The sequence below is a fragment of the Capricornis sumatraensis genome, chromosome 13 (assembly GCF_032405125.1).
Source record: "Capricornis sumatraensis isolate serow.1 chromosome 13, serow.2, whole genome shotgun sequence".
NCBI lineage: Eukaryota > Metazoa > Chordata > Mammalia > Artiodactyla > Bovidae > Capricornis > Capricornis sumatraensis.
The window spans coordinates 20,970,397-21,090,373 of record NC_091081.1 but is presented as its reverse complement, the minus strand read 5'-3'; the positions used below and the strand labels follow the sequence as shown (position 1 = coordinate 21,090,373).

General features: G+C 41.8%; 1 protein-coding gene across 1 annotated transcript; it reads left to right on the top strand.

Moving 5' to 3' along the window:
* Positions 1 to 28,306: 28,306 nt before the first annotated feature.
* Positions 28,307 to 103,781, top strand: DCBLD1 (discoidin, CUB and LCCL domain containing 1). The gene is made up of 15 exons (XM_068985161.1): positions 28,307 to 28,418; positions 55,117 to 55,329; positions 73,103 to 73,237; positions 74,581 to 74,632; positions 78,835 to 78,907; positions 89,761 to 89,894; positions 94,671 to 94,711; positions 95,656 to 95,871; positions 96,286 to 96,410; positions 96,697 to 96,856; positions 96,945 to 97,052; positions 98,535 to 98,619; positions 98,851 to 98,900; positions 99,626 to 99,745; positions 101,844 to 103,781. The coding sequence occupies exons 1-15, from the start codon at positions 28,307 to 28,309 to the stop codon at positions 102,350 to 102,352; spliced, it is 2,133 nt and encodes a 710-aa protein (XP_068841262.1). The 3' UTR covers positions 102,353 to 103,781.
* Positions 103,782 to 119,977: the final 16,196 nt, after the last annotated feature.

Here is a 119,977-nt window from a genome sequence, read left to right as displayed (position 1 = left end):
CGGACTTGGGTTTGTGTTTTGGGTTTTGAGTCATTAATGAGCTCAAATTTTCTTTCTATCTCTAGTTTTGACTTTAAAATTCATACAAATTTAGCAGTTTATTGAATTAACACTGGGCCCACCTACTTTCAGACGTTGTTTAAGATATTTTCAATTTGTTACTGTGATTCTTAGTCAAGAGTTTCTAAAGTGATACACTGTGCTGCTGCTAAGTCACTGCCGTCGTGTCCAACTCTGTGCAACCCCATAGACAGCAGCCCACCAGGCTCCCCCATCCTTGGTATTCTCCAGGCAAGAGCACTGGAGCGGGTTGCCATTTCCTTCAATGCATGAAAGTGAAAAGTGAAAGTAAAGTCACTCAGTCATATCTGACTCTTAGCAACCCCATGGACTGCAGCCTACCAGGCTCCTCCATCCACAGGATTTTCCAGGCAAGAGTACTGGGATGGGTTGCCATTACCTTCTCTGAAAGTGATACACTATAAGAAAAACAAAAAGAATATGAAATGATAACAGATAAAAATGAAGCCTAACATCTTGCAGGTCATACAAAAATGTTTGTGGGTGATAATATTGGTATCAAACATGAAAAGATTTACTGTTAAAAATTCACAATAACTCTATTTTTCTTTTTCTGGTAGCTTATCCTAATTACATGGAAAGAATGGATCCTAATTAAGCTTCAGGAGCACAGAGCTGTTATTTACTAGTAAGGTTTGTTCCAGGTATTAAACAGTCTTATAGCCATGAAATTAAAAGATGCTTGCTCCTTGGAAGAAAAGCTATGACAAACCCAGACATCATAGTAAAAAGCAGAGACATTACTTTGCTGACAAAGGTCCCTATAGTCAAAGCTGTTTTTTCAGCATACAGTTTTTTTTTTTTAATATTTCATGTACAGATATGAGACTTGGACCATAAAGATGACTGAGCACCGAAGAATTGATCTTCTGAACTGTGGTGCTGCAAAAGATTCGAGAGTCCCTTGGACTGCAAGGAGATTAAACGAGTCCATCCTAATGGAAATCAATCCTGAATATTCATTGGAAGGACTGATGCTGAAGCTGAAACTCCAATACTTTGGCCACCTGATGCGAAGAGTTGACTCATTGGAAAACACTCTGATACTGGGAAAGATTGAAGGCAGGAGGAGAAGAGGGTGACAGAGGATGAGATGATTGGATGGCATCACTGATTCAATGGACGTGAGTTTGAGCAAACTCTGAAAGACAGTGAAGGACAAGGAAGCTTGACATGCTACAGCCAATGGGGTTACAAAGAGCCGGACATGACTTAGTGACTGAAAAAGAACAACCAACTCGGTGCACTACCTACAGACAACATGGCTGTGTGTTTCAATATTATGTGTAGTGTGATTGTATAAAGCAGATCAACTTCTGTAACCAATGTTGCATTCTTTCAGTTGCTTTTATACCTACCTTGAATTTTCACCGAAATAGCCACTTTAAAACCCTGGCTCAATTGTTCTGAAGGGACTTCTCAGCAGCTAATCCACCCCAAGCCATTTATTTCAAGTGTAAAAGAGAAGTATGATGTCTTCCATATGCCACCTCCTTTCTGAATCTCAACTTCCATCTGTTCTGCTGGAAAGGAATAGTCACAGTTTCTCAGAGGAACAAGAGAGCCTGTAAATGAATCTCAAGGGACCCGGCTGTGAGGGCTGTGGTGTGATCACTGCCTCCCTACCTGCCAGGATAAGCACTGCCCTCATCACGAATGGACACTCCTTCTAGAGGCACAGATGCACAGCCTGCACCCCTCAGACTGGGCAGCAATTCAGACTTGGGATGCTTCATTCTGTTCAGACTTGGAAATGACAACTAGACAGTCTCTGAGACTAATTCGATACCAATACACAATGCATTAATAAAAATCAACTGCTCCCCTACCTAAAGCACTTTGTGGCTTCCCATTTCCCTTTAGACTGTTTAATTAATTAAACAGGGAGGCCATTAGTCTGAGTTGGTTCTAATGTTCTGGTGGTTGAGGTAAGCAAATCAAAACTTAAGCCTACCTGTAAATGCCTCGAGGTTGAGAAATTAAAACCTGAAAATAATCCATTGCGAACAGCCAACTGGGATTTTCCCAAATGAGGCAACTGCTTAATCAAATAATTTCCTTGGGACTTCCCTGGCTGCCAATGCACGGGGCCCGGGTCGGGGTTCCATTCCTGGTCGGGGAAATAAGATCACACACGTCAAGCGGCACGTCCAAATAAAATAGATAAATAATTTCCTTGCTTTGCCTCTTCACTTAGCTGTGTGAGTCTCTCCCCTAGCTCCTGTCCACAGAGCTCTTCTACCCACTTCCCTCCTAACGAATTCTGATTTGGCGCTGCCCCATTAGAATCCATATTTGCTCACATAAACTCTAAAATTATTAATGTGCCGCAGTTTACCCTTTTAACAGTTCAACATCTAGAAGTCCCTAAAATGAATATGGTTTACGAGGGCCTCCTCAGCCTACCTGCTCGGCTTCTCTCCCTCTGATCTCCTCCTTACATCAGCCTCCAGCTGGCCAGAGCGCTTTCTGGGTCTTTTCTTCCCCAGTGGGCCTTCCCTGGTCATTCTCCAGCACCTAGAAGACCCGCCCCCTTCTGCCTCTGACTCCTCTCGCCCATCCCTCCCACCATGTTCCCAGGTGCCCTCCCAAGACTAGGTTGGTTCCCTCAGTCCATGGTCCCCTGGACCCCTCTTTCTGCTCATAGCTGGCACACCTGTAATTATTTGCCAACTAATTACTCTTCAGTTATTTGTATTAAGGCTGTATTCCTTCCTAGATTATCCATCAGTGGAGAGTAGCAGTGTTCTCACTGCTGACTCCTTGAACTAAAATTTAGCCAATAGGCTCAAGCATGTGAAATGGGCTGATATCCGAACATCAGTTTCACATGATTCAACCTAACACCTGTTCGACAAATACTTATTAAACAAACACATTAAAAAACAGTCACCATGGTTTTAGGATTTCTGAGGGTGTGTGTGTTCAGCAATTGTTAGCTGTTATTAAAAGAGTTTCAAATTATGCTAATTTTAACTTTTATTAAAAGAGTTAAATGTTATTTTAAAAATCTCAAATTATGCTAATTTTAAAAATTTAATTGGGTTTCACACAAATTTTTTTCAAAGTTATACATAACGTACAACTTTTTTCAGTTATACATAATGTATAACTTCTTTCAAAGTTATACAAAATACAAAATAATGAATTCTGAAGAACGGGTCCTACCTGAAATACATCAGTAGTTTCCCTCTACTGCTTTGATCTTAGGCCAGTTTTCTGTTCACGTGAGTTTTCTTCATTCTTCTGTAGATTTAGCCGAAATAATCATACCTGGAGCTCCCGGGAGCCCCTGCTGGTGAATTCCGCAGGATTTCCCTCCTACCTGTGGAAGGAGGAACCAGGACCAGGTCTAGATTTTGCACTGCCACACACCTGCTTCAGACGCCCTTCTTCACTTTCCCTTCCTAAACTGAATTTAATTGTTTAAAACCATGACTGGTTCTCTTAGTCAGGAGCTCCTCTCCAGGGATGCCTTGCCAAAACTCCCCTAACTTTTACACTGAGTATACGGAATAGTTTACCCAGAATGACAGTTCACCCAACCCAGCACTTGGTCAGTTTCTGGGCTAACAACGACAACAAGAAAATAAAACATGCATGAACAATGGTCACGACAATTGTGCCTCAGAAGGCCAACCAGATTGCCCAAGACCCACCTGCCTTCAGGCCTTACAGCAACTCAACTCAGTGAACACGTTATCAAACCCATTTTACAGGTGAGGAAACTGAGGCCTGAGCAGTGAGGAGTCAAACCCAGATACATATATCTCTGAATCTCTCAGACAAAGTTGCATCTGAAATTGATGGCTTCCTTACTCTCTCAAGTCATTTGCAAGTTAATTGATTCCATAGCTTATAGATCTGAAAGGGGTTAATCATGGAAACTTTTACACATACGTTAATTTTTCATGTTTTTCCATATTACTCATCATTCTGTTTCCTGACAGTCTGCTACAGTGGAAGAATGACACTGAGGATCTATTCTCTTTTGTAAACAACTTTATTGAAATATAATTCACATACCAGACAATTTGCCCATTTAAAGTGTGATATTCCATGGCTTTTAGTCTATTTACAGAGTTGTGAAATCATTACCACTATCTAATCTAAGAACATTTCATCATCCAGAAAAGAAATCCGCACCCATTCTTCATTCCCCTCCCTCCACCCCCTGGCAACCACTAATTTACCTTCTGTCTCTATGGATTTGCCTACTCTGGACATTTCATATAAATGGAATCGCAATTGTGGCCTTTTAGGTCCACTGCTTTTACTCAGCATGGTGTCTTCAAGAGTTATCTGGGGTTGTAGCATGTATCAGTATTTAATTTATTTTTATTGCTCAATAATATTCCATTGTATGAATATACCACATTTTATTTGTCCGTTCAACAGATGACAAACTTTTGGACTGCTTCCATTTGGGGATGATTATGAAAAATGCTGTTCATGACGCTAGTTCCACTTGCTTTCAGCCCACCATACTCCCCTTTTACTCTATGCTGATTACAATGAGCTCCCCTATGTCTGTGACAAATTACTAGAAAGAAAGAAGGCTAAAATCCCTGGGCAAGATAGCAATATGCGGGTCACACTCTGGGTGATCAAGTCTTTCTGGTTTGTCCAGAAAGTGAAGTGAAAGCGTTAGTCAATCAGTCGTGCCCAACTCTTTGCAACTCCATGGTCTACCCTGGAATTCTCCAGGCAAGAATACTAAAGTGGTTGCCATTCCCTTCTCCAGGGGATCTTCCCGACCCAGGGATCGAACCCAGGTCTCCTGCATTGCAGGCAGATTCTTTACTGTCTGTGTTACCAGGGAAGTCTGGTTTGCCCAGAACTTCTCCAGTTTTAACATGGAAATTCCTGCATCCTAGGAAAACTTTTTGTTCCGGACAAACCAGAATAGTTGGCCAATCTCAACTGGCACTTAGCTCAGAAAAGAAACCCACTTTCCCAGAATGAGTTTTGTGGTTTCTGGTGGTGGTATTGTTAATTTTTTTAAACTGGCTTTTGCGGTACCTATCATTTTACATATTTCTGGTGATGTTATAGTTGTATTTTTTTAACTGGCTTATGGAGTAATTATTGTTTTACATAATTTCATTGGAGTAGAAAACCATTATTCTTTTAATTTCTGCATGGTGAACAATGCCCCAAATTTTCACAATTTCACATATACTATTTTAAAGTTATACATATTTATCTACTTATCTATTTATCTGGTGGGTAGATAGATACTATTTGCCCTGCATTTTTATTTTTCTTGTTTGATATTTTTTAAGACTTTATCTTTGGGAGCAGGTTCACAGTAAAATAAAGTGTAAGGTATAGAGATTTCCTATATACCCCCCGGCTCCTACACATACATTGCCTCCTCCATAATCAAAGTCTCCCAGTAAAGTGGTATGTTTGTTACAATTGCTTGCCCTGAATATTTTTAGGCTGGGTACTAGTTGGTAATTAAAAGACCTCCGTAAAAGCTGAAACAGGCTTCCCAGGAGACACAGTGGTAAAGAATCCGCCGCCTGCCAATGCATGAGATGCAAGAGACATGAGTTCAATCCCTAAGTGGGGAAGACCCCCTGGAGTAGGAAATGGCAACCTGTTCCAGTATTCTTGCCTGGAAAATGCCACAGACAGAGGAGCCTGGCCAGTTACAGTCCAAAGTGTCACTGAGAGTCAGACATGACGGAGCACCACTACCCCAAAAGCTGAAAAGCCTCGTGTCCACAGGGTGGCAGTGTAACACTCCATGAACCCAAACAGAATTTAAGCAGCACCTGTGTTAACAAAACCTAATCTTTATCTACAGGGAAATGGCAAAGGCCAATCAACGCCTTCTGAGATCAGTGGCTTTTTCGTGTGTGTGGCTGGTAAATGGACCTAGATGGTTAAGGATTGATGTTTCCAAACCACCCTGGAGCCCTAACAAGAAATACAAACTTTTTTAAAAATTGATTTTAATTGGAGGCTAATTACTTTACAATATTGTGGTGGGTTTTGCCATACATTGACATGAATCAGCCACGGTGTACATGTGTTCCCCATCCTGAACCCCCCTCCCACCTTCCTCCCCCATCCTATCCCTCAGGGTCATCCCCGTGCACCAGCCCTGAGCACCCTGTCTCATGCATTGAACCTGGACTGGCGATCTATTTCACATATGATAATATACATGTTTCAATGCTGTTTTCTCAAATCATCCTACCCTCATCTTCTCCCACAGAGTCCAAAAGCCTGTTCTTTACATCTGTGTCTCTTTTGCTGTCTTGCATATAGGGTCATCGTTACCATCTTTCTAAATTCAATATATATGCGTTAATATACTGTACTGATGTTTTTCTTTCTGACTTACTTCACTCTGTATAATAGGCCCTAGTTTCATCCACCTCATTAGAACTGATTCAAATGCATTCTTTTTAACAGCTGAGTAATACTCCATTGTGTATATGTACCACCGCTTTCTTATCCATTGGTCTGCGGATGGACATCTAGGTTGCTTCCATGTCCTGGCTATTATAAACAGTGCTGCGATGAACACTGGGGTACACGTGTCTCTTTCAATTCTGGTTTCCGTGGTGTGTATGCCCAGCAGTGGGATTGCTGGGTCATATGGCAGAAGAAATACAAACTTCAACAGTTCAAAGGCTAACGTTGCATGCCTTTGTTAAAGCTTTTTTAAAAATTTCTTTTGACAAAATCTTAGAATCTTAGGGACTTAAAAATCAAAAAACTCAGTGTTTTCTACCCTTTTTCCACAAAAAAATACAAAACACATTTTCAGACACTACACATGCCCCTGACATTTCATGAATTATAACTTCACTCCTTTCCCTCAATTTAAGGAAGAATTTTGAAATTCAGGTAAATGACAGGGATATAAGGATAATCTTGAATCTTGTCTGGTTTTTAATTTACTCATTCACTAGCTTCAATACTTGCTTCTTAGAAATAAATTACTTTTACGTGCTTAACACCAAATCTCGACACATGGGTGTGTTAAAATCCTTAAACTGAGAAAACATAATTCTAGTCCAACCTTTCTTGAACATTCTTGAAACCCTTTCTTGAACATTCTCAAAGTTATCTGGGAAATGAGCACAAAAACAATTACCTTTAGTTTGAATTGGCTCTATTAGCATAAATCCAATGGTGCAGACATGATATTCACAAATTTTTGTATTTACTTTTAAAAAAGGAGTCCAGAAGGAAATGTATACATTTTACTGCAAATGACAGCAGTCTTGGAGTTTGGAAACTTTGTTCACATCATTAAAGGTAGGGGTAAAGGAAGGTATGGGCTCTGTTTTACAAGATGAAAAGACAACACTGAAATTACTGAGAAATGCCATTTCCCTGTTACAGTTTCTAAGTCACGCACCAGGCCAGCGTTCACCTCTTGTTAATAAAGCAGCATTAATAGATTCAACAACTGAGTAAAACTAAAGGAGGAAAAAAAAAACACCACAGACTAAACATGAATCTAGAGACATATACTCTCTCTCACTTTTTAATGTCAGGTCCCAATGTTCATGGCATAAAAAGCTATCTGATCTCTAAGGGCGCCCCGTGATGCAATCTGTTTTCTTCTAGGAGTCTTCAGTCCTAATTTTACTTGTCTCTTGTTTGCCCATGTTTGACTCAGATATCTATCACGACATTGCTGAAATCTGAACAGGTAGACAGTGACTGTCTAATTTTCTCTAATTCTATCAAATTCTCTAAGAGAGAAGGTAGCAAATGTTTAAATGCTTGTCCTACTCTGTCCATGAACTTCTGTTTGGAAATTCTCAATGCCCACTTTAACAGCTCATGTAAAAATGGACACTGAATAGCTATAATTAGATTGAATAGAGTCATTTTTTGTTTTCAATCTTGTTTTTATTATTAAGAAGTGCCCTCCAGGATGGCAATTCTCTGTGGCAGAGGATCTTTGCGGCCTAAAGTACATATCTAGGCCGTGAGAGCTACTTTCCTCAAAAATGGATTGTATTGCTGAACCCAGGTCTCCCGCATTGTAGGCAGACGCTTTACCATCTGAGCCACCAGGGAAGTCCTGAGTTAATAATACTTTCTCTAAATCACATTGCCTGATCCGTGTAGGGGGCTCAGCCACTAATTAGTTAATTCCATCACTCTCTTCCACAGGAAGCCAGGCCCTTCCCACTTACAGTTTCTCAATAGATCCTGAAGTTTACATAACAACTTCCTGTTTGATAAAATAGGCAGTATAAGCACTGGTTTGCTATGAATGATGCTTTTGAGAGCTGTGTCTTTGATGTTTCTTTTAGGGATGGTTGCTCACCTTTATAACAGATTTCAAAGACCCATTCAGATAACTTGCCTATTGTTGGTTGCTCTGGAAAGCAATGCCCCCCTTCCGAGCTCATTAAGGTTTGTGCCCAAGAGCTTCCCCTGGAATTGCCTGCTTGGATCACTGAGAATGTGATTTGCTGACAGAGGGACCCTGAAAATCAAACTAGAACAGCCTAGGGGTAGCAATCAAAATAGCTACAATGCTTTGCTAACAAGTTGTTGTTGTTTAGTCCCTAAGTCCTGTCCAACTTTTGCAAGCCCACAGACTGTAGCCCACCAGGCTCCTCTGTTCATGGGATTTCCCAGATGAGAATAGTGGCGTGGGTTGCCATTTCTTCCTCCAGGGGTATCTTCTAGACCCAGGGATCGAACCCTCATCTCCTGCACTGGCAGGCAGGCTCTTTTCCACCGAGCCACTTGGGAAGGCTCAAGGTCTAATCCTCACAACAGAGCAAAGTAAATATTATCCACAGGTACAGACCAGGAAATTGAGGCTAAGAGATGCAGAGATGTACTCAGTTGCAGAGTACTCTAAAGCTGGGGCTGATTCTCCAGCAGCACTCTGCTGTCCAGGGGCTCCTTCCCCACGGATGACGGGGCTTCCCTGGGAAACATCTGTATCTCTAGCCTAAGAGACAACATAGCAGAGGGACACAGGTTCCATCTCACAAATTAGAAAGCTGGAGAACTCTAGCTCCAGCCCCAGAACTACTCAGACAGAACATTTGCCCTCCATCAAAATAGAATCACTGGGGTTTGTTTGAGGAACATGTGGGTTCTATTTTTTTATTGTGCTTTGAAAAAAAACAACACGTAACATAAAATTTACCATCTTAACCATTTCTTAGTGCTAACTATATGCAAAAGCAGAGACATTACTTTGCCGACTAAGGTCCGTCTAGTCAAGGCTATGGTTTTTCCAGTGGTCATGTATGGATGTGAGAGTTGGACTGTGAAGAAGGCTGAGCACCGAAGAATTGATGCTTTTGAACTGTGGTGTTGGAGAAGACTCTTGAGAGTCCCTTGGACTGCAAGGAGATCCAACCAGTCCATTCTGAAGGAGATCAACCCTGGGATTTCTTTGGAAGGAATGATGCTAAAGCTGAAACTCCAGTACTTTGGCCACCTCATGCGAAGAGTTGACTCATTGGAAAAGACTCTGATGCTGGGAGGGATTGGGGGCAGGAGGAGAAGGGGACGACCGAGGATGAGATGGCTGAATGGCATCACAGACTCGATGGACGTGAGTCTGAGGGAACTCCGGGAGTTGGTGATGGACAGGGAGGCCTGGCGTGCTGTGATTCATGGGGTCGCAAAGAGTCAGATACGACTGAGCGACTGAACTGAACTGAACTGAACTATATGCACATTGCTGTGCAACAGGGCTCACAATTTTTTCATCTTACAAAACTCAAACACCACAAAACAACAACTCTCCTTTTTTGCTTCCCCCGATCCCTTCAACAAGCCTTCTACATTGTGTGTCTCAGAGTCTGACTATTTTAGATCCCTCATGTAAGCGAAATCATGCCGTATTTGTCTTTTTGTGACTGGCTTCCTCTACTAAGCACAATGTACTCAAGTTTCATCCACTTTTGTAGCATATGACAGAATCCCCTCCTTTTTAAGGGCTAAATAATGCTTTGTTATATGTATAGACCACATTTCCCCTTTTTTTAAAAAGAGATATAATTGACAAAAACCAGTGTGTGAGCTTAAGGTATACAACGTGTTGGTTTGACTGACACATTTATATGTTGCATATGGCTTTCGCTGTAGCATTAATACCTGCATCATGCCACAGTTTATTTATCTGTGGGTGGACACAGGTTGCTTCCGTCTCTCAGCTAGTGTAAGTAACGCTGTAATGAACTTGGATGTTCAAATATCTCTTCAAGATCCTATTTTCAGCAGTTTTGGATATATACCCAGAAGTGGGATTGCCAGAACATATGGTAATTCTGGGTTTTCTTTTATTTTTTGAAGAAACTCTGTACTGCTTTTCGTAGCAGCTGCACCATTTTGCATTCCTACTAACAATGCAAAAGGGTCCCAATTTTTCCACATCCTCACCAAAACTTGTTATTTGCTGTTTTTTTTAATAGTGGCAACATTATTTTTTATTATGTATGTCTCTGACTTTTATCTTTCCCTAACCTTGCCCCATTTCAAGGTTCTTTCCACTTTATTTATGTTTGTCTGAATTTTTTATACATCTGTTACTTCTATAATCTTTAAGGCAGTGAAGATACATTTTTAAGTTGCAGAAAGGTTGGCCAAAACCAACATTATTTAGGCATTTGATAACTTTGAGTATAGCATATGTGTTACTGAGTACTGAGAGAAATGATAAAATTGAATCGTAGATTTTTCTGAACAGTGTGGAACTGAGGCTGGGAGATCATACTATGATCCAAATACCTCTCCATCATCCCTTGTCTTCTCTGTACCCACTCAAGTAAGATTAGCATTGTTAGAAAAACTATCATCAGCTAAGGCATGTCCTAGACTGTCAAGTGAAAAGCCATTTCCTTTGTTATGCAGACAAATATATTTATTAATTTAAAATAAATAAAAATAAACATTGTGCTCTCCTGCCAACTTACACTTCTGCATAAATCTATAATCAAGTTGCTTAGAGAGGTAGAATTCAAATGTACTAGAACTTTATCTCATAAAATTAAAGACCATTTGCTGAGACAAAATGATAAAATGATAAAATTCCATGAAGAAAGTGGTATGCACTGAGGACCTATTATTTATGACAGACTATTTCCCATACTTTTTTCTCCTTCAGTACTCACTATAGCCCTCTATGTAAATATTACACAACTGAGCGACTTCACTTTCACTTTTCACTTTCACGCATTGGAGAAGGCAATGGCACCCCACTCCAGTACTCTTGCCTGGAAAAATCCCATGGAAGGAGGAGCCTGGTGGGCTGCAGTCCATGGGGTCGCTAGGAGTCGGACATGACTGAGTGACTTCACTTTCACTTTTCACTTTCATGCCTTGGAGAAGGAAATGGCAACCCACTCCAGTGTTCTTGCCTGGAGAATCCCAGGGATGGGGGTGGGCTGCCGTCTATCGGGTTGCACAGAGTCGGACACGAATGAAGTGACTTAGCAGCAGCAGCAGCACCCTCACGACCTGATTACCTCCTAAAGGTTCCACCTTTTAATACCATCACACTGGGGATTAGAGCTTCAACAAATGAATTCTGGGGAAGACACAGCAATTCAGTCTATAGCATAGGAGCCACTGAAAACAACGGTATTAAATTCAACTTCCTGGGCCAATGTTTTCTGGCCCTGCTTGAAGGTGAAGCCAGTTGGCTTTATTCCTAAGGCATCTCTTGAGGACTAGGACACACTCAACAGTGGGACTTGATATTATGTACTATTTATCAAATTTAGGGACGGGTGACCGATCACATCTTTACACCCATATTCTTAAGTTTTCTCTTCTATTGAATGTATTTGAGATTCATTGCACCAGCTTGCAGTCACCAAATTTTCCATGGGAAGTGAGGTTGCTTTTACTTTTCATTGGAAGGGAGCAAATAGACCTGATTTCCAGCTGGAGACATGACAGGGAAGTATCAAAGACAAAAGACAGCAATGTTAGAATCACTGAGACCAAGTAAAAAGTCAAGACTAAAGCCAGAAGTACTATCAGGATGAGGGTCTCAGAGCCAAGTCAACAAACCAACCAGATTTGAGGACAAGGTCTACTTATGAAGGACAGCAAGTTCTCATCATGCTGTTCATGCCCATCTGATTGAGGTGTGAAAAACAGCTTTGATGCTCAAAGAATAGAAGTACAACAGTAGAAATGACAAGCTGAGGAACTGAAGATTTTGTTGAGGTCTCAGCTGCTTGCTTCTGCACAGTATACTGGGTCAGTGGCTCACTTCTATTAGTGTACAAGCTTCATCAGATTATTACCCTGGAGAAGACTGTCTCTTTTTCACCTGCCTGGCTTTGATGACAGTAAGGCTTATTTCTTCCTGTTCTTTTGCATGTTCAGATATTATAGAAACTCTGTAAGCCTCTTAATTTACTCTGCAGAAAATCTGCTCTAGAATGTACTGTGTGCTGTGTTACCAAAATGTGTTATTTAAAAAGAAGCAGGTTCAATCCCTGGTCTGGGAATATTCCACATGCCGTGGGACAGCTGGGCCCAGGACCTGCAACTACTGAAGCCCAGGCACCCTGGAGCCCATGCTCCAACACAATAGAGATCACTGCAATGAGACGCTCCCGTTCACCGCAGCTAGGGAGTAGCCCCCACTCTCCACAACTGTAGAAAGCCCGTGCACAGCAATGAAGACCCAGAGCAGCCATAAAATAAATAAATAAATCTTTAAAAACAAAACAACAAAAAAAAGGATTCAAGAAGGTGAATGGATCTCAAACACTATAAATCCAAAGACATCTACAGAATGGCATGTCACAATTAAACTTCTAAAAACTAAAGACAAATTAAAAAATTTAGAAAATAGAGAAAATAATACTTTACTATGATGGGGGAAAATATCAGAATGACAGCAGATTTCTCATCAGAAATCATGGCGACTGGAAGGAAGTTGAACACTATTTTCAAGTACTGAAAGAAGTCAACCAGGATCTTGCACCCAGAGAAAACGTCTTTTAAGAATGAAAATGAAAGCAACACATTCTCCAAGGAAGGAAAAACAAGAACTTATCTCCAGTAGATGTACTTAAAGAATGGCTGAAGAATCCCTTAAACAGAAAGGGAACTTTAATGGGACAAACCCTGGAATATAAGGAGGGAAGGAAGAACACAGAAATCAAAAATACAGGTAAATACAAACTGAACCCATAGCAAGAAGAAGCAAGGAAATAATAAAGGTGAAAACAGGAATCAATGATAGCAAAAAATTTTTTTAATTACAGAAAATCAATAAAATAGAGAGTTGGATCTTTGGGAAAAAAAAACAAAATTTGACAAATCTCTGGCAAAACTGATAAAACAGAGAGAAGATACAAATTACCAATATTAGGAATGAAAATAAATATAGAAGCACAGATTCTGCAGACATCAAAAGAATCACAAGGGAACATTTACAGTACAAAAAAGTCTACACACATATATTTGACAACTTAGATGAAATAAACCTCTTTTTTTGAAAGATGTGGACTACTGTCTATTTCACTCCATATGAAATACTTTGTAGATCCCTGTAACTATTAAGGAAATTCATTTCATAAGTAAAAATCCTCCAAAAAACAAATCTGCAGGCCCAGATGCTTTCACTGGAGATATCTACCAAATATTTAAAAAATTAATATCAATTATATACAAACTTCCCAGAAAACAGAAAAGGAGAGAATAATTTCAATTTATTTTATAAAGCTAATTTTACCCTGACTCCAAAATGGACAGCATACAAAGAAAAAACATCCCAGAAACATACAGACCAATATTCCTCAATAGTACATATTCTAAATCCCTGACAATATAGAATTAGCAATGTATAAAAAGAATTATATTCCATAGCCAAGTGAGGCTTATGCCAGATTTACAAGGCTGATTTAATATTTGAAAATAAATCACTGTCATCACCATATTAGAAAGCGAAAAAAGAAAACGTACATGCTCATATCAATTGAAGCTGGGAAAATATTTGTTAATTCAGTATTCACTCACTCACCAAAAAACTCAGAAAAATAGAAATAGAAAGGAAATCCCTCAACTTCATAAAGAAAATCTATCAGAACCCCTACAGCTAACATCATATTTAATGTGAAAGTCTTATGCCTTCCCACGAAGATTGGGAACAAGGTAAGGATATCTGTTCTCACCATTAGAAGCTCTAGTCAGTTCAGTAAGACCAAAAAAAAAAGAAAAGAAAGGGCATAAGATCAGAAAAAATAAATAAATAAAACTTCTCTTTTAAAATTAGTTAATTTATTTTAATTGGAGCCTAATTACTTTATGATATTATAGTGGTTTGCTGAAAACATGATTGTCCACATAGGGAAGACTCCAGGAATCTACCAAAACTTCCTAGAACACAAAGGTGAGTTTAGCTAGGAATGGCTTGATTTGTAAGTTTTTGGGCAGGTCCAGACAGTCCTCTCTCTCTCTTCCCACTTATTAATCTACTGGCGGGAGTAATTAGGTTTGTATTCACTGTAGGATTCGGGGGATATTTCATTCAACTCATATTCTGTATTTATCAAGTCTGTCTGCCCACACTACCCCAATACTAAAACAAAACAGCTTTTTTATTGAAAGCAAAAAGCTACTATTTTTATATAGCTAAAACAGGTCATATAAATCTTTTCACCTTGATTGTGTAAAGAACAGCACATATAGGCAGCCTAGACTAAACTGTCATAAGAACAAATATGGACTCATCAGAAAGGACTAAAGCACAGTCATAAAGCAAAAATGATTTAGGAGTTTGAAGCAAAAATAGGATGTCTGTTTTGCAAAGGACATACTGGACAAAATCTGGTAGATGGACATACTGGACATACTGGTAGATGAGACTGGGGGAAGATATTTGTGACTCCCACACAGACAAGGAACCAACATTTGGAATACATTCATATATATATATATCACCCTGAAAAATCTAGGAGTTGTTTCAGAAAACAGGCAAATTGTATGACATATCATTTACAGAAACCTAAATGCCTACCATGTGTATCGACAGCTGTCCAAACTTAATAATGAATTTTTTAAAAGTTTTTATTGCAAGATGTTTGTTTTACAATATTGTACTGGTTCCGGCCAAACATCAACATGAATCAGTGATAGGCATACATATGTTCCCTGCCTCTGAAGCCTTCCTCCCACCTCCCACCCCGTTCCACCCCTCTAGGTTGTCACAGAGCCCCGGCTGGAGTTCCTTGAGTCATACAAAAAATTCCCACTGGCTATCTATTTTGCATATATTAGTGTATATGTTTCCATGCTACTCTCTCCAGTAGTCTCACCCTCTCCTATCTATCCCATCTCCCTGTGTCCATAAGTCTGTTCTCTATGTCTGCCTCAGTAATGAATTTTAAATGCTGAGAAACACCAGCTTATACTCTGTGAGAATGGCAAAAAATAGAAAGTTAGATAATATAAAATTTGGTGGGGACATTGGATAACAGGGACCCTCGTGCACCGCTGAAAGGAGTGTAGACAGGCGCAGCCATTCTGGACAGTAATTTGGCAGTGCTCAATCAGATCAGGTACCTACAGCTCTGTGACCCAGCTGGGAACAAAACAGGACAGGCATGAGGATGTAGAGGAATCAGGACGTCCATCACTCGAGGGATTGAGCAAAGTGAAATGTGGTGTTTGTACACCTTGGAGCACCATGCAACATTTAGAATAAATAAACTGGATATGCATAAAACAACATAGACAGATATTAAAAACAGAAGAGACCCAGAATAGGACTTTGTGTGTGCAAATTTGTATAAAGTTTTAAAACACACACTCAAGCAACAATGCTTTTTATAAAGTTACATGTGAATTCAAGAAAACATATAAACTACATTAGTTTTGTTGCCTGTAGTGGGGAAGAAAACAGGGGCGGTGTATAAATAACTAAGCATAAAGGGGCTTTGTATAGACTCTTGATGACACTGTGACTTGCAATGAGTATCTTAGCTCAATCCTCTGAATCTAAGGTAATTAACGAAGAAAAGATGAAGGAGTAACGGAAGGCTGGTTGTATAGAAGAGTGAAAGCTGAGATGATTTCATGTAACATCATCTAAGTGGAGCTGATAAATCAGAAAGTCACATTAGGCATTCACAGCTCAGCTGCTTCCTGTTTTCTTGAGAGGGAGGCCTCCATCATGTAAGCCTGCTTCCGTCCTGGGCTGTCTAGGATTGGGTGGGAAATTTTTCCTAATTTTGTAGTTTAGTCAGCAGGCCTAGTTGGATCTCACATTTGCAACCAAGGTCTATTGGTAATGGCTTCCATTTTTACTTTATTACTTAAATTGTTTAAAATGGGACAGGGGCTGCTGCTGCTGCTACTGCTAAGTCATTTCAGTCGTGTCCGACTCTCCGTGACCCCAGAGACAGCAGCCCACCAGGCTCCACCGCCCCTGCAATTCTCCAGGCAAGAACACTGGAGTGAGTTGCCATTTCCTTCTCCAATGCATAAAAGTGAAAAGTGAAAGTGAAGTCGTTCAGTCGTGTCCGACTCTGTGCGACCCCTTGGACTGCAGCCTACCAGGCTCCTCTGTCTATGGGATTCTCCAGGCAAGAGTACTGCAGTGGGTTGCCATTGCCTTCTCCAAAATTGTTTAAAATGGGACAGGGAAGAGGGCTACTATTTATTGGGAGCTGACCCAGAGACTGACTGTCACAGGCACTCACTAACCTGCACTACATTGCTTTTATTATTTGGCAACTAATTTTTTCTACCATCTTACCAACCTGGATCAAGATACAGCATGGACTTGGCAAAAAGCTGTGGAGTACTGAGTTGAGTTGTAAAGGTCACGATCTCACCACTGGAGAGGAATGAAGCCGTTAACAGAGCTTGACATTGATTCCAGTGGTGAAGCACCGAAAGACGGACCTCAGTTCTTGTCTTCTTTGAAGAAAGAATTCGGCCAAGACTGTGAAAAAGACGAAAGCATGTATTAGAAGCAAAGTATGTCTGGAAGAAGCAAAGTGCGTGGAAGAGCATGCAGATGAGCTCAGAGTGAGTTGCCCACAATAAGGGCGGCTTAGGTTGCTAATATAGGAGCAGTTTTCTGGGTTGTGTCTGGCCAGTCACCTCTATAATTTGGTCCTGGTGTGAGCATGGAGGGGCTTCCCAGATGGCGCTAGTGGTAAAGAGCCCGCCTGCCAATTCAGGAAACATGAGACGTGGGTCCGATCCCTGGGTCGGGAAGATCCCCTGGAGAAGGGCATGGCCACCGACTCCAGCCTGGAGAATCTCCATGGACAGAGGAGCCTGGCGGGCTACAGTCCATGCGCCTGCACAACTGAAGTGACTGAGCAGGCAGGCAGGTGGGCATGGATCTCTCAGTCCAGATGGATTCCAGCCTCTCCCTCCTTTTGTCCTTCCCCTGGACTGAGGGCCTTCTCTGTGCGTGTGTCAGGGAAATGCACAGGAATGCACCCAGTCAGGGTCCACTGCTGGTAAGCCATCTCAAAGCGTTGGCAGGGGACCAGGTGCAGCTGCTCATACTGGGACCTGGATATCTCCCACCTCAATATCAGAGCTTGTTGACTCAGGTTTGTGAGTGAAATTACATGAGCTTGCTTATCAGTCTTTTCGCTGGCTACTTCCAATTATTACTGTGTTCTTAGGGTGTGGCATACGAGGAGGAAACCTGAGATGGGGGCTGTGGCATGCTGGGAAAAACAGGCAGCGAAGGAGGCAACAAGGGAGCCCGACAGCGTGTAAAACCCTTAGTCATCGCGGCGTGCCTCCCGCAGCACGGCCCCTGATGTCCCTGAACCTTAGCACAAAGGTGAAGTGTTTCTCCATATATTCTGTTCAGTTAGGCGAGAAAATGTCTGCTACAGCTTTAACAGATTGCCATTAAAACTAAGAGGCTATTTAATACAGCTGACTTCAGCTATCTTAAAAATTGCTCATGTACCACACCTAATTTCCCAAACTTGTTTGATAAAGACTTATGACTTGATAGTACTATTTTAAAATAGTTATTATATTTACAGAGTCTACTCTTGGTACTTTTCTAAAAATGTATGTCTTATTCTTCTCCACAGTTGTCAAAGTAATAAATCCAAGTTCATTATTATGAGTTCCAAGTCCTTTCCTAAAGCCAATGAAACGTGTAAGAGTTTTAAACAAAAGAGGTATCTGTAGTTTGTCATTATTTATTTCAAGTTTTCTATTGCTTTAGGGAATGTTGTGAATTTGCAACATATATAGTTTGCGTTATGTAGTTGTACACTTTGATCAGAAACACACAGTTAAATGGTAACCTGTAATAAATTTATATTACATATGTAGCTAGGTTTGCAAATTTTCTGTCCAACTTAGAATGATAATAACTTTTAATTTCTTTAGTTCAAGTTTGAGGAAACTGTGTTTGAAAACCTGGGCCAGCAGTAATGTTTCTAGTAGGACTGTGTGTACGTGTCAGGTCACTTAGTCATGTCCAATTCTTTGCAAACCCATGGACTGTAGTCCAACTGGCTTCTCTGTCCATGATTCCACGGAATACTGGAGTGGGTTGTCATTTGTTACTCCAGGGGATCTCCCTGACCAGGAATCAAACTAATGTCTCCTGCCTCAGTAGGTGGATTCTTCACCACTGTGCCACGGGAAGCCCCTCTAATAGGACTAAAAACACACATTTTGCAGTGACTGTACTTTGATTTTTGCAGCCCTCGAATTCACTCAGTTGCTTAAATCTCTGTGTGCACTGAATTAGAAGAAATCAATATGAATGAGAAAACATCTTTATAATGCAGAGTAGAAATTTGTGGGAATTATTTATTGATCATGCAAACTCCAGAAGCTGAACATAATGTTTTAAATTATTTTTCTGCTTAAAATATAGTATGTGATTGTTGTGAAAAGGTAAAACATTCCAGAAGTATAGGACAGAATTAGGATTTATTTCTTCTTCATTCCTTTTCCTCACCCACACCAGAAAAACACTGTTGGGTTTTTGTGTGAATTCCTCAAGAATTTGCAAAATTGAGTTTTGATTTTGCCTCAAGAACATCACTATTTACGTGTAACTAATATTTTGTGATTATATTGCCCATCACATAGATAAAATTTTTTAAAGCAGATGAAATTTGGTTCTTTATCTGTAAAGTTATCATAGGGACTTTAAGGAATCACTTCCCAGTGTTAGACGTGACTCATTTTAGATTCCATTCTTTGGAACAAGAAGAGCTGGTTAGGCCTGTTTCTCTTGGTTCCCACAGTCTTTTTGTGACCCAATCCAACTTTACCTCAAATCGTTACACACCCAGTAAAACTTGCTTTCATGTTATTGATATATTTTTACTTTTAATAGTTCTTGGATAAATTGCTTTTTTTGCTTCTTTTCTTTGTATGAAAAAAGTCAGCTGGTGTAAGTACCAGCAGCTTAAACTTTGATGAAAGCCTCTGCCAAAGCAAGAAAAGCTTCTGGGACAATACCAAGTTCTTTGTATCCTGTGCCGTGCTGTGCTTAGTCGCTCAGTCGTGTCTGACTCTTTGCAATCCTATGGACTCCAGCCCACCAAGTCCTCTGTCCATGGGATTCTCCAGGCAAGAATACTGGAGTGGGTTGCCATGCCCTCCTCCAGGGGGGTCTTCCCAACCCAGGGACTGGACCCAGGTCTCCCGCATTGCAGGTGGATTCTTTACTGTCTGAGTCTCCAGGGAAGCCCTCTTTGTATTCTAGATAGATGAAAAAGCTTAGCAATTTGTCATTTTACACTTTCCAGTCCATTAAAGAGGTAGATAATTGATCTCTGTTGATTTGCAACGGAAATTCTTGGCACATTAAGTGGATGAATAAAAGTAGGAGAGTAATTCTCAATCTTATGTTTCCAATTAATAATGCTTAATTAAAGTGACAAATGCTTACTAAATAAGTGGATAGATGTGCTTTTAAATTAATGGTTAAATACATGGCTTCAACAAAGATGTGGTAATATTTTCTCATTAATAATTGAAAAGCTAAATAGTCTGAGACCATTCGTTAATTCAGTCACTCATTTGTTGTTTGGTTAATATATCCAGCCATCTATGCATCTATCTTTCTTTTTATCCATCTATCTTCTCAAAAAGTACTTTGTGGAACACCTTATCTGGAAGTGGCACTGGGAGAATAAAAAAGCAAACAAAAACATCCCATAAAACATCAAAGTTATCCCCAGAGGCTAAACAACAATGCTCTGGATATAATTCTTGAAGTGGATTTTTTTGGGGGTAGTGTTTCTCTTTTAAAAATCATAATATTGATTTATATGTATCTGAAGGGAATTTTCTAAGAAACTAAAATTAGAGGTAAAAATGTATACTTTCAAAGCCCCACCCTAGAAGATCTTGATTTAGGAGGTGTGGATCCGTCATTTACTAACTGTGAGCTCTTGTTCAAATAGTTTTATTTTTCTTTGCTGGATTCCTCATCTGTAACAGATAGATAATAAAACCTACCTTTCAAGCTCATCAGGAATATGATACTATACATAAGAACCTTTGCAACTCCAAAGTGTTATACAGTTCTAAGGTAAGTCATATATAAGGTGCCTCAATGAAGCACAAACACATTTTCGGGGCATAGAGCCCTTTTCTTGGTTTTGACAAACACTGTTAGTAATCAGTCAATGTTTGTGAGTTAAGAAAAATACATATCTAAAACTTTTTTCTGATTGATTCCAGTGTGGGGTGTGGGGAGGACTGGGAGAGAGGAAGGATGGGCAGAGGAGAGAGGAGGTGTGGAACGTGGGGTGAGAAGATGGAAGTGGGCAGGAAGAGCTGGTGTGTGGGATGGTGGCTCTGCAGACCACGTGCTGGTGATCCTTCTGGGGATCTCAGTCATCCTGAGAGCCCTTGGAAATTTTGAAAGTACACTTTGAAACCCTAGAGAGTTAGCTCTAGAAACGAATGCGTGATTATCCATTCCAATGTTCCCAGTTTTGAAAGAGGAACTAGTACCAGAGAGGTTAAGTGACTTAGTCAAAGTCACACAGCTAGTTAGCGGCAGGGACCCATGATAATCAGCATGAGTTGATTTGACACTGGGCCATTTCAGAATTCTAAAACATAAAGTGGTTTAGTTGCTAAGTCATGTCCAACTCTTGTGAACCCAAGACTGCCAGGCTCCTCTTGTATGAGGGATTTCCCAGGCAAGAATATTGGTGTGGGTTACCATTTCCTGCTCCAGGGGATTTTCCTGACCCAGGGATTGAACCCAGGTCTCGTGTATTTCAGGCAGTCTCCCACATTGCAGGCAGATTCTTTACTGAGCCACCAGGGAAGCTCTATAACATAACTGCCCATATCACACTGGTGTCAGGGTTAGTGAGGGGCTGGGATGGGTGTGGCTCAGATGCAGGCTACTAGAGCATATGTTACTAGCACTAGTCTGCTGACCACACTAACTCTTCCCAGATTTTGGCCCCCATTCTATGAGAACACTCTTATCTCTCCATTGGGTTACATCTTACCTTCTATGATTTCACTTTTGAAATTACAATATTTTTTATTTTTTATATTTAAATGTGTGCTTTTTTATTGGTGATACAAAAAACCAAAATATTGATACTTGCGACCCCATGGACTGCAGCCTACAAGGCTCCTCTGTCCATGGGGTTTTCCAGGCAAGAGTACTGGAGTGGGTTGCCATTACCTTCTCCGGTCATGAGGGTAGAGCCCTAATGATCTTAGCACCATAAGCTAAGCCTGACATTCAGCGCCCAGGACAAATTTCAACACTCAAGTTAAGGGTTTGTGGCTGTTATGAGTGGGGTGTCTGCATGACAGCTGTTAAAGACATGTGGTTCCAGGAGAAGTAAGAGGACCCTGGCTCAACCTGTTTGCGGAAATGATCCAGCCTCAAAACTCCCCTCCCTGCCTCTCAGCCAGGCAAACAGCTCAGGTCTTTGGACTGCAGGTGGCAACTGTGATGACAGCAGAACCTAGAACTCTCCTCCAGAAATCCACACTGATCTTCCCCTCCATCTCAATCTCCCCCAAGAGAGTGGAAACAGGCCGCTGCTTAGTCATGGCCTCTTTTAAGCCTGGAGGGGGAAGCTGCCCCCTCTGTGCCTCTTCTGAAGGTGTTTGGAAAAAAAAAAATAGAAACTGTGAAGTTACCCTAAATCTCTCCCAACACACTGCAGGAAACGGAAATGAGATTTCAAATCCATTTGGGAAACAATAGTTTCAATAAATCATTTTCTTGGCTTCACAACTTTTCCAGCCTCAAGGGCTCTCTGAGAGTAGGTAAACTAAGAACCCATTCAGATCAAGTATATGAATGTTCTTCCAGAACTATTTTTTTAAACTACACAAATGTATTGCAGGCAGCTAGAACTTGAAAGCAGGGATATTCCTTGAAAGTTAACACTGTAAATCAACAGATAATGAAGGGAACATGGGAAAAAGTCTCAGCAGGAGAAAGCCCGACTCTCTCATTAACATCCAAAGAAGAAATAGAAATTAGAGAAAGGCCAGCTTAGGAGGCAAGCTAGACAGTGCTCTGTCAAGCTCTGTGCTGGGAGAGGATTTGGTCAGCTTATTCTAGCTGTGTGGCACTGGTGGCTGCCCTTGTGGCTCAGCTGATAAAGAATCTGCCTGCAATGTGGGAGACCTGGGTTCAATCCCTGGGTTGGGAAGATCCCCTGGAGGAGGAACAGGCTACCCACTTCAGTATTCTGGCCTGGAGAATTCTGTGGACTGTATAGTCCATGGGGTCGCAAAGAGTGAGATACAACTGAGTGACTTTACTCACTCACTGACTCAGCGCTGGTGGCAGAACTGCACAGACGGTGATGACAAAGACTCTCTCCTTGATCAAACTAACGTCAGACTCCGCCAAGCCCCCTTCCTGATTAAGCCTCATCCTTGAGTCCTCTCTCGCCTGCTTAGTCCAGTTTTAGGAAGATTTCTGCTAAGTCAGTTTAGAGAGAATCCCCCATCCTTAATATCTGATTACCCCTGAAATCTGATCAAGTTCCTCATTCTCCACCTTTGATGTATAAATCCTTGACCTGCCTTCAGCAGGAATCCTGTTAAGTGGGTTCAACAAGAATCCCCCTTGCATTAATGTCTCCTCCTAGTACTGTCCCATCGACTCCTTGTCATTCTGCTCCTTGCCTGGAAATCCCCGGCTGTCTTTGCCATATTCAGAGGTGAACCTTGATCTCTTTCCACTGTTGCCATAGTCTTGACCCCTATTGCAATAGTCCTGAACAAAGTCTTCCTTACAGTTTTAATAAGAGACAGAACAAGATTGTACTTTAATAGAATTGAGAGGTGGGAAGGACAAGCATCTTTACTTTGTTGCTTCTAACATCAGAATCCCTCAGTCAACTTTGCTTTTCTTTATGTTTATCTAACAACCTCTGATGGAGTTTGGCTCCCAAAGTTGTTTTCTGCTGAAGAGACTGTACCTCACCATCTTATAGTTCTCACTGATATTTAATATACTGGCATTGGTGCTGGTTTGTATACTTCTGTGACTAACTTAATCATGGAGCAGTATACCCATGGCAAGCACACTGACAGAAGACAAGTTTCTGGGCCCACAAAAGAGAGGCCCAGAAGGTGAGACCTGGCCACGGTGAGCTACAGCATTAAGAATTACTGCTGGAGCTACCAGTGAACACCAGCAACCAGTTTTTGAAAAGTCAATAGGCCGCTAGAGATGAGGAAATAATGTGGATAATACAAATTATTTTGGCCATTGCATGCAAAATTTAATTTTTTTTTCCACACTGTTTACATTCTAAGACTCAATATACATTTTGTATTGTCACCCTTTATCGCTCAGATTTGCCCATGGCTCTATCCTGACTTGGAAATATAATTATAATGCAGAATCTGGTTCAGAGGTCCTGGTGGGGGTGGAGACAGGAGTCTGTGTTTCTGCAAAGCTCCCAAGTGTTGCAAATGCTGTTGGTTTGGGGCACTTAGAGTATCAGAGGGGAGGTGTCATCATCTCTGGTCTAGAGTATTGGTATAAACTCCTAACTGGTCTCCCTGCCTCTTTTTCCAATCCATTTCCCATGCCGCAGCCAGTGTGGTCTTTCAAAAATGCAAATCTAAACGAGTTCTGCCAGTTTTTCCGCTTCCCATAACCCTCAGAGCCTCAGAGCCTGCTGCTGTCTCCTTCCTGGCCTTCAGGCACCCACTCCTGTCTCAGGCTCACTCTTCCAGCCCCCATGAATCAGACTCCATTCCTGTAAGCACCTGTCAAGTAGACTTTTCTGCTTTCTCACAAGTTCTTCTCATCTGACACACATTATTTCTCCTGTTTCCCATCTTCACCCCTCTCGTGTCCTCCCAAGTTATGAACCTTTCTCTCCTCTCTGATCTCTTCCTTTCATTGTACTTATCAACCTATATAATTACTTGTCTCAAATTTCTATCAATAGATCATGAATGAGGGAGAGAGGTACCTGTATTTGTTTTAATTGAATCTCTGTCACATTGTTTCACATATAGAAAATATTCAAAATATATTTATTTATTGAGTTGAATCAGAAAAGGAAGAGTGTGAAGGAAGCAGTAGCCTGTAAAGGTTTCAAACTAACACCTCATTTGGTCTACTCCAGAGAGTCACAATCAGGGTGACTAAATATTAAGGACAAAACTGATTAGGTCGTCAAACTGACAATCTGAAGAACTGTAACTACTTTAGAATAAAACTAGGCTTGCAGTTCTGTTTAAATTCTGTCTTATCTAAGCAATACAGAATACATTTTTTATACATAAAACAAAGGAGCCCTGACCAGCTGTTCTCAATTTTCACAGAAGGGCTAGCAAATATAAGCATAAATTATAGTTAGATATGCAAAATAGAGAAAGATTAGATAGTACGTAGGAGTAGGGGTTAGATAGCCTGTGAGAGACCCTTTTGAAAAATGTTTCACATGACAAGTAATTTTTAGATCTTAGTTTGTGAGATGTTGTAGATGGATTCTAACAATGATAATCTTCAATAGCATCTTGGAACTTTACATGAACTTCAGGGATGCATTATAAAAGAAAAATCAAAATGATATGAACTCAAGAATAAAACAGGCCCACATGCCTAACATAAAAGTCTGTGTGGCTGAAGTGTATCAGTTTCAAGGAGGCTTATTTATTGTATTATATACAAAAGTATGATCAATAATCTGTTGCACTTTCATGTTTTCCTTTCACTATGCTTTTTTTTTTTGGCTAGAGACTTTTTTAAGGAAAGAATGGCATGTGAAAGCCCTAGGATCCACCTGGCCTTTTAGTTTTCTCATTACCTGATCAACAAATTCCTGATCTGGCTCAGGATTCCAGTGTAAAATAAACTACTGGATTCCCATCAAGGTACTGTCTTAGACAGAAAAGATCCCCAAGGGAGCCCACCTGCCCCACCCTATGAGTTCCTCAGGGTGAACAACGCTCCCATTGTTTATCTTCATTCATTACTCTCAGAGCCACACCTGGTAGAGGCCAGAAGTTGCCCATACCCACCTTCTTAGAAAGAAGGAAAGAAAAAAAAAAAAAAAGGAAAAAATGGAGTTAGAAAATGATTCAGTGTATCAAAGTATCTTTTTGTGTTTTGTGTGCAAGAATATATAATATTTTCATGGGTGTGAATTTGCTTTCAATACAAATATGCTAAACCTATTATTTACTGATTACTTACATGCTAGAACTTAAAAAAAAAAAAAGACCTCCCTTTTCACTTCTTTATTTGTGGCTGCCCAAGGGCTTCTGTGGGGCTTCCCTGGTAGCTCAGCTGGTAAAGAACCTGCCTGAAATGCAGGAGACCCTAGTTTGATTCCTGGGTCCCGCAAGATCTCCTGGAGAAGGGGTAGGCTACCCACTCAAGTATTCCTGGGCTTCCCTGGTGGCTCAGATGGTAAAGAATCAGCCTTCATTGCGGAAGACCTGGGTTTGATCCCTGAGTTGGGAAGATCCCTTGGAGGAGAGCATGGCAACCCACTCCAGTATTCTTGCCTGGAGAATCCCATGGACAGAGGAGCCTGGCGGGCCACAGTCCACCAGGTCTCAAAGGGCTGGACACGACTGAGCGACTAAGCACAGCACATCACAAGGGCTTCTGTAGTTGTGGCCCCCGGGCTTAGTTGCCCCATGGCATGTGGAATCTTCCCGGACCAGGGAGTCAACTCATGTCCCCTGCATTGGCAGGTGGATTCTTAACCACTGGACCACCAGGGAAGTATGCTGCTGCTGCTGCTAAGTCGCTTCAGTCGTGTCCGACTCTGTGCGACCCCATAGAGGCAGCCCACCAGGCTCCCCCGTCCCTGGGCTTCTCCAGGCAAGAACACTGGAGTGGGTTGCCATTTCCTTCTCCAATGCATGAAAGTGAAAAGTGAAAGTGAAGTCGCTCAGTTGTGTCTGACTCTTAGCGACCCCATGGACTGCAGCCTACCAGGCTCCTCCTTCCATGGGATTTTCCAGGCAAGAATACTGGAGTGGGTTGCCATTGCCTTCTCCGGGGAAGTATGCTAGAACTTCTTATACATATTTTATCTTGTCTTTGTGACAACCAGGAAAGTTAGGTGTTATACTTCCCAGTGAAGAGAAGCCCAGAGAGAATCAGTCCCAGTCAGTGGCTGATCCAAGATCCAGACTTGGATCAACCTCATTTCTAAGCCTAAATTCTTTTCTCTTAAGTTCTGCTGCCTTCCAGAAAGCAAAGCCCCAAAGATAATCTCATTGGAAGTTTCGACAAATGGCAACCCACTCCAGTATTCTTGCCTGGAGAATCCCATGGATAGAGGAGCCTGGTGGGCTACAGTCCACGGGTCGCAAAGAGTCGGACACGACTGAGCGACTTCACTTCACTTCACTTCACTTAGTCACAAAACAACGGAAAAAAGGAATGCATGTGTGAACAGACTCTATCGAGGGTATCCAAAAAGCGCTTCACGGACCCGCTACTGGACCTTAGAGAGGCTATTGGCACCCCCACCCCCGCCCCAATATTTCCGCCTCTCGGCTTCCGCAGGTGTTAACTGTTACCCAGGAAAACCGCAGCGCGCAGAGAGGTAGTGAGAAGGTTACGGCAGAGAGCTGATGTCTAGCGATCCGGAGACGTCAGTCTTTAAAATGTGTGTTCAGTCTGTCCTCGTTCACGTCCACTACCTCTTTCCCGCCCAGCTATTCGCTAACAGCCTTGTAATTCTCCCCTCTTCCAAACTGTCCTCCCCCAAACCCTCCTTCACCCGCCAGATAATCGGACCATGTCATTCCTCTCGTCTGAACCCTCCGTGGCTGCTCCTTGCTTCGAGGATGAAGTGTAAACACCCTTCCAAACCCTCCGCGTTCGGCCCCTGCTCAGTACTCTGGCTTGAACTCACGTGTTCGCCTTGCTCCCCCCACGCAGGCCCTTTCCTCCCTCAGCTCTTACGCGCAGCAGATAAGTTCTTCTGTCCCCCGCCTTCAGCTTTCCCGAGTCCCATTCACTCTCCGAGCCTCAGCTTAGATGCCACTTTTTAAGTGAAGCCTTTCGTGTCTAATTCCTACCTGCAGTCTCGACTCCTGCCATCTAGTCAGACCTTCCTGGGTGTACTCCACTGCGCTCTTTGTCTACGATTGCAATTTGCATTGCATACTTGCCTGATTATTTTTAATGTCTGCCAAGTGTCATAAGGTTTTAGCGCCGTGCCTGGAAGGCACACTTCTGAAACCTAGTAACTTTTCAATGAATGAATGAATGAGGGAACTCGAACTGGATGTTGTCACCACCACCATCCTACCGTGACAATATTTCGAGGCCCTCCATTGCTACTGTCAATGGCATGCTCACCCCCGTGGGCTTAGCTACGCCCTGGAGGAGAGTAGGCGGCGCGCCCACCCCTTGCTCCGGCACTCTGGGGACGCCCCGGGCATAGTGCGGCTCGGGCCGGGCCTCACCGCCAGGAGTCCTCCGGGCTGCCAGGTTCACGTGCACCGGGGAGGAGGGGCGGAGGAAAACGAGAGCGTATGCTGGGAGCTCCCGGTGCGCCTCCGCCCCGGCGGCCCGCCGCCACCCGGGAGCCACTTCCTCCTTGGGGGCCGGCGTGCGGGGCGGGGCAGGAGACGCCCCCGCCGGGCTGGGCCCCGGGCCGCCCCAATGAGCTTCGGTGCCCGGCCGCGGCTGCGCCCAGTCCCAGGCGCTGCGCTCGGCCGCGGAGGAGGCGGCCGGCCGGGGCGGCGGCGGCGGCGGCGCTGCGCGCGCCAAGGGGAAGCCGAGCCTGCCAAGCTGGCGCCCGGCGGGGCCATGGTGGCCGGCGCCCGCGGCGGCTGCGCGCAGGCGGGGGCTGTCCGGCGCGGCCTCCTGGCCCTGCTGCTCGCGGTCTCCGCGCCGCTCTGGCTGCAGGCGGAGGAGCTGGGTGAGTGGAGCGCGTCCGGTGGGCGGCGGGCTGGGCCTGGAGGGACAGCGCGCGGGGGAAGTCGGAGTCGCAACCTGCGCCTGGAGTCCCGCTGTCTCCGGCCGATGGCGGCTCGGGTCAAAAATAAGTTACTGCATTCCTATCGCTCCCCACCAAACTCCGTCCTTCGCCCGCAGACACTTCGCTCCTCCCCACTTTCTCTCCCCCCCTCAGTTGGTTTCCAGACTTCCTGACTCCGCGGGCCCCGTGAGAAGTGACATGGCCCGGGGGTCGCGAGCTGAAGACCCCAGCCTTAGGGGGAGGGTGTTAGCGGGGGAGGCGCCTCTCAGACCTTTTGACAGAGCTGCCCACAGTCAGCCGCCTCTGTCCCTGCGCGTCGTGTAAGTTTCTGGCTGGCACGGATGGTTGGGAAATGATTTCCCGAGGTCCGCCCTGGGAAGCCGGCAGCCCCAAACAGGCCGCCCCTCTAGAGAGTGCTGCTGCGCCCCGACTTGGAACCGTGTGGCTTGGCTCCTTCTTGGGTGTCTGAGTTAGTCTCCCGACCTGGCTGATCGTTCTCTGGACCTGGTCCTTGCCTTCAAGTTGGACCTAATTAGCCCACCGGCGAGTTTACTGCTGCTTATCCAGCAGATGAAAGCAGTAAGCCGTTTTACCAGCTGTAGGCAAGTCCTTGAAATTTAGTTCTTTATTGATCGCGAGGGACAGCTTTCTGCGGAGTTTTCCAGTGGTTTCCCTCCTGCCTTACTTTTGCCCCTCTGCAACTCAGATGATTTAATGGCAGTGCATCTATCCAGAATATTTTGCCGGCTCCCCACCCCGTATTTGCTAATGGGACAAGAATCAAAGCTAAACCAAAGGCAGGCATTTTGGTCACTGATCCCTGTATTCTCAGTCTGAAACTCTGATATTCAAGATGTTGGTTTTGGTTCCTAAATTAGCTTATTACATACCTATTTGTTAGGAAAGAAAGAAAAAAAACAAAACCCTAAAGTAGCAGAATGCTAGGAATGTTGTAAAATATTGATAAATGTGTGTGCTTTTATTAAATATGTAGGGTTTTGATCATGGGTGTTTTAAGCCCTTAGGAAATGGTTCTCAGGTCATTGTTTGAAGATGCACCTTCAGTTCTGTACGTCTATGAATAGATCCAGCAATGTGTTCCTATACTAGTCTGGCCACAGCTGTCACCATCTTTCCAAATGCAGCTTTTTTAGATGTTATATGGCATGCAGACTGTTAACTGGGTGCTTTATAGAGCAGTCTCTGGGAAGTAGTGCGATTGCTTAGATTCCTAGAGCTTCACCTTTGATATTTATTGCACAAAATTGTTGGAAGAAGATGTCGTGTTTCCATGAAGAATCCTGTACATTTAGGACGTTAAAAGAACCAATAAAGGCATAGATATTCAAACACAAAAGAAGTAAAACTTAGATTTGGCACATTTACTGAAAAAAAATCTAGGAACTCGAGTTCTGATATCTCTTGAGTAAAGAGGCATAATCAATGATTTTTGAGTATCTCTCACATCTGTGGTATTTCGGATTAGCCCTTGATCACCTGTTTTTCAAGTTTTCTTAAATTTAAGTATGCAAACCCATTTTAGGTTTTGAAATATGCTACTGGGTATATAGTTGTATGGTGATCTTCAGTGATGTTAGTACTCTTAATGTTTAAAAAGTAAGACTCGTGCCTTAGCATGAATCTGGTTTTGTTGAGAAGCCTCTGTTTATTGCATTTTACCGTCCTTGTTTTTGAAGGTAGCTTAGTCTGGTGCTTCTTGGCTTCCCAACCTGCCTGATCACCACTGTCTCCAGAAGCTTTGTAAAGCCCCAAACCCATACTGTGAATCAGAACATCCAATGGGTGGGGCCTGGGAAGATGCGATTCTAAAAAGTTCCCACAGGTAATTCTGATTCAAATCAGCTTTGAGATGGTGGAAACATCTGATATTGTATAATGTTAATTATATATATCATATATATTATTATGACATATATCATATAATACTGTATAATGATAACATGATAAAGTGCTACTACCATCTGTGTCACAGACCATTTAATATTAGACTTTTATTCACTGTGTTGTTTCAGGAAGTAAATGTGATAAATTAATCTGAATATTTATAAGCCTAGTCAATGAAATTATTCATTTTTTTAAAAAAGTCAGAGTCTGGTGACCTCTGAAGCTATACTGGTTCCTTGTAAGACTGCTGCTTGCCTATGTGCTGTTTTTGATATACATATATATATATATATATATTTTTTTTTTTTTTTTTTTTTTTTTAAGTCCATTCTTCTATATTCATTGCCAGGCAGGCCCCAGGCATTAGGGCTTGATGAGCAGAATATGGGCTGATTTTTGCTCCTTCTTATGCCCTGCTCCTCTGGACCCACTTAACTAATGTTAAGGATTTCCACAGATTGTTTCACATGATTTTGACTTTACATAATATCACATTTGGGGCTTCCCAGGTGGCTTAGCGGTAAAGAATCTTGGTGCAATGCAGGAGATGTGGGTTCCATCCCTGGGTTGGGAAGATACCCTGGAGAAGGAAATGACAACCCACTCCAGTATTCTTGCCTGGGAAATCCCAAAGACAGAGGAGCATGGCCAAAGAATCGGACACGACTTAGTGACTAAAACAACAACAGTAATGTCACATGTATGTTGATCATTAGCATTGTTTCAGTTTGTATAAATCCATAGGCTTGGGCTTAGGTCTTCTTACCTTGATTATCAGTTTTGTGAAATAAAATACCCTTTATTCATGTGAGGAATTGATGCTAACTAAAAATCTCTGACTCTCTCTTCACCAAAATATTTGGAAATGGATATTAAAGATTTCCTTCTTGTGATTTAAGTATTAGAAGAATAAAAATAAGCAGTTAATCTCTGTGGAAACTTGTAAACATACAATTAGATACAGAAAATTTGATTATAAGATTCTGCCCAACTCTAACTTTTTACTTTCAGAAGTTCTGCTTTTAAGCCATTCGTCCTTTACATTTGGTTCAACAGGGACAGCTGATGTCTGATGCTTTGGGTGAGTGGCTTTTAAAAAAGTAGTTCCGACTTTCTTCTGGCACCTTTTGCATCAGTGCGTGCAGTTATCCCAGATTTTCCTTCATCTTGAAGGTCTGCCATTTGGTCAACGTGATGAACTCTAAGTTCTGGAGGGCAGTGACTGGGATTGTCTTTATCTTCATAGCACCGGACCAATAAATGTTTCTTGAGTTGAACTGAACAGTGTCTTTTTATTTAGGAGATATTTTCAAATTGTCCTCCTTAGAGGAAACTAAGTAATAAAGGGTTTATCAAAGTTCTTATGAAGGCACATCTGATGCTTCCACTAATTAGCTCTGTTTCGCAAGCCCGCCTCTCTTGGCATGCTTATTTCTGTACGTCAGGATGCCTTCTAAATGTAAGTGCAGCAGAAAGAAGGGAGGGTGGCCACCAGAACAATATGTCTTTTGGCACTAGCAGGTGCAATCTGTAACCAGCACCCTGAAACATTAAGTTATACCATATATTTCAGGGGAGAAGAAGTTATGCTGAAGGATTAATTAAACACATCAAAAGATGTAATTAAAACAGGATTTGAACTCTGAAGTGTCTCAAACTGTACTAATGAACTTTTCATAAGTTGAACCCTTTTACCATAGGGTACTGGAACAGACTAGAAAATCATAATAAAGATCACAACCTGGAAATAAGCAAGATATTTGACATTTATAAGAAACTAGATTTTTATTTTTCAGGTGCAAGGGGAAATTAACTGCAGCATGTAGCAAAGATTTTAGTCATGTTAAGGCAGTGGGGTTACGGGACAGGGGAGAGGGGCTTGTTAAGGGAGATATTTCCTAGAGAGTTTTGGACTTCCTGCTATGATTGTCCTGAATTATGAAGTCAAATCCCCACATATTAGAGTAACCAATTGTTTTGAAGTTTTAAGGAGATGTCCGACTCTTTGCAACCCTGTGGACTGTCAATGGGATTTTCTGTCCATGGGATTTTCCAGGCAAGACTACTGGAGTGGGTTGCCACGCCCTCCTCCAGGTAAGGAGATAATACACAATACCTATTTGGACTTGCTCTTAGCACAGAGAACCCAATAAATGGCAGCTACCTTACTAATCATTACTGTTTATTACTGTTAATTTGACACATACGGAGACCCTTTGATCTGCCTCCCCCACTGCCCCTTGGAACCCATTCTCTACCACACTCCATGTTCCCAGCCACACTGACTTTCTCACTGTCTCTCGGTGGCATCAGGCGCCCTGCTAGCTCAGGGCCTTTGCATCTGCTACTCCCTCTGCCTGGAGCAGGCTTGTCCCCAAATGTCCACACGACTTCCTTCCCCATCAGTCTTTCTTCAAACCTTGCCTTTGGAAGGAGACCAGCCCTAACCACCTGGAGCCCTCTCGTATTCCCCAGAACTCCACAAACCCCACTCCCTGCTTGCAGTTTTCTCCAGAGCACTTTGTATCTTCTAATAGAGTAATTTATACTTTTCTTTGTTGTCTGTCTTCCTGCCATGAGAGTGCAAGGTCCATGAGAAGCCTAGTGCCTAAACAGTGGCCAGCACATGGTGGGTGCTCAGTAGGAAATGGGTGCCCAGTGAGGATAGGGTGAGAAGGCAGTGAGGAACCAGTTCCTGCCCTGTAATTGAAGACTCGGAGCTGACTCCAGCTGAGAATCACAACCTGAACAAGACAAAATACTGAAGTCGTATGTCTAGTGCAACTGCTCTTTGTAAACAGAAAGTCTGAAAATACAGGTTTAAAATAGAGGAACTCACACAGAAGCAGAAGGTATTAAGAAGAGGTGGCAAGAATACACAGAACTAGACAAAAAAACATCTTCATGACCCAGATAACCACGACGGTGAGATCACTCACCTAGAGCCAGACATCCTGGAATGTGAAGTCAAGTGGGCCTTAGAAAGCATCACTACAAACAAAGCTAGTGGAGGTGATGGAATTCCAGTTGAGCTATTTCAAATCCTAAAGGATGATGCTGTGAAAGTGCTGCACTCAATATGCCAGCAAATTTGGAAAACTCAGCAGTGCCCACAGGACTGGAAAAGGTCAGTTTTCACTCCAATCCCAAAGAAAGGCAATGCCAAAGAGTGTTCAAACTACCACACAATTGCACTCAACTCACACGCTAGCAAAGTAATGCTCAAAATTCTCCAAGCCAGGCTTCAACAGTATATGAACCGTGAACTTCCAGATGTTTAAGCTGGATTCAGAAAAGGCAGAGGAACCAGAGGTCAAATTGCCAACATCCTCTGGATCATCAAAAAAGCGAGAGAGTTCCAGAAAAACACCTATTTCTGTTTATTGACTATGCCAAAGCCTTTGACTATGTGGATCACAACAAACTATGAAAATTCTTCAAGAGATGGGAATGCCAGACCACCTGACCTGCCTCCTGAGAAATCTATATGCAGGTCAAAAAGGAACATTTAGTACTGGACATGGAACAACATGTCCTAATTGGGAAAGGGGTCAAGGCTGTCTATTGTTACCCTGCTATTTAACTTATATGCAGAGTACATCATGCAAAATGCCAGACTGGATGAAGCACAAGCTTGAATCAAGATTGCTGGGAGAAATATCAATAACCTCAGATATTCAGATGACACTACCATTATGGCAGAAAGCAAAGAAGAACTAAAGGGACTCTTGATGAAAGTGAAACAGAGTGAAAAAGTTGGCTTAAAGCTCAACATTCAGAAAACGAAGATCATGGCATCTGGTCCCATCACTTCATGGGAAATAGATGGGGAAGCAGTGGAAACAGTGACAGACTTTATTTTTGGGGTCCTCCAAAATCACTGCAGATGGTGATTGCAGCCATGAAATTAAAAGACGCTTGCTCCTTGGAAGAAAAGCTATGACCAACCTAGACAGCATATTAAAAAGCAGGACATTACTTTGCCAACAAAGGTCCACCTAGTCAAAGCTATGGTTTTTCCAGTAGTCATGTATGAATGTGAGAGTTGAAGTATAAAGAAAGCTGAATGCTGAAGAATAGGTGCTTTTGAACTGTGGTGTTGGAGAAGACTCTTGAGAGTCCCTTGGACAGCAAGGAGATCCAACCAGTCCATCCTAAAGGAAATCAGTCCTGAAGCTGATGCTGAAGCTGAAGCTGAAGCTCCAATACTTTGGCCACCCAATGAGAAGAACTGACTCTTTGGAAAAGACCTGATCCTGGGAAAGATTGAAGGCGGTAGAAGAAGGGGATGACAGAGGATGAGATGGTTGGATGGCATCATTGACTCGATGGACATGAATTTGAGTAAGTTCCGGGAGTTGGTGATGGACAGAGAAGCCTGGCGTGCTGCAGTCCATGGGGTGGCAAAGAGTTGGACACAACTGAGCGACAGGACTGAACTGAACTTCTGGTATATTCAAAGGCATTGAAGATGAAAGGAAAACTATTGCCAGACTTTCAGGTCTGGAGTAAGAAAGACTGAGGGGTAATTTTGCCTTTTTGCAACTGAAGAGTCATATTGATATCATCTTTCAGATGTTCATTCTCTGCTTTGTATGTAAAATTTAAAAAAATAGTTTTTCACCTTAGGGGGTTCAGGAATAGAAGAGACTTAATTGATGAGGGGGAAAAACCACATGGTGATTTTTAACCCAATGTAGAAATAAATTCAAACTGAGTCCTGGGCTTGGGATGGGGGTGGGGATGGGAGAAAAAGAGGAGGAAAGTCTGAGATTCATGAAAGCAGGAATGAAACAAAGCCTTTTTATTCACCACCAGCACCAAGTACAGTGCCAAGCTGATAACTATTTCCAGATAACTGTTTCCTGAGTCAGTGCATGCATGCTGTGGCTGAGGTCTGAGAGAATAAGGTGAAGGGTAATAGTCACTTAAGTGTTTTCAGAGGAAATTGCGCACATGACTGTTGTGATGTCTTTAGAGATACCTTACATGTGTTCAAGAAAATAACTGAATTCAACCCTGTAAAGGGCTGGGAATCTGAGACCCCTTTCCAAACAACACTGGCAAAGCTGCCATGTTAGGTGCTGGCAGTCTTGAGAGCAGGGGAGTGGGTGGTATACTGGTTTGGGCGAGGTGAGTCAGTGGTCCCCTAACGTCTGCAGGTGCTTATACCTTGAGGACAGCAGGGCCCTGCTTTACCTTGAAGATCATTTGGGGACAGTTGAGGTATTTATGACATTGGCACTGTGTCAAGCTATAGAGTCCTATATGCCTTGACTGTTTAATGCCACTTCTGTTTAATCTACTCATCTAGCTTCCATGAACTATCTCCAGGGAAGACGTAATTCCCCATATTTGCAGAAATGTCTTTGTCTTGTATATGCTTGTATATGGTCATTTTAATTTTATATGCCTCCATTTCATAACTGAGAGTGTTTCATGAATATACCTAAAGGTTGTGTGTAAATGATTTTTATGGAGCACTCTATTCTCGAAAGAAGGAAAAGGAAAAAGCAACACTGTTATTTCTGATGAACATCAAAACCAGTGAATGTTAAAGGTTATGAGTTATGAAGTCCAGTTCAGTTTCGAGTGCCAGTATATAAAGCTTCCTACAGGGAAAATGTTAAACATTTCTGTGGGTCTCACTTAAATTTTAAGTGGCTGAGTAGGTTTAACGCAGCTTTCTTATTGCTTTTCACAAAAGCAGGTTCACTTCAGATTGAAGCGTGGTTGATTTCAGTCCCAAGGAGGAAACTGTTGATACGTAATAGCTCATGGGCCCACTGGAACGTGAGATCTGTTTATTGGATTGCTCCTGCTCTGAGTTTAGAGTGGAGGCTGCTTACTGTGAGAATTACATGGACCACGATTTGCCTTTTTTTCCACTTGCCCCTAGAAACACACTGCTTTGCCAAGAGTCTAGAGTAGAAGGTAACTCAACTCAACTAGTAAATGGCCCTGTGCCTGCTCTCAGTGCTAGCTCAGAAGGGTCGAAAAATCTTTGAGACCCTCTTCCCTTTTGGGTAGGAAATTCCTTTTTCTTCCCCCCAACCCATCTTTCTTCTTTTCCTTTTTCATCCTCTTTGCTACAGTTACTGTGCTGTGTTATTAAGATCTTAACAGACACACTGCTTTTCCCGTGAGGTATTAAAGTATATTAAAGACTTGATGGCATTTCTCCCCTAAAGATTTAATTTGCATCTGTTAACATTGCTTACATGGCCACAATGGCTTGAGCACACCTAAAAATACTAATGGTAATATCTTAATATCATCTAATACTCAAGTCATATTTCCCCTGTTTACCTAAACATGCCTCTGGGCTATTGTTGGTTTGTTCGAACAAGGATCCAAACAAGGTTCACACTTTGCAGTTAGTTATTACATCTGTTAAGTCACTTTTCATCTACGGCTGACCCCCACCCGCATACATTTTATTTTCCTGAAAGGAAGTCAGATTCAGTTATCTGGTGACGTGGCCCACATTTTAAGTTGACTTACTGCTTCTGAGTGGTGTGTCCTTTACTTGCACCGGCTCCTAAAGTATAAAGCTGAATTGGACCTACATCTGTGATTAGACTCAGGCTAAATGTTTTGATAAAGGTGCCTCAGAGTGCCATGTACTGCTAATTGTATCACGACAAGATGCATTTATTATTACTGTTATTTTATTGCCCCATGTTTGAATGATGCCTAGAATGATCAGTGACTTCTAGAAATGACAACTTGATCCCTCCATTATAAAGTTGCCTTTTCCTATATGACCTGGAAGTAGTCTGCGGCATTTAAAAACCTTACCTTTGTATTTTAAAAAAAAATTTTTTTTTTTGCCTCTAACTTAATTTAGTCCTGACAATTCTGAGAGCTATTGAAGGAACTGAGATTCAGAGAGACTGGATCATTTACTCCAGACACATTCACTTTCTGGGCCTAAAGTGGACTCGGGGAGCACGTCCTACAGTTTTAAGTGCCTTAGGATGGTCTCCTGACTCATCTTCAAGAGATGTTCTTCCAGATGGGATCAAGTTCAAGAAAGGAAGCCTTGGAGGGACGCAGTTTCAGGGGGGGTTTATGCAATAAAGTTTTAAATTAATAGCCTTTGGCTTTCTCTTAGAGGTGATTACATTTGCCACAGAAATATTAAGACCTTTAAGTGAAAAATGTCAGTCACTCTGTTGTGTTCAACTCTTTGCAACCCCATGAACTGTAGCCCCGTCAGGCTCCTCTGTCCATGGAATTTTCCAGGCAAGAATACTGGAGTGAGTTGCCATTCCCTTCTCTGGAGGATCTTCCCCACCCAGGGATCAAAGCCAGGTCTCCTGCATTGCAGGCAGATTCTTTGCCATCTGAACCACCAAAAACTTCCAATTAGTAGCCGACCATGGGCTTTTATCCACTGTGGTACATTCAGCAGTGCAGAATACAGAATGTGCAATGGCTATACAATTTTTACGACCATGCAATGTGACATGAATTTTATAAAGTTTGCTCTTTTCTCACAAGTCTTACGTTTCATGCCTCATTAGATGTATGATAAAATGCGATCTCTTTCCCAATGGAGATTTGCTGTTCTTTGGTGGGTAAACATTGATTGCTTTTTCCTTGTATGTGGTGCATACATGTGTGTTCCCACAAACCTTCTCATCCTATTTCTTTGTATATTTTCCATTGTATGTTCAAATAATTCCTAAATTGACGTTCTGTCCATGTGTCAGAAATATCACTCTGGCTTAAATATAGATCCTGAAATTTATTATTTTCTGTCCTAGGTGTATAAGTGAAATCTAGAGTAAATCTGTGTCAGAAATAGATGTGTTCCAATTTTAGAAATAGCTATTAAAGTAAAACCATACAAAGCTTACATGTTAAGGATTTTTCATTTTTAAAAAAATTCGTGGCAAGATCGCTGTTACTAATGAAGGCCGTTTAAGTCTCTTAGGCTTCCCTGGTGGCTCAGATGGTAAGGAATCTGCCTGCAATTCAGGAGACCCAGGTTCAATCCCTGGGTCGAGAAGGGTGACTGGAGAAGGGAATGGGAACCCACTCCAGTATTCTTACCTGGAGAATTCCATGGACAGAGGAACCTGGCATGCTACAGTGCATGGGGTTGCAAAGAGTCAGACATGACTGAGCAACTGATACTTCACTTCCTTCCCAAGTCTCTTGCTACTCAGAGTACATCTTAAAAGGACCAGCAGAATAGTCATTACCAACAGAGTTTTGGACATGCAGAAATTTCAGGCCCTGCGCATTAGTAAGATTTCCAGGCGGTTGCTGTGCCCGCTGAAGTTTGAGAAGCAGCACTTTAATCTGCTGAAACCTCCATCTACAGAGCAGCTTTTGAGAGCTACACTGATGCGATCAAGTAGGACGACCTTTGCTGAAAGTGAAATAGTCGCCTCTCAGACTGTTCCTTTAATAGTCTAGCAAAAAGCACTTACTTAAATAATTTAAAAGAGAGAGTGGTGGAATTTCTCGTAAGTTTTATGAGAAACCCTGACTTAAATATGGCTCTCTTCCTCATGTTAATTTTGAGACTAAAAGAGAAGGACTATAAATAAATAATTGTAATGTGGGTTTTAATGCCAGTCGTGCTGCTTAGCAGCAGTAGTGTGATCCTGGGCATGTCTTAAATCTGTTTCCTCACACACAAAATGTGCAGCTTTAGCGATTGCAACCTAAATGCTTGAGTTTCATGGTCTCTGGAGTCAGACAGGTGAGGTTCACATGCCAGCTCCTCCATGGGGCTGACAACTCAGCTTCTCAGAGCCTCCGCTTCTTCACACATAGAACGGATAATAGGAAGGACATGCGATGAATAAAGGATGCTGTGTGCTTTCTTAGGTTGTGCTGGAATTGTCCTCTCTTAAAAGATATGGGGTATGTACTTGGATGTTTGAGATGTTACTGTTTATACATAGCTGTATGCCTGTGTGTATGAAATGTTTTATAATTTTTAAAAAGGGAATTAATAACATATTAACCAAATATGATCCTAAAGATTAAATAAAATTAATATAAAGGCCCTTAGAACACCCAGTATGTCACTTTTTACAGTAGATGTTTGATAAATGCTACCTATTAGTAAGAGCCTTTCACAATTAATTTTACAATTTTTTTTTTTTCCGTTCTTGTAACTTTTTGGTTCTTAATAATTAAAAAAAAATCTGTCTAAGTGAAAATACCTGTGTGTTTGAGAGAGCAAGAGAGAAACATTTACCATTTTACATTTTAAAAAATGTTGTGTTAATTTCTGCTGTACAGCAAAGTGACTCATATATATATATATATATATATATATACACACATTCTTTTTCATATTCTTTTCCATTATGGCTTATCGCAGGTTATTAAATATAGTTCCCTGTGCTATATGGTAGGACCTTGTTTATCCACAGTTTTAACTTCTAAAACTCAGGTGAACTTTGTACTTGGTAATATTGGAATTTTTGGACATTGAGAGAAAAGTCAATGTCTGCTTACAATCTATGTGACTATCAGTAGTATGCATATGTAACATGGAACCAAGTTTAGAAAACATAGCACACTGAGATGGGAAGGATTGCTCTTATTTATCCTCAGCTTGAGCAACTGCAGCGTGGCCATGACATCAACATCCTGACATTATTAGTAAAGGTCAGCAGCCACTTTTCTCTGACTTCCTTATCCTGAGCATCTATTCAACAGGGATAAAGCAGTCATCTTGGGTTTATTTTGCTTTACAAACAAGGGCTTTGTTTTATTTTTTATATTTGCATCTGAGAAACTGAGACTCTTCTCTCAGTGTGTCCAGTTTGTTACCAATTTCCCTTGTAACTTAAGCACTTGTAACTTAATAACAACTTTGGGAAGTCTGACTTTAGAATATCAGTCAGATGTTACAATTTCAGCTTCTGGTTTTAGACCTCTAAAGTTTCAGATCCATCTCTCCAGAACTGATCTTTGATCCCAGAAGCTCTGTTTTGGGACCTCTGTGTGCCTAGGAGTCGGCCCATGTGTCCCACAGAACACCACTCCCAGGAGATACCCAATGAGCAAGGAGTTCCTTGGGAGTATTACCGCCTGTGTTCTGTTAGAGCAAGGGCTTTGAGATTGCCCTGAGGTGAAGAAAAGGATTCTGGGAGCTTATTTGCCTTGTAACTTTTTTTCGGTGACATGGGTGTGCTCTCTGTAAACTTTCTAGGACCAGGGGATCCACAGTGCCTACTCTGACAGATGCTGAGCTGGCAGTTAGTGGCCCTACATACATCTTGAGGAATGCATTCCAGTTAGACTTTCCAGTAATTTCAAGCACTTAACACACAGCCTTATTCATCTTTACCATGCCCAGTTTTGGTTGGTCATTTTGAAGGAAGATTGATACAAACTTCTTAGAATCATAGAGCCAATGAGTGTTATAATTTGGAAGAAGCCAGCTAATTCAAAACGATATTCTTGATACTTTGTGTATAGTATTTTAAAAGAAAAATATAGTAATTGTAACATTGAATTCTTGCTATATGCTGGCCTCTATGCCCAGGGCTTTACTAGCATTGTATCATCTGATGCTCACGATAACCCTAGTTGGGCACTGTCATTGTCTCTGTGTTGCAGATGGTGAATTGACTCCTGGAGAGGCAAAGGGACTCACTCAAGGCCACACAGCTTCCAAGGACAGAGGAACCCAGTGCACTGTGCTCTGCCACTTCCCAAGTATATGGAAATAGTTTACAAAGTTAGAAAAACAATATGTCTTCCCCTCACATCCTCAATCCCTACAGTGATCTTTTTTCCTTTTCGTAGGAGTCACAAGACTAGATAGAGGGTGACTAAAGAACTATGGAGTTGTCGCTGATTTTATTTATACCACGTTAAAGAATAGCATTAAACTAGGTTTTGAGATTTGTATTTCCATTGGGCATAAATGATGCTTTTTAGTGTGTTAATATTAAAATTATTGATCCTTGCACACTGATGGAAATAATCTCCCATTATGTAGGGACTCTTGGGTAGGACCTCTTGAAATGATTTAATTTTCATGCATTCATATTGATTTAAGTGAATTTTTTTTCTTTAGCTGATAGGAAGCATCGTGTTGAGAGTTCACATGGAGAGACTTTTGACAAGTCCCTTCTGTTCCTCCCCCTTTTTTTTACTTTCATATGCCTTCCATCTGCTGAGACAAAAGTGTCATCTTAATTACATTGTTATACCTGTAGCACCTATTTTATATATAGTGAGAATAAAGTTTAAGGAGATTCTTAAAGTCTAAGTTTGCAGAATTGTTTTGCAGAGTTAGTCACGTATTTCTAGTCTATGGCTGTGACTATCATCCATTATTTTTTCAGGAAAACTAAAGATTTAGAATAATTGAAGTTTTACCGTCGTAACTTCTGTTTACTCTATTTATTCTCACAAAGAATAAAAAGACTCTTCTCTCCTTGCTCTTCCATTCTTTTCCAGGCAACACATAAAATAAAAAAGTTAAGCACAATTGGAGGGTAACAAAGTTTATGAGAGAGGATGGCTGACAGTGAAATTAGTAATAGCTTGGGAAAGCTGTTCGCCTTACCATCAGACAAAGAGCTCTGTAATAATTGCAAACTCCCTTTTGTGGTTGAAAAGATTGTAGTCATCAAGAGCTCACTTGATCTCAGACATAGGAAGAAATTTTCTCACACCCACACAGGGGTGATGGTGTATACATTGAGACCTGTTGTAACTTGAGTATTACAAAGAGCAAAGATACAGCTGTAATGAAATCATGTTTCTAGAAATGGTTTCACTTCTGATATTTTAGAGCATTCTTTCCCAAATTGCAACTTGGGACCCATCTGTAGGTGGTACATTTAGTTCAATTGGCACAACCAGTATGCTTTTAATTTTAAAAAAGAAAAAAATGGAATAGAGTAGGAAATATCACAGTTCATTACATATAATAAAAAGTACTATAACATTAGGCTTTTGTTATTTATGCAGGTATATGCATGTGCGCTTGCTTAGGTTGTGATGAAAAAAATCTTTATTCTAACTATGGGCCATAATAAAACAAGTTTGAAGACTCTTGTCTTGTTCGGTGGTCGAGTTAGTAATTAATCTTAAAGGTGTTTTGTACTAGTTGTTTAATTTCATCCAGATAATTTTCCAACAAGTGCAATTCAGTTTAAAAAAAAAAAAAAGTTTTTAAAGCCTGAATCATTCTTTGTAGTATTGCAGAACTTAGTCCATATCAGATATGTCTTAATTTCACTTTGCTGTTAGTGGAACGTGACTTCTTATCAAAGGGACATAGTCTTTTAAGGAAGTTATTGTTTTCCTTTCTTAGTGGCTGGAATTACAGTAGACTAAATGAATGGTGGACTCGTGTAGACAAGCATCTGGGATTTGTCTTAAGCTTATTTAGAAAATACCTTGTATAGCCATACTTCCTAAGTAGCCGATTGAAGTCTGAAAGAGGCATATCCATTCATTTCAGGCATTTGGAGAGCAGATATTGGGCCCGTTGGATCTGTCACTTGACTCTCAAGAATTATCATTAACTCACCTCTCTCCCCCTCTGACTGTGAGCTCCTTCAAGTGGGAACCACATTATATTAAGTTCTGAGCTGTTTGTTGAGTAAGTTTCTAATGGCCAGTTTAGGTATGTTGCTTTACAGAGACTTATACCTTAAGACTAATGCTGAACACAGCCTTTAATGTTGCAAAGAACATTAGGTGGATTTGGTAGTTTTAATTATGTTATTTTTCTGGTTTACATACAATGTACTCATAGTTTAGAAGATAATGGAAATTAATTCTAATCCCACACCATAAAAATAAACACTTTAAACCTTTTTTTTTCCCCTTCATACTTATGTATGTGGTCAATATTGTTTTAAAATTAGTTTTCTCAAACATGGTCTTAACTTTTCCTTAATATCAATTTGCTTGAAGACATCATTGACTCTTATTGAGATTAGAGTTAAAATGTTTAACATTGGGGTCGAGATTGCTTGGGGATTTATAAAGCATTGATGAGTACTTGCAGCTTTCTCCAAAACCGAAGCTTCAGACATCCAATTTTATTTATGTGAGTTGTTTTGAGGAGGTAGAGGATTGGAGGCTCCAGGCAAACCCCAAGATTTAGGCCCCTCATGAACTCTTCACATATTCTTCAGAAGGGAGAAGTTTTCAGCCTAAAGAGAGGAGGAAATGATGCAAAGTTAAGTCATCATGTGCTTTGGCAATTAAATCACAGTTCAAAGGCAGAAGAAGATAAGCCTTGTGTGGTAGAGCTTTGAAGAGTAGACAAACTCCCTGTGGCCAGACTTCCTCCTTACCCGCTTCTTGCCCTGTTCTCCCCTTGATGGTGGGTAGGCGGTAGGGCAGTGTCCCTGTTCCCCCCACCAGTGCGTCACCGTGGCTCACTGTCCTGGAGTCCTCCCAACACCATGTGTAGCCTCATCCTAAACCTGATTGTATTTTTTTTTCCCTTCAAGATTGACCTTTATTTTTCTTCATTTTATTAATAAAAAAAAAAAAGACCAAAACACCTATGAATACCTCATCACCCAGCTATAGTAACCATCAACATTTCCCCCATCTTTTTCATTCATTTTTTTCTCCTCTCTCCCATTTTGCTGAAGTGCTATATGGCAAATCCCGTACTTCACGTCATCATGTCATTTCAGCCTTACATACGTCAGTTCAGGTCAGTCGCTCAGTCATGTCTGACTCTTTGTGACCCCATGAATCACAGCACTCCAGGCCTCCATGTCCATCACCAACTCCCGGGTTCACTCAGACTCACGTCCATCGAGTCAGTGATGCCATCCAGCCATCTCATCCTCTGTTGTCCCCTTCTCCTCCTGCCCCCAATCCCTCCCAGCATCAGAGTCTTTTCCAATGAGTCAACTCTTCGCATGAGGTGGCCAAAGTACTGGAGCTTCAGCTTTAGCATCATTCCTTCCAAAGAAATCCCAGGGCTGATCTCCTTCAGAATGGACTGGTTGGATCTCCCTGCAGTCCAAGGGACTCTCAAGAGTCTTCTCCAACAACACAGCTCAAAAGCATCAACTCTTCGGTCTCAGCTTTCTTCACAGTCCAACTCTTACATCCATACATGACCACTGGAAAAACCATAGCCTTGACTAGACGGACCTTAGTCGGCAAAGTAATGTCTCTGCTTTTGAATATGCTATCTAGGTTGGTCATAACTTTTCTTCCAAGGAGTAAGCATCTTTTAATTTCATGGCTGCAGTCACCATCTGCAGTGATTTTGGAGCCCCCCAAAATAAAGTCTGACACTGTTTCCACTGTTTCCCCATCTATTTCCCATGAAGTGATGGGACCAGATGCCATAATCTTCGTTTTCTGAATGTTGAGCTTTAAGCCAACTTTTTCACTCTCCTCTTTCACTTTTATCAAGAGGCTTTTTAGTTCCTCTTCACTTTCTGCCATAAGGGTAGTGTCATTTGCATATCTGAGGTTATTGATATTTCTTCCAGCAATCTTGATTCCAGCTTGTGTTTCCTCCAGTCCAGCATTTCTCATGATGTACTCTGCATATAAGTTAAATAAGCAGGGTGACAATATACAGCCTTGATGTACTCCTTTTCCTATTTGGAACCAGTCTGTTGTTCCATGTCCAGTTCTAACTGTTGCTTCCTGACCTGCATACAGATTTCTCAAGAGGCAGGTCAGATAATCTGGTATTCCCACCTCTTTCAGAATTTTCCGCAGTTTATTGTGATCCACACAGTCAAAGGCTTTGGCATAGTCAATAAAGCAGAAATAGATGTTTCTATGGAACTCTCTTGCTTTTTCCATGATCCAGCGGATGTTGGCAATTTGATCTCTGGTTCCTCTGCCTTTTCTAAAACCAGCTTGAACATCAGGGAGTTCACGGTTCATGTATTGCTGAAGCCTGGCTTGGAGAATTTTGAGCCTTACTTTACTAGCATCTGAGATGAGTGCTGCTACCACTAAGTCTCTTCAGTTGTGTCTGACTCTGTGCGACCGCAGAGATGGCAGCCCACCAGGCTCCCCCATCCTTGGGATTCTCCAGGCAAGAACACTGGAGTGGGTTGCTATTTCCTTCTCCAATGCATGAAAGTGAAAAGTGAAAGTGAAGTCGCTCAGTTGTGTCCAACTCCTAGCGACCCCATGGACTACAGCCTACCAGGCTCCTCTGTCCATGGGATTTGCCAGGCAAGAGTACTGGAGTGGGTTGCCATTGCCTTCTCTGATGGCATCCCTAAAAAGAAAGGCATTTTCTCACGTAACTTCAATACCATTTTCACACCCAAAGAAGTGAATAGTACTCCCCTGATAGTATTTAATATCCCAATGTCTTTTTTAAAATTAGCATCAGTATTAAGAAGGATGAAATGGCTGGATGCCATCATTGACTCAGTGGACAGGAGTTTGAGCAAACTCCGGGAGATACTGAAGCACAGAAAAGCCTGGAGTGCTGCAACCATGGGGTAGCAAAGAGTTGGACACACTTGAGCAACTGAACAACAGCAACATTTATTAATGGGCTTCCCCTGTGAGTCAGCAATGAAGAATCCGCCTGCAATGTAGGACATGCAGGTTCGATCCCTGGGTTGGGAGGATCCCCTGGAGGAGGGCATGGCAGCCCACTCCAGTATTCTTGCCTGGAGAATCCCATGGATAGAGGAGCCTGTTGGGGTACAGTCCATAGGGTCGCAAAGAGTTGAACACAAACCCGTGGACAGAGGAGCCTGGTGGGCTACAGTTCGTGGGGTTGCTAAGAGTCAAACACGGCTGAGCGACTTCCCTTTCACTTTTCACTTTCATGCATTGGGGAAGGAAACGGCAGCCCACTCCAGTGTTCCTGCCTGGAGAATCCCAGGGATGGGGGAGCCTGGTGGGCTGCCGTCTCTGGGGTCGCACAGAGTCGGACACGACTGAAATGACTTAGCAGCAGCAGCAGCAGCAGCAGAGGTGATGATTGAGCACGAAAGCACACATTTATTAATAGAAATACGTTGCATTTGAAAGTCTAACTTTTTAAACTTGTAGTTGGCTTATAGTGTTTCAGGTGTATAGCAAAGTGCGTGTTATATGTGAGTGTCAGAATTAGAACCCAGGCCCTAACATCTGAGGCCGAGTTTTAGTTTCTAGAGCAGCTCTCTGGGGTCAGAATGAAAAGAAGTATTTCACAATCGGTCCTCTTCTCATCTCAGTCAAAGATTAGGAGCAGGTGGTGAGGAATGACTCTTGCCTTTCTTAAGGAAGACTTGGAAAGTGAAAGTTGCTCAGCCTTTCAGAGCCAAGTGTGTCCTCTGCGACCCCATGGACTATGCAGTGCATGAATTCTCCAGGCCAGAATACTGGAGGAGGTAGCCATTCCCTTCTGCAGGGGATCTTCCCAACCCAGGGATCGAACCCAGGCATTACAGGTGAATTCTTTACCATCTGAGCCACCAGGGAAGCTCAAGAATACTGGAGTGGGTAGCCTATCCCTTCTACAGGGGATCTTCCCGACCCAGGAATGGAACCACCCTTTGCTGTACACCTGAAACATTGAAAATCAACTACATATATACTTTTTCAGATTCTTTTCCATTATAGGTTTTTAAAAGATGTTGAATATAATTCCCTATGCTATACAGTAGGTCCTTGTTGTTATTTTATATATAGCAGTATGTATCTGTTAATCTCAAATCCCTAATTTAATCCCCCAACACCACTTCCCCTTTGGTAACCTTAAGTTTGTTTTCTATGTTTGTGAGTTTACTTCTGTTTTATAAATAGGTTTATTTGTATCATTTTGTTTCCACATATAAGTGATATACATATAAGTGATATCATGTGGTATTTGTCTTTGATTTACTTCACTTAGTATGATAATGTCTGGGTTCATCCATGTTGTTGCAAAGGGCATTATTTCCTTATTTTGTTATAACTAGTGATATTCATATATATATATATATATATATACACAAACACATGCATATACACATACACACACCATATCTTTATCCATTCATCTGTTGATGGGCATTTAGGTTGCTTCCATGTCTTGGTTACTGTAAATCATGCTGCTATGAACATTGGGGTGCATTTATCTTTTTCATTCAGCATTTTTATCTTTTCAGGTTAATATGCCCATAACTGGGATTACTGGATCATGTGGGAACTTTGTTTTTTTAAGGAACCTCTATACTCTTCTCCATAGTGGCTGTACCAGTTTACATTTCCACCAACAGTGTAGAAAGCTTCCCTTTTCTCCACACTCTCTCCAGCATTTATTATTTGTAGACTCTTTAATGATGGCTGTTCTAAACAGTGTGAAGTGGCTCCTCATTGTAGTTTTGATTTGCATTTCTCTAGGAATTGGTGATGTTGAGCATCTTTTCATGTGCTTGTTGGATATCCACATATCTTCTTTAGGTCTTCTGCCCATTTTTTCTTTGGGTCGCTTGTTTCTTTATATTGAGCTATATAAGCTATTTGTATATTTTGGAAAGTAAACCTCTGGGGTTGCATTATTTGCAAATATTTTCTCCCATTCCATAGGCTGTTTTTTCATTTTGTTGATGGTCTCCTTTGCTGTGCAAAAGCTTTTAAGTTTTAAGTACACTTTATTTTTGCTATTGTTTCCATTACACTAGGAGATGGATCAAAAGAAATATTGCTGTGATTTATGTCAAAGAATGTTCTGCCCGTGTTTTCCTCTAGGAGTGGTCTTACCTTTAGGTCTTTAATCCATTTTGAGTTTGTTTTTGTATATGGTGTTAGAAAATGTTCTCATTTCACACTTTCACGTGTTGCTGTCCAGTTTTCCCAGCCCTACTTATTGCAGAGACTGTCTTTTCTGCATTGTATATTCATGCCTATTTTGTCAGAGATTATCTGACCATAGTGTGTGGGTTTATTTCTGGGCTTTCTATCCTGTTCCACTAATCCATGTGTCTTTTTGTGCCGGTACCATACTGTTCTGATTACTATAGCTTTATAGTATAGTCAAGTCAGACAGCATGATTCTTCCAGCTCTGTTTTTCTTTCTCAAGATTGTTTTGGCTATTCGGGGTCTTTTGTGTTTCCATACAAATTAAACAAAAAAAAAAATTTTTTTTTCCTCCAGTTCTGTGGAAAATGTCATTGGTAATTTGATAGGAATTGCATTGAATCTATAGATTACCCCCAGTTATCTTTTAAAAATGGTTTGGTAAGATTGGTTTTTTCAAATTATGGTCCAAATAAGATTCACATGGTTGTTGTGGTGTTTAAGTTTGCTTTAATCTAAAACACTTTTTAAAACATTTCTTTGTACAATTCATTGTTGAAGAAACGGGGTCAGTTGCGCCTAGAATGTTGCAGCCTGGATTCAGCTAATGACTTCCTTATGGTGCTGGTACACTTGTGTTTCTACCCTCTGTGTTTCCTGTGGACTGAAATTAGATGTAAAGTCTTGGTGAGATTCAATTATTGATTCGCATGTTTTGCTTTCTGATGAGAGAGTGGATGTGAAGGTGTGTAGAGCACGTTTTATCCTGTCAGGAGACTTGTGACATCTCATGGTCTCATGTAGCCGTGCTGAGATCCATCAGTGAGTGTAGATGCTGCCCGGCCTGATTCTTTCATTCTGAAGTTCTTCCTCTACCTTCTACCCAATGATTTGCCATCTATTTGTTACCATTGCCAGATAATCTTATCAGCAAGTTGTTCATTTTAATAGATGTTGTGAAAGACTCTAAAGAGAGCTCTGATCAGATAGCAGTGCAGGCAGCTTTCCAAAATTAAACACAAATACCCTTATGTTACAAAATAAAGAGGTGAGACAAAAAGGTTTTCAAGATTCTAGAATTGGATCATCTTGGAATAGTCATCTGGCATCCACCATTGGTTAAACAGCTTTAAGGCAAGTCCGTGTACATCTTGAGTTCTCATCTGTGAACTGGGTCTTACATTATGACCCTCTCCAACTCAGCACTCCATGCTCCTTAGACAAATATGAGAACTTGGTTAGTCGATTTGGTACAAAAAGATTTTAGAACAAAAATTCTCCTTTATTGGTTATCCTTCTGTAGTGATCTTTTTAATGCAAGCTTCTATAAATTCTTTAATTAAAGATAAGTAGAAGAGCAAACAGGGTCACAAAATCTAAACAGTATCAAAAAGTATGAAATAGGAAAGAAAAGCACCTTTGTTTTCACCCACTGCCAGTCAAAGTTAACCAGACTGATAGGGTTGCGTTGTTTTTTTTTTCCAATTTTTTAATTGAATTTTTTATTCTGAGATGATCACAGACCACATGCAGTTGTAAGAAATAATACAAAGAGATGCTGTGTACCTTTGCCTAGTTTCCTTGTGATAGTATCTTGCAAAAGTGTAGTATAATAGCATGACCACAATATTGAAGTTAATACATTACATATGGAACATGAATTAGTAGACTTTTAAATAACTTTTGACATCTTCCTTGTTTGTGATTCTTAGAGCTGGGTTCTGAGTTAAGTGACAGTGGTAAGATGAGGTCGTGGGAATAGTGTTTATCTGTTGTTCTCATTTGCTTTATTCAATATATGATACCATATGCTTTATTTATGCTGTGCTTTATTCAGTATATGATACCATAGGCATTTTCTCTCCCTAGGCACTTCCTAGTCCCTCTTGGACATATCTTTTTTTCCCTCAACTTTATTGAGATATAATTGACATATAACATTGTGCAAGTTTAAGTCTACAATGAGCTGGTTTTATATATTTATATATTTCAAAGTTATTTAACACCATAGCATTCATTAACGACTGGTGCCACTTCACGTAATTACTGTTTCCTTTTTGTGGTGAAAACATCTAAGATCTACTCTCTTAGCAACTTCCAATTATATACTATAGTATTGTTAACTCTATCTAGTCCTTTGAAGTAATCAAAACTATGGAAAGACGGTCGGTTGAAAATTCCTGATGTCATCAATGTCCATGAAATACGTTTACTATATTAGCACTTGCCCCAGAAAACGCCATACATAGTCTTCCATAGGTAAGAGTGAGATTGCAACTTCTGATGACAGTTGTTTGCTTTTCTAATGAATTGGGACTTAGCAGTTCTTTTCAGGGTTTTTTGGGAGAACAAAGACCTAGTTTCATTCTGCTAGATTGTGAAAAGGGAAAACTTTCCCAAGAAGGCACAAATCTCCCATGTCAAGTAATGATGGGAGTGTTGAAAACTAAAACTTGCCCCTGTTCTGCCAGAGTCACTGGGTGAAAGGAGTTTCCTCCCGGGCTTTAGAGTAGAAGGCATTGAAAAGAAGCATAATTATAGCCTTGACTAAAAGTGACCCCCTGGGATTTTCCTTTGTCGTGACATGTCACTTAAAACTTAGAATACAGTAATCGTGTACAAGCTGATTCACCTGTCATTGATCCTCTTTTTATATGTAGCTATGTCGTCTAGGAAAAGTTTTCACTTTCTTTTTTCTTATTTATTTTATGGCTATGCCACGCAGCATGCGCGATCTTATTTCCCTGACCAGGGATCCAGCTCGAGCCTCCTGCAGTGGAAGCGTAGAGCCCCAACCATTAGACTGCCAGGAAATTCTTTCTTTTCTCTTATAAGAGCAGAGTTTCATAGTACTAAGAAAAGGGACATTTAAGTGTTTGACCAGTGATATCTTGGTGGCTTAGCGTTATTTATATGTACATTTATATGCAGAATTGTACACTAACTAGTTCACAAGAAAAAGAAATCAGCAGACTCTGATTTTGACTAATCATAATGGGAAAAACAGGAGGAAAGGAAAAAACAACATTGGGATTCTGAGTCCAGAAATGATTAGAAGACTGAGGCTGATATGACAGAAAGGGAAGCCCAGAGGGCAAGAAGATTTGGGCACAAAGGCTGCAAGTTTTGTTCTTACATTTGAGCTGATAGCCATATTTCTAACTCAGGTTCAATCCCTGGGTTTGAAGGATCCCCTGGAGAAGGAACTGGCAGCCCACTCCAGTATTCTTGCCTGGGAAATTCCTTGGACAGAGGAACCTGGTGGGCTGTAATCCCTAGGGTCACAAAAGAACAAGACACGATGGAGCAACTAACAACAACAACACTAGTTGCCTTAGCATTGTTTTGTCGGAGTGCTCAAAATCAGTGCCTTCCGTGGCGAGGCGAGCCATGGAAATGAGTGACCAGGACCTGGTGGGGAGTGAGGGCATCTGTCTCTATTGAGAGGACAGCTAGAATGCCTGCTGGTGTGATTGCCGTGTCTTCTGGTTTCCAAGAGAAATTATGCATTAGATTTTTTTTTTTTAACACTAAAGCCTTTAAGAGCAGGTAAATAATTCAAGTTTTAAATCAAAACTTCATTCCCTATGTGCTTCTGCACCATCTGCATTGCTCTAGTATAATTTCGTTTAATTCTCAACAATTTTGTACTTACTGACAGAGAGCTCCAGAAATATGTTTTTGTTTAGTTCCTAAGTCATGTCCAATTCTTTATAACCCTTTGGACAGTAGCCTGCCAGGCTCCTCTGTCCTTGGGATTTCCTAGCAAGAAGACTTGAGTGGGTTGCCATTCCCTTCTCCAGGAGATCTCCCCAAAGCAGGGATTGAACCAGCATCCAGAAATATATTTTACAGCCATCACCTCAAGCATTAAGAACCAAACTTACAGCCTTTGTCCTCAAACCTGCTTGCCCTCTGGGCTTCTCTTTTTGTCTTATCAGCCTCAGTGTTCCAATCATCTCTGGACTCAAAATCTCAATGTTGTTTTTTTCTCCTCCTGGCTTTCCCATTATAATAGGTTGAAACCCAAGTCCATTGATTTTTTTTCTTGTGAACTTCCTCCTGGTTTTCATTCCCTTCCCATCCCAGCTACAGTATTTCTAACCCTCCTCCTGGTCTATGGTTCTCCTGCATTCTAGCTCCTATCTGGAGTCTTTTTCAAATACCTCTTTCATTATCTCTCTTCTCAAAATCCTCTGTGGGCCTCTATTACATAGTCATATAAATTCCACAACTTCTGCCTAGACCTCCAGGTTTCAGAGTAGTTTTATCTTAGCCGTCTATCTCCATTTCCCCTTGGAACTAACTTCCTGCTTCTTTAGGTCAACTCTCCTCTAATCCAAGGCTTCCTTGGTGGCTAAAACGGTAAGAAATCTTCCTGCAATGCAGGAGACCTGGGTTAAATCCCTGGATGGGGAAGATCCCCTGGAGGAGGAAATGGCAACCCACTCCAGTGTTCTTGCCTGGAGAATCCCATGGACAGAGGAGCCTGGTGGGTTTCAGCCTGTGGGGTCGCAGAGTTGGACACAGCTGAGTAACTAACACTTACGCTTTTCCCCCAGTCCAGCCTCCCAGCTTGGAATCTTGAGAGTTCAGTTCAGTTCAATCGCTTGCTCCTTTTAACTTCATGGCTGCAGTCACCATCTGCAGTGATTTTGGAGCCCCCCAAAATAAAGTCTGTCACTGTTTGCATTGTTTCCCCATCTATTTGCCATGACGTGGTGGGACCAGATGCCATGATCTTTGTTTTCTGAATGTTGAGTTTTAAGCCAACTTTTTCACTCTCCTCTTTCACTTCATCAAGAGGCTCTTTAGTTCTTCGCTTGGGCGGGGCTGTCCCTCGACCTTGACTGCTGGTTTGGCACAGATTCTCCCACCCCTTATTTTAATGAGGCCCCCAATCCCATTTTGGGCTTGACTGGTGGCTCAGTGGTAAAAGAATCTGCCTGCCAATGCAGGAGACCCGAGTTCTTTCCCTGGGTCAGGAAGATCCCCTGGAGAAGGAAATGGCACTCCACTCCAGTGTTCTTGCCTGGAGCATCTCATGGACAGAGGAGCCTGGTGGGCTACAGTCAGTGGTGTCGCAGAGTCGGACATGACTGAGCTACTAAATGGCAACCGTTACTGTTTGGGCTGCAAGCCTCAGGGCAAGAAGGAAGTGGGATAAAAGAAGACCGTAGATGAATCCTGCAGTAGGGGCTAGGCTGGAGAAGGAAGAAGGCTGCCTAGGGCTTCAGATTCCCATGATGTCCTAGCTGGGTCTTCTGCTATAGGAGGCTTTGGTCTGCCTTCTGTTACCAACACAGAGAGTTTCTTCTCCTACAGACTTCTGCTTTCTCTCCCTCTGGCTAAGGGCAAAAATTTGGCTTTGTTTCTCTGAAAGTGTACTAATTATAGGCATTTTGTGCTTTGAATTCAATGCATGCTCCTGAATCTTGCAGCCCACCCAGTTTAACATGCTGTCAGATAACTCGGTTGCTTTAATTTACTGGAGCAACTTGTTGGTCAGTTGATTAAACTTCCCTATTCAGAAAACCTTGAGAGAATTACTTATTTTAGTGAAGTAGTGAGAACTCAATGAAATAGATCCTCTCTTGCCCTCTTTGGCACTTTGTTTAAGCTCCTGCAATGGCAGGGGCACCTAGAATTACAGTTAGCTGAGCATGTGACTGTCTCCCATTTCACTTTGAGTGGTGAACAGCCATCGCTGCTTGTATGTGTCTCCAGTAACACCATGTCTGGCAGGTGGCAAGCACGAAACTCACGATACATCCTGAGTCTATCGTGTGTGCGTGCTCAGCTGTGTCCGACTCTTTGTGACCCTATGGACTGTAGCCCGCCAGGCTCTTCTAGCCATAGGGATTCTCCAGGCAAGAATACTGAAGTGGGTTGCCATTTTCTCCTCCAGGGAATCTTCCCAACCCATGGGTTGTATCTGCATCTCCTGCATTGGCAGGCGGATTCTTTACCACTGAGTCACCTGGGAAGCCTCCAAGTCTCCAAATCTGTGGCTGTTACTGAGATATGAATGTGGGATGATTGTAATCCCCAATAACAGGACAATGAATGACAGGCTCTTAAAGATAGTCCACTCAGCATGAGTCTCAGATTCTCCAGAAGCATTTTGCATTCAGTTCAGTTCAGTTCAGTCACTCAGTCGTGTCCGACTCTTTGAGACCCCATGAATCGCAGCACACCAGGCCTCCCTGTCCATCACCATCTCCTGGAGTTCACCCAGACCCACGTCCATCGAGTCAGTGATGCCATCCAGCCATCTCATCCTCTGTCGTCCCCTTCTCCTCCTGCCCCCAATCCCTCCCAGCATCAGAGTCTTTTCCAATGAGTCAACTCTTCGCATGAGGTGGCCAGATTACTGGAGTTTCAGCTTTAGCATCATTCCTTCCAAAGAAATCCCAGGGCTGATCTCTTTCAGAATGGACTGGTTGGATCTCCTTGCAGTCCAAGGGACTCTCAAGAGTCTTCTCCAACACCACAGTTCAAACGCATCAATTCTTCGGCGCTCAGCCTTCTTCACAGTCCAACTATCACATCCATACATGCCTGACCCCATTTAACCAGGACAATTACCCCCAAAATGAGTGGTATTTTTTTTCCCCTCATTTGCAAATTGTTTCATACCATTGGCTTGCTAATAGACAAAACCACTAATGGCAAATCTGTGAATGCCAAGGGCCCACTGTGCAAGTGTGGATGGGTAGATGAATAGATGACTAGAAAAAGTAATTTGATTAAATGATGTGTTTGTAAAGGGCTTACCATGCTAATACATGAAACATTTTTGATCAACAATGTTCAGAAGGTTAAGCTGAGAAGAGATGAAATAACCTGGAATAATAGATACTGTGTAATAATAAAAGCAATTTTTATTTTTAGCTTTTCTGTCTCTCTTCATAGAAGGAATAAAGTACATAAGGTGAAGATTATAGTGAACTTTCTCAGCTCTCGGTAAGAATTCATTTCACTTACTTCTTGTATCCTTTTTTTCTTTACCAGGTGACGGCTGTGGGCACATAGTGACCTATAAGGACAGTGGCACCATGACATCTAAAAATTATCCAGGGACATACCCCAATCACACTGTTTGTGAAAAGACGATCACAGTACCGAAGGGGAAGAGATTGATTCTGAGGTTGGGAGATTTGGATATTGAATCCCAGACCTGTGCCTCTGACTACCTTCTCTTCAGTAGCTCTTCTGATCAATACGGTAAGAAAAGAGCTCTCGCTTTCTGAGAGTGTGGGAAAACTTGAGATGTGGCGGGGAGACAAGTGGTGTGTTACAGCCTGGGGAGATCAGAAGAAAAACTTGCCCTTTGTAGACTCTCAGGGTAGTTCACATGGATACACGTGCTTCATAAGCCACAACAAAGACAGCTGAGGAAGTATTAGCATTTTGTGTGGGTCTCAGGAGCTTAGTCTGAGTTTATGTCTTGCTGGGAAGAGAACTGGAGATGTGCAGCATTTGGCTAAAATATTTGCAGTTCATTCATTCATGTGACGCATGAACAGTGGTCATGTGTTTAAGTTCTCTGTGAAGGTCTAGGTGGGATATAGCAGTGAAAAGACAGAGTTCCTGTTTTCGTGGCGCTTGCACTGGTGGAGGGACAAGTGGAAAACAACAAACAAATGCATCTATAATACGAGAGGTAGTGAGGAAGAAAAATAAGGAATAAGAAAAGGAAGTCATCCTAAGATGATATCGAGTCTGGTTCTGAGTGTGTTTGTGTTCAGATGGGATGGTCAAGAAGCCTTCTGCAGCAAGAGGGCATTTGAGCAGCGACCCAAGTGGGCTGAATGAAGGCACAGTACACCTATGTCTACGGTCAGTTTTCTGGGTAGGGGAATGGCAAGTGCAAAGGACAGTTTTCAGAGTAACCTTTTGATATTAAGCTCTTTGTGGTTTCGATATGCTGTTAGCACATTTGTGTCTGAACTCACATTAACAGTGACCCTACAGTCCTTAGCCCAAGGAAACAACTTGGATTTAGATGACTAGAAAACAAAAACAGTCTCATATACAGGTTCTTCCGAGGTTAGAGTTTTTCTGAAATTCACTGTGCATACAACTCTGAAAATGATACAGGTTTTAAGCAAAACTCTGTCCACCTGCTAGTTTCATAGGTAATTTCTCAAGCACACAGCTTTCTGGGCTGTCTTTACCTTTGCACCCAGAGATTCTGCACGCCTCCCAGTGTGGTGCCTCCTCCCAGCGTGAAAACCCAGACCAGACCAGAGGCTGTTCAGAGGTCTAAACTTATCTAGCCCTCATGGAAGAAATGGAGAAGGCAATGGCACCCCACTCAAGTACTCTTGCCTGGAGAATCCCATGGACGGAGGAGCCTGGTAGGCTGCAGTCCATGGGGTTGCTAAGAGTCGGACATGACTGAGCAACTTCACTTTCACGCATTGGAGAAGGAAATGGCAACCCACTCCAGTGTTCTTGCCTGGAGAATTCCAGGGACGGGGGAGCCTGGTGGGCTGCTGTCTATGGGGTTGCACAGAGTCTGACACGACTGAAGTGACTTAGCAGCAGCAATAGCATGGAGGGGAAAAAAAACCTAAGTTTTGTTTTGTTTTTTAAATGCCTGGGAATATTATCCATTGTAATGATGGTTCAGTTACTCTGCCAGTAAAGATGGTTGATTTCATAAAATTTGTTGTTGTTCAGTCACTAAGTCGTGTCGGACTCTTTGCTATGCCATGAACTGCAGCAGGCCAGGCTGCTCTGTCCATCACAATCTCTCTGAGTTTGCTCAAACTCATGTTCACTGAGCTGGTGATGCCATCCAATCATCTTATCCTCCTTCTCGTCCTGCCTTCAGTCTTTCCCAGCATCAGGGAAAGATTTCCTATGAGTCGGCTCTTCACATCAGGTGGCCAAAGTATTGGACCTTCAGCTTCAGCATCAGTCCTTCCAGTGAATATTCGGGGTTGATTTCCTTTAGGATTGACTGGTTTGATCTCCTTGCTGTCCAAGGGACTCTTAAGAGTCTTCTCCAGCACCAGTTAGTGGAAAAGGGAATGGCAAACCACTTCAGTATACTTGCCTTGAGAACCCCATGAACAGTGTGAGAAGACTTTCATAAAATTAAATTGCAATTAACAAGTTGCAAGTTTTTAATTCTGGTTTGACTCAAAGGGGAAAAATGCAAATTCCAGGGGTGCTGGGAGCAGTGACTGTTCAGTAACTCTGGTAATGGCAGGTGTATTAATTTACGGAGGCACTCTTTAGGGAACCCCTCACTAGCCAGGACATTGCCTCCAGATTCAGAAGGGGACACTGAGTGTCAGAGCTCCCATGTAGAATGCAAGGGAAGGTGCTACAGGGCCAGGACAGCTTTCTTACAGCTTGTCTCTCTGGGAAGCATCTACTTTCCCTGAAGATGAACAGTTAATTCCACCAGCTGACAGAGCAGCAGTCTGATCATCTCTGTTGCTTTAGGTCTCAGCTTACTGGCTGAGGTGAGAACTAGAAAGGGGGGCAAATTGTCCTGAAGCACGATTGGAAAATGGATATGGCTTTCCCATGCGTTTTTGATGTATGTTCACAAACAGAAAAGAGGAAAAGCCTGGGATTTAACTGTATTTTGAGAACTTCCTTGGTGGCTCAGATGGTAAAGAATCTGCCTGCAAGGCAGGAGACCCAGGTTTAATCCCTGGGATGGGACGGTGCCCTGGAGAAGGGAATGGCAATCCACTCCAGTATTCTTGCCTGGAGAATCCCACGGACAGAGGAGCCTGGCAGGCTATAGTCCTTGGGTCTCAAAGAGTTGGACATGACTGAGTGACGAGCATTTAACTGCATTTTGGGAGCTGGGTTACAAGGTGATCATGGTTGGCATCAGGGCACTCCAATGCACGTTTCTAGCTTCTTGAATTTTCAAGAGTTAGACACTTCACTTGGAAGTGAGTAATGAATTGCCATTCATTTCAATAAAGCCCAGTAAATTCATTTTTCTTTTTAGATTTTTTTCCTACATAGTTGTGTTTGTTTTTTAAAAACAAAATATATGCTCATATATTCATAAGCATATTAGAGAAGGAAATGGCAACCCACTCCAGTGTTCTTGCCTGGAGAATCCCGGGGATGAGGGAGCCTGGGGGGCTGCAGTCTATGGGATTGCACAGATTCGGACACGACTGAAGCGACTTAGCAGCAGCAGCAGCATTCATAAGCATATTCATTGTATGCCAGGCATAGGTTTGGCCTTAGGTAGATTTTTGGGAATCCTCAAATTCCCCCCTGCAAGGTTATTACTATTAACTTCTTTTTGCAAACAGAGAAACTGAGGCATGGTGAGTTTTGTTGGTTTTTTTTTTTTTTTTTCTGCACTGTGTAGCTTGTGGGATCTTAGTTCCCCAACCAGAGACTGAACCTGGGTCTTGGCAGTGAAATCATTGTGTCCTAACTAACCACTAATCATTGTGTCAGGGAGTTCCCAAGATTTTTTTTTTTTTTCAACCAACATGCTGAAGATCACACAGCCAGTTAAGGGATGAAAGGAAAATTTATGTCTATGTCTCTGTGGTTTCAAGACATCTGTTTTCAGATGTCTCTTTCTCACCAAGTCCCAACACCCAAAGAAAGCCTCATGCTCTACTGCCATTCCCACGTGGCTTCACCCAGTTACTGCATCAGACAACAATTTTGCCTAAAACACAAGTGCAGTTAATATTTTGGGTTGGGGATGTTCTTAAATAAAATACTTATTAATGCTTAGAATTAGTTTATTTTGAGACTGCTTTAAAGATTTCTTGATCAGTCATATTAAGGCAAATCTAGTAGACAAGAATAATAGAAATGAGCCATAAAAGGAATACATGGAAAGGAAGTTAGAATATTTCAATCCTATAAGCATATTTTAAAAGAATTAGGTGGCTCAGAGCCACATAGAGTGGGTATACACATGCATATACATATAGGTTGCACCTATATATTTGTGTCTTTGTATAGTAATTCTGAAGCGCATTCTCGGAGAAGCTGCTTGTTCATATATTTGTACTTAAAATGTTTCATCCAGTGATTTGAATATAGTAGATACTCTGTGAATAAATGGTTTAAAATGTGAATTGGCAAGTTCAGCGGCAAGGAACCAGTTAAGCAAAGCATGTATTAAACAGCTATCTGTCAAAAAGACAGTTAACATGGAAAGCTGCTTATGATGATGTTGTTGTTGAGTCGCTAAGTCGTGTCCAGCTCTTTTGCGACACCACATACTGTAGCCCACCAGGCTCCTTTATCCATGAGATTTCCCAGGAAAAAATACTGGAGTGAGTTGCCATTTTCTTCTCCAGGGGATCTTCCTGATCCAGGGATTTAATCTGACTCTCTGGTATTGGCAGGTAGATCCTTTACCGCCGAGCCATGATGTAGTGTTAGGTAAAAGAAGAACACATCGTAATGTTATAATGATAGAAAAAACCTCTAAACAGTGAGAACATAACTGCAGCAAATTGTTAGGAGGAGGATTTTAGAAGGTTCAACTTGGTGTATTGTTTTGTCTTCCCTTGACTCTTGTTTTCTTTAATAAACATTTGTTTCTTAATAAAAACAAGTAGATTTTCTTTGACTAAGATCACTGACTTTAGATCTATATTTTAATTTAGTCCCCGAGTCAGTTTGAACTTCCTGGCATCTGCCAAGAAGGAAGAGCAGGCTGGAGTGCTGTGTTGGCCTGGGTGAGCTGAGGGAGTGGGCTTTCCTGTGGGGCTCTTGTCCCGCTCCCTGGAGGAGGTGAGGCCCCTCTGCAGCCAGTGTGGCCCCAAGACTGTGGAGGGAGGGTCCTAGGGACGCACAGCACCTGGAGGGGAGTGCGCACTGCGGGGGAGTGGGGGTAGAAACACATGCTCTGCAATATGGCCTGCAATTCCAGTATACTGGGCTCTAACAGCTACATGTGTGGCTGAAACAGCTAAATAGTTTTTGTTTATCCAGCTCAGATTTTTTTCAATAAATTGCTAAAACCCATTGCCAAGAGATTTTAAGACTTAACACTGTCAGACTTTTAAATGTGGAGTTAATGTTTTGAAAGAGAATTATGTCTTCTGGCATTCATGTTTGGAAGCTCTGCCAAGAGTGGACATAGTTGGAATGTGATTCATTAACCGCTGTAAATAAGCTGAGGTTGTAGTTTTTAATCATTGTGCATTTAATTTGTAATGGTTCTCCCTGCCCACCCCACACTGATTTTGTTTTATAGGTTTGGTGCATATACTTTGAGGGCTTTCATTCATGGTAGCAAAATGTACTGTAAACAGGTGTGACCCACATCAGCTTTCACAGTGATCAAGCAAAATATACACCTGAGCTCACTGATTGTTAAGAGACCTGATACAAACAAGGTGGGATGATTCTTCTTCTGTTTGTCGTGAATTATAGTTATGGCTGATATTTCAGATCCAATGTCAATTAGAAGAGTGCACTTATATACCTATGGCTGTTAAGACACTGATTCTCCTTTTTAAAATACTCTTTAAGCAGCCAGGAATCAACAACTTTATCAGCCTTACTTTAGAACGTATGTTAAGAAGGAGGTATGATTATTCAGTTCAGCTGCTCAGTCGTGTCTGAGTCTTTGCAACCCCATGGGCTGCAGCATGCCAGGCTTCCCTGTCCATCACCATCTCCCGGAGCTTTCTCAAACTCATGTTCGTTGAGTCGGTGATGCCTTCCAGCCATCTCATCCTCTGTCGTCCCCTTCTCCTCCTGCCCTCAATCTTTCCCAACAACAGAGTCTTTTCCGATGAGTCAGTTCTTCGCATCAGGTGGCCAAAATATTGGAGTTTCAGCTTCAGCATCAGTCCTTCCAAAGAATATTCAGGACTGATTTCCTTTAGGATGGACTGGTTGGATTTCCTTGCAGTCCAAAGGACTCTCAAGAGTCTTCTCCAAGACCACAGTTCAAAAGCACCTATTCTTCAGGGCTCAGCTTTCCTTATAGTCCAACTCTCACATCCATACCTGAGAGTATGATTCTCAAGATATTTTTAGACATAAACTTTTAAACTTATAAACATTTTTGGATATAAAACATATATACTGACTTTTAAGATCATGTGTACTAATATCTGGCCAAAAAAAAAATTTAAGAAGTAATATACTTTTCTTGGAGATTTTTTTTCACTGTTACTGAGGACATTTTGCATTTCAGTTTGAGGCCAAAGTAACAGAGACTTCCTTCAGAAAAAACAGCAATGTCCCTTTCCTGGTCTAGAATCCAGTCGGGTTCATGAAGCATTTAGTTGTATAGTTCAGTTCAGATTGCTGCTGAGTCTCAATCTCCTCCCTTTTATATTTGTGATATAAAATAATAAGTTAGTTGTATAAAATATTAAAATATCTTGAACTTGTGGGGAGAGTAGGTGCTGATTCAGGCATTGTGTCGTACATTTAAAATATGAAATGTCTCATGTTGTTTATTCATGACACTGAAGAGGGAAGACTGTGGATTCATACTAAAGATCATTATTCTCAACTTGAAAACTTGTTGGGCACCCTGTAATCTTAAGTTAAGGTTAAGTTAATGTTAAGTTAGTGTATTGGAACTTAACGTTAAGTTCCATTTCCAGTCTTGCTGAGCACAGGGAAGTCACCCAGAGGTTTGTTTCTGCCACCACTGTTTGTGGGGATCACAGAGAAACTGTCATTTCTGTTTCCTGATATTTCAAGATTTACTAGGTCCCAGTTTTCCATGAAGGTTGATCTTCCCACAGTGGGTAGTTTAGGGCTGTTTCTAAGGACCTGCTGGAAGAATCTTGGTGGGAATATCAGTCCCTTGGGATCTCAAAGGACCTTGTTCTGATGGAATTTCATAGACTTCCACACCCAGGTCACTGTGTTTCAATAAAACCAGGTCTTCAGCATGGACTGAGATGAACACGTCTGTTTCTGTGTAGAGTTTTCACTTGGGCTTAAGAGTGCAGACTCTGGAATTAGACTGCCTAACTCCACATTCCTGCTTTACTGCTTATTTTTAAATTACTTTGACCTTGAGCAAATGCCTTGATTTTCTGTGTCTCCATATTCCCTTCTTCAAAATGGGCAAAATGACAATATCTGCCACATATGGGTGATTGAAGCACTTGTCTATATAACTTTAAAGCACGTTGTATGGCCCATAATCAGCACTCAGTCAGCGCTAGCTACCATCATCATTCCCTCCCTCCTTCCCCTTTTCTTCCTGCCTCTCCCCTACCTCTCCACCTGCTCCTTCTCAGTGGGCTAGAACACAGTCTACTGTTTGCCTAACATGTCTGTCCTTGCTACTCCACACGCTCTCCTTTCAGCCAGAAGAGGCTAAGCTGCAGCAGGACATGCCATCTACCCCTCCTGGTGCATCCCTGGTAACCCAAGTTTATCCACATCAGTCCCAGCCTGTGGCAGGGGTTTCCTGAGTCAGAAGTAGCTTCATGGACAGATTTTCTCCATCCAGCTTCATGAGATGAGCAGAGAACCCATGTTCCCTAAGCCCATAGTTCATTCAGTTTGGATTATTTTTTTTTTTCCCCACTGCCACCGCCAGTTCACATCTTTATGTCTATTTCTTATAGAAAAAACTTCCTAATTTTCTCTTTTCTTTCACCAGTCTCCATTCCCTCCAGGCCGTCTAAGATTATCTTGTTAAATATTGTTGTGATAATTTCTTTCTTTATTTCAAAAATGGTTAATTGTGCACCCCACTGTCTACAGACAATAATTGCTAGCTTGGTGTTCAAGGCTGGCTCACTCACTCTCTTCGCCACCCACATTCAGCCACATCTCTGAGTCTTCGCATCTTTATGCCCTTTCCAAAGAAACACATCACACAGTTTCATGTCTAGTACATTTGATGCTGTCGTTTCTTCCGCGTGCCCCTCTCCTGTTCCCTCTGCTTTTCTGCCCCTTCTAACACACACGCACACACATACACACACATGCACACACATACACACACACATACAGACACACAAATACATACATACACACATACACACATACACACATGCATACACACATACACACGCAGACACACAAATACACACATACACACATATATACATACACACACATGCATACACATGCATACACACATACAGACACACACAGACACAGAGACACAGACACACATACACACATACACACACACACATACACACATACAGACACACATACACACATACACACACGCACACACACACACGTACACACACACAGTGTGAAGAGAAAGCAAATCCGATGCTAGTTACTCTAGAACCTCCTCTGATGTGCAGCAGCTCCAGATACTTCTCTTGGGCTCACGTTGGTTTTCAGTGGAGCACCAGTCTCAGGTGGAGATCATTATTTTAGCCTCTCAGCTGATATGGGGTTTCCTGAGGAAGGAACTGCATTTGATTCATCCTTTGAACATCCCCTGTTGCTTGTCATAATCTTACACTTGCAGATTCTCAATCAACATTTAATGAATCAAATTGCATGCAGCTTGATTTTGGCAAACATACATTTAAAAGTCTATAAGCTTATAAATTTGAGTATCTTTACTCACACTGTAGGAAGATTTATAGTAAGATTCCTCTATCAATAAACATCTGCTCTGCATTTAAAGAAAGACTTGACTTACCTACAATTTTAGGACTCTACTTATTATATACAAAAGACCATGACACTGTATAGAAGGTGCCTGCAATAGAGCGGTCAGCTGTGCTGTACACTGGGCTTTGGGGCTCTAGAGTTACTCACTTAACCCTCATAATAGCCCTGTAAGAGGGGGCCTATTATTAGCATCCGCACATAAGGAAACTGAAGCTCAAAGAGGTCAAGTCACTTGCTTATAATCACTTAACTAGATCTGGGATTCAAATCTGGACACTTGGCTCTAGGGACCCCATTCTTAAGCACTGAGCCATTCCCATTCAGGGTGACAAAAGCTATCTGATCGCGTGGTTTGTGCAGAAGTGAACTGTAATTCTTGTTCATTATTTGCTGGAAGAAATGGAGACCTCTGCAGGCCTTCCCCTAGGGGTGGGTATCCTGAGAACCAAACAGAATTCTGAGAAATCACTCACATGCAGAGTGCTAGTATAAATTTAAGGCTTAAAAAAGCGCTTCTTAGTCAAGAAATTAAGGGAGACATCATGGTCAGTGAACCTAATTATAGTCAGTTAAATTAGCTGTGTTGCTAAATGACTTGGGCTATGGAAAACCCAGGAAGTTCCAGAATTGTTCTCTTACATTTCCTGTACTCCCACCACCACCCCCAGTATTTTTTTAACCATTGTCAGTGAGTTAGAAATACAACAATGTGAAGTCAGCCATTAATATTTATATTACACCAGGAACAAGAGAAATGGGAAAAGTCGGAAATAATACTGAGTGTTTTGACTCATAACTACAACACGATTTCTGTGATAATAGTTTAGAATGATACGTATCTGGCATATTGGAATAAGATCTAATCATTATGACTTCTCTGTTGATTTAAGAAAATTCCAGTTAGAGAAAAACGCAAGATTGGCAGCCTCTATTTTATACATGGTTTATGTCTCAAAGCCATATTACGGAGAATGCAAAATTCTTATGACTTCTCTGAAGATAAAACAAAAGCCTATGAAGAAGCTTTTGGAAAATTATTTTGGGGCTTCCCACACCTCAGAAATGCATTCTCCTCTATCACTGGGGTGGCTTTGGTAGAAATGCTTAAGAAGGACTGCTTTTTCTTTTGCTTTGTTTTGCCTTTTATACCAAGATAGAATTCAGAAAGAATTGTAAGCATATGAAAAAGTTAGGGGACTTCCCTGGCAGTCCACTGCTGCAGAGGGTGCTGGTTCCATCCGTGGTTGGGGCCCTAAGGTTCCCACATGCTGCATGGCATGGACAAAAGTTTTTTAAAAATACAAATAAAACGTATCTTTTAAAAAAGTTGTGTCAGCCAGAATGTTCCATGCTAGATGTCTCATTAACATAACCATAAGCCTCAAGGAGAAAAGATGTTGGCCTCTTCCTTCTCCTTTTCCTCAAGCACTGCCCCAGAGATACACTGTGATTCATTTCAGCAAATTGCCATCTTTTGTAGGGTGAAAAGTGATCGCCTAGGTAGGTTCTGGAGTGAAGGCTCCTCTTGACCCAAGTCCTGTAGCCCCAAGGAAAGCTGCACCTTTGTCTAGGAATCTGCCTGGTTCATTTGTCATCTGTCACTGCTTCTTGTCTGGGAACCAGAGACCAAAACTCTCCAGGGATACCACTTACATTCTTACGTGACTATGGTTTTAATGGCACAGTCCAGGAATATCCCTTTTTTATGCAAATTTCCCTCCTTTTCAAAGAAAATGGCCCTGAAAATTCTGTAATTTTGTACAGTGGCCTATTGCAGTTAGCTAGCAAAGACAAACCCTGCCATTTGACTGCACAGGGAAAAAAAAAAAAAAAAAGGAAAATGGACAGAAGTCCGGTGGCATTTGCAGCTTTCCTGGAGATTGTTTTATCAGTGCGTCTCTACACCCAGATCTGGGCCACATCAGGTACCACTTGCGTGGCAGCTGGCCGATGGCACACCATGTGGCTGGCTCTGCCAGTGGCTTGCCCAGGGAGCATCACTTCCTCTCATCGGCATGTTCTTATCTGCCATGAAAAATTAAATGTGTGAGTAAGATGGTGCTCATAAGGCTAATGGAGGCTTTTAGGAGTTTTTTGGTGGTGGTTGTTCGATTTGATTTATGACAAATCTCTGGCAAGTTAGTTTTTCATTTGGTCTCTGTTTTCACCCCTGGATCTGGAGAGGGAGAGATCTCCTCTTTGGTTTCTTTTAACAGCATGCATAGCATCTTTTAAACACATCTTTTCACAGGTGAAACAATAATTTAGTGCCATCAGTTTCAAGATTAAAAGCATAAACCCATCTGAAATGACTTGGAACAGTTATTAAACAAAATACTGCCTTGTATCCGGAAACTTAGGCAGACAGGCCATGGAGAATGGAGCGTGAGGATGAATTGCTGCACGGGTTGTCAGATTGCCAGAGATTCCAGAGGGCTGGCTCCAGGCAGACAGTTCATTCTTCCTGGTAGGACAGTTTGCTTTTATTCACACATGGGAAGATAAAGGGTTTCCCCCTCAGCTGCTTGTGGAACAGGGGATGTGCTGAGAGGAACTGGCCCACTGTGCTCAAAGCAGGCAGTTCCTAGGGTTCCTGGCCCTTATTCCTTTTGTCCAAGGAGTCAATCCATTGTCTGCCAGCTCCTGGCCTCATGTCTGGTGCCAAACGCCACAGTGCTCCTCCACTTGGTATCACTGATGTCTTTTCCCACAATCCAGGGTGACTAACTACAAACCACAAAAGGTAGAAGGATTTATTTCTCGTGATTTTCTTACTACTTGATGAACTGCCTTTCTGCTGTCTCCCAGTCAGATGGGAATTTGTGACTACAAAGATGGAACCTGCTTCCCAGACAAGGCTAGAGGTAGGGAGGAGGTCGGAGTTGGACAGCAAGTCCAAGTTCTGTGAAACACACAGCACTTCCAGTTGTAAAGCAAACATCCATGCAGATTGTGAGGCTTGCTCTTGGGTCTGCTAGAGTTCTAAAGAACCACTCAAAAGGGTTAGGGTTCAGCCTTGAATGGGAATTGAGGCAGTTTTACCAGTCTAGGAACACTGTGCAGGAAGAGAATATAACCACAGCCAAAGCTAGAAGTCACCTCTGAGCTCTTAATGGATTTCCAATGACACTGGCATCGTGTATTATTCAAATACAGGTGTAGATCCTTTTTAAAAATTGAGACAGAGAGTACCCAAGAGTAAATACCTCTTTTGGGCAGGTGTGGGTGGAGAAAGTCTTTCGTAGAAAAAGATATCCTCAAGGGAGTCTGGCTGAAAACTGAGAATGTAGGACTTCCTGGTGGCTCGGTTGTCAAGAATTCACTTGCCAATGCAGGGGACCTGGGTTCGATCCCTGGTTTGAGAAGATGCCATATGCTGCCAAACTACTAAGCCCGTGTGCCACAGCAGCTGAAGCCCACACTCAAGGGCCCACGAGCTACAGCTCATGAAGTCCACGAGCCTAGAGGTTGTGCTCTGCAATGAGAAGCCAGCACAGTGAGAAGCTCGGGCACCGCAGGTAGAGAGCAGCCCCCACTCTCTGCAACTGGAAGGAGCCCACACGCAGCAACAAAGAACCAAGGCAGCCAAAAAGTTAATTAATTAAAATAAATTAATAATTAGTTAAAAAAAAACTGAAAGAGAGAACTTAGGATAGGCTTCTAGGATCCTTCTGTGGTTTCTAATTAATTATTTTTCCTTCTCACTGCCAGTCACACTTTTCTGTTTCCATCACTTTTCCCTTTTAACCCCAGGAATGCAGGTATTAACTCTTAAGTCTGTGAAATGGAATCTTTATCTGTCAGACCTTCAGACAGGCAATAATTTGAATGTTTTGCCAAAGGCAGTGGAGCAGCCGGTTCCCAGCTTCAGTTGCCTGCTCTGGACTAAAGCTGCCTCCTGCTGTGTGGTGGCTGTGCCTTGATGAACCTATCAGATAACTTTTAATGATGGCATCTGTATAGGCAGGGCATATCCTATCCCTGCTAAGGTTTAGTTATGTTTTTGCAGCATATCAGTGAGAATGTGGGAAGGATGGTATCGGTGGGTTAAGGGTGATTAAAGGATGTGTGTGTTTACATTTTCTTTCTTTGAACTTCTTCCAGAAATGTTTACTGGCACTTTGCGGGGGATGCAGCCAAATTAGAGTTTTACTATGTGTTTTTGATTTGGGAAATTAATATGTATTGCACAGCAAGTTAGCATGATGGCATGCACTCTTATCTATACATGTAAAGTATTTATGATTTTGCAGCCTTTCCTTTCAATTGTTCCATGAAAATCTAAAAAAAAAACCCCTCCAATTATTCAACCGTGAGAAAGTAGGACATCCTGTCATTTGCAACAACGTAGATGGACCTTGAGCACATATTACTACGTGAGATGAGTCAGATAGAAAAAGACAAATAGTGTACGATCTCCATTTACATATGGAATCTAAGAAAAGACCAGTTCATAAAAACAGAAAGCAAAATGGTAGCTACCAGGGGATGGAGGGTGGGAAAATAGGATTGATGTTTGTTTAAGGGTACAAACTTGCAGTGAGTAACAAATAAACCCTAGAGATTTAATGCAGTTTAGTGAATACAGACAACAATACTTTATTGTAATCATCACCTTGCTGAAAGACTACTACTTAATTATTGCAACCACTCAGAAGAAATGATAAGTAATATGATAGATATGCTAATTTGGAGAAGGAAATGGCAACCCACCCCAGTATTCTTGCTAGAGAACTCCTTGGACAGAGGACCCTGGCCGGCTACAGAGGACCCCCATGGGGTCGCAAAGAATCGGACACAACTGAGCAACTAACAACAGCGCACACACTAATTATCCCTACAATGGCTATCGTATTAAAATACATAAAGATGCCAAACTAACCTGTTGTCTACCTTAAATTAGTATTATATGTCAAATATACTTCAACGAGAAAAATGTCAAGTTCCCACTGATAATCAATTTAGACTTGCTTTTCCTCACTGTTTTTGTTAGAACTCGTTGGAATGTAATAGAAGTTAAAGGAGAGATGGGTATGGCGTCATCATCACTGTTCGGATAAGCCTTCATGTTGTTATTTCTTCTTGGAAAAAGTAAATATGGGTTAGGAAAATATTTTGACTTATTAATAGCAACAAGTAACTAGTTATTTCATCTTTGTTGTTAGGTTTCCAAAGCAAGTATCTCACTTAACCTGTGCAAAGAACAAATGGATTTGAAATGTAGTTAAAACTGAGAATCAGTTGCAAAAGTCAACCACAGTAATGACTCACTTTAATTTTGAAAAAAGCTTCTCATTCTACTTTATTATGCAAAAATGGATTTAGTATTAATTGCTTATCTTCTGTGCTTATGAGCACTCTTAAAGATCAAAAAATCCCGTATAGCTACCACACTAATGATTTTCTTTCCTTTCTTTTCTATAATTTTCTTGCTTATTTCTTCATGATATTTTGTAATGACAAGATTAAATATTTTATGTATCTTTATAATCATGTTTTGTTTTTAAAAACCAACTGTTGCCAGTAGAAAAACATTTAACTTCATTTAGATTCAGACAATATTTGGAAAGCTGCCACATGTACAAGTTTTCTGAGAGAAAGTGATGGATAGGAAAGTCCCTAACCCCAAGGAATATAGTCTAAAAGGAAGACAGGCATTATTTGTTTGTTTTTGTATATTCATTTAACAGGTATTTAGTGCATGAGTAACTCTTTATATCCTAGGTTCCATTCTAAATAATTTGTGAGTATTAACTCAGGTAATTAATTATATACAAGCATTTCTAAAGAGAGAAACAATCTTTTTTATTTGGATTTCATTATCATTTAATAATAGGGAGCAGCAGAGATGTGTGGCATGTAAACACACAGCATCTCTGTCATTTCGTCACATTTTCAGAATATGACATCTGGACCGGACAAAGAGAAATCCGATCGCTTATATCAGGAGAGGAAGGCTGAGTTGGGTTCACAATCTTCTTCTGCCTGTTTAAGCCATTTGGTCCCTATATTGGCTTTGGCTGGTATGTCCAGTTGTACTCAAGCTGACTTGGCGTGTCTTCTTCCCTTAACCTGATGTAGTCATTGTTGTTGCAATTAGCCTTTTCTATGCTGTTCTATTTTGGGAGAAGTTGATGAAGAGTACCTGCCTTCAAAATTTGTTTGCTCATCCCTGTTTTCAGAGAAATCATCATATCTTGCATACTTGACTCTCAAGATGACAGTTTACAAACTAAACTTCTACTTGCGTAGTCTTAGGAAGGTTTTTTTTTTTTTTTTAAGCTCCAAATCTAATTTTGTCTCTTAAAAGTTCATAGAACTTCTTATTGCTTTTCAAGCAACATAGTCTAGAAACAATATGTTATACTCTTAATTGTATAATCTATACCGTGGTATTTCAAAAGCCTTTAGAAATTACTCTGCTTTCTTATAAACTTCATTTTACAAATCAAAGTAAGTTATATACATTAATCAGAAGTTACTGTTAGAGTGGTAGAGAAGAGAAAGAGAAGTGAGTAAACTGCATGAACACAGATTTTTACCATGTATGGGACAGTCTTTAAATTGTGGAACTTTCCTTTCTTCATGTACATTTTTTTTAAAAAATTGTAGTATAGTTGATTTACACTGTTGTGTTAGTTTCAAATGTACAGCAAAGTGATTTAGTTATGTGCACACATATTTTTTATTCAGATGCTTTTCCATTATAGTTAATACAAAATATTGAATATAGTTCCCTGTGCTATACAATGGTGGAACTTTCTTGGAAAAAGGGGATTTGTGAGTTTCTTTGAACAAATTTAGGAGGCCCCTGTGCTTAGTCGCTCAGGTGTGTCTGACTCTTTGCAACCCCATGGACTAGTAGCCTGCCAGGCTCCTCTGTCCATGGGGATTCCCCAGGGAAGAATATGGAGTGGGTTGCCATGCCCTCCTCCAGAGGATCTTCCCAACCCAGAGATAAAACCCAGGTCTCCCGCGTTATAGGAGAATTCTTTACCAGCTGAGCCACCAGGGAAGCCCTCAGAGGCCCCTAGAATATATTTTTGTGATAACGTTTTCTTTGCTATCTCTTAGTCTCTCCAGGCTTCTATAACAAAATATCATAGACCAGGTAGCTTATGCACAGCAGACATTCATTTCTCACAGTCTGGAGGCTGGGAAGTTCAAGATCACAGTGCTAGTGGGTATAGTATAGTGGTGGGTGAGAGCCCAGTTCCTGGCTCTTGGCCGTCTTGCTGTCTTCACCTGCTGGAAGGGGCAAGCCAACTCACTGGGGCCTTCTTTATGAAGGCTCTAATCCCATTCATGAGGGCTTTGCCCTTGTTAAAGTAAGCGCCTCCCCAAGACCTCACCATACTGTCATGTCAGACATTCATTTCAGTTCAGTTCAGTTCAGTTCAGCCGCTCAGTCATGTTTGACTCTTTGCAACCCCATGAATCACAGCACGCCAGGCCTCCCTGTCCATCACCAACTCCCAGAGTTTACTCAAACTCATGTCCATCGAGTCGGTGATGCCATCCAGCCATCTCATCCTCTGTCGTCCCCTTCTCCTGCCCCCAATCGCTCCCAGCATCAGGGTCTTTTCCAATGAGTCAACTCTTTGCATGAGGTGGCCAAAGTACTGGAGTTTTAGCTTTAGCATCAGTCCTTCCAATGAACACCCAGGACTGATCTCCTTTAGAATGGACTGGTTGGATTTCCTTGCTGTCCAAGGGACTCTCAAGAGTCTTCTCCAACACCACAGTTCAAAAGCATTGATTCTTCGGCACTCAGTTTTCTTCACAGTCCAACTCTCACATCCATACATGACCGCTGGAAAAACCATAGCCTTGACTAGACAGACCTTTGTTGGCAAAGTAATATCTGTGCTTTTGAATATGTTATCTAGGTTGATCATAACTTTCCTTCCAAAGAGTAAGTGTCTTTTAATTTCATGGCTGCAGTCACCATCTGCAGTGATTTTGGAGCCCCCCAAAATAAAATCTGACACTGTTTCCCCATCTATTTCCCATGAAGTGATGGGACCAGATGCCATGATCTTCGCTTCTTGAATGTTGAGCTTTAAGCCAACTTTTTCACTCTCCTCTTTCGCTTTCATCAAGAGGCTTTTTAGTTCGTCTTCACTTTCTGCCATAAGGGTGGTGTCATCTGCATATCTGAGGTTATTGATATTTCTCCCGGCAATCTTGATTCCAGCTTGTGCTTCTTCCAGCCCAGCGTTTCTAATATACAGCCTTGACGTACTCCTTTTCCTATTTGAAAGCAGTCTGTTGTTCCATGTCCAGTTCTAACTGTTGCTTCCTGACCTGCATATAGGTTTCTCAAGAGGCAGGTCATCAGACATTAGGATTTCATCATATGAATTTGATTGGGACACAATTATTTAGACCATACTTTAAGCAAAATTGGGCTTCCCTGGTGGCTCAGATGGTAAAGAATCTGTCCACACTGCAGGAGACCTGGGTTCGATCTCTGAGTCAGAAGGATTCCCATGAAGAAGGGAATGGTAACCCACCCCAGTATTGTTGCCTGAAGAATTCCATGGACAGAGGAGAGGAGTCTGGTGGGCTACAGTCCATGGGGTCGCAAAGATTCGGACACAACTGAGCGACTAACGCTTTCACTTTTTCTTTTTTTTCTCCTTTTAAGCACACTTAGGAGGCCCCTGGAACATCACTTGTGTAATAGCACCGTTCTCACTGTCTGGCACATCTGTGTGTGTGCGTGCACTCGTGCGCAGTCTTGTCTGGCTCTTTGCGGCCCCATGGACTGGAGTTGCCAAGCTCGTCAATGGGGTTTTCCAGGCAAGAATACTGGAGCGTGTTGCCATTTACCTCTCCAGGGAATCTTCCCAACCCAGGGATCAAACCTACGTCTCTTGCATTGGGGTGGATTTTTTTTTTTTTAAACCACTGGCACCACCTGGGAAGCCCCCAATATATTTGATTTTATTAAACAATTTATTTATTTTATTTTGGCTATACTGAACAGCACGGGTGATCTTAGTTCCCTCATGAGGGATTGAATTCATGCCCCCTGCATATTGCAAGGACAGAGTCTTAACCACTGGCCTGCCAGGGAAGTCCCCTAATATATTTGATTTTAGTTAGTAGTGTTCTTACAAAAATAAAAACCTATATTTCGGGTTGTTCATGATTAAATCAACTACTTCCAGCCTATTGCCTATCTAGAGTTGGCCACTGTCCCTGCCCCAGTTTGTCTGTGTAATTAAGTTTACCATCAGTCTCTGCCTCTCAGTCTCAGTACAAAGCAAAATTTCAGTTGGTAAAGATGATAATCCTATGTGTGTGTTGTTTGGTAAATTTGACCTTTAAGGAAGAGAAATGCATGAGCAAATTCTTTGTACTGGTCTAAATTTTGAAATGAGCCACCAGCATGCTTTGTTTTCAGGTCCGTATTGTGGAAGCATGACTATGCCCAAAGAACTTTTGCTTAACACCAATGAAGTAACTGTGCGCTTTGAGAGTGGATCCCACATTTCCGGGCGGGGTTTTTTGCTAACCTATGCGAGCAGTGACCATCCAGGTATGGCGGAATAACCAGCATGAATCTGTAAACCTTTATCTGTCTTAGAATTCCTTTTGCTAGTCATCATCTCTGGACAGAACTGTGACCTCAGAATCAGAATTGAGATGTGAGGGAAGAGAGGAACACAGTATCTTCATAGGTATTTAGTTAGGTCTGAACTGAATACTTTCATAGCACATGTTAGATTGATCACTGACTTATATGGGAGAGGGTTGACTTAATTTTCCAAGAAAGCTTGGATTGTGTATCTTTAGGGATATGCGCCTGACCCTCCTGAGGTCTGGCTGTTCTCTGGAGCTCTCCCCCAACCCCCTTCTTGGTCCAGGAGACAAGCCTTTTAACCAGTGATACCCCCTGCCCCAGCCCTCATACACACCAGCACACCAGCCTGGGAGCATGCAAGGCGAGAAGGATGAAGTCACTGTCACCAAGTGCCCCATTCATCAAGCTGCACATCAGCGGGAGAGAAGAGGAGCATGAACACGGATGGGGAAGGAAAACATGGCCTCTGTTCCAGGTCTCCAACTCCAGAGTCATTTCTGTGCAGCCCAGGGCCTCTCCAGGGCCTCAGAGGTGCCCAGAGTTTCTGCTCAGTTCCCTGTAGCAGAAAGAACTCTGGGAACAGGGTACTCCATTTATTCCCTGCTCAGCCAACCAGATCTGAGCAATCCTAGCAGGCCCCTGCATGGCCAGTGATTAGCATAGGTTGCTTCCTAAGAACCACTGAAAAGATTAAGGAAAGAACTCCTGCAGCAAGTATATTTTGGAAACTATTGTAAGTGTATCTAAAAGCACACAAATCCACAGCATCTTCGAGTTTCCATTCTTAGTATAAGTTCAGTTCTGTAAGTTGCTTCAGAGAGCACCTTTCTTTTAAGTCTTTGGACCTCATTGATCAAAGCTGATAGGCACTTTGTGTTCCAGCTAAACGCCACTAGATAAACTGTCAAATTAAAATGTTCCTGAACCTTCTCTGTAAACCACATGGGCTCTTGAAATTGTTTTCTACCTGCCAGTAGAAGGTACATGATCTTTGTAGGTGTGTAGTCAATAGTAACGAACCAACGTTGTTTTTTGGTTTGAAAAAGATTCTGTTACCATCCACTGGATAAACAGTGAAGAACCATCATTGATAGTAGAAAAGAAAGATGAAGGGGCAACTAATGAAATCCTGGGGATAGTGTATCAGTTTTTATTTATTTTTAAACAGATAAGTTCAGATAACTAGAGAATACATAAATACTTTTCCGAAATTGTTTCATTTTAAAAGAAATCTTTAGAACATGAGTGTCCTGACTTCTGTTCAATCTGCTAATTGCAGTTGTCTTTGTTTATGACAGATTTAATAACGTGTTTGGAACGAGCTAACCATTATTTGAAGACAGAATACAGGTAAATACAGTGTTCTACTTGGGCTGCAGTCATTTGTTGCTCTTTTGTTTTCCTTGACATTAAGCCAGATAAAGTACTTTTATTTGTATCAATTTAAAAAATCATCTGTGTTGTAATGAATCAGGAATATTTGAAATGGTTTCTTATACAGCAGAGATCAGCAAACTTTCTGTCGAAGGCCAGATAGTAAATACTTTAGGTTTTGCAGGCTGTGCAGTCTTTTTTTATCTGTTCATGCAGTTTCTGTTGCCTTTGTAGTGCAAAGGCAGCCATAGACAGTATGTGTGTGAATGAATGAGCATGGCTGTGTTCTGATAAAACTTTATTTAAAAAAAAAAAAAGTGCAGGTTGGATTTGGCCAATGGGTCATAGTTTGCTGACCCCTGAGTTCTACTCTAGTACCAGTGTGCCAAAATGGAGTCTATAGATTTATTACCTGGCCAGCATTTGGGAGTGACTTTTGTGATTCTGGAGGGGGTTCATTTTCTCTTTCCCACAGGAAAGAGACCTACTGAGAATAGGAGATGAAAAGTTTCACTCCAGCATTACTTTAACTGGAAAAATTACTTGATCTCTTTGATGTACATTTTCTCATTTCTGAAACAAGAGCCTAGAGGGGATTTCTCAGCCTTGGCACTGCTGGTATTTTGGACGATTTGTTCTTGTGAAGAGCTGTTCTGTGCACCGTGGATATTTAACAGCATCCCTGGCCTGTGTGTGCCAGTTGTGATAAACATCTCCAGACATTTCCAAGTGTTTCCGGGTGGGCAGAAATCACCCCTAGCTGAGAACCACTGGTCTAGAAGTCATTGTCAACAAAAACACTAACAACAACTCTTAACTCTTTAGAGTGTTTCTTAGTGCCAAGTACAATTCTCTGGATTTTGAATATCAATAGCTACACAATAAATAAGTATACTCCAAAAGTCAAGCTCAAGGATCCATGGTCCTACCCATCTAACATTCTAATAAATGAGATTCTTTTATATGCAGAATCAACCCTACTGTTTACTAATATGAAGTCTAGTGCAGAAAAGACGAAACAAAAATGACCAATAATTACATGTTGCCCTTAAAGTTGCTGTTCATCCAGTGTGGACACTCACCAGCATTTTCTTTCCAGCCATCTGTGTATAGCCCCGGTGGTGCTGAGGCCTTCGGGTTAGAGATAGGAATATGCTCAGCCCCACAGTGTGATATTATGGTGCCAGGTCATCAAAGCTGTGGCCCAGCTGATTTGTAGTGTTTTGTTAAAGATGAGGTATGATGACTAGTACAGAGCCATAATCCTTCATCTCTCATGAAATGTAGAAAATGTAGAAAGTTGGAAAAGTCAAATAATTTTTGTAATTCATTTGGTGGCAGCGCCTGGTTAATGTGACCATAGATTCATCTGACAGCAAAATTGGACTAAATTAGACATGAGGCTGTTTTATCTTTATCCTTTTGGCCCAATACAACTATCTATGTATTTGGTAGAGATATTGAAGTTCTGATTAATATTTGCAGACCTCAGTAGGGTTTTATATCATATACACTGTTAGCGCTGTTTTAATTTTCCAAAATCCTTCAAATTCTGAATTCTGCAATATATCTGGCTCTAAGGGCTAGGATAAGGAACTGTAAGCCTGTAATAGGATTTCCGTTATTTCTGTTTCTTAATTCCTTGATTATTGCTGCAGTGCTGGATTCCATTAGGTCAGTGGGGAAGAATTATAAACCATGTACTTGGGTAGTTTTGATAATTAGGTGTTGTCACACATCTGACTTGCTAAGTCTGCAGGAAGAAATTGAGAGGAAATGAAATAAAAGCAGCTGCTATTTTGGGATCTGTTTGGGCTGGTGCATTCTTCTTGAGCAAACCAAACAAACATTATTGTAATATGGTATATATAGCAACCAGGGCTTATGGCATTCATCTTCAAAGCTGTCAGTGTTCACATAATGTTTTGAGTTTCCTTTTGTGTGTTTTTTAGATGAATAGTTGTCTTTCATAGCCTATTGATATGTTGATGCTGGAAGGAACTACAGAAGAGGAAACTGAATTTAAAGGGGATTATATGCAATACTCGGGGTCACACAGCTAGTTAGGTAGTAACAGGGCCCAGGTCACCACAGCCTAAGCCCCTTCAACCAGACCATATGCCATGACATGCTTCTGGAAAGTTTCTTGAAAAATGACTCTTGCTGCTGCTGCTGCTAAGTCGCTTCCGTCGTGTCCGACTCTGTGTGACCCCGTAGACGGCAGCCCACCAGATTCCCCCGTCGCTGGGATTTTCCAGGCAAGAACACTGGAGTGGGTTGCCATTTCCTTCTCCAATGCATGAAAGTGAAAAGTGAAAGGGAAGTCGCTCAGTCACGTCCGACTCTTAGCGATCCCATGGACTGCAGCCTACCAGGCTCCTCCATCCATGGAAGTTTCCAGGCAAAAGTACTGGAGTGGGGTGCCAGTGGAATCCTAATTGTAAATGTACCTATTTTAGTCAAACTCATAGAAATAGAGTAGCTGCCAGGGACTGGGGTTAGGGGAAATAGGGAAAGGCTAATAAAAGGGTCTATAAACTTTCAGCTATAAAGATGAATAAGGTCTGAGGATCTAATGTATAACATGGTGACCTTAGCTGATAACACCACATTGTGTAATTGAAATTTGCTAAGAGAGTAGAGGGACTTTCTTAGTGGCTCAGTGGTGAAGAATCCGCCTGCCACTACGGGAGACACGGGTTCTGTCCCTGAGTTGGGAAGACGCCCTGAAGAAGGAAGGGGCAACCCGCTCCAGTATTCTTGCCTGGGAAATCCCATGGACAGAGGCGCCTGGCGGGCTACAGTCCATGGGGTTGCAAAGAGTCGGATATGACGGAGTGACTTAGCAGCAGCAAGAGTGGTGGGGGTGGTTTAGTCACTAAGTTGTGTCCGACTCTGTGACCCCTCTGGCTGGAGTCCTGCCAGGCTTCTCTGTCCATGGGATTCTCCAGGCTAGAATACTGGAATGGGTTGCCATTTCCAGCACTTAAATGTTCCCACCACAAAAATATATATGTACGTGTGTGTGTGTACGAGATGATTGCTGTGTTTTATTAGATGGGAACAATTCTTTCACAATGTATATACATATCAAATCATCATGATGTACGCTGTAAATATTTTACAATTTTATTTGTCAACTATACCCCAATAAAGTTGAAAAAAATATACCTTTTTTCTGATTGCAAAAATAATTTGTAATTAATGTAGACCATTACTATACATTTAACTTCACTGGTTCAAATTGAGTTGTGCTATAAATAGAAAACATACTGCAGATGTTGAAGATTTATTTTTTCAAAAGACTAGAAATATCTTGATAATTTTTCTGTTCGTTACATGTGGAAATGATAAATTTTGAATATATTGGATTAAGTAGAATGTATTAATAGTATTAATGTGTTTGTCTCTTTAGACTTTTTAAATGTGGCTACTAGAATATTTAAATTTACATGTTTGGCTTCCATTCTGTTCTAACTGGATAGTGCTAGTAGAGTGAATCCAAATTTACAGTTACCGATACTGAAAGTGAAGGGAATCCAGAGATATTCGTCCTTGTTTTCTTTTTATCCATAGAAAACAAAGTTGTTATTTAAACATTTTTTTTTAATAAAAACAAGATTACACTATATATATAGTGTTTATAAACTTTATCTTTTTCCTTAAAAACGTTTTTTCTTGGACATTTTCAAATCAATTAAGATGCTTTAAGGAAGCTCATTGTTTCATAGAGTTTATAATGAATTCTGATATAAAGCAAATAGTTGCTGTGTAAAACTTGCCCTCAGATTAACAGATTAGTCTGTGTGTGTGTGTGTTAGTCGCTCAGTTGTGTCTGACTCTTTGAAACCCTATGTCCTGTAGCCCACCAGGTTCCTCTGTTCATGGAATGATCTTGGCAAGAATACTGGAGTGGGTTGTCACTTTCTTCTGCAGGGGATCATCCCAACCCAGGGATCAAACCCATGTCTCCTGCATTGCAGGCAGATTCTTTACCATCTGACTCACCAGGGAAGCCCTTAGATTAACCTGTGTTTTCACAAATCAAGTTTCTGATTTGTCATTAGAGGAAGATGTTCCTGCATGTTGCATGGAGAGAAAGTACTTTTAAGTATAATTTAATACTTTTTAATTTAAGTAAACCTTAATAAAATATATACTCTATTTTTTTTTTTCAGCAAGTTCTGCCCAGCTGGTTGTAGAGACATACCAGGAGATATTTCTGGGAATGTGGTGGATGGCTATAGAGACGTAAGTAATTGAGGGTAATTTTATGGCAGGGAAGACATTAAAAAGTTAGTGCTTGTTGCTCTGCCTAAATTCTTTACAAAGTAAAGTCAAATAAGATGTAAAACTTTGTAGATAGATGCACAGTTCTCTTTTCTGAAAATAAATGAAATAATAAGTATAAAAATCAAGGTTTTTCATGCATTCATTCCTATTTTTAGCATTTCCAATTAAGCATACTATAAATGAAATGGTAAACAAAAGCCTTTATTATAACTTGAGTATAATTCCATCCGATTTTCATAAGAGATCATCCTTTGGTTATAATTTATTTATTGATTTAACTACTCCAAGTGCTTCAGGTAATACAGCCAAGGACATGAACATTCTACAGCACAGAATAGTCACACTGTATCTGGGACCAATGAAGCCATTTGCCCTGCTCTTTTATATTATTCCCCCCCCCTCCTTGCACCCCAATTTCTTAGGCCTATTGAAATTGGGTGATATACATTGTTCCCAGAAAAAAATAAACTCACCAGAAATCCTTTTTCTTAAGTATATGTCTTACATTCAGATTCACAATTCTTCATCTCTTACTATTCACAGATTTCTATCCTGGAAATCTGATAGCTGATTTTTTACAGATTTACATTACTATTTCAAATGGTTGGGTTTATAGCTTATGGGAAGGGGCTTGAGTTATTAGAAATATGAAAATCTGTATAGTGATGGAGATGTCCTAAGATTTACTGACACACCTTTATGCACAGGGAAGGCGTACGTGTTCTAGGAGCTTGATCATTTATCTCCTACAGGAGGAGGGAAGATGGGCTTTCAGCACCTCCTGCTTCTGGAAGCAGCAAGTCTGTGATTTTGCTCGTTGTTTCCTTTCTCATGTGTTTTCTTTATTTACAAGATTGACACAGAATGGTTACATGGCCTAGAAACTGAATCTTAAAATGATTTATACTACCTCAGTTCGGAAATTACTTGGCACAGGCTGAAGTACTAAATGACTTTAGGAAGTAAACCAAAAGACATAAAAAAGTTGAGGTATAGTTTTCACTTCCTAGCCATGTATAGTTTTATTATTTTCCTGTCCTGTGTAAGAAACTTAAGAATTCCATGCAGCCAGAGAAATAGCGTTGTTTCTTTCTTACGTTAACTGTTTACCTTGCCTCCTCTGGACAGAGCTCTCCTTTTCAGAGTAACAGGTAAATGGTTTCCTGGGTGGTAGTGACCTGGAAATGCTGACAAACAGGTTTCCCATTTGACACACTAGCTGGTTTTATACCATTTGCTTTCAGTATGATTTTATCTGGAAGGAAAATTTGTATTTTGAAAAGACATCTCTTCAAAGAAGTCGGACTAGTGTCTCTTTTTTGTATATGTTGATATTGTGGGTATATTAGATATCTATTGCCACATAACTATTACCAAAACTTGGAAGCTTGAAGCACATGTATTACCTCTCACATTCTGTGGTCAGGAGTTTGAACATGCACTGCTGAGTTCTCTGCTTCAGGGACACTCACTCACCTGGTTGTATCCAAGGAGACACAAGGGTGTCACTGGGGCTGCAGTTTCATCTGAGGCTCCACTAGGAAAATATTTGCTTCTAAGCTCACATGGTGTTGGTAGCATTCAGTTACTGATGGACTGCTGGACAGAGGACCTCAATTTCTTCTTGGCTGGAAGCTGTTCTCAGCTCCTTACCATGTGGGCTGTTCCAACATGGCTACTTGCTTTTTTTCCCCTCCTGATAATTTTCTTTCCATCTCCCATGTACCATCTTTATTTATTTTTTAATTTTATTGATGTATGTTGCTGCTACTGCTGCTAAGTCGCTTCAGTCGTGTCCGACTCTTAGCGACCCCATGGACTGCAGCGCACCAGGCTCCTCCATCCATGGGATTTTCCAGGCAAGAGCACTGGAGTGGGGTGCCATTTCCTTCTCCAACGCATGAAAGTGAAAAGTGAAAGGGAAGTCGCTCAGTCATGTCTGACTCTTAGCGACCCCATGGACTGCAGCCCACCAGGCTCCTCCGTCCATGGGATTTTCCAGGCAAGAGCACTGGAGTGGGGTGCCATTGCCTTCTCCGTTATTGACGTATAGTTAATATATAATTATATGGGCTTCCCTGGTGGCTCAGACATACTTCATTCAGTGTGACAGTCTCTAGGTCCATCCGTATGAAAAGAAATTAGTATAGACAATCTTATTTACGAAGCATAAATAGAGGCACAGACATAGAGAACAAATGTATGGACAGCCAAGGGGGAAGCGGTGGTGAAGGGAGGAACCGGGAAATAGGATCGATATAGACACTACTGATACTATGTATAAAATAGACAGGGCTCCCTGGTGGCTCAGATGGCAAAGAATCTGCCTGTCGTGCAGGAGACCTGGGTTTGATCCCTGGGTTGGGAAGATCCCGTGGAGAAAGAAATGGTAACCCATTCCAGTGTTCTAGCCTGGAGAATTCCATGGACAGAGGAGTCTGGCGGGCTAATAGTCTGTGGGGTCGAAAAGAGCTGGACATGACTGAGTGACTAACACAACACAGCACATCCAGTGGATAACTGATGAGAACCTACTGTATACAGCACAGGAAACTCCACTCAGGACTCTGTGGTGACCTAACTGGAAAGGGAATCCAAAACAGAGGGAGGTGTGCGTAGAGCTGATGCACTTTGGTGTGCGTAATAGAAACTAGTGCAATATTATAAAGCAACTGACTCCAATAAAAATTAAAAAAAAAAAGAATTGGTTCACTCTGTGTTGTTTCAAAAGGCAGAAAGAAGATCTGGGAGGCCAATTTCCATAGCACGTAAAGAATAACTGAACAGTGTAAAATGAGATAGGGTGTCTCCAGAAACAGTGGGGCCCTAATCACTGAAAATGTCAAGTGTGGAGGTTACAGCCTTCATCATGGTGGCCTGGATGTGTATGGGAAGCTGCTGTGGGGTGGAGAAGGGGACAGTCTGTTAGGAGGTGTCACAGAAAACTTTCAAGATCATTTAGAATCCTGAAGATTCTGTGATTCTGTCTCCTTGGCTGGTGAATTAAGGCATCGTACAGTGTAGGCTCAACATGCCAGATAAGAAATAGACTTTAAGCTCTGCCTCACCTGGAAACCAGAAATAAAAAGTGCTCAGAACAGTTTTTCTCTTGGCAGCTTCTCCCAAGCCTGCTGACTGTACTATCTGCTTTTAAGAGGAACACATCCCTTAACTAACTTGTTTCAGTAATTCTCCATTCCCCCCAAATATTCAAGAAGTACTGTAAGTTACAGGGAGACAGTGCAAAAAGTGTGTTCCTGATGTAGCAGAGAAAGGGAGAAACCCAGCTGCATACACCCAGAAAAAGCCAGAGGCAAATAAATATATCGTATAGGTGAGTGCTTATCTCTGGCTGATGACAATATAGTGAGTTTATTTTTTCATGTTTTCTAAAGTTTATATTACTTTTCTAATGAAAATGTTATCATGGTAATTATGAAGATTGTAGCGACATTAAAACAATTCATTGAATAGACTGAGGAATACATTTTTTTATAATTTTGAACATGTGCTTTCCTTATCTTTGGGGTTTTAAAAAATTATTTATTTTTGGCTCTGGTGGGTCTTTAATGAAGTGCCAGGGCTTTCTCTATTAGCAGTGAGTGGGGGCTGTTCTCTCTAGTTGCAGTGAATGGGCTTCTCATTGAGGGGTCTTCTCCTGTTGCAGAGCACGGGGCTCTAGGTCACAGGCTTCAGGAGCTGTGGCCCACGGGCTTAGTTGCCACATGGCATGTGGGATCTTCCCGGACCAGGGATCGAACCTGTGTCTCCTACATTGGCAGGTGGATTCTTTACCACTGAGCCACCAGGGGAGCCGTCTTCATATTAAAATGAATCTAAAATGTTTATGCATATTAAATTTTAATACTTTGTCAATACTTTTTAGTACAAGTTGTTTTTTCCTAAAGGAAGACTTAAGAAAATGCTCCAGTTCTGGGCTGGATGACTTCTTTGAGTCTTCTCATGCTGATCTGCTCGGTCATCTGTTGTGGCTCGGGGAACTTGAGAGATGTTTGATTTCACCAGCTTCCAAGTTCCTGAGCCTTGCAGGTGTTCTCAGCTGTCCCTCGCATTCCCTTTCCTGAAGAAATATGTTTAAATATTTTTGTTTAAGGCAATCACTGATTAATATAGGCTTTCCTGTATTTACATTTCAGTGAAGTGTAGGTCCCCAAATAGCTAGAAAACAAAGTATAAATCTATTGTTCAAAAGGAAAAATTTTAAAAATCCCAGTTCAGTGAATATGAATTTTTAAAGATCAAGAAGCAACAGTTAGAACCAGACATGGAACAATGAACTGGTTCAAAATTGGGAAAGGAGTATGACAAGGCTGTTCATTTAACAGCTTATTTAACTTACATGCAGAGTGCATGCATGCATGCTAAGTTGCTTCAGTTGTGTCCAACTCTTTGTGACCCCATGGACTGTAGTCCACCAGGCTCCTCTGTCCCTGGAATTTTCCAGGCAAAAATACTGGATTGGGTTGCCATTTCCTTCTCCAGAGCATCTTTCCACCTCAGGGATCGAACCCACGTGTCCTGCAGCTTCTGCACTGCAGGCAGATTCTTTACCCCTGAACCACTGGGAAAGCCCGATACGCAGAGTACATTATGGGAAATGCTGGGCTGGATGAATCAGAAGCTGGGATCAAGATTGCCTGGAAAAATATCAACAACCTCAGATATGCAGATGATACCACTCTAATGGTCGAAAGTGAAAGGAACTAAAGAGCCTCTTGATAAGGGTGAAAGAGGAGAGTGAAAAAGCTGACTTAAAACTCAACATTAAAAAAACTAAGATCATGGCATCTGGTCCCATCCCTTCATGGCAAATAGAAAAAATGGCAACAGTGACAGATTTTGTTTTCTTGGGCTCCAAATCATTATGGATGGTGACTACAGCCTTGAAATTAGAAGACACTTGCTCCTTGGAGGGAAAGCTATAACAAACCTAGACAGCATATTAAAAAGAAGAGACATCACGTTGCCAGCAAACGTCCATATAGTCAAAGCTATGGTTTTTACAGTAGTCAGGTTCAGGTGTGAGAGTTCAACCATAAAGAAGGCTGAGTGCTGAAAAATTGATGCTTTCTAATCGTGGTGCTGGAGAACACTCTAGAGAGTCCCTTGGACAGCAAGAAGATCAAACCAGTCAATCTTAAAGGAAATCAGTCCTGCATATTCATTGGAAGGTTTGATGCTGAAATTGAAGTTCCAATACTTTGGCCACCTGCTGCATAGAGGCAACTCATTGGAAAAGAACTTGATGCTGGGAGAGACTGAAGGCAGAAGGAGAAGGGAGTGGCAAAGGATGAGATAGTTAGAGAGCATAACCAACTCAGTGGACATGTTTGCGCAAACTCCAGGAGACAGTGAAAGACAGGAGAGCCTAGCATGCTGCAGTCCATGGGGTCACAGAGTCGGACATGACTTAGCGACTGAACAACAAGATGAAAAAGCCTCGGCTTTAGAAAACATCAATTTTATTTAAGTTGGTGGAGTGATTTTTTCTTTTTTAAGGAAATAACCTTCCTTCCTGGAAATAACCCAGGCAAGGACTTACAATTTTATCATGATATTATGGTAGCCAGATCTGGTGGTTATTCTCTTGGGGATGTATCTATTGTCGTGCCTTTAAAATAATGAAAAAATATTAAACAAATACATGTAATTTAATATGCAATAATATAATGAAATAAATTCCATAAAAGGGACACATACCATTGGGTATGTCAATGCTAGGGACTGTGGGAAATGAGAATATTTGTTGTCAATGATAACAATAGGTCCCATTGCTTGTTGGCCCATAAAGCTGTCCTCCTTGTCCAAGGAGGCCCTTGGACATGCCAAGTCCACTGAGAGCTCTACACAGGGCAGGGATCCTGGGGTGAAGACCATCCCATCCCCAAGCTGAATTCAGAGGAAGCCAGGTGATCCCAGAGACAGTGGGAATAGCTGCCCAGCTGACCCCTGGATCAATCTGCCTTTCATTTGGGGCTGAGAAAGGGAAGCAGCCTTGCATTGACCCTATAATAGTACACAGGGTGCCCTTTAGAATTCTGGACATCACCCAGTCCAGCTTTTTCACTGCCCAGGAGAACTGGGAAGCTGGGTCCAGAGAAGTAAGATGACTTCACATCTGGTAGAGTTGGAGGCAGAGACAGGGTGATACACTAAATTGCTGAATTTACATTCAGGATGTCCCCATTATAGCTAGTGCCTTTATTTTGTGCCCTAAGAGACTAAAACCATAATCAGTTCAGTCCAGTTCAGTCGCTCAGTCGTGTCCGACTCTGCGACCCCATGAATCACAGCACGCCAGGCCTCCCTGTCCATCACCAACTCCTAGAGTTCACTCAGACTCAATGTCCATCGAGTCAGTGATGTCATCCAGCCATCTCATCCTCGGTCGTCCCCTTCTCCTCCTGCCCCCAATCCCTCCCAGCATCAGAGTCTTTTCCAATGAGTCAACTCTTCACATGAGATGGCCAAAGTACTGGAGTTTCAGCTTCAGCATCATTCCTTCCAAAGAAATCCCAGGGCTGATCTCCTTTAGAATGGACTGGTTGGATCTCCTTGCACTCCAAGGGACTCTCAAGAGTCTTCTCCAACACCACAGTTCAAAAGCATCAATTCTTTGGCACTCAGTTTTCTTCACAGTCCAACTCTCACATCCATACATGACCACTGGAAAAACCATAGCCTTGACTAGACAGACCTTAGTCAGCAAAGTAATGTCTCTGCGTTTGAATATACTATCTAGGTTGGTCATAACTTTTCTTCCAAGGAGTAAGCGTCTTTTAATTTCATGGCTGCAGTCACCATCTGCAGTGATTTTGGAGCCCAAAAAAACAAAGTCTGACACTGTTTCCACTGTTTCCCCATCTATTTCCCATGAAGTGATGGGACCGGATGCCATGATCTTTGTTTTCTGAATGTTGAGCTTTAAGCCAACTTTTTCACTCTCCACTTTCACTTTCATCAAGAGCCTTTTTAGTTCCTCTTCACTTTTGCCATAAAGGTGGTGTCATCTGCATATCTGAGGTTATTGATATTTCTCCAAGACACCTTAAAAAAATTCATAAAAGATGAAAAGGCAAGTTGCCTTTTTAAAGATTACTATCTTCTAATTCTTTTTTTCCCTCCAAATCAAGAAGGGGGTAGTATCTGCATCTGTTTCAGCATTCTCTTCTCTTATTTCTTCTCTGTCATGAAATCCTCCCCTTTTTTCACTATGATAGTAGCCACTGGAAAACTGGCTCACTTTGCCAAATCTAATCTAGTTCAGGAAATATGAGCTGTCTAAATTAAAGATCACAAAAGTTCTGAATTTTATTGCAACTGCATTTTTGCTGTTGTTCAGTCACTAAGTCCTGTCTGACTCTCTGATCCCAGGGACCGCAGCACACCAGGCTTCCTTGTCCTTCACTATCTCCTGGAGTTTGCTCAATCTCATGTCCACCGAGTTGGTGATGCCATCCAACCATCTCATCTTCTGTTATCCCTTTCTCCTCCTGCCTTCAGTCTTTCCCAGCATCAGAGTCTTTTCCAGAGTCGGCTCTTCTTATCAGGTGGCTAAAGTATTAGAGCTTCAGCTTTAGCATCAATCCTTCCAGTGAATATTCCGGGTTGATTTCCTTTAGGATTGACTGGTTGGATCTCTTTGCACAATTCAAAAGCACCAGTTCTTCAGTGTTCAGCCTTCTTTATGGTCCAGCTCTCACATCCTTACATGACTACTGGAAATACCATAGCTTTGATTATATGGACCTTTGGTGGCAAAGTGCTGTCTCTGCTTTTTAATATGCTGTCTAGGTTTGTCATAGCTTTCCTTCCAAGGAGCGTCTATTAATTTTATGGCTGCAGTCACCGTCTGCAGTGATTCTGGAGCCCAGGAAAATAAAATTTGTCACTGTTTCCACTTTTTCCTCCTCTATTTATTATGAAATGATGGGACCAGATGCCATGATCTTCAGTTTTTTTAATGTTGAGTTCTAAGCCAGGTTTTTCACTCTTCTCTTTCACCCTCATCAAGAGGCTTCACATTACTCAAAAAATATGGTTGTTCTCATTGGTCCTCCTAGTATTATAACCTAAACCTAAGAAAAACTGTCCACTGCAGTAAGGTAAACAGTGTTGGCATTAACACAAAGAGAAACTCCCAAGTTCAGTTATGAAACACATTTTCATGAGCTGCTTTTTGGCACTAGCCATCACAGAGAAGTGAGGCATTGCTAAAATTTATTCAGGAAAAGATCCTTCTGGATTGCTCAGTCCCAGGCTAATGGCCAGGTCACCCTCCCACACCGGCCTGGGCGCCCTGTGAAAAAGTTCCATTTCCTTCTCTCCAGCCGCACTTCCAATCACAGGGCCATCTGCTAATCAGAGGCAGCCAGGTACCTGCTCCAGGTTCATCACCCCAGCCAGCAGCCATGGAGGGCTGAGCCAGCTGTTAGAGCCACTCAAAGGAGATTCAGGAAACGAGAAGGGGGCTGTTGGCCCTGGGTTGCTCTTCATTAGCTCTGAGACCTTCATCCCGTTTTCTTGTCCATGTGGCTGATACTACCATTTTGGTTTTGAAAGTGAAAATTGCTCAGTCATGTCTGATTCTTTGTGACCCCATGGACTATACAGTCCGTGGAATTCTCCGGCAATCTCTGGGTTGGGAAGATCCCCTGGAGAAAGGAGTTTTGGTTTTGATGCCTTGTTAAATGTCTAATTTTAAAATGAAACTGTGGTATGGAAGTTTTACCTTCTCAAATGATCCTCAAAATGTGTATTTAGTAAAGCAAATGTAAGAAACTGCTGTTGTTGCACAATCGCTCAGTCATATCCGACTCTTTGTGACCCCATGGATTATAGCACGCCAGGCTTCCCTGTCCTTCACCATTTCCCAGAGCTTGCTCAAAGTCATATCCTTTGAGTTCGTGATGTCATCCAACCATCTCATCCTCTGTCATCCCCTTCTCCTCCTGCCCTTTATCTTTCCCAGCATCAGGGTCTTTTCAAATGAGTTGGCTCTTCACATCAGGTGGCCAAAGTATTGGTGCTTCAGCATCAATCCTTCCAATGAATATTCAGGGTTGATTTCCTTTAGGATTGACTGGTTTGGTCTCCTTGCAGTTCAAGGGACTCTCCAGAGTCTTCTCCAACACCACAGTTCAAAAGCAGCAATTATTTGGTGCTCAGCCTTCTTTATGATCCAACTCTCACATCCATTCATGACTGTTGGAAAAACCATAGCTTTGACTAGATGGACCTTTATCGGCAAAGTAATGTCTCTGCTTTTTTAACAAGCTCTAGGTTTGTCATAGCTTTTCTTCCAAGGAGCAAGCGTCTTTTAATTTCATGCCTGCAGTCACTAACTGCAGTGATTTTGGAGCCCAAGAAAATAAAGTCTTTCCATTGTTTCCCTATCTATTTGTCATGAAGTGATGGGACTGGATGCCATGATCTTAGTTTTTTGAATGTTGAGTTTTAAGCCAGCCTTTTCACTCTCCTCTTTCACTTTCATCAAGAGACTCTAGTTCCCCTTCACTTTCTGCCATAAGGGTGGTGTCATCTGCATATCTGAGGTTATTGATATTTCTCCCAGCAATCTTGATTGCAGCTTGTGCTTCATCCAGCCCAGTATTTTGCATGATATACTCTGCATATAAGTTAAATAAGCAAGGTGACAATATACAGCTTTGACATACTCATTTCCCAATTTGGAATCAATCCGTTGTTCCATGTCTGGTTCTAAATGTTGCTTCTTGACCTGCATACAGGTTTCACAGGAGGCAGGTAAGATGGTCAGATATTCCCATCTCTTGAAGAATTTTCATAGTTTGTTGTGATCCACACAGTCAAAGGCGTTAGCAGTCAATGAAGCAGAAGTAAATGTTTCTTCTGGAATTCTCTTGCTTTTTCGATCATCCAACAGATGTTGGCAATTTGATCTCTAGTTCATCTCCCTTTTCTAAATCCAGCTGAACATCTGGGAGTTCTCAGTTCATGTATTGCTGAAGCCTGGCTTGGAGAATTTTGAGCATTACTTAGCTAGCATGTGAAATGAGTGCAATTGTGTGATAGTTTTTGAACATTCTTTGGCATTGCCCTTCATTGGGATTGGAATGAAAACTGACCTTTTCCAGTCCTGTGGCCAATGCTAAGTTTTCCAAATTTGCTGGCATATTGAGTGTAGCCCTTTAACAGCATCATCTTTCAGGATTTGTAAGAAGCTGAGCAGCTATCTATTCTTGCTGACCAAGTCACCCCAGAACTTAAAATGATGTTTTAAAATGATAGCCATTTTCTTTGCTGACCAGCTTGTGGGTCAACAATGCGGGTTGGTTGGTTCTTAAGCTTCCTTTGTCTAGAATTGCAGCTGCATTTGTGTGATAGATCATCTGGGGTGGGAGTCTCAGGAGGCCTCACTGACAGTTGGCAGGGCCACGTTACCTGCAGCAGAACAGAACAAGTGATATGGCCCAGTTCAGATTCAGTGTAGGAGGTGACCACACATGGGCATGGCCACCAGGAGGCATTATTCACTAGAGAGCCACGGATACTCTAAATCACCTCCCTTCCTTCCTACCACGTGGGAAGGTTCCCAAGTTAGTCAGCATAAATATATGGCTCTAATGTCATTCTGAGATGGTTATCTAATACTTTTTTCCATTCCCTTCTACTTTAAGTGAATTTTAATTTAGCCAAATCATGGGTCATGTAGGCATCCTGACCACAAGTTGCAACAAAATGGAAAACTCCCACCATATGTGAAATGCATTGTTGAGTCACTTGTAAGTGATGATGTTGCTGTGTTTCAGACCTCTCTATTGTGCAAAGCCGCCATCCATGCAGGAGTGATTGCAGATGAAGTGGGTGGTCAGATCAGCGTGATTCTGCGCAAAGGGATAAGTCGATACGAAGGAATCCTGGCCAATGGTGTTCTCTCAAGGGAGTAAGTACTTAGCTTTTTGTTCTGAATGCAAGGTAACCCTGCAGGCATATGTAATCAGCTCACAATTTTTTAAAGACAGCTGGCATGTGATACCAAGGGCCTATCAACTGGGAAAAATGTTTGAATGCTTAGAGTAGTATTTATAGTGGCCGTTTGGGCTTCCCAGGTGGGCACTAATGGTAAAGAACCCACCTGCCAATGCAGCCGCCTTAGGAGATGCAGGTTCTATCCCTGGGTCAGGAAGATGCCCTGGAGGAGGGCATGGCAACCCTTTCCAGTATTCTTGCCTGGAGAATCCCATGGAGAGAGAAGCCTGATGGGCGATGGTCCATAGCGTTGCAAAGAGTCCGACACAATTGAGGTGACTTGTCTTGCAGCAATAAAATAGTTCGCTGTTTATGGTGACAGGTTGGTTAAAATGGCACATTTCTAAAGTCCCAGGGCAGCAGAACATTCTCCTCTCAGGTGCTTCAGTGGGAGGAAATAAAGGCTTATTCTTCTCTAGTTTCTCCTGTTTATATAAACTACTGATTCTCACCAACATTACCAAAGATATGAAGGAGACACAGGACTGAAATAAACCCAGGCAGAACCACAGAAATCCCTAGAGGATCCCTAGAGACCGTCTCTTAAGGATGAATAACAGTTGAGAAGTGAAAAAAAGATGGCTTTTGTTAACACTGTTAACTTCTGTTTGTGTTATCCTTTAGTGTTTTACGAAGAAAGTGTCAGTTGTTTTAAACACTTCAACCTCAGCTTTTCTTGCTTTCAGGTTTCCTCAGCTTCTAGAGAGGAAAACTAGAACTGTTATAGCTAAAATAGGCTAGCCTTATGATCCAGATGTCCATCTGTATAAGCAGGCAGCTAAGACTGGTCCAGAGGGACGTCCCTTTGGAATGGGTGGCCACCTGGTGAGGGAGCAGTGCTGCTTGAGCCACTATATACACAGTTAGCGTCCTCAGGGATTGGCTTCAGGACCCCTGTGGATACCCAAATCCAGGGCTGCTCAAGTTCCCTGTATGAAATGGCATAACATTTACATATAGCTGTGCACATCCTGCCATGGACTTTAAATCATCTCTAGATTACTTATAATACCTAATACAATGTAAATGCTATGTAAATAGTTGTCAGTACCACTGTAAATGTTGTGTAAAGAGTTGCATGTGGCAAATTCAAATTTTGCTTTTTGGAATTTTTTTCCTGAAGATTTTTACTCTGGTTGGTTGAATCTGGGGATGCAAAATCTGCAGATATGGCTGACTGTATATACACATGTATGTGCTCATACATATGAACTATAAACATAAATAACATTTTATATTATGTACACATGTATTATATATGCCCACACATAAGTATATACATTTTTTTAAACTTACATACTTACCTCAAACTCTTTGGGACATTAAAATTTATATCCTGATTTATAAATTTATACCCTGATTTATGGGGCGCTTCCCAGGTGGCACTAGTGGAAAAGAGCCGCGGGTTCAATCCCTGGGTCAGCAAAATCACCTGGAGGAGGGCAGAGCAACCCACTCCAGTATTCTTGCCAGGAGAACAGAAGAATCCCATGGACAGAGGAGTCTGGTGAGCTACAGTCCATGGGTGGCAGAGAGTCAGACATGATTCATAGTATTTATAGCATAGCATATTGCTTCTGCACAGTAGGCTTTAAGTGTCTGCTCAACTTTGACTGCTGAAGATCTATTTATGTGTCTTATGGTTTGCTCTACTGATGCTGTGTTGCTGTTTATCAGGAAGGCATCCAGCTGTGACCTGGATCTGTTGCGGCGCTACTTCTCCAAACAGGCCCAAAAAACTGGCCTCTGGCCTTAGGTCTGTTGTTTTTGGGTCTCTTGCCTGTTTGAATACATTTTCATGCTTCTTTTTTAGAAAAACAGGATAGGAAACAGTTAAACTTGTATTACTTGGATTTTATTTTACTTTTGAAGAAAAGTTATTTAAGCTATTGAATAAAAGTAGACATAATGTCCTCAATTACTTCTCCTACATCAACTGGACTTACTACATTAGAAGTCACTTTATATAATTTGATATTACACTTGAGGGCAAAAGTAAGAGTCCAGAAATCTAAATCATAAATGAATTAGCAAAGTTTTGCACCACAATCCGTATAGTTATTTGAACTAATTGAATGATTTTTGCTTTGGTGTGCATAGACGGAAGTCTAGAACTATATCAAGGTCCCTTCTCCCCTCTGGCTCTGTGGTCTTCTTTTTGTGATCAGCAGAAAAGAGTAAACTGTGTGCTCACACCATCCCTTCCACTGATTTCCATTCCCAGGTCTTCAGGGAGCTGCTGTTTTGATCGGTGGTGTTTTGCTGTTGGGGAAGCACAGTACATGCGGTCATTGAACTTCTGTTCCCACGCATGATTGTTTGGTGTTCAGGAAGACACACAGAAGGAAGCATTGCCACTGAGGAAGAAGGGGTCCCTAAAGTAAATATCTAGGGTTCTTCTGGGATTCATCCCGGGTCAGGTCACTTCCCTGATCTGAGGAGACCAGAATGGAATCAGGAAGAGCCACTGACCTCACAGAGGACGATGGCTCAGACCATCTGCAGAGAGGGCTTTGTGTTTACATCAGACAATTCATGATGGCTTCTGCAGCCCTCTGGGAAGGCTGGCAATTCCTGGAATCTGATTCATTCACCCTAGTGTGCAAATGCCTCAGAATCCCATCCTCCCTAGGGGGTTTTTATTTTTAAAAGCAGCAGTTTATTTACCTACAGAATTCTCTAGGTGTTTGTATTTAATTAGTTTAATTGGGTGAAATGGAAAAACATATTCCAGCTGATAATAGAGGAGAGCCAAGCAGAGAGATCTGAGAAGCACAGCCTTCCCTAGCATCATCATCTTCTCAGGGTTAACTCCAAAGCTAACCTTCTTGCTTTAACTTCTCTTTTTCAGTCACAGAATAAATCTTTTAATGATTCATGGCAGTGAGAGCACATCCAGGCGATCAGGGAAGAGGCAGTATTATTTGGGCTTATCCGGCCAAACTTCAAGTGTAATAGTGCAGGAATGTTAGAGGAAATGGAAAAATCAAGAGGAGGTTCTAAATACATCTTAACTAATTTAAATATGAATCGCAAAAATGTGAACTGCAACAGTGTGGACCTTTTTTTAAAGGTTAGGAGAACTGGGTCCTCACCTCCACTCAGCCACTAACTATGAACTGAAGGAGGTCCAATGATCAACGTGGGCCTGCATTTTCTCATGTATGAAATGGTTGGTCCCTGCATTATACTCGGCACGGATCATAATAGAACCTGAATGTGGAAAACCAAGGCTTACAGAGTCTCTTCCTGAGAGTGGACAAAGAATATGAAAGAAAAGTGAAGTGACTGAAGTGAAGTCGCTCAGTCGTGTCCGACTCTTTGCGACTCCATAGACTGTAGCCTACCAGGCTCCTCCATCCATGGGATTTTCCAGGCAAGAGTACTGGAGTGGGTTGCCATTTCCTTCTCCAGAGAATCTTCCCAACCCAGGGATCAAACCCGGGTCTCCTGCATTGTAGGCAGACGCTTTACCGTCTGAGCCACCAGGAAAGCCTGTTACTTACGAAAGAAAAACCTGTTACTTAAGAAACAAAACAAAACAAAACCTTTGATGTGAATGTGCTAATACTCTTGTCCAGACTAATTTTGGGTTCTCTGTGGATTTCACATTTCAGTACTCTTTGTTCATTATTGCCATAGTAATTGAGTCAAAACATTTAAAAATTGTAAGCAGTACTCAGATTGTAAAATTGAACATGACAGTGATATCTACCTTTTTTGTTTACCTCTGGTATCTAATACATAAAGCATGATGCATATAAGATGAATCTTGAAAATTTCAAGTTTTCTATTCATTCTCTGTACTGTCACAGCATTGAGTTGATGAGGGATTTACAAAAAGAAAAATGTGATTGTAGGCCTTAGGAACCTCTTCTCTGCTGGAGACAACTGCAGAGCAAGGCTGATCTGATAAGTTCGCCAGGAAAGTAATACAAGTCATAGAACTGGGGGGCCCAGAGCCCCAGGGGCCAATGCCAGCTGTGCAGACTGTCCAGCAGCAGCGGGGGACTGGTTCAGGACCTGTCAGTGAGGTGCTCTGAGTCTTCTCCAGCTGCACCTTGGTATCCAGAGGCAGGAGCTGCTTCACGGCTTGGTGTCTTTGCTGCAGGAGGTCGGAGTGTGACTGGAGGGACCAGGCTGAGGAGGTCCCTCAGGCTGAGAAGGGCCACTCAGGGAAGGAGTGAAGTCAGTAGCCAAGGCAGCAGATACCATGCTCATTCTTCTAAAAGTGAGCAGGTGTCTTCATGTCTCAGTGGTCCTTGACGGTTGATAGTGAGTGGGGTGCTGTGGGGGTGCCTGCTGAAGCAAAGGGCATGTCCTTTCTGCCTCCGTCACCACAAACTCATTACCTGGGATTTCAGGGTGTCCTAGAGACCGTATATGTGTACATTCCCTTCCCAGTACACTGTGGCGTGATGGAAACGGCACGGAATTTTTATTCACAAGCAGTGCCTCGAGAGTCCTGGCCACTGGCCACCTGTATGAATTCAGGGAAGTTGCTTACCTTCAAAGGGCCCGAGTTTCTTGGTCTATGAAAAGCCAGTGACGGAGAGAAGAGTGGCCTTGCCAGGTGCTCTGAGGACCACGTGCGGTGTGGGAAGGCTCTGAGCCCCGTGCTGCAGCGCTGTACCAGTCATTAAGATCCAGTAAGCAACTCACCTCCTCATCTTTGTGTTTATTATTTCAGTGGTTCCCTGTCAGACAAGCGCTTTCTGTTTACCTCCAATGGTAAGGATCATGCTTTCCTTAAGAATTTGTTAATTTAAAAATCTTCAGGGGTAGTTTATTCTTCCATACCCCTCAGATGAGATAGTTTAAAAGATTATTTTTGTTTCCCCTCAGGCTATGTAGCACCAATATGCTGTGACTTAAAAATACCTCAGAGAATAAACCCAATTAGCACTAGGAAGAAATTTTTTTTTTTTAATAATCTCTCAAACTTTTGCCGAAAAGAATGAAAATTTAAAATGACATTTAAGATAAATTCCTTTGTCAATTTTTAACAGAAAAAGCTTTTGAGTAAGTACAACTTGTACTTGTGATCAAGTTATTGAAAATGAATATGTAGTATAAAGGCTTTTTTTAGCCCCTCCATCATGGAACTTATTCCAGGGAAATAGTCTCCCTCATACAAGATATTTGGGGAGAACACTGTAAACTTGTCTTCTCTGCCCAGGAAGAGGACTGGCCTTTTATCTGCTGCCTCCGCATTGTCTTGGGCATTGCTGTAGTTAAGCGCCTAGGGGTGATGTTGGGTATGATGAACTGATCTTTGAGCACCTGCTGTATCTGCTCTTCAAGGGTACGGAGCATGAAGTCCCCCTTCTAATCAACTGAGAAGAACCTCAGCATTAAGCTTTTAAGACACCTTGCACTTCATTGAAACTAGGGTGAATTTAGGAGGATAGAAAGGAAAATCTACAGTGGGGACAAAGAGATATCACTTTTAGGGGATATACATTCTGTTAAAAAAACAGCAACAATTTCAAGACCCCATAGGACCAACAAGTCAAATGGAACTCTGGATCATTAAAAACTGGTAATTAAACAGTTGATTCAGTATCAGAACAGAAGTAAATCAACTGACTCATTCTAGGTGAAATGGGGTGGTGGTTTTTTTTTGCTTTCATTTTGTGTCCGTATCTGAAATCTTTTCCTGCCCTTTATCCTAGGCTGCAGTGGATCCTTGATTTTGGAACCTGACAGGCAAATCAGAGCTTCTTCTTCTTGGGAGTGGATCAATGAGACTGGAGATCAGGTCCGCTGGTCTCCTGGCCAAGCCCGACTTCAGGACCAAGGCCCGTCGTGGGCTTCAGGAGACAGGAGCAAGAATCACAAACAGAGAGAGTGGCTGAGGATAGATTTGGGAGAGAAAAAGAAAATAACAGGTACGGACACAACTGCAATTTCATGAAACAAGATGACTTGCCATTGAAATTGTCTTGAATTTGCATGGGAGTCCCCATCTCAAAATATCATGTTTTGTTTAAAAGTAACAAATCTTCAAAAAAAAAAAAAATCTTCACCTTGTCTCTGTGAGAAGAACCTGTGTGGAGGGTATACAGATGGATGTGTGGATAAGAGAGCTGGTATCTCTTTGCGAAACCCTTTTACGGCATGTTGTCAGTGTGAAAAGTCATCTGTCATCAAGTTTCTAAATGCGGATAAGAAAAGCAGGCCTGAAAAATGATTTGAAATTTCAGATGGGGGAGGGGGCAAGGGAAAAGAAACCTGAAAATAATAAAGCAAGTTATGGATAACATATTTTTAAAACTAACCCATAAATAATATTTTCTTACAAGGAATTAGGACTACAGGATCCACACAGTCTAATTTCAACTTCTATGTAAAGAGTTTTGTAATGAACTTCAGAAACAACAACTCCAAGTGGAAGACCTATAAAGGAATTGTGAATAATGAAGAAAAGGTAAGAGACACTCTGGAGGGAGGAACTGAGTCGGAGGGAGGAACTGAGTCGGAGAGCGGGCCTCTGGATATTTTCATTAGTGTGTTTCCAGAAAACAGATGCAAAGTACCATATCCAGTTACTTAGCCTTTGAGTGCAAAGCCTTGTATCTTCAATATCAGGCATGTCTATACAAATGCAGCGGACACAGAATCCTGGCTTTGATTTCAAATCACCAGGTGTGAGTGGGTTGATCAAGACCTAGAAACTAATAGAATCTCCAGGTAAAAGTTACTTGTTCCTACAGGTGTTTCAGGGCAACTCTAATTTTCGGGACCCCGTGCGGAACAATTTCATCCCTCCCATTGTGGCTAGATACGTGCGGGTCATTCCGCAGACGTGGCACCAGCGGATAGCCTTGAAAGTGGAGCTCCTTGGCTGCCAGATTGCACCAAGCAGGACTCAGGGTGAGTGACGGAGTTACTGAATTCCAGTCCCCTCCTTTCACAAACTGCTGTTACCAGTGTAGCTTCTCCAACATCTCTTCTCACTCAGGTAATGACTCACTGGTGTGGCACAAAACAAGTGTGAATACTGTTGGTTCAACGAAAGGAGAAGATAAGACAATCTCAAAACCCATCCCCTCTGAAGAAGTGCCCAAAGGTATGGCAGGGATCGTTTTCTGGTTTCTTAAGGAACATAACTGGTATTCCAGCCAATAATACAGTAGCTTCAACAACATTCTTTTTTCCTCTGTCATCTAAGTGTCTGGAGGCAGATGGTTCAGAGGTATCTGCATAAACATAAGATAATATGTATCCACGCTTTTCATTGCGATGCTGTAAGTAGAAACAGACTGGAAACAAAAGTATTTGCCCTTCAAACACTACATAAATCTTTTGTAGGAAAAAAATAGCAATAGCACATTCATGCCATGGAATACTCTAATAACCATAAAAAAGTATATTAGAGAAAGTTCTCTGAGACACACTGACAACTTAAAATAATAAACATTAAAAATATTTATTTTTTTCAGAATGTAAAATAATTTGCATATTTTATACAATTTGGTAGATTTGAGAGAGATATATAAGAAATTAAAAATCATCCACAAATCAACATCCGTGGTCACCATATTCCACTGTGTATCCAACTATATTTATTTTTGTAACTTCTAAACAAAGTGGCAGCATACCGCATATTTTGTTCTGTAGCATATATTTTTCGTTTGACATTGTATTATGAGCATTTTCCAATGCTATTAAATAGCTGAAAAACACAGTTACTAATATCTTTATAGTATTTCTTCATATGGACATACCATCATTTAGTTAACCATTTCCCTGTTACTGGATGTTTGACCTGTTAGATTTTCCCCAAATTCCCACTGTTACTTACATCAATATTGTTCCCTTCTAAGTTCCTTGTCTTCCGTTTCATGAACTACACATTTCCACTCCTGATCATTCCTTTATTTTCTTCCCCGGGAACACAGAAAAAAGAAGGGTTAAGAAGAAACATTTCTCCTTTAGTTTTCATAGTTTCTACAAGCTTGGGGTCTTCAGTGGCTGTTAAAGTGACCTTCTTCCTTAAACAGACCCTTGTGGGAAGACATGGTCTGATGTTAGGGTGCATTTCCTTTCAGTCCACAGTTCCAAAGGTCTGGTTCCCTGGGCTTCTGTTACCCTACAGGTCCAAACCTGCCCCCCTCTTGGGGAAATGCTTACCTGCCGCCATCTTGGGGAAATGCTTACCTGAGCCACGCTGAGAGTTCTGCACTGGGCTTACATCATCTACCTGCCTGAATAAGGCCAGCTATAAACCTCCCCAGCCACTTTGATTTTTAGTCTAATATGATCCAGGCAACAAATTCAGAGTAAATGTTAATCCCAAGAAACAGTGGAAAGTGCCTTTGCGGGGTGGGGGCCGAGGAGGGGCAGGGAGATCAATTTTATTTTCCTAAACTTTAGCTGGGATTTTGAGTCCTCTCTTTTTGGTTTCCAGTATCATTACATGTCTAGCGTGCATTCTTTTTCCCCACATGTTAAACCAGTGAGGACTTTTCAAATCAGTGTCCAGTTTTAGATCATGGGATTTGGTCGCGCTTCATTTCTGTTGTAATGTGGTGGCTTTCCCCCTTTTTAGGATTAAACATCACAACTATTGTTATTCCACTGGTGCTCTTCTTCGTGCTGGCTGTTGGAGTGGGAATCTTTGCAGTCCTTAGAAAGTATGTGGCTTCACATTTAAAAACATTTTTATTCTAATTATGTCAACAATCACAAAAGTTTAATGCTGTTCATATGTTCATGTGTAGAAAGCAGCATCACTTCTTCCAAGATAAAATGTTAACTTATACTTTTAAAACAAGTTGGAGAGAGGGAGAAAGTATCAAGTATTATTTCATGAGTAGTACCTATCATTTAGAAATATTTTCAGTGGCATTTTTTTGTTTTAATAGGAAGAAGAAGAAAGGAAATCCTTATGGATCATCTAAGACTCAGAAAACAGGTTGGTTGAAAAAACTATTACAGTTTTATTCTGTCTTTGAGGACATGAAAACCCACACACATGGTTAAAGAAATAAGATTTAATAGCTTTAAGTTAGCAAATCTAACAGGAAAGAATATATTGTATCCTACCTCTTAATTTAGAATCTTCATAGCCAGTTTACTTTTACCTTTGTTCAACATCATCCCATCATTTGTCAAAATTATTTTTTGGCAACTGGAGTTTGAGTCACCACACTGCCATCAGGCCTTGTGTTTTTCATTCTGGGAAATCCGGGGAAGGACTGGGTCTGGCAGGTTTCAGAGACTCCTTAGGACACGGGATCAGCTGTGGTCCAGAGAGAGGGCAGCAGGCAGGACCCCTGAGAATCTCAAGGCCACCTTAGGGTGCCACCTTCAAAGGCTCTGAACCGCCAGCTGTGTGGACTCTTCAAGGTCACAAATGCCCTGTCAGCTCAGATTAGGAAAGTTCTTGCCCAGGTAGTCTAAACTGGGGATAATCTGGGGGCTGACGGGTACACAAGTGCATTTTACAGGCATGGTGGAAAGCGTGGTTTGGGTGGTGTGTGCTGCTGCTGTTTCTACCACACACCTGGAGAGTGTGGTTGTGCGTGTATCACAGTCAGCTGGCAACAGGCAGCCTGACCTCTGATTTTAGGAGGAACCTGTTGTGGAGTAACTGTGTTATACTCCTGAGATATTTGATCCATGTTATCTTTATTGCAGACTGTTGGAAGCAGATCAAGTATCCCTTTGCCAGGCATCAGTCAGCTGAGTTTACCATCAGCTATGATAATGAAAAGGAGATGACACAAAAGTTGGATCTCGTCACTAGTGATATAGCAGGTAGGCACCAAGTCTCTGCGGCTGCTGTAAGGTGCTGCTTACGGGAGAGGGGAGGCTGGGAAGAGAGGTACGACCGAAGCCTTTTGTTTAGACAGGGTCTGGTGCATCACTCTTTGTGCTCTGTAAAGAGTCACAGACTAACACTGAAATATTTCTCCAAAGCCCCATTTAGCACAGACTCTTACACCTGCAGGGCCTCTAATGACACCCAGAGTGATGGTCCTGAAGTACCACTGAAACTTGGATGCCCTTACTTAATCTATTTTTGTTACTAAGGTTTTGATTAAGGCACTAGGAAAGAGGGACTAGAAAGATGAATTCAGCATAGCTTCTGCCCTAAAGAAAGAGGAAGAAGGACATGAAGCAATCTGTTAGGATGGCCTCAGGGTTTTGACAAGCCATTGTGGAGTCACTGGATTTATGAAGAAGGATCTATTGTTTGGTTTTTCAAAATGTCTAATCCATCAAGGACCAATAGTTTTGTAAAATACAGTATACATAGTAAGTGAAATTTTAAAAAGAAATTGAAAAAATTGTTTTAATTTTTAAAAAACTTATTGGCCATGCCCTATGGCACATGGGATCTTCTTTCCCTTACCAGGGATTGAACCCCTGCATTGGAAATGCAGAGTCTTAATCACTGGATCACCAGGGAAGTCCCACAACAATCGTTTACTAACCCATATGCTCCAGGAACTGCTGTTCTAAGTGGCTTCCATCTGTGCACCCCATTTTTCAGGGCTTAACAGCTGGGAAGCTCCTCTTTCCTCTTACCCTACTTACATTGTTGGTGACCAATTCTTCTGATGGTGGTTTAGTCGCTAAGTCATGTCCAACTCTTGTGACCCCATGGACTGTAGCCTGTCAGGCTCCTCTGTCTATGGGATTCTCCAGGTGAGAATATAGGAGTGGGTTGCCATTTCCTTCTCCAGGGGATCTTCCTGACCCACGAATCGAACCCAGCTCTCCTCCATTGCAGGCAGATTCTTTACCCACTGAGCTATGAAGGAGGGCGTATTCTTCTGATACCTGTCCCCAATATGTAGTCCTTCCAAAGCTGCTGCTAGTCCCCTAATTTATGACTTTTTGGGTTTCATTTCTCTTTTTACTTTTATCTTTCCCTCTTCTGTCTCCTTCCAGGGTTACCTCTCGTTGCCAGTCACTTATTTAGAATCTCCATAGGTTTCTATATAATTAAGCCGAACTCTCTGGCAGGGCACTCGCTGCCCACCATGATCTAGGGTATAGGTAACAACTCACGCCTGGGGCATGTGTTTGCATTCTTGAACCACTGGCTGCTACCTGTGTGATCCTGGAAAAATTACTTAAATTTCTCTCTGCTTCAGTTTCCCGTCTGTAAAAGTACTATGAGGAAACTACCTCATAATACTTTTTTTCCAGAGGATTTAACTAATTGATTTATTAATGTTATAGAATAGTGCCTGGCGCCAAGAAAGGACTCGATAAATGCGAGCTTTATGATTATCATTGTTGTTGTTCAGTCGCTCAGTCGTGTGCTCTTTCTCACAGCATGAACTGTAGCCAGGCTCCTCTGTCCATGGGATTCTCCAGGCATTACTGGGGTGTGTAGCCATTCCCTTCTGCAGGGGATCTTCCTGGCCCAGGGATCGAACCCGCGTCTCTTAGGTCTCCTGCACTGGCAGGCAGGTCTTTTACCAGGAGTGCCACCTGGGAGGCCCATGATCACCATTACCAGTTGTCGTTAACTCCCAACCTATCACTCTGGTCTTTGCTTTCTATTAAATTTCTCCACATCTCCCATACTCTGGTTACACCACACTCTTTGTTCATGGTGGTTTAATACGTTGTTCAGTCACTTTTCCCTTTCCTGACAGTATTATCTTCAACTCCAAAATGTAGCCTTTCAAGAGCCAGTTGAAGAGCTCCATGAAGATGTCCTTTCATACCCCTAGGTGTGGTTAGAGGTAACCTCTGCCTCTCGAGCCGTGGTATCTGTGCTGCTTACATCCCTGTCTTTCTCTTCCGCCTGGTACACGTCAGGCACCGGGCAGAGCACCCCCTCCCCGGACAGCCGGGGAGTGGCTGGCGTACCGAAAGTCTACTCTTTGGGTTTCAGATTACCAGCAGCCTCTCATGATTGGCACCGAGACGGTCACCAGGAAGGGCTCCACCTTCCGGCCGATGGACACCGAGGCGGACGCGGCGGGGTCGGGTACCGAGGCCGGCGGCCACTACGACTGCCCCCTGCCGGCCGGCCGCCACGAGTACGCGCTGCCCTTGACCAACCCCGAGCCCGAGTACGCCACGCCCATCGTGGAGCGGCACCTGGCCCGCGCGCACACCTTCTCGGCGCGGAGCGGCTACCGCGTGCCGGGGCCCCGGCCGGTGCACAAGCACTCCCTCTCCTCTGGTGCCTTCTCCCCAGCCGCCGGCTACCAGCGGCCGCCGAGCCCCGCGCCCGCGGAGCCGGGCTACGACCAGCCCAAGGGCGGCGGCTTAGCCGCGGGCTGCGCCCCTCCCGACCATCAGAAGCCCCAGGTCAGCCCCGCGAGCAGCGCTGCCTACTTGGCCCCCAGAGACTGCCTCAGACCCCTCAGCCCGACGGCCATGACCGCTCTTCTGTGAATACACACACTGTGAATGAAACTGCTGCTGCGGTACTGAGCGCCGGACTGCGCGCCGCCCTGGAAGCCGATGCGCTCGGGAGAGTGTGCGAGTGTGGTGTGTGCGCGTGCGTGTGTGCGCAGTGGAACAGGATCCTGCGGGGAGCCCCCCCTCCACACTGTTTACAGAATTGTGCAGCTGGTTTGTTCTGACCCTGAGGGCCAGCGTCTGTTGGGTTTTGTGGGCTAGAAAAATGAACATTTTTCAGATGGCGTTTTCATTTCTCTAACTGTGATACTGAGCTGCTTCGATGTAAAAATGTGCAATCTGTACAGAGTTGTATTTAACAAGATTAAAGTAACTTAAATTTGCTTTAGCAGATTTTCGTTCTGCAGGGAGGTTAAGTGGGAAAATGCAGCTGTTGCAAAAACATATAATAGTATGTTCACTTTTAAAATATATTTTATCTGATACTGTGTTAGCAGCAGGTCTGTTTAAACTTAATCTTCTTGTTATTATGGCTCATTTCCTTTCCTTTGATATGGAAAACTAAAAGCATTGTTAGCATTCTTCTCCTGGAAGGAATGAAATTACTTGAAGCATGAAAAGCACACCAGGGTGGTTGTTTGCAATTACTATTGTAGATTAAAAGAACAAAATACAGGCACCTCACTTCAGGTGGGCATGCGCAGTGGCCTGTCAAGGGGTGCAAGGACCAGGTCTCCGTGGCCTGCAGGGGACCTCACTTCCCTCAGCCTGCAGGAGTTGGCCCTCTGAGCAGCTGGCCTTCCTGACAGGTTGCTCCTTGTTCACCTTGGGCCTGGCAGATAACTCGCTTTCACATGCAAATCTGCCTTTTCAAACTGTCTGCAAAGCCAAATGCCCAGACTTAGAGCAACCAAAACTGCTCAACAGACACAGTGAAGGTGGCACAGCAATTACGCTCTAAATTACTGTGTCAGATGCTTTTGTGCCTCAGATGAAAAATACTGCTGAGGTCAGACGCCCACACTTTTCATGACTCGTCGGAAACAGCGCATTGTACTATTTGAAAACACAAAAAAAGTTATTTGAAGTGTGTTCTTATTAAAAGTGACTGAAGCCAAATCTACATAGGGCTTTTTCTACTGAGATGGCTGGAAAGAGCTAATTTTGTAAGGAGAAATTTTCCCTTAAGTAGGTGTCTATAATTCCAGATTGGCCCTGACTTCAGCTGTACCTCATTGTCCAGTGGTTTTATCTGAGTTTGCTTTGTAAGTTCACTGTGGGTGGGGGGCAGGTGTGAATTTAACCTCTTTTGTCAAAGAGGAAAGTGTATGTTTTTGTTTTAGTAGAAAATGTGGACCAAAAAATTCTTTCCCTAAAAATGTATAATACTAGTTGTATGACACTTTCTGTGATACTGAGGTGCTGGAAGGTCGCAGCAGACTATCTGTGGTTACTATGGAGGACAAACCATTTACCTTGTGAGTTTACATGGTTTTCTATGCATACTAATTGTAATAAACTATGCCAAACCAATGTACATACCCGCCTCTTGTTGGTATCCTGCTTGCTGGCCTACTGAAGGCACTGGAGGCTCAGCCTCCATACAAGGGCAAGCGGTACAATGGGAATTGCATACGTGGCTTCCTCTGGTTGGTCCTAAGTTGGAAACAGGGACAGAAATGAGGGAAGCTGTCAGTTATTAATAAAGTCCTAGCGATCTGGGGTCAGTTTCAGGCATTTTAATTTGGCTTCCTGCATTGTTTCCAGAAGTAGTGGTCTGACTTCCTACAAGCCTGACTTACAGCAAGCTGGCCTCTCTATTGGCTACTGTGGATAATGAGTTGGTTTCCTATGCTTATTGCTGTAGGCTGCCAGCCAGAGTTCTGTTTTATTTATGGTCTGCCCATGACCCATCTGTATATCCAGTTTGTCATTACTTAACCCTGAGCCTCAGTTTCCTCATGCATAAAAACGATGTGAGTGTGCCTTCCTCCAAGGCTTACAGATAAGAACTGTGACATTTGGGCTGCATGTATTTTTAACATTAAAATACTAGTCAAAAAAACCACACTTCTCTACAGTGGAGCAGTGTCCATCTATCCCATTTCTTTCCCGTATACATGATCCAATAATGACAGAAAGAGCGAGGACAGGACTTTGTTTTGGAACACCACTTCCTCAGGATGGCCTCACTGCATAGCCCAGGATGGTCAGTGGAAAAGTCTGTCTGATACACCCAAAACAGCCAAGCCTAAACTACAGGATAAGAGCAGGAAAATACTATGCTTTTCTTTTCCGTTTTGCAAAATTAGCACCTATGATAAGGCAACTGTCTGTTTTTTTTCTATGTTATCAAATCCTACTGGGCGGCAAAAATTGCAGTCCGTCACTTCTTACAATTGTGGCAGAAAGATATCTGCTGAGACAGACAAGACTAAGCCATCCACAGAGGTTGCTGACGCTGCTCTGGCTTCTATTACTGTGATTTACACGTGCACTAACTCATATTTATAATCAGCCTAGAAAGGATGCTAGACATTTCTCTTATTTTGCACTGCTTTAGATTCTTAGCAGAAACTTGGTATCATATTTATCACCATGAATAGCCTTTCACAAAAACATCATCACAAAGCCTTTCATAAATACATCAATTTAGCAATCCAAGTGTAGCCACCAGCTTGGCCTCATTATTCTCAAAATGCTTCTCCCATTTGTTTATGCACCAACTATTAAGATTCTGAGAGCTACACTCACCCTGTGCTTCACTGAGAGAAAGCACAAGCTTGGGCTCTCACCAGGACCTGGGAGAAGCTGAGCCCCGCTAATGAGAAGCTAGGGTTGAATGAGTCCTCCTAGCGGTCTCTGCCCCCAGACCCAGCCCATCCAGTCGCCTAGAAGTGAGTGCCCTTCTCAAAGCCGCACTGCTGTGCTCATGGCCCGCTGCTGATCTTTCACCTCCAGCTGCGGGTCTCTCACCCAGCCTCTCCCTGTTCTGGGAATAAATTCCCTGACAGGTTTTAAAGATTTTCACTCTGCTTTTGGTATTCTGCAATTTTACCACTTGGGGTTGCTATAAATTCATCTGTATTCACTTGGGACTTGTGCTTCCAGAATCTCAGGACTCATCTTTATGAACTATGAAAAAGTCTCAGCCTCCCTTGTCCCATACTACTTGCCTCTGCTGTTTTCTTTATTCGCTCCCGGGATTCCTGTGGACGCTCACTGGGCCTTCTCATTCCATCATGTCTCTTCTTCCCCCTTATTTTCTCTTTATCGCTCTTGTTGCATTCCACGTAAATTCCTGAAACAATATAGCATAGTGGTTGAGTGCATGGTGGGCAAGGAACCAGAACTTCTCTGTACCTGTTTTCTTGCTTGTTACCTGGGGCAAAAATATACTCTCCCCCTACCTATAGCTGTTGTATTACATGAAGCTTTCAGAGCACTGTCTGACCCACATGAAGCACTGTATAAGATTATATATTATACTCCAGTTTACTAATTTCCAGTTTTGCTATCTGCTATTTAATCCTTGAGGTTTTAATGTCAATTAAAAAAAATTTCTGGAGGGTCTACTGATTCTTTTCCAAGTCTTCCCTTTTCTACAGTGTCTTGGTATATTTTCTTTGGCTTTGATTCCTTCTTTTAATCATGTGAAACCTCATTTTACATTCTTTTTTTTTTGTTATCTTCATCTCATTGAGAGTAAGAGCCACAATGATTTATAAAGCTCCATCAACACTGCCCAGTAAAACTTTTGCAAGAACGGAAATATTCTCTGAGCTGCTCAGTAGGGTAACCACTCGAGTCACATGTGGCTGGAGTGACTGAAGAAAACTTTTTTCAATCTTGTTGACTTTTCATTTATTTAAATGTAGACAGCCAGATGTGACCACCAAGTTGGGACAGGACACCCCGCATCGGGTGGTCACCTGTCTGACTTCATCCCCCACCTTGTTCACCGCAGGCCAGCCACGCGGAGCCGCTGGCTGCCACCTACCCGTGCCAGGGACGTATTCTGCACTTGCTCTTCTCTCCCTGGAAACCTCTTCCCCTGGACCACTGCACAGTTGGTTCTCTCAGCCCCATCGAGTCCGTACTCCAGTGAAAGCACATTGCTCCCCTAACGTGTGTTCTATCTCCGTTCCTGCTTCACTTTTCTCCTTGACGTGTGTCGCTGTCTAATCCAGCACCGTTTTATTTTCTTGCTTATTATCTGACTCTCCCCCTAGATCACATCCCATGAAGGAAATGACTTTTGTTCCCCGCGTATATTCCCAGCACTCGGGACAATTTTCAAGAAGGATTTGCTCAGTGACTGAAGAAGTTCCGGAGGCTCTGTCCTGTTTGTCATTTCCCCCGACTCTTGTTTGTGATGGTTTGTGTCTGTGTGGCTTCAGACTTCTGTGAGTCATCCCTGAGCAGGGATTTTTTCTCCTGGTGAAAACTTTGTGATAATGTCTTTTCTGAGGGGTTTTTGAATTTCTATCTGTCAGGTACACCAGGTAGGACTGCCAGATAAAAAGGATAGCCCGTTAAGTCTGAATTTCAGATAAACAAGTAATTTTTTAGTTTAAGTATGTTCTGTGCAATGCGACAGATTTATATGAAAAAGTTATTCATGTCCTATAATATGGATTTGTTAAATCTGGCAACTCTAGTACCAGGAGTAACAGCCACCTTGCTGTCCAAGATGGATTTAACTTTTCAAAAACCATGCCATACACACCTTCCTCCCGATCCCCACTTCCCCGACCATGCTCTCCTTCAGCCCCAGGCAAAGCTCCCTTCCTTTATGGCTCAGCTGCCTAGCTCTACCAGCTGTTCTTCTCCATGCGTCCCCTAATATCTTCCAAGCCATCTCCCCCCTTCACTGGGGACATCAGCTAGCTCGGTTCTTCTCCAATCATACTCTATAATCATGTGGAAAAGTTCAGTGTCAACATGGTAACGTTTATGATTTTTTTGACATCTGCTCTAGAAACCTGCAGTTCATTCAGACCACCTCCATATATGTCCACACTTGTTATCAGCAAGAACTCCAGCTCTGAAATCTTAATAATTCTATCTCTGCTCAAAACCTCCTGTTCTCTTCATTCTTTAGTTTTCATCCTACGGATTTACTGATCTCAAGAAGAGATTTAAAATTTACTTAATGCCTACATCCCATCACTTTCCTCTGGCTGTTAAAACTTTTTCGGTTTTCTTTTCTCCCCCATCCATCACTTAAACTTTTTGTCTGAGCATCTTCACTCCATGGTCTTTCCAGGACTGACAACCTTAAGCCCCCAGTGACAACTCCCCTTCAGGATGTCATCTTCCCATCTCCATCAGAGCAGCAGGAGAACAAGGCATAACTGTTCACATGGAGCCTTTCAAGAAAAACCCAATTACCTCAGGCTCATTATTCTTTACCCCTTTACACATCTTGGATCCACTTCTTTTCTCATCTCTTTCTGCCACTCTGCACAATTTCCCTCTAGAGATCTTGCCACATCTTTCATCTAGGCAAGTCATTAAGATCAGATCCGACAACTCCTTGTCCATCCTCTCCCCGCAAAAGCTGCATCTACTCCAGTCCTTTCCTCCTGTGCCGATGGAAAAAATGTTTGAAACCTTCACGCACCAATTTCTCCCTCATTTCAGGTTTTGCTTCAATTATTTCCATTTCCTTTATCTTTCATTTCTGTTTCTGAACTAATATTTTCCTCTTGACCTATATAAATGTGTTCAAATCTCTCACAAGTGTAAAAGGATTCTCCCTTAATATCCCAAGTCCTTCAAGTAAACAGTGACCTAAGCCTAGAACCGCTAGACCATTGAAGTATGACCTAAATCAAATCCCTTATGATTATACAGTGGAAGTGAGAAATAGATTTAAGGGCCTAGATCTGATAGATAGAGTGCCTGATGAACTATGGAATGAGGTTCGTGACATTGTACAGGAGACAGGGATCAAGACCATCCCCATGGAAAAGAAATGCAAAAAAGCAAAATGGTTGTCTGGGGAGGCCTTACAAATAGCTGTGAAAAGAAGAGAGGTGAAAAGCAAAGGAGAAAAGGAAAGATATAAGCATCTGAATGCAGAGTTCCAAAGAATAGCAAGAAGAGATAAGAAAGCCTTCTTCAGCGATCAATGCAAAGAAATAGAGGAAAACAACAGAATGGGAAAGACTAGACAGCTCTTCAAGAAAATTAGAGATACCAAGGGAACATTTCATGCAAAGATGGGCTCGATAAAGGACAGAAATGGTCTGGACCTAACAGAGGCAGACGATATTAAGAAGAGGTGGCAAGAATACTGTACAGAAGAACTGTACAAAAAAGATCTTCACGACCCAAATAATCATCATGATGTGATCACTAATCTAGAGCCAGACATCTTGGAATGTGAAGTCAAGTGGGCCTTAGAAAGCATCACTACGAACAAAGCTAGTGGAGGTGATGGAATTCCAGTGGAGCTGTTTCATATCCTGAAAGATGATGGTGTGAAAGTGCTGCACTCAATATGCCAGCAAATTTGGAAAACTCAGCAGTGGCCACAGGACTGGAAAAGGTCAGTTTTCATTCCAATCCCAAAGAAAGGCAATGCAAAAGAATGCTCAAACTACTGCACAATTGCACTCATCTCACATGCTAGTAAAGTAATGCTCAAAATTCTCCAAGCCAGGCTTCAGCAATACGTGAACTGTGAACTCCCTGATGTTCAAGCTGGTTTTAGAAAAGGCAGAGGAACCAGAGATCAAATTGCCAACATCCGCTGGATCATGGAAAAAGCAAGAGTTCCAGAAAAACATCTATTTCTGCTTTACTGACTATGCCAAAGCCTTTGCCTGTGTGGATCACAATAAACTGTGGAAAATTCTGAAAGAGATGGGAATACCAGACCACCTAACCTGCCTCTTGAGAAATCTGTATGCAGGTCAGGAAGCAACAGTTGGAACTGGACATGGAACAATGGACTGGTTCCAAATAGGAAAAAGAGTACGTCAAGGCTGTGTATTGTCACCCTGCTTATTTAACTTATATGCAGAGTACATCATGAGAAACGCTGGGCTGGAATAAACACAAGCTAGAATCAAGATTGCCGGGAGAAATAGCAATAACCTCAGATATGCAGATGACACCACCCTTATGGCAGAAAGTGAAGAAGACTTAAAAAGCCTCTTGATGAAAGTGAAAGAGGAGAGTGAAAAAGTTGGCTTCTTTCAACATTCAGAAAACGAAGATCATGGCATCCGGTCCCATCACTTCATGGGAAATAGATGGGGAAACAGTGTCAGGATTATTTTTTTGGGCTCCAAAATCACTGCAGATGGTGACTGCAGCCATGAAATTAAAAGACGCTTAATCCTTGGAAGAAAAGTTATGACCAACCTAGATAGTATATTCAAAAGCAGAGACATTACTTTCCCGACTAAGGTCCATCTAGTCAAGGCTATGGTTTTTCCTGTGGTCATGTATGGATGTGAGAGTTGGACTGTGAAGAAGGCTGAGCACCGAAGAGTTGATGCTTTTGAACTGTGGTGTTGGAGAAGACTCTTGAGAGCCCCTTGGAGTGCAAGGAGATCCAACCAGTCCATTTTGAAAGAGATCAACCCTGGGATTTCTTTGGAAGGAATGATGCTGAAGCTGAAGCTCCAGTATTTTGGCTACTTCATGCGAAGAGTTGACTCACTGGAAAAGACTCTGATGCTGGGAAGGATTGACGGCAGGAGAAGGGGACAACCGAGGATGAGATGGCTGGATGGCATCACGGACTCGATGGACGTGAGTCTGAGTGAACTCCGGGAGATGGTAATGGACAGGGAGGCCTGGCGTGCTCTGATTCATGGGGTCGCGAAGAGTCGGACACGACTCAGCGACTGAACTATCTCCCATTCATTCTTTTTTTCCAGTGAAATTTTTATTTTCTATAATAGCCCTTTCCACTGTTTCAAGTCTTCTTTTACATTCTTTAAGGGCATTTTTAAAAGATCTTAATGACCCAGATAACCATGATGGTGTGATCACTCACCTAGAGCCAGACATCCTGGAATGCGAAGTCAAGTGGGTCTTAGGAAGCACGTCTATGAACAAAGCTAGTGGAGGTGATGGAATTCTAGTTGAGCTATTCCAAATCCTAAAAGATGATGCTATTAAAGTGCTGCACTCAATATGCCAGCAAACCTGAGAAACTCAGCAGTAGCCACAGGACTGGAAAAGGTCAGTTTTCATTCCAATCCAAAGAAAGGCAATGCCAAAAAATGTTCAAATTACTGCACAATTTCACTCATCTCACACACTAGCAAAGTAATGCTCAAAACTCTCCAAGCGAGGCTTCAACAGTACATGAACCAAGAACTTTCAGATGTTCAAGCTGGATTTAGAAAAGGCAGATGAACTAGAGATCTAATTGCCAACATTGGATGGATCATTAAAAAAGCAAGCAAGTTCCAGAAAAACATCTATTTCTGTTTTATTGACTATGCCAAAGCCTTTGACTGGGTAGATCACAACAAACTGTGGAAAATTCTTCACCTGACCACCTTATGTGCCTCCTGAGAAATCTGTATGCAGGTCAAGAAGCAACAGTTAGAACTGGACATGGGACAACAGACTGGTTCCAAATTGGAAAAGGAGTACATCAAAGCTGTATATTGTCACCCTGCTTATTTAAACTTATATGCAGAGTACATCACGAAAAATGCCAGGCTGGATGAAGCACAAACTGAAATCAAGACTGCCAGGAGAAATATCAACCACCTCAGATACGCAGATACCACCACCCTTATGGCAGAAAATGAAGAGGAACTAAAGAGCCTCTTGATGAAGGTGAACAAGAAGAGTGAAAAAGCTGGCTTAAAACTCAACATTCAAAAAACAAAGATCATAGATAGCATCCATACAATCATGTCATGGCAAATAGATGGGGAAACAATGGAAATACTGGCAGACTATTTTCTTGTGCTCCAAGATCACTGCAGACGGTGACTGCAGCCATGAAATTAAAAGACGCTTGCTCCTTGCAAGAAAAGCTATGATCAACCTAGACAGCATATTAAAAAGTAGACATTACTTTGCCAACAAAGGTCCATCTAGTCAAAGCTATGGTTTTTGCAGTAGTCATGCTGAAGTCCATGAGGTCGCAGAGTCAGGCACGATTGAGCGACTGGACTGAATTGAAGTAGTGAAAGTGAAAGTGACGTCGCTCAGTCGTGTCTGACTCTTTGCGACCCCATGGACTGCAGCCTATCAGGCTCCTGCGTCCATGGGATTTTCCAGGCAAGAGTACTGGAGTGGTTGCCATCGCCTTCTCCAGATTGAAGTAAGGGCATTTTAAATAGTTTTCATATAAGTACTTCACATTTTTGGTTTAATTTACACTTAGGTATTTTTTGTTGTTGTTACTGTAAATGGTCCCACATCCCTCCTTTTACATATCAGGAATCAATAAGGCCCTTGTGGAGAAACGCATAATTCTGTTCCTGTTGTATGACCAAAAAAATATCATTCTACATCTCTCTGATACCATTTCCTTATTTCCAAATGGAGATCATAACAGCGTATACCTCATGGAGTGTAGTGAATATCATAAGAGTTAATACATGTAAAACCTTTAGAACTGTGGCTTACCCCATGACAAGCACTATGCTGGTATGAGCAGTTACAGACATATATTTTAATAAGGAATTAATTTTTTGTCCAGATCGATTTGTTTATATACTGCTCCTTTACTAAATTCCTTATTTCTAGTCATTTTTGTTGACCTAGGTTTTTGGAAATGTGATCATAATGCATGCAGACAGTGCTGGTGCAACCTCCTTTATTTATGGTCCTTCCCAGGTGGCTCAGTGGTAAAGAATCCGCCTGCCAACGTAGGAGACATGGGTCTGATCCCTGGGTTGGGAAGATCCCCTGAAGAAGGAAATGGCAATGTGCTCCAGTATTCTTGACCAGAAAATCCCATTGACAGAGGAGCCAGAAGGGGTATATAGTTCATGGGGTCACAAAAGAATTGGACATGACTTAGCAACTAAAATAATAACAGTAACAAGAAGAAATATCTCCCTACTAAGCATGATGCTGGCTCTGGGGCATAGGTTATGTTGGGCTGTATGTTATTACGCTATATTCCATTTTCTCCCACACCAAGAATGGGTGTTGAGTTTTGACTAATGCCTTTTCAGCATCTATGGAATTAGACGCAAATGATTTTCTTCTCTAGGATCCCTCTCTAGACTCAGCCAAATGATTCACTTGATGCCCTAACACATGTGGTCATGGTGTATGAGTCTATCAAAGTGCTGCTGAAATCACAGTGATAATATTTTACTTAGAATTTTTGCATTAACTTTTTTTCAAGATAGCCCTTTCATTTTCCTCTGTGTCAGGTCTTTCTCCTGTTTTTTTTTTTTTTTTTTTTTAGCTAGACAAAAAGAATTTAGAAGCCTTCTTTTCTTTCTAGGTTGTTCTCTTGCTAGGCATTAGAATTATGTGCCCTTTAAAGGTTTAGTAGTATTGCCCTGGGGGGTAACTTGTTGGGGTTGGTAGCAATCTGATGATTTTTTTTTCTATTTCTTCTATGGATATCTGTTTAGATTTTAAAACTTCAGTTTTGGTAAATTATATTCTTTTAGAAAAGCTGCCAAATTTATTCATATGGAATTGAACAAACAGTCTTTCACTATCCTCTTAGTTCCCTCCGTTTTTATGGCTATTTCCCCTTTCTTTCCTATACTGCACATTTGCCTTTAGCGCTCTCTTTTCCATGGTTAGGATGGCCAGCACATTGTCTTTTGCTCCTGAAAAATCAGGTTGTTTTTTGTTGTTGTTCTATTTGTTTTCTGCTTTCAGAAGCTGATAATCTACTTTTTGCAGCTGTAGGCAAAGGTAAAAATCCCCTTAACTATGGTGAGGATGATAAGAGAAAGGCACCTAGTGACAGCGACTCCCTCCTTGAATGTCACAAACACTACTTACTAAAGCATGTGGGGACCATAAGCACACGCAGAGATTATCCGTGTGTCAGGGGAGGCAGAACGCTACGGTCTGAAGCACTCAGAAATCTGCTTATAACTTTAGGGAGTTCCTGCATTCAATAGTCATTCACATACAAAAAAAGTATTTCTACTGAAACTCAGATCCAGCTCAATCATTTTTTTCCAACCATCATTTTTAAAAATCAACGTAGAATCAATCATAGGTTCCATTAATCCTTGCACCATTTAAGAAAAATAAGAATAATTGTCAGGAGAGCAAGACTGAAAAATTGGTAATTTCATCTGTATCTTTTATGGCCTATTAAAGATGAATCAAGACAGGGATTTGAGTCCTGCTTTTGACACTTACACTATCTGTATGACTCTGGAAAGTAATATCTTTTCTAGTGCTCAGTATGTTCATTCTCATAATAATAAGAGTATTTTATTTGATAATCCTCAAAGCCTTCCAGCTCTAACAATAGGTCGAAGTAGAATATCCCATTTGGAATCTTCTGCCCCCTGGTGGCATTTTATCAAACCTCAGATTTTATTCTTTCCAACGCACAGAATCTAAGTTTTAGTTGTCTGTTTCACATATTGTGTATCTAATTTTCCTTCTTACAGTCTATTCATCTATCATCCTACTTAAAGGCCAGAGGCCTTTCTTTTAGAACCAAACACCCTCTTGAACTTTAAAATAATCTTGTTACTTTTGCTGTTTAAATCTTCCTTCTCCCCTGATTTCTTCTAAAGTTTTGTTGCCTTCTCCACTATTGCGATGGATTTTTGTTATTTTTTATGGTTCTATTTTTACTTTATAAAATTTGAGGCTATTTTAAATTGGTATATGCAGATCAGAATTAACATTGGAATGTGAAGGATACAAAACAGAGGAATAAACTTAACCAAGGAGGTAAAAGACCTAAAAGCAGAAAACTATAAAACAGTGAAAAAGGAAACTGAAGAGGATTCAAAGAAATGGGAGGATATCCCATGCTCTTGGACTGTAAGAATGAATATTGTTAAAACAGCTATACTATACAAATTTAATGCGATCCCTATCCAAACACCCATGACATTTCTCACAGAACTAGAATAAATAATGGTAAAATTTATATGGAACCACAAATGACCCCAAAGTGTCAAAACGATTGTGTGGAAAAAGAACAAAGGTGGAGGCATAATCTTTCCACACTTCAGACAGTAATACAAAGCTACAGTAATCGAAACAGCATGGTACTGGTACAAAAACAGACATATTGATCGATGGAAAAGAACAGCCCAGAAATAAACTCACACACCTATGGTCAATTAATCTACAACAAAGGGAACAAGAAAATACAATGAGTAAAAGACAGGCTCTTCAGCAAGTGGTTGTTGGAAAAGTTGGACAGCCATATGTAAATCAATGAAATTAGAACACTTCCTCACACCACATGCAAAAATAAACTCAAAATGGTTTGCCATGACACCATAAAACTCTGAGGGGATAACAAAACACTCTCAGACATAAATTGTAGCAGTATTTTCTTAGATCAGTTTCCCCAGGCAAAAGAAATAAAAGCAAAAATAAACAAATTAAAGTCTTTTGCATAGCAAAGGAAATCATTAACAAAAGACAACATACAGAACAGAAAAAATACAAACAGTAACTCAATATCAAAAAAAATCAAACCCAATTAAAAAATGCACAGAAATGTTAAATAGATATTTCTCCAGAAAAGATACATAGACAGTTCTCCAAAGAAGACATACGCATGGCCAAAAGGCACATGAAAAACCTTGCTAATTATTAGATATGCAAATTAAAACCATAATGTGGTATCACTTCATACCAGTCAGAATGGCCATCAAAAAGTATACAAATAATAAATACTGGAAGGAATGTGGAGAAGAGGAAACCCTCCTACATTGTTGGTGGAAATGTAAATTGGTATAGCCACTATGCAAAACTGTATGAAGGTTTCTTAAACAACTAAGAATAGAGCTACCATATGATCCAAAAACCCCACTCCTGGGCATATATCCAGAAACTATGAAAACTAATTTGAAATGATACATGCACCCCAATATTCACAGCAGCACTATTTATAACAGTCAAGACGTGGAAACAGCCCAAGTGCCCATCCACAACTGAATGATTTAAGAAGATGTGGTATACGTATACAACGGAATACTATTCCACCATAAAAAAGTGAAATATTGCTATTTGCAGCAACACGAATCAAACTAGAGAATATTACACTAAGTGAAGTCAAACAAAGACAAATATTATGTCACTTAAATGTGAAATCTAAAAAATAATACAAACGAATCTATGCACAAAACAGAAACAGACTCAAGGACACAGAAATCAAACTTACGGTTATTACCAAAGAGGAAAGGGAAAGGGGAGGGATAAATCAAGAGTATGGAATTAACAAATACAAATTACTATATATAAAGTAGATAATAAGGATTTACTGCATAGCAGAGGGAACTACACTCAATGTCTTGTAGTAACTTATAATAGAAAATTACCTGAAAGGAAAAAAATATATAACTGAAATCACTTTGTTGTACACCTGAAACTAAAACAATGTTGTAAACCAACTATACTTTAAACAATAAGAATATAAATAGTTTCTCCATGCCTGATAATGCTTTTGATCCTTTAAGTCTATTTTCTCTAAGCTGAATGTAACTATCTCAGCTTGCCTTTGGAGACTATATACCCAGCTTATCTTTTCACTTTCAAACTTTCCGTATCCTTAGGTGTGTTCCTTATAAACAATATAGACCTGGCAGCAAAGAGAGGAGACAGGCAGTTACTCTCTGAGGGGTTGGGGAGGAGGGGGGAAGAGGAGGAAAGGCGGGTAGCAGCCTCTGCAGCACCTTCTAGCATAAGCTGAGGTGACCTGGTGGGAAGGGTGGGCTACTTTCACAGGACTACAGGAGGCAGAAGGGAGTGCAGAGCCAGCATCCTCAGGGGCATCCATCCAGCTGTCCCCATGGCATGTTTCAGGGTTCTAGGTTTTCCCTACCAGCACCCTAAATTTTCACAAAATAAAATCTGGCTGAACATTCAAGTCCCTGAAGCTCTATGACTATAACAATTAGAGGTTTGACCTGAATCTCGGCTGTTTCAACCTTTCCATTGCAGCAGAAAAGGCCTCCTTGTGAGTTCCCCTTGTGAGCTCCTTTTGATCATCCCCTCGTGAGAATGATCTCTGTTCGTTTTGAAGGCAAACCATTCAGTATCACAGTAATACACATCTATGCCTCGACCAGTAATGCTGAAGAAGCTGAGTGGTTCTATGAAGACCTATAAGACCTTCTAGAACTAACACACAAAAAAGATGTCTTTTTCATTATAGGGGACTGGAACGCAAAAGTAGTTAAGTCAAGAAATACCTGGAGTAATGGGAAAAGTTGGCCTTGGAGTACAGAATGAAGCAGGGCAAAGGCTAATAGGTTTTGCCAAGAGAACGCAATGATCATAGCAAACACCCTCTTCCCACAACACAAGAGAAGACTCTACACATGGACATCACCAGATGGTCAACACTGAAATCAGAATGATTATATTCTTTGCAGCCAAAGAGAGAGAAGCTCTATACAGTCAGCAAAAACAAGACTGCGAGCTGACTGTGGGTCAGATCATGAACTCCTTATTGCCAAATTCAGACTGAAATTGAAGCAAGTAGGGAAAACCACTAGACCATTCAGGTGTGACCAAAATCAAATCCCTTATGACTACAGAGTAGAAGTGACACATGGAGTCAAGGGATTAGATCTGATAGACAGAGTGCCTGAAGAATGATGGACGAAGGTTTGGGACATTTTACAGGAGGCAGGGATCAAGATCATCCCCAAGAAAAAGAAATGCAAAAAGGCAAAATGGCTGTCTGAGGAGGCCTTACAAACAGCTATGAAAAGAAGAGAAGTGAAAGGCAAAGGAGAAAAGGAAAGATATACCCATTTAAATGCAGAGTTCCAAAGAATAGCAAGGAGACATAAGAAAGCTTTCCTCAGTGATCAACGCAAAGAAACAGAGGAGAACAATAGAATGGGAAAGACTAGACATCTCTTCAAGAAAATTAGAGATACCAAAGGAACTTTTCATGCAAAGATGGGCACAATAAAGGACAGAAATGGCATGAACCTGACAGAAGCAGAAGATATTAAGAAGAGGTTGGCAAGAATACAGAGAAGAACTATACAAAAAAAGATCTTCATGACCGAGATCATCATGATTGTGTGATCACTCACCTAGAGCCAGACATCCTGGAATGCAAAGTGGGGCTTAGGAAGCATCACTACAAACAAAGTTAGTGGAAGTAATGGAATTCCAGTTGAGCTATTTCAAATCCTAAAAGATGATGCTATTAAAGTGCCTCACTCAATATGCCAGCAAATCTGAAAAACTCAGTAGTGGTCACAGGACTGGAAAAGGTCAGTTTTCATTCCAATCCCAAAGAAGGGCAATGCCAAAGAATGCTCAAACTACCGCACAATTGCACTCATTTCACATGCAAGCAAAGAGATGCTCAAAATTTTCCAAGCCAGGCTTCAACAGTACGTGAACTGTGAACTTCCAGATGTTCAAGCTGGATTTAGAAAAGGCAGAGGAACCAGAGATCAAATTGCCAACATCCGCTGGATCATGGAAAAAGCAAGAGAGTTCCAGAAATACATCTACTTCTGCTTTTTGACTATACCAAAGCCTTTGACTGTGTGGATCACAAAAAAATGTGGAAAATTCTTCAAGTGATAGGAATACCAGACCACCTGACCTGCCTCCTAAGAAATCTGTATGCAGGTCAAGAAGCAACAGTTAGAACTGGACATGGAACAACAGCCTGGTTCCAAATCGGGAAAGGAGTCCATCAAGGCTGTATATTGTCACCCTGCTTATTGCAGAGTACATCATGAGAAATGCTGGACTGGATGATGCACAAACTGGAATCAAGTTTGCTGGGAGAAATATCAATAACCTCAGATATGCAGATGACACCACCCTTATAGTAGAAAGTGAAGAAGAACTAAAGAGCCTCTTGATGAAAGTGAAAGAGGAGAGTGAAAAAGTTGGCTTAAAACTTCCCATCACTTCATGGCAAATAGATGGGCAAACAGTGGAAACAGACTTCATTTTTTTTGCGTTCGAAAATCACTGCAGATGGTAACTGCAGCCATGAAATTAAAAGATGCTTGCTCCTTGCAAGAAAGTTATGACCAACTTAGACAGCTTATTAAAAAGCAGAGACATTACTTTGCCAACAAAGATCCATGTAGTCAAAGCTATGGTTTTTCTAGTAGTCATGTATGGATGTGAGAGTTGGACTATAAAGAAAGCTGAGCACCAAAGAACTGTCGTTTTTGAACTGTGGTGTTGGAGAAGACTCTTGAGAGTCCCTTGGAGAGCAAGGAGATCCAACCAGTTCATCCTAAAGGTAATCAGTCCTGAATATTCATTGGAAGGACTGATGTTGTAGCTGACTTTGACCACCTGATTCGAAGAACTGACTCACTGGAAAAGACCCTGATGCTGGAAAAGATTGAAGGTGGGAGAAGAAAGGGATGACAGAGGATTAAGATGGTTGGATGGCATCACCGACTCAATGGACCTGAGTTTGAGTAAACTCCGGGAGTTGGTGACAGACAAGGAAGCCTTGCGTGCTGTAGTCCATGGAGTTGCAAAGAATCGGACACGACTGAGCGGCTGAACTGAATTAAACTGAACTATGAGCTCCCCAGGGGTCCTTTGGCTGTCATTTCAGTATTAACAGCTTGATAACAGCCTGGGGTCTATTATCCTTCTGTAGGTCATCAATACAACCTAGCAGTAACCAGCCAATTCTGCTGTTCTTGGAGACACTGTTCTTTCCATACTTATCAAATGCCTGTCTCATTGAACTTCTACAGAATTCTTCTCCATGGGGATATTTGCCTACGTTACCACCTGGGTCTGGGTTCTCTACGAACATCCTCAGGTTAAGCAACTTGCTAGAAGGACCCACAGGACTAAGCACAGACCTGTGCTCACAACTATGATTTATTACAGAAAAAGAACACCAAGCAAAATCAGCAAAGGGAAAAGGTACATGAACAAAGCCTAGAGGAAGCCATGGAGTCACATGAGAACTTAATTCCTCCAGCAAAGATGTATAATATGTATAAAATAGCGTCCACCAAGGAAATTAGCCTGAGCCTGGGCATAGGAGTCCAGGGTTCTTATTGCGCCCAGTTAAGCAGACATTCTTGGCCTAACATGTACCAAAATGCATGATTCCCAGAAGGAAATCAGGCGTTTGACATAAATCCCATTGTCTGTACAAACACTTCAGGCAGATAAACCACTCTTATCAATGAAGAGAATGGGGGAACACCCATGAAATCCAAACTGCTGGACATATGTGAATCTTGCAAGCAGGCCTTTCTAAGGGCAACAGATTTAGGCCGGCTTTGACAACTCTTCTCCACACCATCTGTGACATATTTAGTAACTGCCCATAACCTTGTGCCTGGGCCTATATGGACGCCACTTACCAGCCAGATTGTCATCCTCTTCATTCTTTGGAACAGAGATGAATCAGCTCCTATTCTATTAACCGGTTTTCTTGGATCTCACTCCTGGGCTACTTGCGTTAGTCTGGATCTTCCAGGAAGCAGACACGCAGACCAAGAAGGGATCAGCTATGGAACAGATTTGCCA

Coding starts and splice junctions, on each gene's coding strand:
- DCBLD1 (XM_068985161.1), top strand. CDS start 28,307: ATGGTGGCCGGCGCCCGCGGCGGCTGCGCGCAGGCGGGGGCTGTCCGG. Junction 78,908..89,760: donor TGGTGGATGGCTATAGAGAC/GTAAGTAATTGA, acceptor GCTGTGTTTCAG/ACCTCTCTATTGTGCAAAGC. Junction 96,411..96,696: donor TTGTGAATAATGAAGAAAAG/GTAAGAGACACT, acceptor TTGTTCCTACAG/GTGTTTCAGGGCAACTCTAA.